The following is a 144179-nucleotide window of genomic DNA, read 5'->3' on the forward strand; positions in this document are numbered from 1 at the left end:
CCCGTGACAAAGTATTTGATCAAAAGTCAATGACCTTAAAAAAAAAAATTCTGGGGTTTTACGTGCCAAAACCACTTTCTGATTATGAGGCACGCCGTAGTGGGGGACTCCGGAAATTTCGACCACCTGGGGTTTTTTAACGTGCACCTAAATCTAAGTACACGGGTGTTTTCGCATTTCGCCCCCATCGAAATGCGGCCGCCGTGACCGGGATTCGATCCCGCGAACTCGTGCTCAGCAGCCTAACACCATAGCCACTGAGCAGTCAATGACCTCTGGTTTGCGGCAAATGCATGTAGTGCACGTCGCGGCAAATTGTTTCTGGGCAAATCGAGCCGTAACAACAACAACAACAACAACACCAACAAAAACAACAACAAAATCTTGCGTTTTATATGGCGAAACTATGATACAATTATCAGGCATACGTTAGCGGGGTACACCAGATTGCTGTTGACCACCTGGAGTTCCTTAATGTGGGCCCATTGCTCGCGTTTTTGCATTTCTCTCTTAAAGAAATGCAGCCGACATCGGGATTCGATCCCGTGACCTCTGACATCCCAGCACAACTCAAAGGCAACTACGCCGCCGCGGTAGATGAGTCGTTTCAGTATCTGCCGCAACTAACGAAGACGTTGTGTTTCAAACTTCGTAGCGCTCTGCGTTATGGGGATTTGCGATCCGATATGACAGCCGGTTGACCTTTGTTGTGATCCAAGTGCAATGGCTTTCGATCTACCCTGGATTGGGCACTCAAATTTGAGGATGAATATTTTCAATTAGGTGCGATATTGAAGGGAAAAAAATACCAATGGCGCTGCAATAAAAGTGTGACCTCCTCCAAGTTTGCAAAATAAATAATTGTCTTCGAAGATCCCAGTCGAAAATATACAATCAACTTTCGTTATTTCCTATTCTGAAAATCGTGGTATATGAAATATAAGCAACTGCTCTCGCGGATCTAGTAAACATTTACTTAACGAATTTTTGTAAATTATGATTCTGAGGCTCATATTATTAGGGGACAAAGTATGTTTGCCTCGCCTAGGAATTCCTCTGCAGAGACGGACGTTCACTATTTGCACTCTTTTTCTCTCCATAAACAAATATGTATAGTCTGACAGAAAAAAAATGAAGAAACGCTCTGTATTCTGTTACGTTTTGCACTCAACCCAAACAATACGGGACATCAACAACTAGTGCCTGTCAGGCGCCATGAGTTGGAACGGGCAAGGCTCCCACGAAAAATAGCAGTTTTTTGTGAAAAACTTATTGAAAAAAAACATTTTAAGAATGTTCGGAGGAAAGAGATTATGCACACTCATCCACGTCCCGAATGAAAGGCACTTTTTTTTCTGTAGCCCAAAAAGTTACGTTCATTGTGGGTAAATTATGAAGCCGAAAGCTACCTGCGACGAAAAAAAAAAGCCGTGCAGGGTATTTGCTGTGTCTTTATAAGCGTTCACCTCGTCCTAATCGCACGTCTTAAGGTAACCAAGAAGTTGTTGCGTCGGAATGAATAATGAATATATGAATTAATGAATCAATTTTACGAATGCAAGAGGTGTAATGCAATACAATGATTAACAGAATTGCTATCACTAAGAAGCAGTTACAAAATCAAACGCAGGATGCTACATATGAGTATGCAAACAAACCAGCGTACTCGGATGGGCCGTGACAAGCATATGCAATGAGCACGAATCGATTCAACTGGTAAAATGAGCAAGACTATGCTCGTTCGATACCAACACGCGGTAAATATATTTAACTCGATTTAACTTCCTCGTTGGCTACACATGGGGCCAGACGCACTGCATGCGTCATCGTGCGAATTTCGAGTATTAGAGCTCCCGGGGCGACGCATGGCAGGGGAGCACTCGAATGCTCGTAATGTCTGGCTCTGGCTATGCATAAGGCATGCATCGCGTTCCCTTCAAAACTTACAAGAGTTAGCTGCTGTGCTCCTGTGTTCGAAGGCTTCTTGTGTGGGGGTTCAGCTAGCATTGGGATGACAGCTACAGCACACGGGATTGGCTAAAGTTGGTGCTTTTTTTTTCTTTTTGGCTTCAAATGGCTTTGTGGCTTTGCGGATTGATGATTTTCAGTGAAGTCTTTCGCAACAAATACAACAGTTTCAAAGGATTACACGTGTGGGCAGACAATTCACTGGTGTGTTCTGAAAACAAATACAGGCAAAGAATTTCTATATAAGACGAAGCGGGATAAACGCCGCTGCTAGGACGTCGGAAGCCATAAGCAGGAAGACTAGACAAATCCGTTCACCATTATCAATCATTCCCATAAGAGCGAAACGATAGTGGCGCCGCATTTGCCTCTAGCAATTTTTGTGGGGAAACACATGTAAGTGGTATGGACATAAGCGTGTCTGGCTGAAGCGCATTCATTTACCTTTATGGGAATGCCAAAAATCTCAGTGGGGAAAACGGCGGGGATGAACGTGAAGTTGATGCCTTCCAGGAAACGGGCGTAGTTCCCTCCAAAGCCGCAAGGGCTGCAGTGAACATATATCTTTTCGGGCCGATGGTTCAAATACATGGAGCGGAAGCTCACCACGTCAATTAGGTCCAGTTGGTTCTCCTTGTACCTGCGCAGACGTCAAGGACATTGCATTTAACAGCGAATACCTGTTAAGCCATTGTTACGGGCATGTGTACTAGTTAAGAAAAATAATATTGCAGAATATTAGGTGACGCGTCAGTCATGTTTAAGTGTTAACTGCGAATAAATTGTCAGTAAGAACGTAGCTTTTGAGTAATATCCGCCATTCCTTCACTCGCATGGCAAAAAGCAGCAAGAAAACCACCCAAACGCACATGCAATAACAAAGACGCATGATGGCGGCCATGACGTATTTGCAGCTCCTGCAGCAATTACTTCAGCTGTTTGAAGTAAAGAAAAGCATGGCCTTCGATATTGTCCTCGGTTACTCGAGGGAGCCGCTTTCCAAGCATCCCCATTCATTTAGTCAGAATTGACGGTTGCCAACCTGCTTTACTATTCATGTACGATATAAAAAAAATCGAAATACTAGTTTTATACTGCACCTGATGCGCTCAAAGTTTTCCAGCTATCTGTAGGACACATAAGGTTTAATAGGCAATACATACTTAAAGGTCGAAAATTTGTGGTTATTGTTTGTTTTAATTTCATCGAGCATGTCGGCATACCCTCTACTCTCTGGTCCATTCTGCTGTTAGTACACACGGGCTTAACACCGTGTTGAGCCAGAGGCTTCAGATTGATTGCTTAATGGCTGTCAGCTACACAATATTGCATCCTTATTGCATGCTCAAAATTGCATGCCCCAAGCGCATTCTTAAGAAACCCCCTATTCTACGTATTCGTCGGTCACGAGATGATGAAGCTTTCATGAAGCAGGTAAACAAATGCCACGCAACTGTTTATACTCTGCCAAGCCCTTTGCACAACATGGATTGCCTGTCTCCTGCCGAGAGAGACCCTATCGGCATGACCCACGGGACCGCGCTTGATGCTGTCTTAGGGATCGGCCCGCTTTGCTTCGACAATGTATCCAAGGTCGGGCGCATAGTTGAGCGGGCCGAGCCTGGAGACAGCGCAACAGTTAACAGTGCTTTGCTCGGCGGAAGACCGACTAAAGCATGTTGTTCCCAACCCCAACCCCTAAAATTCGCATGGGAAGATTTTGTTTGTAAAGGAATTGGGCTCTTTATGGTGTACATTTCCTGCAGTGAGAATACTTGGGTGTCGTGCGTTTTGTCACTGAGCGATTCCGTACAGAAGTATGGACAGCAGCTTGGACATAAGCAAGGGTATTAAATCTGAAAGCGGTGTCCTAGCTATGAGCCATTCAGCAGACTGCAGCAAGCAAGCACGGTCAGGAAAATCCTGGAGGGCCCGCTAAAAATGCTTCGCTTGAAACCGAGCTGAAAATCGTTGATATCCTTTAAGAGGAATCTTTAGCTCGGGTGTGGTCATATAAATACACGTAAATGGAGAATACGTTTTCTTCGGCAACCACAGCACCAATTTGAACGAGGCTTGTTGCATAAAAAAAAAAAAAAATCCACTGAGTGTTCGTATTGAATTTTTTATTTAGGTTGTAAATTTTTTATTAAAAATTGGCAAAATCGCAAATGTTCGGAAACGGGACTATCAAGTTTGAGACTTTGTGACTAAGCAGCGCAAAATGATATCCCAATTCTGTGAATTGCATTTGATAGCACATCTAAAGCGGACAAAATTGATATGTTACACACGAATCAGAAATACAACTTTTGCAGAATCCTTGTACACAACGTAACAATTCAAGTAAGATATATATCGACGGGCAGAATTTGTTCGCTTTTATTGATCTAATGGATGCCGTTTACTGAACCGCGATAGCTGTTCTTGATGCAGAGCTATCAATTTGTAAACTTCGTGCTTTTATTGTTTGCGAACTGTCGAATTTTCTAAAATTCTTTTAACAATATTCAGGCCCTAAATCAAAATTCTGCTTCCAACAGTCACTGTACTTTAACTTTGTCTCTCAAATGCAACATATTTCATTAAACTCGGTCCACGGGTTATCTCAAGAAAGCGTTTCTGCGTTTTACATGTACTTGACTAGGACGCGTCGGTGTTGGGCCCTAGCTTAAGCTTCTTTTTAAGTGTTTTCTGTTGTAAGCAGAACAGAGAGCTAGAATTTCACTAGAGGCCTCCTTTAAGTAGTATAGAGAGCTATATAATAGGCAAAAGAAGTGTTCGACTTCTCAAATTATCTGCCTTACCTAACCAGGTGCAGTATGTCCGGCACTATGTTATAGCTGTACCCCGAGACTCCATCCGTATCGTAGAAGCTCCTTGGAAGATGGTGCCTTGGCGCCGGAACATGCATTCGTGGGTAGGTGTCAGTGCGGGAGAGCTTCAAAAGGCCGTAGATTGTCCCGGCAGCTCCGAAGAGTGTGAGGACAGCCAGGTCCACTCCAATCCTAAAGGGTGAGGGTGCAATGCCACATCACTGCCAAGTTCGTATCAGCAAATTCGTGCCTTGACGTCGAACAAGGCCTCCTACATCGCATAAGTCGGTGCACTTCGATCCATGACGTCATGCTAACTTGCCCGACTTCCTTAGAAAGTATTGCATGCTCCCTAGTAAGCCGCGGTGATTTTGACGTCACCACTTTTGCCAGTGCATCCTAGACAGCAGGCTAATGCGATCTTCTTTATAACATCATGCTACGTGGACCGTAATTTCCGTTGCCAAGCCCGGCATGGGGAAAGCGGTGACGTGAAAGTCACGGCGGTTTGCCAAGACCATCTAGAGAGGACCAAGCCTGTTCACTCCGATTCATGACGTTATGCTACCTGACCCAAAATGTTTATTGCGAAAGCTGGTGTTACGAAAGCGGCGACGTCAAAATCACCGCGAACTACCTAAGGACCTCCCCATTGGATTCTGCGGTAGCCAGACCAGGTTGCATGACGTCATTGATCCGAGTGAACAGGCCTTGCGCTATCTAGGTGTGTGTTGGGCTTACTCGGTGGCGTCTCCATTAGAATCTATGCCAATCGGGCAAGGTAGCATGACGTCACGGATCGAAGTGCACCGGCCGTGTGCTTTCTAGGCGGCGTTGGCCTTGCAGGGCAAAATTTGGTCCTGTTAGCGTGGCGTCATAAAGCAGAGTGGCTGCCATAAAGGAGGCATTGTGTCGATGCAGCGGACCTATTCTGGCAATGAGCAGCGATGGTGAGAAATTCCTATTCTGCGCTAGGCCTCTGCCTCCTTTCTCTGCCTTGAATGCCACCAATTTATGCTTGCTCTTTTGGCAGAGATTTAGGGAGAACATTTTTCGGATCTCCGAAGGGTTCGATTCTCAATTCTCAATTCGTACGTGGAAAGCAATACAAAAGAAAAGAAGTACAGAGCGTGGCGATCAGATTTTTTTCTTCTTTGTTTTCGTCAGTGGTTCGAGCGGCCTTCCCCCTACATTAACACAATTATCTGCCGAACAACGCTAGTCGACTATAAGGATCGAAAAAGAACTGACAAGAATGAATCTTCCTAAATACCGGAGAACGTTTGAGGCATACCGCTTAGGAAGTGCCAGCAAACGAGTGCAGAGGCCCGCCGGACGGGTCATTTCTTTCGGGTGTCCAAGCAACTGATCTTGCTGCTTCGTGAAAGCTACGTGTTCTTGTTCTTCACAATTAATGGTACATGCCCACTACGGGTACAGACCAGCACGCAGGCGACAAGAAAAAGAAGTACAGTAGGCAAATGCCGAATATGATTATCGTATTCAACGTTAACTCAATATTCATCTAAAAATACAATGCAGGATAGTAAACTTTGTCAGCCATGTTTCACTGTGAGGCTTACAAAGGAAGTATATATATTTTGGTTGTTTTAACTTAATAAATGCTTAGAACCTAACGTTCCAACCAAGGGGCAATGAAATCTACGATTTATTTAACAGAAACTACGTTTATTTTATCGTTGTTTTCGCTATGTTAACCTTCGAAAATTATATATACATGGACAATGAACATACTTGACGACTTGTTAAGGATTCTTGGATTACTGGCACATACCCTGTTCTGTCGGTTTTATGTCGAATCGCTACCGAAATGGTACTAGTCAGTAAAACAGATACAGGCGCATAATCCAGCAGTAACATAGTAAAATATAAAAAAAATAATTTATACAATTTGTATGCAGAAAAAAATATGGTACCTGGAGATCATGGAAGCGTTAAAGAAGAATAAGAAGAACCCTATGCGGTGTTAATATTAAGACTGACGCAAAGACAAATTTGAGGAAATTACTTTCGGGAGTCCTTGCTCAATACGAAAATAATTATTATTCCAGGTACGTTCCTAAGGCTTACACCCTTTGCAGAGTACTGTTATGCACACGACTGCGCAAGGCCAATTTTCAGGTCGCGAAGAGTATGTTCGCGAAGGCGCCTTTTTTAGCATATGGTAGAAACATATTAATATACACGTATCCACACTAAGCGAGTAGATGACGCCAAACCGAAAGTAGCACCAAAAGAACAACAAGCGGAACGATTTTATTGCTGGTGTCATTCATCTATAGGCTGATAGCCACTAAGAGGGATTGACCAAGAATCAAAGGGGACTTAGCTAAACGACCGCAGATATGAATTTCCAGTTGTTATAAAAAAATAAACGTCTCTACAAAGGCTTAATTTCAGAGAACAAGCCTTATAATAAGATCTATCAGGCTGTATAATCTGAAAAATGTATATGAATCAGGTAAAAATAAAATGGCTTTAAATAATTGGAAATAGTATTTAAGCTCGCTGTTCTTCGCTGCGCCCCAGATGTATTTGTGATCTTTAGCGTCAAAAATTTGGTGAAGTGACCATGGCAGAATTACGAGATGTCGTCTTAGCTGCGCCTCACACGGCTCTTGTCTTTCACCATGCTGTCGTTGCTTTGATTAAAGTCTTGTTTAAGGCTTGCCGTAGTAACTTTAAACAGCCCTCTACAACCAAACTGAACTCCAGCCTCTTGGAATCGTCTCTAAATTGTGCTTACATTTATTTGCCAAGCCTGCTCAATTTGTTGATGGCTTGCCCGGCCTTCCCATGGCCTTCGAGATCTTACGCGCGCGGTAGGATCTCGAAGGTCATGGCGTCGTGGCTGTAGTGATAACAGCTTCCGGGAGGAGGCTCTTTGCTCGTGATGTGCAGAGCACGTTGATCCGTCGTTCCCATGGTCGGAATACCTTATACCCGCGGCTGTGAGATAATTAGGCGATGCTTAACATATGGTTACAGAATGCAATTTCGGAGTGTTTTGCGCAGTACTCGCAATGTAATGCTGGCGTAAATCGCACACGTCTTCTAACCTCTTCTTGTCGGCCTGTTGTAACGGTTCTGCGACACACAAGATCTGACCTCATAAATCCCAACCTCATAAATCCAATCCTAATGCAAGAGAAATTCTGATTTTCACGTTATGCTTAGTCACCCAGCGAGAAATGCCCCAGCGTGTCGCCATGTCTGGGCCAGAAAACAGCGCTTTGCGCATGAATCTTCTAACGATGATGAACTTCCGAAGAGCCTTATGTCGCTACGTCCGTTCAGCTGCACAAATTTGTTTCACCGTCTCGGCAATACCGTCCCCTTTCCAGAACCATAAGATACAAGAGGGTTCACCTGCCAAGTCTGACTTTGTTCAGTACAAAAACATGCTATTATACCACATTGTTTTGTGCTCAATGCTCGTTTTATCTCTTTTAAACGGGTCACAAGCCCCATCTGTGGCAGAAAATTGTGGGAGGGTTATTTTTGAGTATTTTACCTTGGCAGAGAAGCATGTCTTACTCCAATTCAAATGTTGTTCTGCAGGCGAAATATTTCAGGCTGCAATAGCTTAACAAATCATCATTGTCCCACGTACTATACGACATCACGTCCATTTCACGACATGGCACAATATCACCGCATCGTAATGTGGCTATCGTTGGTACCAAACAAAAATTTTGGGTAGCGTTACTGGTGCCTGAAAAAAGGTTGTCCGTATTCGCTCAAAGGGTGAATTCGAAAAGTATTCAATGGTACGTTCCAATACTACGTTCCCATTGAATCCTCTGCCACGTTCCCTGATTTTATTTTCGATTTGCTTCATTTGGCTGTACGAAAAAAAAAATTAAGCCTTTCGGTTCCCCTCACCTCGTCGCCCAATTTGAACTTACTGCATCTACTAAGACGCCAGCAAGTAAAATATCTCACGAGGATATAGTAGAGGCTTTCTTTATTCATAATAAAAAAAAGAAAAGTACCTTCTTTGCCCTGTGAAGTTTTGGAGTTGTGTATCTTCAAATGCATAGGTAAGTGTCGCCATCCATCGGGACAAGCTGTCCCCGTGGCCTCCATGATTCTTCATCGCAGCCCTCAATCTCAGAGGCCATTATGTCATTCTTCTCGTTTACGCTTTTTTGGCGAGGTGGCGAAACAGGTCCATTTTTGTGAGGTGAAAGGAGGCGGTGCCTTGTGCATTAAAACAGTCGCAGAGACCACGAATCGTGATTCTCAATAAACGAGTAACTCTGTCAGGAAAACTTTTCTCTCTCAATCACTTCGGTACTTCTGAATATTCCCTCCAATACTGCTACCGCTTTCCCGATAAAGCAAATGCGTCCTAAATTATAGATTAACAGCGACGGCAAACTATCTGGACAAAGCATGTCACCGACATTGCTCGTAACGCTCACTAATATTTTACGTTATTCTGGGCGACCACTGCAACTGTATTTCGACGGGATTTCCTCGTCTACGTGAGAAAGTCGATGCCCATTCAAGAACACTTATAGTAAAAATCAAATTTGAGCACCTCTAATAACGTATTTTTACAGCCTCAGCACCTTCTGGTGGGCACAATGTCACCGATAGCGTGCTTGTTGATATTATGCACAAAGGCAAACCATGCAAGGTCATGCAGGCATTTCAATATATTTGAAGAACAGCAAGCAGCTGAGGCTACGTTTACTTAGTTAATCAATGTATTGATAGACATTATGAACGATCTAATTTGCTGAAGTAACAGTAAATTTCTTTTCCTACTTAAAGATAAATACTTTGCCTATAGTAGCACACAACTTAAGAAAACAACAGTTGGCAACCAAGGCAAACGGACCTCGCCAGGTTATTACGGCGCCAGCCAATCACAGAAGCAAACAAAATCGTCGTCATGTGACCTTTTCGAAATGGCGTCGTACTTGATACCAGTAGCGTCTGCTCTTCTTGATTGTTTTTAGCGGCAGAAGCGATGAGGTGTGCAACAGACATGGACGAAGTGTATGGATTTTGAGAATTTCACTCTTCAAAAGTTAGCGGTACAGTTCATTTCACTGTTGAGCCCGTTTTACTCGTGAAAGTTTACTGCCAACAGCAGTGAAATTTGACAATAAGTTGCAGCGGAGCAAGTGTTTTATTTCAGTTCAATAAAAGTTAGGCATTCACCGTTCCGCTATAATAGACGAGTGAAAACGTATAAAATTACGCGCTTATAATTTTATTTTTGTGGTGGGCGCCATATATAGGCAACAGGGAAGCTTTGAAGTACTATTTCCTGCCTCGCGGAGGAACAGTGGTTGATGGTTATGAGGGCGTGGGCGGGGCTGCACTGCAGACTTAAGTTGTATCCCACTATAGGACAGCGAATGCTCTAAATGGGACGGAACATTACGTGTATTTTTTTGCCCCTAATGCGCGTTTTTTTCCAGGGTCATTGCATTTGGCAAATTACGTCTGATATTTCAGCTTTAGTTTCGATGGACGACAGTTGCTGTACTCCAAGAAGTGCATACTTTTGATGCAGAACATGCCCTAAACTAAAGGGAACGTGAAATTAGTAACGTGAGGTATGACCTCTTGGTGCTGAACATGACGAGGCGGGTACGATTGTCGGTAGCGGTATTCACATTTATCGCGCAGAATCGCGGCAGATGGGACAAAAAAAAAAAAGAAAACACAAACAAACGCGAATCACCTAATTGTTACTCTGGTTCACCTGAAGTCCCAACACCGACACTTATTACTTTTACTAGCATTCGACTCGAGTAATAAGTCAACGTGAAACACACAGACACGTTACTCTTTCTTCTTCACAGGATGGATGCTCCTTTATTTCGCATGGTTCTAAAATTATTCCTATAAAAATTCATGTTTTTGACATTTTTCGTGAAAAGTTTGGGATGAGGGTATAGCAAGGACATTAGAGGGGAAAGTTTAAAAGGGACGCTTTTGGTGCTGCACGTGCTTGCACAAGAACGTTCACTGCATGGAGATGTTATCAGTGCTAACATGTTTCAAGTCTGAGAAACTAGTTTGACTTCCAAGCGTTCAAATTTGTGTATTGAAAGAGTGTGTACTGAAAAGTGGTGTATTCAAAGGTTGAAAGCAAGAAATCGTATGGCCTGCTGAGAATGGACTCAAAAAGCCAGTATCTGAACACAGTTCCCTAATTTTCTCTAGGTCACCTGCTGAACGATATTCACGACGTGCTAAATCTCTATCCCTGCACATGAAGAATACCAAGGGATACATTCTAATTAGTACCCATATATAATACCTGGATGCTCATTGGTTGTTAAGTTTGAAAGTCAGGTCCACAGATTGCATATTAGCGTTTCATCTGGGTGTACAGCTGTCGGGGATTGAACTTAGATTAGCTTTAACCGGCAAGCTAGATGGAAGGCACACTGTTTCTCTCTTATAGGGGTAAGGTGCTATGAGGGATGAAAAGGACGTTTAGAAAATGAGTGTCGGAAAAAATGACGATAAGAAAGGTATAGCGAAGGATAGAGCTAATGTATCACTTGAGCACTGGTTCAAAGAAACATTAGATCGCGCGGCCACTATCAGTAGTTTGAGGCTACGTCCACAAAAAACATGCGCCATGGGTGCCGTATACTGTATCCACAGGAGGCAGGTGTCAATGAAAAAGCCTTCCACTGCGAAAGCAGTCAGGGACATGGGAACTGAGTTTCTCGTATCGGTCCTTTTCGTTACGCCGTCGCTGTCGTTAAATCCACATCACCAGCCCCACCTTCATTAACAACCTGTTGCAAGGAAAATGCCCGTGAAACTCATTTCATGGTGTCTGTCAACCTTATGGCAATTAGCATTCAGGCAATGCTGTGACCCGCTGTATTGGTTAGGACACCTTTACTTAAAATCTGATATGGAGGATGTTGGCTGAGAATGCGGATCGGCCGAGTGCACCCAGGCTTCACTGCACCACCAGAGATCACAGCGTTCGCACCTTTGGACGGTGCAAAGAAGCCTTTCTTAAACGCGGCTTTGCAATCGCAGCTAGTTTTGTTCTTATGGAACTGTATACATAGGGACATCAACATATCGCATTTATAATGAACTGTGGCGTGGCTAGACAGGCTTCCTTTTCTGGCGTAAAACAAGTTTTACTGCCAGCTAAAATTGCGCGAGTTCGCGCTTTTATCAGTGGGACATGTAATTTCTTATTCATCTTTTTTTTTTCGTCAGCCAAAGCGAAGTTTTAGGGGCTAGATGGGCTAGATAGGAAAGTGTGTTAGCTAAGAGTGTTACTTATGCGGAACCATTATAGGCCCCATTTCGCAAAAATCCCGCAGCGGGGTGACCAAACATGGTACCAAAAATTACCGACGGCGCAAAGAGTATAAAAACAGCTCAATAAAGGCTGTGATTGTCGTTCCATTTATCAGTGTCTCACACAATCCGGCATTGTGTCTTCTGTATATGCAAAAGCCCTCGCAAACCATTTGGTGTGCAGGTCACCATCGACATCGTCTTCTATCACGCGCTAATGGACCTTGAATACGAAAAGGCACCGCGGTTCGCGCGCCGTATCTCTTTCTTCGCCAATAACCTTCGTGGGTAGGAGCCACATACGTGACAGCAACCAACAGCAACACTCTCGACGCGAAATCACGATCGTATAACATGAGGTACGCCACCGCCATCACGTCTCAAGAAGGAACCCCGTGCAAGTTTACAAGGTGCAAGACGGCATGCGGATGAATACGCAAGGGGAAACATTTCACCAAAGCGAATATAACGCTCTCACATTCGCGCACGTAAGAAGTCTTAAGTTTCTCTGCCAAACTTGTTTTTTTTTTTTGCATTCAAAAGTAGCCATACTTACCTCACCCACCGCCACTGTGCATTGAACACTTGTTCCAGCGGCAACGTTCATTATCTGGCAGAGGGCGCCAACCACTCGTTAGGTATTATGCTGTGTCGACGCCCGCAAACTTGTGCGGGGATATGGACGTCACGTAGACTCTGAGAGCTGTAGCGCGCATCACAATCATCTCGGAGGCAGTGCAGTAGTGGTGAAAGGCGACGCTGGGAAGTATCACTCGGTTTTGAAAATGCTGCGGCGCCTGCTGCGGTCGCACAGAATTTCAAAGCTGGAGGAAGCTGGAGGTTTTACTATTTCAATTAATAGGCAGAAGACAGATTTCCATTTCTTAGGGACGTCATGACCGTAGCTGCGCCTCACCTAGCAAGCGATTGAGTCCACTACAAACTAAGAAATAGGAACTCGGAAACAAAATAAGGAATATACGACGTTAAAACTCCGCATTGAACTCGTATCCCGCTATCGCTTAAAATAGAAAAAAAAAGAAAACTGTACGGGCACAGATCCGCTCTGCTGTGACTTGTTCAGGATGTCAGTGCGCACTGAGACTCCGACTTTCCGGTTCAGATAGTGAGTCACTATAAAGTGACCCTAAAGTTGCTAAACCGAAGCGTCAACGGCGTAATGGTGACTGGCATTTGAACATCGGTGCGCAGTATTGTTAACGAAATGATGGATGTATGATGGATGATGAAAGGGGTGTGTCCTTAACTTTGCGGTGACTAAGCATGTCGACATGAATATTAAGAATGGCGATATTCTTATTGCTACATTTTTTTTTCATTGCAGTACGTAACCTGTACTCAGGACGCCGCTGCCGAAGTCAAGGTGTGTGTCAGCAAGAGCGGGACCTGGAACTCAGGTTTTGTAACATGCGTCTTCAGGATGTGAGCTGAGCGCTATACCCGCTTCAACGAGACACAAAATGTTCAGTGTTGCATTGCTAATGTTGTAGCGGTGCATGTACGTGGTGTACGTGGTGTACGTGGTGCGCAAATTGCGTGCAGTATGCAGAGGGCCAAAATCACTCATACTGTGCTAACTATGGCTAACTTATCTAATGAATGAAAACCGCAGTAGTTGGTGTTGACTCATTGTTAACTCTGGGTGTTCTCCGTCTGTATCTGCCGGTGTTTTCATTTCGTTTCTGTATCGTGTGATTCATTCACGCTGCAGGTAATAATGAACTATACATGTGTAGTACATCGTTTGCACTGTGCGAACGCTTACCGTATCTTCTGGAGTATAAAACGGTGGTTCTTTTTTCTGAGTTTTACCGGCGGCCCGTGTTATACAACTGACAAGCTTTATATATGTATTTTGGCCCTAACAAAGATAGGAGGTGTCGCATGGTTGCACTAACGACAAAGGTGAAAGTCAGAACAGGGATCACCTAGACAACGTTCACTTGACGTGAATAACACAATTTCATTCTGCGCACACAGAAATTTATGGGAGATGTGTTTCTTTGAATGCCTAAATATCGGGCAATAAGCGGTGCGTAGGAGCGGTGCGTAGGAGCTGAGCGTCTCAGAATCGTGAAAGTACGGTGATATCGCGGCGAAGATGCCTGTATGCGAACTCTCTAGTACCTCGTTGCAAGGTGTGTAATATTAAATAAAATGTGCGCCTCATACAACGGTGCGTCCAATATGTAAACTTTTTCGTAAAAATGGCTGCTTTGGGGGGCAAGTGTGTCTTATACAAGAGTGTGACCTATACACCGGAAAATGCGGCATGTTCTTACTTAATATGGAGCAAGAAATTCTGCAAGAGGTGGGATATGTTAACCGGAATACCCTTTGCAACTACACATACCATTGGAAACAAGACACATGCGGGAGCTTGAGATATTTATATTGTGCGTGTAGTTAGAGCATCTATCTTGTCCTTCTTGCGCACTTGTGCTTATTCGAAGTATCCCTTACAATACGTCGTATCAAGAACGCCTAATTTCTAAGATTCTCAAAAGTGGTGAGGCTACAAAGAATCCTTACTGCTGTGCCAACGCGAATTTTATTATTCAACATAAACGGAGAAATGTTCTAAATTGCGAACGGTTGAAACGATGTCCATAAATTTTCACTGCAAAAGCACTATTGCTGCTCTTATATTTAAACATTGCGCCAAAGCTCTCGGCAATCGACAACCCAAAAAACAAACTGGAACGCAGTTTACCAATCAGATTGCTCAATACAAAAAACAGCTGTCGCAATTGCGTAAGTTTAGGTGCACCCAATTAATCAGTGAATTCACACTTTACCTAAAATTGTTACAATTCTTAGAGGGTTCTGGAAATGTCCTAGTCACAAATCATGGGTATATATGACAGCGGTGTTCATAAAAATTTGTCAGCTTCAAATTTCGTAATTGTCATAGAGTTATGCATGCATAGAGTTATGAGTTTTCAACAATTTTCAAAGAAACAATACAATTCTGTATATAAAAATTGTTTCCTACAGTATATATATATATATATATATATATATATATATATATATATATATATATATATATATATATATATATATATATATATACTTTTTTTAACGCAACAAATATTAGAACAACATTGGTTTGGTGTTTGCTCATAAAAATAATTTCTCCTTTCACATTTACTTGCACAAGCGGCTATCGAGCTACAGCTTCTTATATATAACATATAACATATAAGGGCACTGGAAAAATGAAACTGACCCTTTCATGTAGTTTTTCGGCAAGGTAAGGCGGTTAACACCGGTGGAGATAAAAAAACGCGAGGGAGTCAACCAGTAGAAGTTCTCGCTGCAAAAACTTATCAAACATTTTATACAATATACATCACAACACTTCAGCCTAGGCACGCTGGCCCGATTCGGTAAACCAAAACAGTTTCTAAGTTTTGAAGTTATTCAACATTAAATAGCACCCCGTATACAATCTGCCTGTGAACTTGCGTCAGCGGTGGCGTTGAAACTTGGTCGCGTATATCACAGGGTAAAAAAATGGCCGCTCATTTCCTGGGCGCATGCTGGTCAAGTCCTCGCCCCGGTCCTTTCTGGCCGCGAGCTCGGCGACACTCAGGATAGGGGCATCCAGGGGCACGAAGGCGGAGGTTCCGAACAGAACCGAGCGCGCCATCTCTCCAAAGGCATTGTCGACGTCTCGGATGTTGGTTTCGTTAAACGGAGCGGCGTGCAATGCATCGTGCGGCGACTCCCCGCGGAAACGCGACAGAAGGTGTATGGCAAAAGCGTTCCGCCAATACGGGTAGGCGTGAGGCTCGTACAGGGCGCCCAGCATGTCCAGTCCAGTTTCCAGGCCATAGTGCATTCGATGGACGAGATGCGGATGCGGTTGGAACAGAACTTTGGCGGGCACCTCGCCCGCGTTGTAATACCAGCGCGAGTCATTCAACCTGCGCAGTGAAACGTAGAACCGTTGAAGTGACAAGGTGCCCCCACATCTCTACGTGCTTCGCAACAATTTCTTTAAAGAGATATTGAATGTAGTTAAGAGACTCTGTAACTCGGAACTGCCGCGCACTTGCTCCTGGTTTACTTAAAGGAGGGCAAATGTTTCTTTTCTGTCTGCAGTCTAGCTTTGTCCTCAGGCCAAAGTTGGTAGATAAGTGGCAAACTTACGGAAGACTTCGAGCCAAGGCAAGGCAGCAGTGTTTTACGCTGACGACTACGCACATGGCGCCTCCTACAGCGGCCTGCACACCTGCCTCAACTTCAACTAACCAGTACAACATTACATGGAACACGTGACGGGGGAGTGTCGAGCAGGCGATGCGCTATGAAAAAAGTACTTCCGTCAGGAACGCATCCGAGAAGTGGATACGACCACTGGGCGGCCTAGACGACTCTAACATGGCCCCTGAGTCTCTGCTGGCTGTAGCCAGGAAATTTGGGCTATAAAGCCAGTTGTACATCGATCTCCTTGCATCGCGCCTTGCACTCCCGGCACAGTATTCCACATTGCCATTGTTAGTATTAGGCAAAAGAGCCATATCATTAATGAAACAGTTATTCAAACAATCAATAAGGCTGTGCCAATAGTACTCTTTCAAACCGAATCGAGTACCAAATGTATTGTAACCGTAAGCGCACTAGAGGCTCGATTGCACAACATTTGGACGACACAGACAGAATAGAAACACACACCACAGAGCGCTACTTGCAACTATCATTTTGTTCCCTTGTCAATGGAATAAATACGAGAAGATACTCGGAGGGGGGGGGGGGGGGAGGGTAACGACAAAAACAAAAAGATTTTACAAACAAGGCCATCCGCCAATGCCAAGCCAGCTTTGTCATGTGATCATTTTTGGCATCGCAAAACGTTCGCAAATTTCTCTTCCCTTTGTGTCATCCAAATGTTGCGCAATCGAGCCGCTACTATGCTATACCAAAACGCCCACTCTTCAACCTTGGCAACCATAAGCGAACTTATTTAAATATGAAATGCTTCTCGAATAGCTGGCGAAGTATAAGCAGTCGGCTTCACTAAGAAATTTAAAACGATGATCACATTGTAGTATATTCAAAACGTTAACATGCTTTTTTCATCACATTGCACATTATGAAACCTTCTTTATTAAAAGTACGAATGGAGTATTAGGCAGAAATTATGAGCTTATTCGCATACCCATAAATCTTCCAGGGAATCACGAATGATACTGGTTAACCTGGAAGCGTTCAGATCCTCGTGGGAAGTAATGGTAGAAACCACGACCATTGCTGTTAAGGGAAAGGCAATTAAGGCACTTTCAATTAGGGTAGAGTTAATAAAGGCACTCGTACCAACGGCCTTTGAATGGAGCAAAGAAGTGATATGAAGAAACAACGCATTTGATTGAGAACGTCAATTAACTTCTCGAATGTCTCGTGATCACCAAGCTTTCGTCTTCATCCCCATTAGCGTATGCTAAAGTGACTGCAAACCTCCATTTTCTTTGGTCGCTCTCAAGTTATTGCTGCAAAGTACATTATTTCGTGCAACCATTCTTTATGTTAATTGCGGCGATATGTATATCTGGCGACCAAGTTTTTCTGGTATTACATATTCGTAACAACTCCTGCCCAAGGTCCCTACGAGAAGATGATAGAATATTTGAAATTAAAAACAATCTTTAAATAATTACCTGGCCAAGAAAGTTACACCCGTGAGAGCGTCGCCATGATGGAAGTAGCATTGCGGCACGCGCGATTATACACAGATATGGAGAAATAAACTTATAAAATGCTCCAACGACTTCCATTTTAATGCAAGAATAAGCATCTGCACTTGACGTTTGCACAGTTTTTATGTGGGCTTCATTCCGTATATTTTTCCTAGAAAGATCCGATGTTCTTCTTCTCGTTTATTTTATCATGTGTGCGTAAGAGGGTAAGTGTGTGAACCCCTAACCTAGCTAAGTTATCGAATCCCTAAGCCTTTGTACTTTGGGTATTCTCTGAATCGCCTTTCGTCGTCCACGCATGCTGTTGATTAACACTGAGAACTCAACATCCCCTGCACTGGGCTTTAGAAGACAACCTTCTTAAATACCAGGAGCCTTCACTGCTCCACCTCAATATACAATCCTGTTGCGTATGGGTTTCCTTGCTACGTTCGCGCTTAATTTGGGAATTCCTCTGGTGAACCGGCAAAGAACAAATTGCTGTATCATGGCAGCGTGCTAGCGCTTTGCCCTTCCATGCATCAGCGCTGTGCGGTAGCCTTTTTTTGTCCTTTCTCCAGAGTCAGTTATGTTGGCTGTAGTCTCCTATACCAGGGAAATTATATTCGCCCCGAACCATCGGACCCGCTTCTAAGGGCGGAAAGTAGCATTAGTAGCAGTAAAGTAGTAAAGTAGTACCGCCCGACTTACCGGCGGTAGGTGTCTAGGTAGAGACGAAGGAAGCGCGAATTCTTGTGAAAGAACATCACCATGTTTCCCATGTTGACCCCGTTCTCAAAGTTGAGGCTTGCCTCGTATCGCAGGAAGCGTCGCAGGGATTGAATCACGAACACGTCTTTGTCGAAGTAGTATCCTCCGTAGCGCATCAGAGCTCTCAGGCGAAGCACGTCGGTAGCGTGGTGAGATACCTGCGTGAGAAATGCAGGTGTAGAGCAAGGACTCGGTCCTCGATTTCCGCACTACACTGTGTCACATTCACAAGAGTAAGTTTATGAATGAAGTAGTAAGTTAGTAATATTTTTTAGCTTGGGTGCATGTTGAGCAGCAGGATTTCATGTTTGCCATCAACTTCTAATATATAACTTAGCTATAAGTCAGGCTTAGCTTAATTTCTTGTGCTGGTTCTAACTTTGCGCATCACAACACGTTCTCGCTGTAGAATAATGCGCTGAATGGCTCGTACGTTTACTGAAGTGTACGTTGCGAAATCTACAGCAAGAACGAACACAGTTTTGTGCCAAACTGTCCGGCTACAGGACATTCAGTAAGATGTGAATATTTTGAGGAACCTGAACAATATAAGGTAAATATCTTCAAGTGCTTTTGAGCACATCGTCTACGCACGCAGTTGTTTTTAGTCTTCATCTGTACTGCGAGATATTGATACATGCCTATTGCGTGCTTCTTCTGGCCGATGCACGCGGGCGCCTCCACGAAGACGACGAACGCTGTCTGGCTCTCGATTTGTCGACTGAATTTGTCAGCGCTGCAGCTACGCCATGTAAATATACTTTTTAAATAGTCTCCAGTCTCAATCCTTAGTTCGCTTAACATTTTAGTGGAGGGTGCCGTTACCCGTCCTCGCCACGGAGCTCCGCAGCGGCCGCACCGTCCTGCTTTCCGCCATGGCTCCCGGTGACAACACCTCGTCTCCTTCTACTCCTGCAACCCCGACGACAACGTACGTTACCGTTGCCGATCCCCGCGATCCTGGCTCATTTTCCGGCGAATATAATGTCCACGTTGAAGACTGGCTAACCCTGTATGAGCGTGTTAGCCAAACAACCACTGGGACCATACCATTATGCTTGCGAATGTCCTGTTCAACTTGGGCGGCACTCCTCGTGTCTGGTTCCGAACACACGAGGACGAGATCTCTAGCTGGGATGCTTTCAAGAGAAGCTCAGCGACTTCTTTGGAAATCCGACCGGTCGGCAGCTGGCTGCTAGAAATGAGCTTGCTAGCAGAGTTCAGTCTTCTACTGAATCGTATGTCACGTACATACAAGACGTTCTCGCTCTTTGCCGCAAAGTCGGCGTCAAGATGGCTGTGGTTTACAAAGTCGGCCACGTACTTAAGGGGATCGCGGATGACGTGTTCAACTTGTTGATCTTTAACAATGTGTCCCCCATCGACGTCCTTGTCAAGGAATGCCGCCGCTTCGAGCTCGCCAAAAGCCGCCGCGTCATTCCACAGTGCTCCCGGCTCCCTAACGTGGCTGCGACGTCGTCTTGCATCGACCGTACCGCTTCACCACCCTTAAATGAGTGCGTCACCCGTATTGTTTACCGCGAGCTCGAGGATACAAGGCCTGCGCCGTTCCATTCACGCCCACTTGACCCCACCATTGACCAATCAGCCCCAGCGATCTCTCTCATTCAGGCAGTTGTGCGGAAAGAATTTTCCAACATTGGTTTTCCTGCTGCATGCTCTGCCTCCCGACCTGACGCCCGACCGGTGCCGTCAGCTACGACTCACAGCGATCGGTATTCGACGCCTAGGTACCGCAACTCTACCGAGTGGAGAACTCCGGACGACAAGCCCATTTGCTTCCGTTGCCTCCGCATTGGCCACGTCGCTCGCCACTGCCGGACCTCCTGGACGTCGCCGTATTCTAGCTCTTCTTTTCCCCACTTCCTCGCCCATATGCGTACCCGTTCCGTTACTCGCCTCGCCGTATGCCTCCTACCTCAGGCGTATCCATCGATGACAGTCGTCGTGCTTGCTCGCCGTCACCTCAGCGCCAGTGGTCCCCGTCGCCACAGCCGCGCCGCTATTAGTCACCGACCAATTCGGAACCCTCCCGGACGGAATACTAGACCATGAAGCTCCTGGGGTTAGTGCTGCATTATCTTCGTCGCGTAGAAATGCTCGATTGACGCTCCCAACTAACCAGAACTTACTTCATGTGTTCACGTCGACGAGGGGGGGGGGGGGGGGGTGTCACTTTGACAGCGTTAATAAATACTGGAGTCCAGGTGTCCATAATGAGTTGTAACCTCCCTCGTCGAGTGAGAACGATTCTCACGCCTCCTATTACTCGAGCCGTACGCCTGGCCGATGGTAGCACTGATGACGTCACTGGCATGTCTACTTCCCTTATCAGTATCACCGACCACCACGTTCCTGTTCTTCTTACAGTGCTGACCAATTGTCCCCATGACCTAATGGGAATGAAAATGACCAAGAAAGGACCGCGTTAGTCACCCCTGGTGGCCTATATCAATTCAAAGTTATGCCATTCGGTCTGTGCAACGCCCCAGCAACGTTCCAACCTATGATGGACACTTTACTTCACGGGTTCAAATGGTCAACATGCCTTTGCTACCTAGACGACGTTCTCGTATTTTCACCTACATTTGAGACACACTTTGAGCGCTTAGCAGCTGTTCTTCAAGTCTTCCGCGAGGCTGGGCTGCAACTAAATTCCTCTAAGTGTCCCTTCGGTCGTCCGCAGATTACAGTGCTGGGCCACTTGGACCACGCTTTCGGTATTCAACGAGACAGAGAAAATTCGTGCTGCCACGTCTTTTCCTGTACCTCCATCTCTCAAAAACGTCCGAAGATTTGTAGGGCTCTGCTCCTGCTACCGACACTTCGTTAAAGACTTCGCAGCGATTGTCCGACCGCGTACTGATCTTCTGAAGAAGGACGTGCTGCTTACGTGAGGCTCCGCTCAAACTACCGTGTTTGCCCAGCTCACGAGCATTCTCACCACGCCACCTAAACTGGCCCACTTTGACCCGCCCTCTCCTACAGAGGTACGTACCGATGCCAGTGGTCACGGTATCGGAGCCGTCTTAGCTCAGCGCCAACAGGCCGGGTCAAGATCGTGTTATCGCCTACGCTAGCCGCCTCCTCACAGCAGCGGAGCGCAACTATTCGATCACAGATCGTGAATACCTGCCTCTCGTCTAGGCGGTTTCCAAATTCCGCCCTTGATTGTATGGCACGCTCTGCTCTGTAATCACGGCCACCACGCGCTCTCCTGGCTTTCTTCACTCAAGGAACCTACCGGCCGGCTCGGTCGCTAGGCTCTGCGGCTGCAAGAATATTTGTATGTAGTAGTGTACAAGCTTGGCCGATTACACCAAGACGCCGACTGTTTCTCACGCCATCCAGTGCACGAACCACCCGCCGACCCTGACCCTGATGCCGACGCTTGCGTTTTCTCCGTTTCTCAGCTGCTACACGTTGCCGACGAGCAACACCTTGATGCCGCCTTGCGCGTCATCATTGCCGGCTTGGAATCTTCGTTTTGTGATTCGTCCCTTCCCCTGTTTGTTCTCCGGCATGGTGTATTATATCGCCATAATGTACGCCCCGACGGTGCTGCCCTATTTCTCGTCATTCCTTAGCACCTCCGGTCAGCTGTTCTCCAAGAACTCCATAATTTAACAACGACAGGTCACCTTCACGTCTCCCGCACCTACGACCAGATTCGCCGACGCTTCTTTTAACCAGGCCTTGCCCGCTCCGTCCAGAAATACGTTGCGGCGTGTGAGAAATGCCAGCGCTGAAAACATAATCGGTGCTCCCCGCCGGATGCCTTCAATCGCTTGGTATTCCTTCGGAACCGTTCTTTCGCGTTGGCTTGGACCCACTTGACCCTTTCCCTCTATCCACGTCTTGCAACAAGCGGGTCGCTGTGGCGACAGACTACGCCACGCACTACGCCATCACCAGAGCACTTCCAACAAGCTGCGCCACAGATGTCGCCTATTTTTTTTACGCGACGTGATTCTGCAACATGGCGCTCCACACCAATTGCTCACTGACCGTGGTCGGACATTTCTTTCTAAAGTCATCGCCGACATCCTGCAGTCCTGCTCAACCAAGCACAAGACTACGTCTTACCATCGACACATTAATGGTCTCAAGGAGCCTCTGCATCGTACCCTAGCAGACATGCTTACAAAGTATGTCTCGGTTGACCATACTGATTGGGACCTGGCCCTACCGTATGTCACCTTTGCGTATAATTGTTCGCGTCACGACACTGCCAGTTATGCCCGGTTGTTTCTGCTGTTCGGCCGAGAACCTACATTGCCACTGGACGGATCCCTCCTATCCGCCGCAACAGAAACCAGTGGGTATGCATTTGACGCCATCACCAGGGCAGCCCAAGCACGCGAAATTGCCCGCGCTCGCCTCCTGAGCTCGCAAGAGAAGCAACGGCGTATGTAGAATCGCCAACACAGAGACGTCCAATTTTCGTCTGCATCTCCGGCACTCCTGGTAATCCCGCCTGGTCACGTTGGGCTGTCAGAAAAGCTCCTGGCTCGGTACACAGGCCCATATCGAGTGCTGCGTGCCGTGACTCCAGTTACGTACGAAATCGCCCCAGTCAGTGCCAGTGCCGCATTTTGCCCGAATTCCACTGACGTTGCGCATGTCGCACGCCTCAAACCATATTACTCCCCTGTTATCACCGATATTTAGCTGCACCGGGAGGGTGCTTCCGCCGCCGGGGATAATGATACATGCGTACTGCGTGTTTCTTGTAGCCGATGCACGCGGGCGCCCCGACGAAGATGACGAAGGCTATCTGGCTCTCGAGTTGTCGGCTGAACGGGCCCGCGCTGCAGCTACGCCTTGTAAATATACTTTGTAAATAGTGTCCAGTCTCAATCCTTAGTTCGCGTAACAATATGAAGACAATCCTGTCAATCACCTTAGAGTATTTCGCCTAGGAGGTGCTTTTTTAAGGATATGCAGAATTTTCATGAAAAGGTTACAGGCGCAGCGAACGCGGCATCTTGCAGAGGAATTTCTGGAGGAGGCAGACATAAGTTGACTCTAATAATGTGAGTACCGTAAGAATAATTTAAAGAAACACGTAAATTACCTTTATAACTAGGACAGGCAAGGTTTCTACGAGAAAGCCGTTTTCCGTGAATACATTATCAAAAAAGATATTTTATAATTTTCCGAAGGAAAGAGATTCTACACGCCAAAATACACGTCCCGAATGAAAGGCGCTTTTTTTTTTTCCTGGCCTACAAAGCGTCCCGAACTGTTCGAGAAGTTTTCAGCCGAAAGTGACCGGCGAAGAAAACAAAAAGTAGTGTTGGGTATTTGTGGGGTTTTTTCCAGCGTTGGAGCCCGTCTAACCACGCGTTTCCAAACAGCCATGAAAGTTGTTCCATAGGAATCAATAATTGAATAAAATAATTAATTTTGTGAATACAAGATGTGTAATCGAATACTACGATTGACAGGATTGCTAACATTAGGGAAGCATTCGCCAAATCAAACACAGGATGCTGGATATGAGTATGCTAACAACCAAGCGCGTTTCTATGGGCCGTGACGCGCGCATGAGATGAACACGAATCGATTAAACTGGCCGGATTAGCGCGACTTTGCTCGTTCGTTATCGACTCGCGATAAATATATTTAACTCGATTCGACTTCTTCATTGGCTACACATACGGCTATGACGCAGTGCATGCGTCGTAGTGGGAATGCATGCGTCATAGTGGTGCGCTCGAAGGCTCATAATCCATGGCTATGCGTGTGGCATGCATCGCGTTTCCTTCAAAGCTTACCAGAGTTAGCTGCTCTGTTCCTGTTTACTAATGCTTCTTTTGTGTTTGTTAAGCGAGCATTGAAATGACAGCTACAGCTCACAGGTTTGGCTACCCTCTAAAAACTAGGGATAGTATTGCAGGAGTAAAGGGGCCGATTTACTCTTGAAAGGATTGTTTTGGAGTGAAATGTTCTTTTCACTCTGCCCTTCTGAGAGAGAGTAGAATGCCCGTTCTACTCTAGTGGCAATAGAGAACAAAACGTAGCGTGAGCTGCTGGTTAAACTGTAGGAGGCTGACCCCAAAATTGGCGCGATGTATCACTTACGCACGCTGCGGGAAGGACACACCGCTTTACTGTTAAGAAAACAGGAGCCACAGTGCAAAGGAAAATGAAGCCAGCGATCTACTTTCTCACTCGAGTTGCCCTACTGCGCGCGCGCACAACATCGCGGAACAGCACAACACCGAATAAAGGGTGTCCGTGCCGTGAGCAGAAACGAAGGCCATCCAAGGGAGACCGTGTGTCAGCCATCTCGCGTCGCCGCGAAGTAAGGACAATCGTTCGTCACTCGTTTCATATCAAAACACATCTTCCGCCGGTAACGAATTCCAACATACACTCTAAAAACAGTTGCACCCTTTGGGGTGTATATTTGTCCCACAACAATAATCGTCATCTGTCTTGCCCGCGTTTCCTTTCTTTAACGCTGCGAGCCCGGTACTTCCCAGTAACGAACGGCATGCGCGTTATCAGTGTGACGCAGCATTCTCGGCAGGAAAGTAGCGAGCGCCGATTTTTCAAGAAAGGAAACGCAAGCAAGACAGATGACGATTATTGTTGTGGGACAAATATACACCCCAAAGGGTGTAATCTGTTTTTAGAGTGTACGTGCACATTCTGCGTATATGGCATGCTATCTCCAGGAAGTCGTCGCGACGTTTAGCCGACGCGGTTGACAACGGACAAGGAAAGCACGTTGTGTCTCTCAATGTATATATTTTTTAAAAAGCCAGTTGTCGCGATAACTGCATGTGATTTTATCACTTGCCGCTATAAGTAAGAAGTTTTGAAATCGTAAACGCTACCAGAACCATAATATGTTCAGCAAGACCTGAGACGAAGGGACACATAAAATGGCTTGTTTACCAGCCCATGATTCTGAGCTAATGCGGAGCGTGCTTAGCGTGCGTTTAGCGTGTTTGAATTTATTCAGTTTGGCAGTCTACTGCGTACGCAACGCTGTTGAAACAAGGAGTCACATACCAGAAGGCTTCATTTGGCTGGCGGAATGCGTTCGTTATAAGTCCGCACTTGACCGTGTCTTTCGGCCATGGGTAATCTGCGACCACTGAAGCTACGTGCAGCGCCAGTGCTAGATAGAAACTTTACCGCAGGTACTCAGCGCCATGCTACAAGAGGTCAGTTTGACGCGTTATCTTGAACTTACTGAAAACGCCTGAGGAATTAAGATATTAAGCTGAATAAGACTAAGATGTTTTCGCTCATGTATTGAAATATGATTGTAGGTATGATATTGTGTCTGGTGTTGCTGTTTTCGAGCGCGGTGTGAATATGAAAGGGTACTTGTGTGTACGAACTCATTGAAGTATCAAGCGGCGAGTTATGCATAAGAATCGAATATAACGGCTCCTGTGTGGAATTACAGTTGCAGGGGCGTTTTGCATACACTTACTGTTTTGCGAATGCCTGTGCATTTGTTTATATGAGCTGGTGCTTCAGAGTTATGTCATATGAACAGTTAAATTACCCTTCACGCGCCGTGGTTGCTTAGTGGCTAGGTGCTGGGCTGCTAAGAACGAGGTTGCGGGATCAAATCCCGGTGATGGCGGCCGCATTACCATGGGGGCGAAATGCGAAAGCACCCGTGTATTTCGGTTTAGATGCACGTTAAAGAACCCCAGGTGATGTAAATTTCCGGAGTCCCCCCAAAGGCGTGCCTCATAACCAGAAAGTTGGTTTTGGCACGTAAAACCCCATAATTTAATTTTTAAATCACTTTCGTCCTGAGATACAAGCGTAATCTGTGAATTTTGCTACTGCATGGTCGATCAAAATGTACTTATTACTTTAATATTTTTAGTGTAGAAATAAGTTATCGAAATAAAACCTTGCCTTAATTCTGTGTTACCAGTCGTCTGACACATATAAAACAAAGAGTTGGTCTAAAGTAATAAATGTAGTCTAACGGCAACATGTGCGTATATTCAAGAAAGAAAAATGCTAGATTACAAACTGCACCAATAGTTGAGTCTATCAAAAATGAACTCTAACGCGTACCTCCTACACGAAAATGAGTTCATGTCTTTAGTAAGCTTAGATGCAGTGCGCAGTTAATTGTTTCTTGGTAGCCTTGAAATGTGGGTAAGCTTGTCATAACAAGCCCATTCTCATAGGCACATCCAGTAATATCCACTAAACTGGAGGACCATATCTTCATCCCCCCTGAGCATCATGTTCGCAGATATGATCCTCAAATTATGGCTTGAGCAGTGGCGCAACCAGATATGGTGCGGGGGGAACACTGGGCATGTGCTGAGGATGCATCACAAGGGGTGTTTGGGACACACCAGACTAATGACAGACTTATGACATCTGACAATGACCAATACTCTATTAGTAGGAGTATTGTAACAATGTTGCTGAACGATTATTAACACTACGTTATTTCTGTTTTATTTAAATCTCGAAATTGAAGTCTAGCAGTTGACTATTGCCGTCATTTAGATGTATCGCATGCATTTCGGTAGGAAGAATAAGAGCTAAGACTTTGTTTTAGTGCAGAGACCTTATTTATTTTCTGTCATGTTGTCTTTACAACACGCCCTTGTGTTGACTTCTGCACGCAACACTCTTCAGGCACCCGCTTTATATAACGCTTCCGCGAGAACGCAGTTTCAAGCACACAAGGATGTCAAACAGCTAGCCCAGCACGACCCCACGTGGTGCACAGGAGCTTACTCTAAATAATAAAAATATGTTGACATGCAATTTGGACGACAAGACAAGAATGTGGGTATATGGGTGTACCATTTGACTAAATGTCACCAAAACTTTCAAAATACGGTATGTAACACCAAGATGAAAATTCTCAAGTGCTCTAGACAGTTATCCCAAGATTGTGTTTTTTTTTTGTAATGTCATTGATGGGAAAGTCAAGATTAAGTATGCTCTCGGGAGACAAATACATAGGAGCAAGTGTCATTGAAAAGTTAAGAAAGTACTTTAAAGAAGTGCTGACTAGTTTTTTTTTTAAAAGTGACCGCTTTTTGTGCTTCCTCTCAACAGATATGTCCATGTAGCAAAAAAAATAGTGGTACAATTACAGTGCGGATTTCCTTCGCGGTATAATACGTACTTCGAGTGAGCACGGTGCCCGAGTTCACTGTAGAAAGCAACAGCTCATGCTTGGTTAGCTGCCGACATAATTTAACAGCACGTAAATGCAAGGGTGGAAATACAAGCCACTGATGTCCTGTATTTTAAACTGTGACGTGAAGCAGACAGATTTTCATGTCCTTCATTTTATCTATTTTTCACACCTAATTTTAGAAATTTGGCGCGTCCACTTAGGTTCTAGAAGAAGGAAGCATTCGAGGCAAGGTACCCCAGGTTGAAGAAGTCATTATCGTTTACACGCTTGCTCACGAAACCAGTTCATTAGAAACGCTCGCGGCTCCCGAAGCGAAAGCAAGGAGCAATTAAGGCTTTAACTGTACACCGTGGTGCGCAGCTTACGTCTTAGTTAGAAGCCGCAGAGTCGCTTGCAATTGAAAAATTAATTTGGCGCATGTAAAATGGTGGTTTCTCCTTGTGTGAAATAGTCATGTGAGTGCTTCTGGCAGGCATTTCAGATTTTGATTAGAGTGACTCAATATACTTGCCAACCAAGTATGCTAGTGGAGCCAGGGTTGTGTTCAATGCAAAGTGAGAGCATCTACATGGAACACTTGCTCATCAATTGGCGAATGGGAAAATATAGTGCTAATCGAGGAAAAGCCCTAGTTTAAAGGCTTCTGCAGACATATTATAAAGCAAAATAAAAATAAAGCGTTTTTGCACATAGTAAACTTGTGGACCTAATATAGAGTGCAAAGGGAGGCACTGTATTAGTTTTCCTAGAAACACATATACTTGTTTTGAGCGGAAGATAACATTCTGTACAGTGCTCTAATTTTTCTTACTTTAGCGTACCTTAACCACTTGAGTAGGAAAAAAGCTTTGGTTTCATGTAGTTGGTTCATTCTGCAGATATACGCATAGCCCCAAGCAAAGTCCAAGTACATGGAAGGGATCTGTAAAACAGGATGGTGCCTTTCCCAATTTATTATTTACTTCTTTGTCAGTTTCGTGCGCTGTCCTGCCTATACGTGTGCTTATGTTGCCTTTGATGCGTCATATTCATCGCATCTGATTTCTGGCTCACATGTAAAGCCATGCAATGTTTTAGTTATATTGCATTTTCAACTAGTAACAGTAATTAACCACGTAATTATGAGAGTGGTTCCTCAGCAGCGTAGCGTTCAGAAGTTGATGCTGAATGAAAAGCTAACCTATATGACAAGAAATTTGATGCGCAAGATATTAAAGCCAATGCACCTTGCAGTTTTATACTCATCATTTGCTGCACACTAGGTAATATTGAAAATTAAATTTTATTTATTTGTGAGAAAATGTAACAGATCTATCCCAACGGCACCAGGAAACTACTTTCGGGAGGACGCCAACCAAATAGGAATTATGACATGCCTCTGTACCACTTTGAGATTGGTTGTGATATTGCTGCAGAGCAACGACAAGACACGCTTAGAAACAATAGGGTGCAGCTCATAACGTTATGTGAAATACTTATAAGAGAAGCTCGACCTGCGGCCTCACATGAGAATATACGACACATTTCTAATTGCACTTTACTCAGACACATTCTTATGGTGTACAGGACGTTATCACATGAGTTTCTGTCTTAGAATATAGTACAAATAAGTTTGTTGCACAATCTAACTACGTTGCCAGCCCCATGCTTAGCAGCTCTTCTCGTAACCTCTACCAAAAAAGTGCATGCTTTTTGTGCTAAAAATGCGCTTGCTCGCCAGCAATATGGCGCATATTTTTCTTCCATCGTAGTGTCATTACATTCACTTTACATTGTAAACTTTAGTTTGGATAAGAGGGAGCCAATAAATATAAAGGATATTTCTACATGTTAATATTGACGAAACCTTAGAGAATATGTTTATTTCAAGATGCGTAGTAAAGTTCATGGAATAATTGCAATCTAATTTTATCTGTGTGTAAGTATGTTTCCTAAATTAATATTTAAATTGTATTGTAACAATTGACCTTTTAAAAAAGCTTCTGACCTTTAAAAAGCTTTTTAAAAAGCTCCTGACCTTTTAAGAGAATTATTGTTGCATTTGAGTAACCCGGCGACTACAGATTACATCTAATTCACCAAGCATAAGTAAGGAGCTGCTTATGAAGAAATCAAAGGTGCCCTAAATTTAAGTATTGCGAATCCCTTCTAACATCACCATGGCTCCACATCGCGTGACCTTTCACACTATTAGAAAGAGTACTAGCACTCTGTTCTGTAGGAGCAAAATCTCTCGATAAGGAGTACTAGACCTCTGTTTTGGGGAGCAGAAACATTAGGCTTTGAGGAGTAGAAGTACTCCGTTTGGAGGAGTAGAACCCCTCTGTCTGAGAGAGTACTTAACAGCGCCACAGTTCTTTCTACTGATCATTGTGGGAAACACATAAGTGGTAGGGGCATAAGGATGTCTGGCTGAAGAGAATTCATTTACCTTTATGGAAATGCCAACAATCTCAGTGTGGAAATCTACGGGAAACAAGGTGACGTTGAGGCCTTCCAGAAAGCGAGTTAGTTCTCTTCAGAGCCGTAGGGACGGCAGTGAACGTATCTCTTTTCGGGCCGGCGGTTCATATACATGTAGCTGAAGGCCACCACGTCAAAAAAGACCCGCTTTGGCTGCATTTTACCTGTCCTGGGGAGTACTGTTACTGATGTGGAGAGGGTATCGGAACTATGTGAAAGTGTACTAGTACTCCTTTGCAATGGGGTGATGAAACTCTTTCAGGAGGAGTTACTCTACTCCCCCTGAAAGGGGGTCGATCTACACTCGAAGAGGGAGCGAAATACGGGACAAGCAGATACTCCCTTGAAGAGAGTTCCCAGAACTCTTAGTTTTTACACTCTAAAAACAGTTGCACCCTTTTGGGTGTATATTGGTGAAACAACAATAGACGTCATCTGTCTTCTCCGCATTTCCTTTTTTAACCCTGCGAGCCCGGTACTTCCAAGTCACGAAACACATGCGAGTTATCAGCACGAAAGAGCATTTTAGACAGGAAGGTAACGAGCACAGCGTTTTCACGAAAGGAAACGCAAGCAACACAGGTGACGATTACTGTTGAGTGGCAAATTTACACCCTAAAGGTTGCAGCTATTGCGATTGTAGAGTGTACACGTCATGTGTATTTTTCTTTTTAGCTTGAAGTGGTTTGGCGGCTTGGCAAATTCATTATTTTCGGCAAGTATTGCGCTAGAAGTACAATGCTTTCAAGGCTTTATGCCTGTGGAACATACTTCTTATGTGTTCTGAAAACTAATGTAGGCTAAAAATTCTACTGAAGAAACCGTGATAAACACCGCTGCAAGAACGTCTGAAGCCAAAAGCACAGATACTAGACAGCTAAATTTACCATTACGAATCCTTGCCATGGTAGCGACACGATAGCAACGCCACAGTACCCTCTAGTGATCATTGTGGTAAACATATAAGTGGTAGCGGATTGACGTTGTCTAGCTGAAGCGATTTTGTTTACCTGTATGGGAATGCCAAAAATCTCAGTTGGGAAAACAACAGGGATGAAGGTGAAGTTGATGCCTTCCAGAAAGCGAGTGTAGTTCCCTTGAAAGCCGCAAGGACTACAGTGAACGTATATCTTTTCGGGCCGGTGATTCAAATACATGGAGCGCATGCCCACCACGTCAATAAAGTCCACTTCTGCCGCATTGTACCTGCGCAGATACCGAGATGATTGCACTTAGCAGCGAATGCCTTTCAAGAGGGCGTTACAAGCTTGGTAATCATGAAGAAAAAATCGCAGAGTAATACATGACGTGTCATTCATGTTGAAGTGTTAACTGCTACAAATTTGCAACAAGAAAGTCGTATTTGAGTGGCACCTGCAATTCATTCGCTCACGCTATAGAAAGTAGCCGCAAACTGCCGAAACATACATGCAAGAACAAAGACGCATCATGGCGGCCATTACGTAGTTCCATTTCTTGCACCGATAAATTCCGATGCTTGCAGCAAAGAAAAGCATGGTCTGCGATACCGGCGTCAGTTCCTCGAGGGAGCCGTTACCGAGCATGCCAATTCATTTTTCCACAATTCAGCGTTGCAAGCCTGCTTTGCGATTCAAGTTCGGTATAAAAAAAAATTAGGACACAATTTTCTACCACACGTGATGCGCTCCAAGTTTTCCAGCTAGAAGTGGGACCTGCAATGCACATTTAATTTCCGAAAACTTGGGGCTATTGTCCTGTTTACTTAATAGTACATATCAAGCTACCACCGCATGTTGCCAAACGCTCGAGATTAAGTAATGGTTGTCAGGTACCTAATGTAGTGCAGCCGACAAAAACAACATGCTCTATATATTTCTCGGTCACGTGAACGTGAAGCTTTCGTGAAGCTGGTAAGTAAGTGCCACGCAACAGAGTATAAAACTCTGTACAGCGTTTTGCACAAACCATGTGAGGCACATGACCGCGCTTTATACTGTGTTTGGGATTGGCCCGTTTTGCTTCAACTATATATCAAGGCTAGGCGCGCATACTTGACCCGGCCGATCCTGGAGGCAGCGCAACAGTAAACAGCCGTTTGCTCGACGGAAGACCGAATAAAGCAGATGTGCCAAGCATCAACCCCGAAAATAGGCATAAAAAGGTTTGCTTTACTGAAGGAATTGCGCTCTTTATGGTGTATATTTCTCGCAGTCATAATACTTAGGTATCGTCCTTTTCGTCACTAATTCCGTAAAAAAGGATGAACAGCATGACCAGAAAGCTGACAGCGGTGTCCTTGCTGTGAGCCATTCGACAGACTGCATCATCGTGCAGGCTCGTTCAGGACAATCCGATAGGGTCCGCAAAGAATCAGTTGCTTTAAAGCGAGCTGAAAAACGTTGATATACCTTAAGTGTCTTCAGTTCTCAGCAGAAGAGGGAGCGATAATTTCACTACCAGCACCCTTTGAAAAGTATAGAGAGCTGTATGATAGCCAGAAGAAGAGTTCGGCTTGTCAAATTATCTGACTTACCTAACCAAGTGCAGTATGTCCGGTATTATATCATAACTGTACCCCGAAAGTTCGTCCGCGTCGTAGAAGCTCTTTGGAAGATGCTCCCTTTGCGCCGGAACGTGCATCTGTTTGTAGGTTCCAGTGCGGGAGAACTTCATAAGGCGGTAGATTTTCCCGGCAGCTACGAAGAACGTTAGGGCAGCCAGGACCACGTTAAACCTAAAGAACGAGATTGGAATATATCACAGTCACTGCAATGTTTGAATAATCAAATTATTGCCGTGACGTGGCACAATGTCTCCTAGATAGCCCAAGGCTGGTGCTCTTCAAATCATAAGCTCATGCTATCTTGCCAGAATGCCATAGAAAGCATCGAATGCTCCCAACTAAGCCGCGGTGACTTTAGCGTCACTGTTTCGTCACGACGGGCTTTGGCAGCAGCTCATGGACAGCATACCTGCGCACACTGCTTTATAATATCATGCTACCTAGACCGACATTTCTATTGCCCGGCCCAGCCTGACCAGCGCGGGGACGTCGAAACCACGGCGGCTTATGAACACCACATAGATTGCGAAAGGCCTGTTCATTGGCCTGTGCAAAAGGCCTGTGCAATCACCAGGCCTGTGCAAAAGTCCTGGTGATTTTGACGTCAACCCTATCGTCATGCCAGCCTTGGTAATCGAAATTAGGGGGCGAGGTAGCACGACGGTCAGGACTCAAAATTCATGACCATCGTGCTACTTCGCCCCCTAATTTCGATTTCCAACGCTGGCGTGACGATAGGTTTGACGTCAAAATTACCACCGCTACTCGCGAGCAGCCCCGTTGGATTCTATGGAAACCAGGCCAGGTAGCATGACGTCATCGATCGGAGTGAACAGGCCTTGTGCAATATTGGTGCCGTTGGGCTTACTCAACAGCGTCCCGATTAGATTCTGTGGTAAGCGGGAAACGTAGTATGGCATCGCGGATCGAACTGCATCGGTCTTGTGCTATCTAAGAGGCGTTGGCATTGAAGTGTAAATTTCTGTTGTAGGTAGCCTGACGTCCCAAAGCAAACTGCCCAGGCCTGCTACATAGAGCGGTTTGCGTCGAAGCGGCGGCCCTAGTTGGGGAATGAGCAGTGATGGTCGGAAAATTAGTTTATGCACTACGCTTTTGCCTCCATTCTCTCTTTTTAACACAGATGATTCATCTTTGTTCTTTCGGTACAAATTGAGAGACAAGAATGTTCGTACCTCAGAGGCGTTTTATTTTCAGTACGTTTATCGGAGACGATACGGACTCAAGTAATGTGCTAACACATGGGTAGCTTACTGTGGACTTGTAGCCTATGAAATTATTTGGAAATATGACATAAATTTTATATTTCAGATTTATACATAAACCGAATTGGTTACATTGAAAGTTATCTTCACCGGAAACTTGACGTTGAAAATGTGCATTAATGTGGTTATGCCAGTTGCGCTGAGACATTCGACTACACTGTTCATTATAAGCTCTATAATCGTAGAACACTTCAAGGTAAGTAAAGTGCTTTAACTTTAAAGTACAACAATGTACGTTAACGTACAAGCCCCTTCATGCTTTATTGTCTGAAACATGGCAAGGGTATCAGTTCGCTTATTTGAGGTTGAACGAACGAGAAACTTGAAAAGTAACTTCAGAATTTGCTCTCCATGGCGTTCTGGTTACATTATAGCTCAGCTTGTATGACATATTTCCGATTTATTCATACCGTACACTAGCAGTTTATGCAGATACGACTGGGATAATGCAGCGTCTCCGCCAAATTCACAAGCATTAGGGTTATGAACAAAGAATAATACTTAGAAAACTGGTATATAAAGAACAATGGAACAAATCGTTAAAGCTATGCAAACCTTTGTAGGTTATACCGTCGCATTCAATGTTTTCAAGATTAAGATTAATGAATTTTTTGCAAGTCTGCGTGTTAATTTTGTGATGTATTCAATGGAATGTGCACGTGTACTGTCTATTACTACAATTTCTGCATATAACGTCTAATTTAAAACTCAATCATACATTACTTTAATAGTCGGTCACTATTCGTAAATTGAATTTCGTAAACTGAACTATTCGTAAACTATTCGTAAACTGAACTTTCGTAAACTATTCGTAAACTGAAAGTACTCATGGTAACCTGTGAACTTTCACATTCGTAAAATTGCGCAAACAAGAACCGAACGAGATATTTCCTGTTTTAAGCTTTTCTAGAGCACTCTCGAAAAGCTTTTGAGTGATACAGATGCGCTTTATTATAACAATGATTTACCTTATGAGGCAGAAAGCCGCAGTCACAAATTTCGTTTTGCAATTAATGAGAAGGTGCATATCTTTTTTGAGGTGACACCGACATTTTCAGCAACTCTGTTTTTGCTGATACCAACCTTTGTGCGAGCTTCTCGGTATCAGCTTGTTAGATGCAAGTGCCTCTCTCACGGTTGTTTTATAATCACAAGACTTCCAGATCAATTTTCTAAGAACAGCAAGTGGCAGTTATTGGAAAACTGAGTTTTCTTTACGCAAAACTTGATAGAAAATTGGTAAAATCGTAAAACTAGTGGAAATTGGTCTACGTTGCGAAAAATTCGGTAGATATGTCAGGCATGCTGAAAGCTTGAAAATTACTACAGAAATAATCCCAAGATGACCGTCGACATTAATGCGAAAGGCATTTGACTAAAGTAGGGAAACAAATAGATAGATAGATAGATAGATAGATAGATAGATAGATAGATAGACAGACAGACAGACAGACAGACAGACAGACAGACAGACAGAGACAGACAGACAGACAGACAGACAGACAGACAGAGACAGACAGACAGACAGACAGACAGATAGATAGATAGATAGATAGATAGATAGATAGATAGATAGATAGATAGATAGATAGATAGATAGATAGATAGATAGATAGATAGGTGATTGGTTTTGTAAATTTGATGGTTCATATTTTGAAGTTTTGTAACTTCACGAAACTCTTGGGTGAAAATTAACATTTCGAATAAAAATGTAAGGCCAATGCTTGCAGTAGGTAGATATAACCTTGTACAAATAAATGCAACATTTTCCAGGAAAACTACCGTAACAAATTTCGCATGAGAATACTTCCGGGAGCATGTCAACAATTAGACGCAAAAAAAGAACTCTCGTTTGGAATCTGCGTCAGCTGAGCGCAAAGCCAGCATCACTTGAATTGGGAATGAAAGCTGCGTGCGCGAACGTTACTGCATTGCGCTTGCACTGAATGCTGCCACTTTAGACTGTCATGGAACGCGTGACATGGTGCTAAGGGGCGGAACGGCCTAACGACAATGTCACTTTGCGCTTTGTAAACAGCTAAAAGAGGAAGAGAGAGAGAGACAGAGAGAGAAAGAAAAGGAAAAAGCATTTCATGGTATATGACGAAGTTGACTTTTCTAATGCACTGTCCTTGTCAAAAGTATACGAGTCATGGCGGCATGCCGTAAGTTTTAACACACTAGGGATTGAAAACAACTTCCGCAATCAGTACCCAAAGATAGAGACTGTCAGGAGCGACAAGAGAATTGAATCCAAGAAATGCATGGGGAAGGCTCTGAGTAACCCAAATTTTGACACAAGCTGAACGAACCCGTCTACTACTGAGCGCCACAGTGTTGACTCAGCATGCGTAAATTGGTCAGCTGCTCCCGATTAGGTTTAAGCACATTTCGGTTTCTCTATATTAGGTTTCTGCAAGTTTGCATCCCATCTCACTTTGTTTCCCATCGTTTGTGCATGGAAATCACCGAAAAGGTTAAAATGAAGGACAGGTAGCGGTGATTTAATCTTTTCCTTCTTGCTTTTCGTCAGTCGTCCGAGCGACTCTCCGCTTCAATTACTGCAAGTCTCTGCCCTTAACGTCTCTGACTATAAGAATCAAACAGAACTGAGAAGAACGAATCTCTGTAAATACCGGAAAGGATTTCAGACATACCACAGCAAGAGTGCCAGCAAACGACGCCAGAGGCCGGCCGGGCGAGTCATTCCTTCCGGGAGTCGAAGCAACCGATTTCGCGGCTTCATCATGGCTACGTGTACTTGTTCTGAACAATTACTGGCACACGCCCACTGCCGGCGCAAACCAGCACGCATGCGGGAAGAGAAAGAAGAAGAAAGAGCAAATACAAATAAGGTCCTAGGATTCAATGTCATCCGAATATACAGCGAAATATACGAAGCAACATTGTAAACGTCGAAAACCACACTTCCCTGTGATGCTTGCAAAAGAAGTATATAGATTTTTTTTAATCGTTTTTCACTATCCGAGCAGATGACGTGAAACCGAAAGTAGCACAAAAGGAGCATTGTTCGGAACGCTTTTCTTGCTTGTTTTCATTCATCTAAAGGCTGATACCCTCCAGGAGGGATCAAACAAGAATGGGGTGGATATAGCTAAACGACCGCACAAATGAAATTACACTTGTTCTTAAAAATAAACCCCTCTAAAAGGGTCAAATTTCACAGTACAATCCTTATAATGAAATCCATCGGGGGGTATGGTCTGAAAAAGTATATGGATAAGGTGGAAATTAAAATGTATTTAAATTACGGTGGTTTTAAATAATCGCAAATAGTATTTATACTCGCTCTTCTTTGTTTCGCCCCAGACGTATGTGCGATTGGATTTTAACAGAAAGGTTTTTTTAAGTGACCCTGGCAGAATTACGACACGTCGTCATAGCTGTCTCTCCCTAAGCTCTTACCTCTCACCATGATGGCTGCTTTGATTAAAGCTTGTTCAATGCCTCCCGCAGTCAACACCTTGATATTGTAAACAGCTCTCTCCAACCAACGTGATCTCCAATTTCTTAGAAACTTCTCAAAATTGTTCCTACATTTGCCAAGCCTGCTCAATTTCTTGACGGCCAACACGCAATTCCCATGGCCTTCGAGATCCTGCAGCGAACAGTAAGATCTCGAAGGCCATGCCGTCGTTTCTGTAGTTAGAACTGCTTCCGGGAGGAGGATGCTGTCTTGTGATGTTCTGCGCTCGTTGATGCATCGTTGCCATCGTCAGAATACCTTATAGCCGCCACTGGGTGATAATTAGGCGGTGCTTACCTTGAGCTTACAAAGCGCAATTTCGCAGTGTTTTGCGCAGTGCTCGTAATCACATGGGGACGAAAATCGCACATTGAATTTTTAACCTCTTCTGGTTGACCTGTTCTCACGGTTCCGCAACACACCAAATCTTACCTCATGAATCCCCACTAGATGGCTAAGCGAGATAAATCCTGATATTGAAGTGATGTTGTGTCATCGAGGGAAAACCGAGTAAGCGTATCTCGACTTGGGTTACTAAGAAAACAACCATCCGCGTATGAGGATTCTAACAATAGTGAACATTCCAACAAGCTCATGCGGATGCGTGCAATCAAGGACGTATGTTGTAGCCACAATCTCGTCGATACTGACTGCTTTTCAGCTCCATAAGGTACAAGACAGCTCACCTGCCAAGTCTTAATTTGTTCAGTGCGAAAACATTCTAAGGCATTGTTTGGGATGAATGTAAGTTTGCGCTGAGCTTTTGGGACTAGGACTAGGACGCCGCTGCAAAATGAAGGTGTATGGCAACAACAGTGGGGTGCGGAGTACATATATTGCGCGCAAGAGTAACTAACCATCCCTTCAAGTTGGCGTGACGTGTGTGAGGCCGCGAAGCAAGTCAACGAGGAAGGCGCCTGCATTCAAAGAAAATCGCGTGCCGGGTGAAGTACGAGGGTGCGATTGCGTGACAAAGCAGCGCCACCTAGAGGACGGTGTAGGTAACCTTGAGCGAAGTGGAGATGGAGACACGAGGCGAAGCGTCGCGGAGGAGGAAGGTAGGTGGATGCGCGCTGCGTTGACCTCCTCTGGCAGTTGCGAGATTTTCTTTACGATGCATGCGTATCGCGTTCGTCTCGTGATAACATCGTCCTCATGCCCCGCACGCTGTGTGTTCGAGTGAATGCGTGCGACGGTGGGCCGACGTTGGCGGCTCGATCTCGCGTGTGCAAAGGTAAGAAGCGCGCCGTATTCCGTCACGCGCATGTTACCCGAGCAGGGGAAGGAGGGGGAGGGCCGTTGTACTTCAGCCGTGAGTGGTAGCGCGGGCTCTATCTTGAAAGCGGTATCCTTTAAGGGCACAGTCTACGCAATCCCACGGCTATGTTCTCACCGATAAGTTTCTGTTGAAGCGATAGATAGAGCGAACGTCACTTCGCTCGCTGTTGCTGCCGCGATTCCTCACGCCAGCGTTTTGCAGGCGAGTATCCGGGGTGATCGAGGGTGAAGCGTTCATGTTTGCTTGTACGCGCTGACGCGATGCTGGGTGATTACATAGTATGTGAATGTTAAAAACGGCGCGTTCTACTCCGGCGGCTGCTTCGTATGGTGCAGCGTTGTTAACATGGCATTGAATACGATCCGTGGTGCGGACAGTGTTAGCGTCAAGGTGCACCGAAATCCAATAGCGTCGTGTGCACTGTAGAACCCATACGCGTGCTCGTCACATGCGTTCGCGAAGGATAACATTACCGTAACTTTTCCTATATTCCGTCTTTAGGAGGCGAGCTGAACGCTATACTCGCGTCAGAGAGACACAAGATGTTCTGTGTCGCGTTACTTATGCTTCAGCTTTGCGTGTACGTGGTGGGCACATTGCGTGCAGCATGCGGAGGGCCAAAATAACTCACTCTTTGATAACTAATGACTTAGCTCATGAATGAAAATCAGGGTAATTCTTGTTGACTCCTATTAACGTTGTGTGGCCTGTTTATGTATCAGCCAGTGTTTTCATTTCGTTTGTGTACCATGTCATTCTGTCACGCTGCAGTAAATAACGGACTATACATACGACTTCAGCTTGGGGTAAGTTCGACATTCCGCGACGAAGAGACGTACATGCAAACCCGCTAGCACCTCGTTGCAAGGCGTGTACTACTTTATAAATTGTACGTCTTGTACTACGGCGTGTCTTATACGTGAACTTTTTCGTAAACATGGCTGCTTTCGGCACGAAATGCGTCTTATACAAATGTGCGATTTATACAAAGGAAAATGCGGCATGTTCTTACTTTAGAGCAGGCGAAACAAATTCAGGAAAAGAGGATATGTTCACCGGAATACCCTTCGCAACTACACATAAAATTTCAAACAACAGACAAGCAAGAGCTTCAAGTGGATGCATTATGTGTGTAGTTCGCGTGTATTATGTCGTATCAACAATGCCTAATTTCTAAGATTCTCAAAAGAGGTGATGCTACGAGGAATTACTGCAGCACCGACGCTGATTTTATTTTTGAAAGGGAACGGATTAATGTTATAAATGGTAAACGCTTGAAACGATGTCAATAAATTTTTACTGCACTGTGGTGAAACAAAAATAAAAAACATATCCCTAGTCAAAAGCAACATTATTGCTCATATATTGAAAGGTTGTGCCAAAGCTCACGAAAATCTACAACCTAAAAAAAAAAAACTGGAGTGCAGTTTACCAATTATCTTGCTCAATAACAAAACCAGCTATCGTAATTACGCAAGTTTAAGCGGATCCATTTAATCAAGAAAGGTACACTTAATATGGTTGCAATTCTCAGAGGGTACTGAAAATGACCTGCTTACAAGTCATAGGTGCATATGAGAGTGTGTACATTATAACAGTTTTTGTCTGCTTCAGATTTCGGAATTGTGATAAAGAGTTATGCACTGGGCACTCAAGTATTTCTTGGGGCTGTCAACAAATTTCGAATAAAAAAGACAATGCTGTAGAAAAGGAAATCGCCTTGTACAACCACTGGATATATATATATATATATATATATATATATATGATGATGATGATATGTGGTTTTTAATGGCGCAAGGGCCAGTTATGGCCAAAGAGCGCCATGACAAATGGTATATATATATATATATATATATATATATATATATATATATATATACAGATACAGATATATATATGGTTTCTTTCTGGCGCTCTGGGATTAATATAAGGGGCAGACAAGAAGGGCAAAAGTAATGGATAGGATAAACATAGAATACGCGGCTTGCAGATGACTGTATTAAAGACTTAAATTAAGGACAATTGTGGACAGTGGTCCATGAGATCCCGCGTAGTTCCCAAACTATTTCATTCTATGCGCTGTCATCGTGGTTAGGTGAAGAATAACGAACACCTCCGGCTGTTAACATAAAGACCGAGGCCGTGGAAATAGTACATTTGTTAGGTACACGGTAAATATTTTCACTCTGTTCTGCGACTGGTGAACGCATATAGGAAAGATGCGAAGGAAATTTGAGAGTCGTAATTACGTGGAAACCATACGCTTAGAGCGCTCAAGTTTGTGGCTTTAGTTGGTACAGCAGCCTCTCAAGTGCTAAATAAATCAATTTCCCTTTAGCAAGGTTTGAGTACGGGCTAGTTGGTATTCCATGGTATCAATCGTCACTTACAGCGCATACATAGACGTAGGACGAAAAAGGACGGCGTAGACAAGCGCTGACTTCCAAATGATTTTTATTTTCAGAAACAAACGTATATAGCCCAAACACCAAGACAAAAGCGCCCTCTACAAGCAGCAACCCGACATGAGAATGCATTCAGAATTTGTTACCTAAGACGTACGAGAGCGCATGGTTAGTAAGCCATGTAAGCCGATGGTGACTCGGTTAGTAAGCCATCAATCGCACTAACAGACAAAGAACTCGTTTTCCTGAGGTCGCACATGCGCTCTCGTACATCTTAGGTAACAAATTCTGAATGCATTCTCATGTCGGGTTGCTGCTTGTAGAGGGCGCTTTTGTCTTGGTGTTTGGGCTATATACGTTTGTTTCTGAAAATAAAAATCAGTTGGAAGTCAGCGCTTGTCTACGTCGTCCTTTTTCGTCCTCCGTCTATGTATGCGCTGTAAGTGACGATTAATTCCCTTTTGCATTTGTTTAGACCAACACCGAAATGAATTATGAGGACGGGTAGATGTTCGACGACGAAATGGAACGTCAACGTTTCTGAAGACAACGAAATGATGCAAAGGCTTAGAGCTCCGCTTTTTCTAATCACAGAGGACGTGTGGCCGAATGCTGTGCGATCGAGTATGGCAGCAAAGATGTGCTTCCTGTGTTACTCTTTAGTTATCTTCAATAATTTATGCTCTTTGCGTCGCGACTCACCCTTCGTTAGCTTAACTGTATATAAGTGTTCAACTATTCACTACAAGCATCCATGAATCAGAGGTTGTAATTTCGATGATACACGATAAAAATTACAAGCGTCAAGCATTAAGGCGCATGCAAATGATCATTTAGTTTTGTATACCCCTGCTTTCTTCTCTAGTGGTCCTTCAATCGGCGGTTTCAGTAACACGGCACAGAAAGTCATAACAATGTTTTCTGCGCTCAATGTTGGTGTTCCTCAGTTGGGTTCATATTTAGCGCTCACAGTGCGTACACTGTACTTGTCAGGTGTCTTTATCAGGACAAAAAAAAAAGCCTTGCAAAGTTTTTTGAACGGCATGTGCTTATTATGTCATGCTTGATAAAGCAAACTACACGTAGGCTCCTCGTTGACTCAGATACAACAAATCACTATATTATTCTAGACAGGAAAAGGTAGCATTGAAAAACTTCCATTTAAGCATTGTGCAGCTACACTGCAATAAAAGTACACGTTGGTCATTCGTGCATGTCGCTTATCCTTTCAAGCTGCTCAGTATTTCATTTATCTTATGATTTGAAACGTTCTCTCTTTCTTTATCATACTTCCTTTTAAATTTTAATTTCGAGCTACAACCTAAAGACCTTGGGTAGTATGTCACAAATTTCTCTAGAGGAATACCTTCAGTTTTATTTAAATCCTTTGACACTTCTACTCGAAAAGTCACGACTACCAAAAACGATCGACTTCAGAAGATGTATAGATGAAATATGACGATATTCTAAGGAAAAGAAAGTAAATTAGACAGAGCTCAACATAGAGTATATCTAACCAGAAGTAGGCTAAAATTGTAAAGCTGGTGAGTCACGTGTATTTTTTTTTTCGTTTTCAGGTATCACAATTTTTTTCGTTTTTCATTTTCCAGAAGCCTGCGGAAAATGCCCTAACTTCTTGGCACTTCATTGGCACTTCTGCACTTCATTATTCTCGCTTGTGTAGGTTGTCTACACGTTACAGGTAACAATCCAGAAAAACTTTCCCCCGGAGCCACTGCAAATGTAACGATAGGAGCATCGACGTCACACATCTTTTAGGCAAGTAGCAAAAGTTATTTAGTATCAGCACACATAAGGCACAGGAAAAAGGAAACCGACCGTTTCACGTAGTTTTCTAGCAAGGCAAGGCGGTTAACACCGGTAGACATAAAAAAAAAAAAAAAAACACGAGGGAGTAAACCACTAGCAGTTGCCGCTGCAAAAACTCATCAAACATTTTATACACTATGCATCACAATACATAAGCCTAGGGACGATGGTCCTGTTCGGTAAACCAGAACACTTTTTAAAGTCTTGAAATTAATTCACAACCTAAGAGCCCCCCGTACACAATCTCCGTGTGAGCTCACGTCAGTGGTGGCGTTTAAACTTGGTCACGTTCATCATAGGGTAAAAAAATGGCCGCTCATATCCGGGCCGCACGCTGGCCAGGTCCTCGCCCCGGTCCTTTCTAGCGGCGAGCTCGGCGACGCTCAGGATGGGGGCCTCCGGGGCCACGAAGGCGGACGTTCCGAACAGAACCGAGCGCGCCATCTCTCCAAAGGCATTGTCGACGTCTCGGATGTTCGTTTCGTTAAACGCAGCTCCGTGCAACGCATCGTATGGCAAACTCCATCGGAAGCGTGACAGAAGGTGTATGGCAAAAGCGTTCCGCCAATACGGGTAGGCGTGTGGCTTGTACAGGACGTCCAGCATGTCCATTCCGGTTTCCAGGCCATAGTGCATTCGATGGACGAGATGCGGGTGCGGTTGGAACAGAACTTTGGCGGGCACCTCACCCGCGTTGTAGTACCAAACTGAGTCATTCAACCTGCGCCATGGAAAGTAGGACAGCTGAAGTGATAATGCCGTCCTGCGTCTCCACGTGCTTCACAACAAACTTGTTAGAGACTGGTGCGACGCATCTACGGAGATCTTTACCTCCAGACTGCCACGTACTACCCCTTGGTTTACTTAACGCCGGGCAAGTGCTTATTTTCTGGCTGTAGTCTTGCCTTGTCCTTAGGCCAAAGGTGGCCCATAGGTTGCAAACTTACGCAAGACTTCGAGCCGAGGCAAGGCAGCCGGATGTTACGCCAACGATTACGCACGCGGGGCCTCCATCAGCGGCCTGTACACTTGCTCCAACTTTAAGCAACCAGTATAACCCAAAACCGAGCACCTGATGTAGGAATCTCGGGCAGACGGTGTGCTGTGGAAAAATAATTTCCCTGTGGAACACATACGTGTAGGATCCCACCAGTGGGTGGCCTAAAGGACTGTAACATGGCCCATGAGTCCCTGCTGGCTGTAGCCAGGATATTCGGGCTATAACACCAGCAGTACATCCATATTCTGGCATCGTGCCTTACACTCCCGGCAGAGTATTCCACATTCACATTGTTCGTATTAGGCAAAAGAGGCATATCATCAATGCAACATCAATTCAGCCAATCAATTAGGCTGTGCTAATAGTACTTTCAAATCGAGTAGGATACCAGATGTAATAGCACGCGAAGCTAATTTAATTATATATGAAATACTTCTCGAATAACTGGCGAATTAAAAACAGTCGCCTTGACTCAGAAATTTAGAACTATGATCACAATGTAGATTATTCGAAACGTTAACAAGCTTCTGCCATTACATTGCACATTATGAAACGTTGTTTATTTAAAGTACAAATGGAGCATTAGGCACAAATTATCAGCACAATTGTTACTTCCGGGGACGCACGAATGATCGTGGTTAACCTGGAAGCATCCACGTCTTTGCGTGCAGTAATGGTGGAAACTATGACCCCTGGTGTTAAGGCAAAGGCAATAAAGGCACTTTCAATTAAGGTACAGTTAATGAAGGCACTCGAACGAGCGACCTTTAACTGGAGCAAACAAGTAATATGAAGTAACAACGCTTTCGAATGACAATGTCAATGAACTTCTCGAATATCTCGTGATCACCCAGGCTTTCGCCTTCATCGCCCTTAGCGTATGCTAAAGTGACTGCAAAGCTCCTTATTCTTTGGTCCCTTTGAAGTTATTGCTGCAAAGTGTATTGCTTCGTACAACCATTGTTTATGTTATTTGCCGGGATATGCATTTGTTGCGACCAAATTTTTGTAGTCTTACATATTCGTAAGAACTCTTGCCCAATGTACCTACGAGAAGATGGCAGAATATCTGAAATAAAAAACAATCTTTAGATAACTACGTGCGTGGTCAAGAATGTTACACTCGCAAAGGCACCGCCATGATGGAATTCGAATTGTGGCATGCGCGATTATTCACACATATGCAGCAATAAACTTATAATATGCTCCAACTTCTTCCATTTTAATGCAAAAATAAACATCTGCACTTGATATTTGTATAGATTTTATGTGCGCTGCATCCCGTATTTCTTTCCTAGAAAGACCCAATATTTTTCTTCTTCTTTATTTAATTATGTGTGTGTGTGAGGGTAAGTGTGTGGACCCCTAAACTAGCTAACTTATCGACTCCCATATCCTTGGTGCTCGGGGTCTTCTATGAATCGCCTCTTGAAGTCCACGCCTGCTGTTGATTCACACTGAGAACTCAACTGCCCCTGCACTGGGCCTTAGAAGACAACCTTCTTAAATACCAGGAGCCTTCATTGCTCCACCTCAATATACAATCCTGTTGCGTACGTTTTTTTTTTTTTTTGATACGTTCGGGCTTCAGTTGTTGGCAAACATCAAATTGCTGTATCATGGCGGCGGGTGAGCGGTTTCCGCTTCGATGCATGAGCGCTGTGCAGTAGCCTTTTTTTTCCTTTCACCGGAGTCAGTTATGTTGGCTGTAGGCTCCTATACTAGAGCGATTCTATTCGCTCCGAACCATCGAACCCGCTTCTCAGGGGAGAAAGTAGTATCCCTAGTAATAAAGTAGTGCAGTAGTACCACCCGACTTACCGGCGGTAGGTGTCTAGGTAGAGACGAAGGAAGCGCGAATTCTTGTGAAAGAACATCACCATGTTTCCCATGTTGTCCCCGTTCTCAAAGTTGAGGGTTGCCTCGTATCGGAGGAAGCGTCGCAGAGATTGAATCACGAAGACGTCTCGGTCACAGTAGTATCCTCCGTAGCGCATCAGAGCTCTCAGGCGAAGCACGTCGGTAGCGTGGTGAGATACCTGCGTGAGAAATGCAGGTGTAGAGCACGGAATTCGGCATCGATTTCAGCCCTACACTGTGTCACATTCAAAACGTAAGTCACATTTAGTCGCTAGTGCCTCGGGTACCATTCAGTCACTCATATAGATAATGTAATGGGGTGTATTGAAAAGTTCTGATGGTAGCGTCTGTTCGTAACCGAGAAGGTAGGTGACGCGTAGCAGGAACAGCTGCTTGCCCTAACGGCTCACACTCGTGCTAAGCACTGGCGATCCGGCTGGCCCATTACTTGCACTGCTGGCATGGAACAGACGATCTGGCTGGCCTTGTCCTTGTGCTATTTTTCCTCATTACAATTACCGCCGGCGCAAAAGCGGAGGCATCCTTGCGACGTGCGACGTAGGCACGAGCGGGTCATAAAATTGTTTCAGGCGGGGAACGTGAACAACATCCCGTCCACGGCGGCGCTTATCGGATGTCGGTGTAAGCGACTGCATGACATATTTGAACGGACAGGTTCGTTCGACGATGCGGTATGGTCCATCATACGGCGAGAGAAGTTTGGTCGATAGTCCAGGCGTGGACAACAAGAGAAGTGTGCCAAGAGCGAAGTTCGGATCCGTAGCGTCGCCATCATGGTTGGCTTTTTGTCGTTGTTGGTCGGCGGAGGTGAACTTTCGGGCCAATTGACCGCATTCCTCGGCGTATTGGGCGACGGCTGAAACGGGGGCACACTCTGACGTGTCTGGTTTATAACACAAAACCGTATCGACGGTATGGGAAGGATTGTGACCGTAAAGAAGAAAGTATGGAGAAAATCTTGTAGTACTTTGTGCAGCCGTACTGTATGCGTACGTGACAAATGGGAGGATGATGTCCCAGTTTGTATGCTCCGATGAAACGTATACGCGGTGAGCATATCAACAAGGGTACGATTGAAATACTCCGTAAGCCCGTTAGCTTGAGGATGGTGCGCCGTAGTGGACCGGTGAACTACGCAGCATTCAGCAAGCAGAGCTTGAACCACCTGCGACAAAAACACATGGCTTCTATTACTCAGCAGCTCCCGAGGTGGGCCATGACGAAGAATGAAACGATGGAGCAGAAAGGATGCAGCGTCAGTGGTGTCACTGCAGGTAGAGCGGCGGTTTCAGCACAGCGTGTGAGTTGATCAACTGCGACAATAAACCATTGTTTGCAAGCGGGTGGTAGTTGTAGCAGACCATACAGGTCAATTCCCGCATGGTCGAGGGCACGAGCAGGGCACGGAAGTGGCTGCAATAAACCGTGGCCCTGATGAGGCGGATATTTGCGGCGTTGGCATTGCTGGCACGAGCGGACAAAGTTTTCAACAAAAACAAACATTCCTCGCCTGTAGTAACGTTGCCGCATGCGCTCATACGTCTTCAAAACGCCTACGTGTGCACATTGTGGGTCAGTATGGAAGGATGCGCAAATGTCGGAACGAAAAGTCCTAGGGATAAGCAGGAGTCACTTGCGAGCATTGGGCGGGTAGTTGCGTCGATACAATAGGTTATCCCGGACAGCAAATTGGGTAGCCTAACGACGCAGGGAGCGGGAGATGGGAGATGCAGGCGAGCCAGAAAGGAGATCCAAAAGAGACGCCACCCAAGGATCCTTGCGCTGCTCTGATGCGAAAGTGTCGATGTCGACCGAGGATACCGCTTCAGTGGGGGAGAGGGAGTCGTGTCGACTGGCATCGGAGAGAGGCACAGAGCATCAGCGTCAGTGAGCTGGCGACGTGCGCGGTTGATGACGTGTATGTCGTATTCTTGAATGCGCAGAGTCCAGCGGGCAAGGCGTCCAGACGGGGCTTTTAAAGAGTATAACCAACAAAGGGCGGGATGGTCATTAACCACATTGAAAGGCCTGCCGTATAAATAAGGGCGAAACTTCCCGAGTGCCCAAACGATGGCCAGGCATTCTTTTTCTGTGACGCTGCAATTGCGTTCCGCTTTGGTCAGTGCACGACTGGCGTAAGCAGCGATGTACTCGGAGTATCGAGGCTTGCGCGGCGCAAGGACAGCGCCAAGACGCATACCACTGGCCTCGGTATGCACTTCACTTGGGGCGGTGGGGTCGTAGTGTCGCAGTATAGGCGGAGACGTCAGGAGATGGCGTAAGGCCACGAGCGCGGTGTCGCATGCAGGAAACCAGGAGGATAGGTCGTTGGCGCCACTTGAGTTGTGTCAGAGGTGATATAAACGAGGCAAAATTGCGAACGAAGCGTCAGAAGTAAGAACAGAGGCCGATGAAGGCGCGAAGTTCTTTGAGCGCCTTAGGTTTAGGAAACTCTGCCACAGCGCGAAATTTTTATTGGTCGGGGCAAATGCCGTCTTGCGATACGACGTGACCAAGAATCATGAGCTTGCGGGTGGTGAACTGGCACTTTTTCAGGTTCAATTGTAGGCCTGCGCTGGTCAAGGATGTCAGCACTTGCCAAAGCCGAAGAAGATGCGTGCTGACAGAGGCGAACACAAGGATGTCGTCGAGGCAACATAAACACGTGCTCCATTTTAGGCCGCGCATGGTATTGTCGATCATTCGTTCAAACGTAGCAAGCGCATTGCATAGGCCAAATGGCATCACATTAAATTCGTATAAACCATCTGGAGTAATGAATGCAGCTTTAGGGCGACCAACTGCTGACATTGGGACCTGCCAGTAGACCGAGCGTAAATCCAACGAAGAGAAGACTTCAGCGCCTTGCAGGCTGTCCTGAGCGTCGTCAATGCGCGGTAGAGGGTAGACGTCTTTTCGCGTTATCTTATTAAGACGGCGATAATCAACGCAGAATCGAATGGAACCATCTTTCTTTTTCTGACGAGAACCACCGTTCCTGCCCATGGGCTATTGGAAGGTCGAATGACGCCGCGCTAAAGCATGTCGTCCACGAGCTCACTGATCACCTGAAGCTCCTTGGGGGAGACGCGGTACGGGCGATGCCGCAATGGCGCGTTTGAGCCAGTGTCGATGTTGTGGCTGACGGGTGTCGTGCGACCCAGAATAGGCTCAGTGACATCAATAGAAGAACGGAACTGGGCAAGCAAGTCAAGAAGCTGGGAGCGCTGCTCGGAAGTAAGGTCATCTGCAATGAAAGGCGTGAATAAATCAGGTGCTGGCGGAGCAGAAGTGGAAACGGCACAGAAGTCACTGAGCTCTGCATACGAAGCATCCGGCACGTCCGTTATAAACATGTCATCGAGAGGCTGAACACGGCCATGTACTGTAGGAAGTGGATTGGAGACAACGATAGAGCTGAAACAAGCTGAAATGTCAAGTGTGGTGAAAAGGAGGGGAACGTCTTTGTGGGTTATGAGGAGTTCCGTAGGAGTGAAGAGGACAGCGCCTTCAGAGACAGTGCCGCAGAAGACGGGAACAACGGCAGACGAGTACGGCGGTATGGCGATGTCTTCCCGAAGGACTAGCATACAGGGAAGAGAAGTGGCGCCGACAAGACACACGTCACACAGAGGCGATAATTCGACTTCAGCACGGGTACAATTGATGACGGAATTACTTCGCGAACGAAAGTCCCACCCAAGTATCGCGTCGTGGTAGCAGGACTGCAGAACCACAAACTCCACAATGTTGAGAACGCCCTGAATAACAACTCTAGCTGTGCATCCTGCTGAAGGCTGTAGTGGTTGGGCGCTTGCTGTGCGAGAAGAAAACCCATAAAGTGGCGTCGAAACTTCTCGTAAAGCTCGAGAGCGGCGTTCATTTAGGATGGACACGGCTGCTCCAGTATTAATTAGCGCATAGGTAGGGGCGCCGCCAACAGTAAGGTCGACAACGTTCGAACACGACAATCGAGGACTTGTACAGATCGATGGCGACGCAGTTGCTGCCTCCTGAACTGCGGCGCTTAGTTTTCCTCTTGCGTGGGTGAAGGGAGCCTACGCATGGGGGACAACTAGCGGCCACACGGGGAAGGTGGACGACGTGTGAGTACCGGGCGCTCGGCTGGTGGCTTGTTCGACTGCCAACTAAAATAAGTGTCGTGGAAAGCTTGCAGGTCGGCGTAAGGAGGCGACTGCACAAACCCATCAGAGTGCAACATGCGGCGGCGGCAGAGTCGTGCAACATGGCCGTGAATACCGCAGGCATGACATAAGGGCCTGTTGTCTTGCGTGCGCCAAGGATTAGCAAGAGCAGGAGCAGGTCATTCAACGGGATGATGAAAGGGTGGTAGCGGCCGTGAATGCAGCGCAACGAGTGGTTGACGAGGAGGATGCGCGGTGAGGAATGCGTAAGTAAGTGGCGCGGTGACAGGGTACTGCGGATTCTGCATTGGTAGAGCCTCAGCAACTTGGTCTTCAATAACCCGCCGGAGCGTAGGGGCGAGGTGTGTAGGAGGCTGTTATGGCAGCGGCTGCTGTTGGGGTAGCTCAGCGAAGGGTAGTAGAGAAAGCTGACGTGCAACTTCCTCCGGCGGGAAAGCTAAAATTCGTGTAAGCAGTGCAAAGCGATCAGAGAAGACTATCATGGAAGAGACGGTCTCTTCAGTCACTAAGGGGCACCTGGTCAAATCGCGCTGCCTCCTCAACTCGTCGTAGCTTTGGCACAATTTATGAGCTCTTCTACGGTGCGAGGACTGTTTGTCATCGGCGATGGCCCTGAAAATGTCATCGGCGATGCCCTTCAAAATGTGCTTCAATTTGTCATTTTCGGGCATAGAAGCATCCACACGTTTGCATACGTGGAGAACCTCTTCAATATACCAGGTGAATGTATCACTGGGTTGTTGCGCTTGGTCTCGTAACCGCTGCTCGGCGTGCAACATGTGGGCAACCGAAAACTTCAGCGAAACTCGTCTTCAACGCAGACCAGGACTGAAAGTCGGCTTCATGATTTTTAAAGCACAGGTGAGCTACTCCCGCAGGGTAGAAGATGACGGCATTTAACTTTGCGGTATCGTTCCATTGATTGTACAAGCTCACCCGTTCGTAGTTAGACAACCAGTCATTGACGTCCTGCTCATCCGTACCACTGAAAACCGCTGGATAGCTTTGCGGGACAGCGCCAGAGCAGGCAACGAAGAGTGACGGCGACGTTGGTTGGGGAGAGTCAGGCATGACGGGAGGCAGTGTCCGAGACCGGAATTCTAAGGTGTAGATGTTTTCGCAAACCCCGCACCTTTAAGCAATTGTAATGGGGTGTATTAAACAGTTCAGATGGAGCGTCTGTTCGTACCCGAGCTAGCAGGTGACGAAGAGCCGGAACAGCTGGTTGCCCCAACTTCTCACACTCGTGCTAAGCACTGCCCATCCGGCAAGCCCACTGGTTGCACTGCAGGCATAAAACAGACGATCTGGCTGGCCTTATCTTTGTGCTCTTCTTCTTCATTACAATAATATTGCTTAGCCTGGGTGCATGTTTAGCCACATAATTTCATGCTTGGCGTCAACGCTATAAGTTCCAACATGTAGCATAGCTATAAGTCAGGCTCAGCATAATTTCCTATGCGGGTTCTAATTTTGAGCATTCCAACATGCTCTAGCGGTAGAATAAGGCGCTGAATGGCTCGTACGTTTGCTAAAGGGTACTTTGGGTAATCTATAGCAAGAACGAACACCGTTTTGTGCCAACACGTCCTACTACAGCACATTGAGTAATATTGAAATATTTTGAGGAACCTAAACTATATAAGGTAAATATATTCAAGTGCTCTTGAGAACATCGTCCATGCACTTAGTAATTTTTAGTCTTCATCTGTAGTGCTACCTATGTAGACAATCCTGTCAATCACCTTAGTGTATTTCGCATACAAGGTGCTTCTTTGAGGATATGCAGAATCTTCATGAAAAGGATGCAGGCGCAGCGAACGCGGTATCTTGCAAAGGAGTTTCTAGACGAGGGAGACATAAGTTGCTCCTAATAACGTCAGTTTCATAAGCATATTTTAAAGAAACGCGTAAATGACTTTTACGAGTACGAAACGCAATGTTTTTAGGAGGAAGAGCCGTTTTCCGTGAATAGCTTATCAAAAAAGAAACATCTTTTCTAAGTATCGGGAGGAAAGGGATTCTACGCACCCGACTGCACGTCCCGAATGAAAGGCACTTTTTTTCCGTGGCCAGAAAAGCGTCCCGAACTGTTGCGGACGTCTCGAAACAACCAACAAAGTTTTTCCATAGGAATGAATAATTGAATAGAATAATTAATTTTTTGAATGCAACATGTGTAATCCAGTACAGCGATTAACCGGATTGATATCATTGCGAAGCAGTCGCAAAATCAAACGAAATATGTTGCATATGAGTATGCTAAAACCAAGCTCGTTTGGATGATCCCTGACACACGCATGGGAAGAACACGAATCGACTAAACTGGCAGGATGAGCGCGATTTTGCTCGTTCGTGATCGACTCGCGGTAAATACATTTAACTCGATTCAACTTCTTCATTGGCTACACATACGGCTATGACGCAATGCATGCGTCATCGTGGCAATTTCGAATGCAAGAGCTCCCGTGGCGACGCATGGCAGTGGTGCACCCGAATACTCGTAATCCCTGGCTATGCATATGGCATGCATATGCGTCCTTCCTTCAAAACTTACCATAGTTAGCTGCTTCGCTCCTGTGTACTTATTCTTCTTTCGTGTTGGCTCAGCGAGCATTGAAATGACAGCTACTTCACACAGGTTTACTACACTCTAAAGACTAGGGATAGTATTGCAGGAGTAAAGGGGCCGATTTGCTCTTGGAAGGAGTGTATTACTCTCTTAAATGTCGAGTGGAGTGAAATGTTCTTTTCACTATGCCCTTCTGAGAGAGAGTAGAATGCCCGTTCTACTCATGCGGGAGTAGAGAAAAAAAAACGTAGCGTAATCTCCTGGTTAAACTATAGGAGGCTGGCCCCAAACATGGCGATTTTTCACTCACGCACGCCGAGCAAAGAGCACACTGTTTTGCTTCTAAGAACAACAGGCAGCCACAGTGCAAAGGAAAGTGGAGCCAGCGCTCTACTTTTTCACTCGGAGTTGCCCCACCGCGCGCGCGCATAACATCGTGGAACAGCACAGCACCGGAGAAAGGTGATGGGTCCAGCGAGCAGAAACGAAGGCCATCCAAGGGTGACCGTGCGTCAGACATATCGCGTCTCCGCGAAAACAGGACCCTCGATCGTGATTCGTCGGGTATATCAACACATCCTCGACGGTCAGTGAATGCTAGCATACGCGCACATTCTGCGTATATGACATGCTATCTCCAGGAAGTCGTCGCGACGTTAGCCGACGTGGTTGACAACGGACTAGGCAAGCTCGCTGCGTCTAGTAACGAGCACAGCGTTTTCACAAAAGGAAATGCAAGAAGCATGGATGACGAGTATTGTTGTGTGGCGAACCTACACTCTAAAGGGTGCAACTATTTATAGAGTGTATAGTGTAAACGTAATGCTTTTTTTTTTCTTTTTGGCTTCAAATGGCTTTGTGGCTTTGCAAACTGATAATCTTCAGCAAGTATTGCGCTAGAAGTACCATACTTTCAAGTCTTTATGCGTGTGGGAGGTACTCCTTATGTGTCCTAAAACTACTGTAGGCTAAATATTCTACTGAAGAAACCATGATAAACACCGCTGCAAGAACGTCGGAAGCAAAAAGCACAAAGACTAGACAAATCCATTTCCCATTACGAATCCTTCCCATGGTAGCGACACGATAGCAGCTCGATAGTTTCCTCGAGTTGTTATTGTGGGAAATATATAAGTGGTAGGCGCTTAACGCTTTCTGGCTGCAGCGCGTTCATTTACCTTTATAGGAATGCCGAAAACCTCAGTGGGGAAAACAACAGGGATGAAGGTGAAGTTGATGCCTTCCAGAAAGCGAGTGTAGTTCCCTTGAAAGCCGCAAGGACTGCAGTGAACGTATATCTTTTCGGGCCGGTGGTTCAGATACATGGAGCGGAAGGCCACCACGTCAATAAAGTCCACTTCGGTCGCGTTGTACCTGCGCAGATATCAAGATTATTGAATTTAACAGCTAACACCTTTCAAAGCAGCGTTACAAGCTTGGTAAGCCGAAAAAACAAGACAATCAACATATTTCTCGGTCACGGGATAGTGGAGCTTTCGTGAAGCGGGTAAATAAATGCCACGCAACTGGTTATACTCTTCAAAGCGTTTTGCACAAACCGCGCGACGCATGCAACCGCACTTAATACCGTTTGTGAGAGTTGCCCGCTTTGCTTCGACAATATATCCAGGCTGGACGCGCATACTTGTCAGGGCTGATCCTGGAGACAGCGCAACAGTAAACAGCGGTTTCCTCGACCGAAGATCGTCGAAAGCAGATGTGCCAAACATCTACCCGTAAAATTCGCATAAAAAGGTTTTCTTTGTCGATGAAATTGCGCTTTGTATGGCGTACATTTCCTGCATTGAGAGTACTTTGGTACCGTGCGTGCTGTCAGTGAGTAGTTCCGTAAAAAACTATGGCCATCAACGTGGACATAAGCAAGGTGGTTAATGCTGACAGCGGTGTCTTACGTACGATTCATTCGGCAGACCGAAGCACGCAGGCATGGTCAGGACAATCCGGGAGTGTCCGCAAAGAATGATTTGCTTTAAACCGAACCTAAAAGCATTGATATCCCTGTCTTCAGTTCTCAGCAGAACAGTGAGCGATAATTTCACTAATGGCCCCCTTTGAATAGTATAGAGAGCTGTATGATAGCCAGAAGAGGTGTTCGGCTTGTCAAGTTATCTGACTTACCTAACCAAGTGCAGTATGTCCGGCACTATATCATAACTGTACCCCGAAAGTTCGTCCGCGTCGTAGAAGCTCTTTGGAAGATGTTGCCTTTGCGCCGGAACGTGCATCTGTTTGTAGATTCCAGTGCGGGAGAACTTCAAACGGCGGTAGATTGTCCCGGCAGCTAGGAAGAACGTTAGGACCGCCAGGACCACGTTAAACCTAAAGAACGAGATTGGAATATATCACAGTCACTGCAATGTTTGAATAATCAAATTATTGCAATGACATGGCACAATGCCTCCTAGATAGCCCAAGGCTGGTGCTCTTCGATTCATAAGGTCATGCTATCTTGCCCGAATGCCATAGAATGCATCGAATGCTCCCGACAAAGCCGCGGTGATTTTAGCGTCACTCTTTCGTCACAACCTGCTTTGGCAGCGGCTCATGGATTAGCACACCTATGCACACTGCTTTATAATATCGTGCTACCTAGACCGAAATTTCTAGTGCGCGGATCGGCTTGACCAGAGCGGTGACGTCCAAACCACGGCGGCTTATCAACACCACATAGATTGCAAAGGCCTGTTCACTTCGATTCATAGCCGTCGTGCTACCTCACCCTTAATTTCGATTGCAAAGGCTGGCGTCAGGATGGTGTTGACGCCACAATCACCACCGCTACTCGCGAGCAGCCCCGTTGGACTCTATGGCAGTCAGGCCAGGTTGCATGACGTCATCGATTGGAGTGAGCAGGCCTTGTGCTATCTTGGTGGCGTTGGCTTACTCAGTAGCGTCCCCATTAGATTCTATGGTAAGCGGGAAACGCAGTGTGGCATCACAGATCGAACTGCACAGGTCTTGTGCTAACTAAGAGGCGTTGGCATTGAAGTGTAAATTTCTGTTCAGGTATCATGACGTCATAAAAGCGGACTGCACAGGCCTGCTATATAGAAGGGTTAGCGCCGAGGTGGCGGACCTAGTTGGGCAATGAGCAACGATGTTTGGAAAATTAGATTTTGCACTACATTTTGGCCTCCATTCTCTCCTTTCAACATAGTTTAAGGCTATTCCAATATTTTGTTTTATTCCAATCTCCTGACGTCAAGTTTGCGTAACTGTCAACGCAAGCATCGGGTGGTGACCCGCAGGGTTGTCTGAACAAACCTATCAAACGCCCTCCTCGCTTATAAGAGCTGACATTTGATTGCGTTAAAAACGAATAACGTCGGCTACAGTCAGCGGCTTGTCTTATCTAATTGTGCTGACAAGAGGCGACGAGCACGCTCAAGTGGAGAGGGATACGATGGGGCCGAGCCACTGCACTGAAGGTGGACAACCGGATGAAGAGGGTGGTGCGGGCGTATGCGATTGGTCCGCTTTTGCTTACTTAGCTTGCGTTGTCTGGTCGAAAATCGCGGCAGCATGCAACGGGAGCTTAATAATGTCGCTAAAGCTGATACGCGGCAAAAAAGGGTTGGCAGAACGATGTCGCAAACATGCCCAAAGTGTTTAAAAATTTTACACGGTGACGCAAAAAGTTTTATTATACGCAAATAAACCGAAGCTCTCCGGCAGCTTGAGTAACCAGTGCCTGAGTGATTGGCGGTAGCCATATTTTATTCCATTCGCAACGTGGCGCTCTGTGGCTATTCAGGCGAAAATTCAGTTTTGTTCGCCATATTAATGCGTCTTTAACATGTACACGTCACTTTAACGCCGTGAGTTTTTGCGGTTTCGTGATGTCGCGTGACAGGTAGGAGAAGTGGGTGCAGCCGGAAAATGTTTGACGAAAAGACGAAGGCTAACGGCGTGAATGCGTCGAATCAATAATGACTATTTTTTTTTTGTTCGGTCCAATGATGCATAATGAGTGAGTAAGCGTCACATCAGATGCGGTGCTATCGCGGTGTTTCCGACGTCGTGTGACAGACAGGCGCAGTGGGGGCGGTTCAAAAAAGTTTTTGACCCAATCGCAGAGGGCTGATTGCAGAATTGGAATAGAAAAGCTGGGAATAGCCTTACGTTATAGCGCCATTAATTCATCTTTGTTCTTTCGGTACAAATTCAGCGACAATAACGTTCGTACCTCAGACGCGTTTTTTTTTTCAGTATGCTTATCTAAGACGATATGGACAAAAGTAAAGTACGAACATATCGGTAGCTTACTGTGTACTTGCAGTCTATGACATTATCTGGAAATATGACATAAATTTTATACTTCAGATTTATAAATAAACTGAATTCGTTAGATTGGAAAGTATCTTCGCCGGAAACTTCAGGTTGAAAATGCGCATTGATGTGTTTATGCCAATTGCGCTCAGACTTTCGACTACAGTGTTCATCATAAGCTCTAGAGTCATTGAACCATTAAACGTCAGTAAAGGAGATTACATTTAAAGTACAACAATGCGCAATAATGTACTAGCCCCTTCGTTCATTAATCTCTGAAAGGTCGCAAGGGTATCAGTTGGTTTATTTAATTTCGACTGAAGCGGAAACCTGAATAGTAACTTGATAATTTTCTCTGTATGGCGTTCTGGTTACGTCATAGCTCAGCTTCCGTAACATATTTCAGATTTAATCTTACTGTACGCTAGCAGTTTCTGCAGATAGGACTGTCATAATGCAACGTCTCCACCTAGTGCATAAGTATTCATACTATAAACAAGCAATAAAACTTTGAAAACTGGTATCTTAAGAACAACGCAACAAACCGTTAGAGCTATGCATAGGCAAATCTTTGTTGGTTATACCGTTGCATCCTATTTTTCTTTTTTGAAAACTAAGACTATCAAATGTGCACGTGTACTGTGTATTACGACAATTTATGCATATAACCTGTAATTTCAATATCAATCATTCATTACTTCAATGGTCAATCACTATTCGTAAATTGAATTTTGTCTTCGAACTCCTGAAAGTACTCATGGCAACCTGTGAACTTTCACATTAGTAAAATTGCGCAAACAAGAACCAAACGAGGAATTTCCTGTTTTAAGCTTTTCTAGAGCACTCTCGAGAAACTTTTGAGTGATACAGATGCGCTTTATTATAACAATGATTTACCTTATGAGGCAGAAAAACCGCAGTCACAAACTTGGTTTAGCAAGTAACGAGAAGGAGCATATCTTGTTTGAGGTGACACCGACATTTTCAGCAACATTTATTTTGCCAATAGAAACCTTTATAGGAACTTCTCGGTATCAGCTTGTTCGATAGAAGTGTCTCTCTGGCGTTTTCTTTATAATCACAGGACTTCCAAATCAATTTTCTAAGAACAACAAGTTGGCGTTATTCGAAAAGTAAATTTACTTTACCTAACACTTGACAGAGAATTTGTAAAATCGTAAGACTAGTCGAAATTAGTATACGTTGCGAAAAATTGCGGAGACTTGTCAGGCATGCTGAAAGCTAGAAAATTACTACAGAAGTAAAAATTATGGGGTGTTACGTGCTAAAACCACTTTCTGATTATGAGGCACGCCGTAGTCGGGGACTGCGGAAATTTCGACCACCTGGGGTTCTTTAATGTGCACCTAAATCTAAGTACACGGGTGTATTCGCATTTCGCACCCCATCTAAATGCGGCCGCCGTGGCCGGCATTCGATCCCGCAATCTCGTGGTCTGCAGCCCAACACTGTAGTCACTGAGCAACCCCAGCGGGCTACTACAGGAGTAATCACAAGATGACTGTTGACAGCAATGCGAAAGGCATTTGGCTAAAGTAGGGATACAAAGAGATAGATGGATAGATAGATAGATACATAGATGGATAGATAGATAGATAGATACATAGATTGGACAGACAGACAGACAGACAGACAGACAGACAGACAGACAGACAGACACAGACAGACAGACAGACAGACAGACAGACAGACAGACAGACAGACAGACAGACAGATAGATAGATAGATAGATAGATAGATAGATAGATAGATAGATAGATAGATAGATAGATAGATAGATAGATAGATAGATAGATAGATAGATAGATCCATCGTGGAACATAATTTTGAATACGAACAAAAATGCTTTCTGCCCTCTTGACATGAGAATATACAGCTAATAAAATAGCAGTTTTGTTATAGTGACTGAATTAGTCGTGTAAACTTGATGGTTAATCTTTTTTCAAGTTATGTGACTTTAGGAAACTGTTGGGTAAAAGTTAATGCTTCAAATAAAAATTTAATGCCACCGCTTGCAGTAGATAGATATTAACTTGTACTCGTAAATGCAATATCTTCCCGCAAAACCACTCGAACACATTACGCATGAACGTATTCCCCGGAATGCGCCAAGAATTAGACGGCCGGAAGAGCACAAACGTTCATAAATTCCACTCGTTTGGAATCTGCGGTGGCTGTGAGCAAAGACAGCAACACTTCAATTCGGACAAAAACCTGTGTGCGAGAACGTTACTGCCTTGCGATTGCATTGAAAGCAGCCTTCGTAGACTGTCATCGAACGCGTGACCTTGTGGTGAGTGGCAGAACGCCCTAAGGACAATGTCACTTTGCGTTTTGTAAACAGCTAAAACAGCAAGAAACAGAGAGATAGACGAAAGAAGCGTTTAATGGTATGTGATGATGTTTGCTTCTCTAATGCGCAGTCCTTGTCAAAAGTATACGAGCCATGGCGGCATGCCGTATGTTTTAACACACTAGGGATCAAAAACAACTTCCGCCATCAGTACACAGAGATAAGGACTGTCAGGAGCGCCAAGACAATTGAATGCAAGAAATGGATGGGGAAGGCTTTGCGTGAGCCCAATTTTGACACAAGCTGAGCGAACCCGTCAACCACTGAGCGCCACAGTGTTGACTCAATCGGCGCAAATAGGTCAGATGTTGCACATTAGGTTTAAGCACATTCCGGTTTCTGTAAATTAGGTTTCTGCAAGTTTGCATCCCGTGTCACTCTGTTTCCCATGGTTTGTGCATGGAAGTCAATACAAAGGAAAAGAAGAAGCACAGGTAGCGGTGATTCGATCTTTTCCTTCTTGCTTTTCGTCAGTCGTCCGAGCGGCTCTCCGCTTCAATTACCGCAAGTCTTAACGACCTTTAACGACTCTGACTATAAGAATCAAACAGAACTGAGAAGAACGAATCTTGATAAATACTGGAAAGGATTTCAGCCATACCACAATAAGAGTGCCAGCAAACGACTGCAGAGGCCGGCCGGACGGGTCATTTCTTTCGGGTGTTCAGGCAACTGATTTCGTGGTTCGATGATGGCTCCGTGTTCCCGTTCTGCGATATTAATGACACATACCCACTACGGGCGCAGACCAGCATGCACGCAGCAAGAGAAAGAAGAAGAGAAAGCAAATACCCGATAAGGTCCTAGGACTCAATGTCAGCCGAATATACAGCGAAATATACAACGCAGCTTTGTAAACTTTGAAAATCACACTTCACTGTGATGCTTGCAAAGGAAGCATGTAGATTTTTTTATTGTTTTTACATTATGGGAGCAGATGACGCGACACCGAAAGTAGCACTAAAGGAACATTGATGCTGATGATGATGTCCTTTATGAGTTTGGCGCTTACCCACTCACGGGGATTGTACGGAACGCTTTTCTTGCTTGTTTTCATTGATGTAAAGGCTGATACCCTCCAAGAGGGATCAAACAAGAGTGGATTGGATATAGCTAACCTACCACACAAATGAAATTACACTTGTTCTTAAAAATAAACCCCCTAAAAGGGTAAAATTTCACAGTACAAGCCTTATAATGAAATCCATCGGGGCGTATGGTCTGAAATAAGTAAATGAATAAGGTGGAAATTAAGATGTCTTTAAATTAGAATGGCTTTAAATAATCGCAAATAGAATTGATACTCGCGGTTTTTCGTTTCGTCCCAGATGTATGTGTGATTGGATTTTAAGAGAAAAGTTTTTTTAAGTGACCATGGTAGAATTACGACACGTTGTCATAGCTGTCTCTCACTAAGATCTTATCTCTCGCCATGATGGCTGCTTTTATTAAAAGCTTGTTCAACGCCTTCCGTAGTCAACACCTTGATATTGTAAACAGCTCTCTCCAACCAACGTGATCTCCAATCTCTGAGAAACTTCTCAAAATTGTGCCTACATTTGCCATGCGCGCTCAATTTGTTGATGGCCGGCCCGTACTCTCCATGGCCTTAGAGATCCTGCAGCGAACGGTAAGATCTCGAAGGCCATGCCATCGTTGCTGTAGTTAGAACTGCTTGCGGGAGGAGGATGCTGTCTTGTGATGTTCTGCGCTCGTTGATGCGTCGTTGCCATGGTCGGAACACCTTATACCCGCCGCTGTGCGATAATTAGGCGGTGCTTAACTGATGCCTACAAAACGCATTTCGCAGTGTTTTGCGCAGTGCTCGCAATGTCATGCGAACGTAATACGCACATTGAAATTTCAACCACTTATAGTCGGCCTGTTGTCACGGTTCCGCAGCACACAAAATCTGACCTCGTAAATCCCCGCTGGAAGCCTAAACTAGAAGAATCCTGATTGTGAACTGATGTGGTGTCATCGAGGGAAAACCGAGTCAGCGTATCTCGACTTGTCTGACTGAGAGAACAACGCTACGCGTATGAGGATTCCAACGAAAGTGAACACTCCAACAAGCTCATGCTGATACGTGCGATCAAAGACGTATGTTGGACCCACAATCTCGTCGATAGCGACTGCTTTTCAGCTCCATAAGGTACAAGACGGCTCACCTGCCAAGTCTTAATTTGTTCAGTGCGAAAACATTCTAAGGCATTGCTTTGGGCTGAATTCACGTTTACGCTGAGCTATTGGGACTAGGTGACCTCTAGTCAGGACGCCACTGCTAAAGTCAAGGAGCGTGGCAACAGCGGGGCGCGGATCATATGCTTTAGGCGGACGCGTAACTGGCCATCTCGTCAATTTGGCGAGACGTGTTACGCCGCGAAACAAGTGAACGAGGAAGGCGCCTGGAGGTGCAAAAACTGGGCGCCAGCGAAAGTACGAAAGAGCGCGGTTGCGTGGCAAAGTACCGCCACGTAGACGACGGTGTAGGCAACGTTGAGTGAAGTGGGGCTGGTGACACGAGGGGAAGCATCGCGGAGGGAAAGGAAGGCCGATGAGCGCTGGGTTGATGTCCTCCGGCAGTTGCTACAGGTTTTCTTTGCGATGCATACGCATAGTGTTCGTCACGTGATAACAACGTCCTCACGCACCCTACGCTGTGTGTTCGAGTGAAAGCGTGCGACGGTGGGCATACGATGGCGGCTCCATCTCGCGTGCGCAGGGGTAGGAAGCGCGCCGTATTCCGTCGCGCGCATGTTACCTCAAGAGGGGTAAGAGGGGGGATGTGTTTTCTACTTCAGCCGCGAGTGGTTGCGCGGGAGTTATCTGAAAAGAGATATTCATTGGCGCCATAGTCTACGTCAGCCGACGGCTGCGTTCTCTCTCGTAAGCTTTCGTTGAAGCGATACACAGAACGAAGGTCACGTCGCTCGCTGTTGCTGCCGCGATTCCTCACCACAGCGTTTTTTTCATGCGAGTGCCCGTGGTGATCGGAGGTGAAGTTCTTATGTTAGACTGAGCACGCTGGCACGAGGCAGGGTATGTACATAGTATGAGAATGTTTAAGACGGGGCGTTCTACTCCCTCGGCTGCTGGTTTTGGCGAGGAATCGAGGCTGGTCTTGAATATTATCTTTGATGCGCGCAGTGTAAGCGTCAAGGTGCACCGAGGAGCGATAGCGTCGTGTGGGCTATGGCACCCATGCGCTTGCTCGTGCCCTGCTTTAACGAAGGATGACGTCATTGTAACTTTTTTTATAGATTCCGTCTTTAGGATGTATACGCTGTACGCTATACTATCTTCAAAGAGACACAAAATATTCAATGTTCCATTATATATGCTTTAGCTGCGCGTGTACGTGGTGTAAGCCGTGCACACATCGCGTGCAGTATGCAGAGGCTCATAATCGCCCAAACAATGATAAATATAGATAACATATCAAATGAATGAAAACCGGGATAGTTGGTGTCGATTCCTTGTTTGCTTTGTGTGGTCTTTGTATGTATTACCAAGAATTTTCATCTCGTTTCTGTACCGTGTCATTATGTGAAGCTGCAGTAAGTAATCAACTATATCAAACTTATGTAGTTCGTGGTTTGCGCTGTGCCAACTAATATCGTATCTTCCGGTGTATAACGCGGGGATTATTTTTTTCTAAGATTAATAAAAAATAAAATAAAAAGTAGTATATAAAATAAAAGTAGTATATAAGAATGTGTACTATAATGTAGATAGAATATGTCGCATGGCTGCAGCATTGACAAGGACGAAAGTCAAAACAGGGTTACCTAGACAACGTGCGTTTGACGTGAATACCACAATTTTATTTGTAAAAACAGAAATTCGTGCGATTCGATTCGATTTGAAAGAGTACTATTCGCACAGCCTTACTGATTTGTTGAATAAATGTTTCATTCATAATATGCCTTTTTTGCCTAATACGAACAATGAGAATAGGGACTACTGTGCCGGAAGTGGGAGGCGCGACGCAAGGATATGGATGTACAACTGGTGTTATAGCCCGGATATCCTGGCTCTAGCCAGGAGAGACCCATGGGTCAGGTTACAGTCCTTTAGGCAACGCACTGGTCGCATTCACTCTTCGTATGTGTTCCAGACGGAAGTGCTTTTTCCACACCGCATCGTCTGCTCGACATTCCCAGGTCAAGTGTTCGGTGTTGGGTTGCACTGGTTGCTTGAAGTTGGGGCAGGTGTACAGCCGCTGTGGGAGGCGCCATGTGTATAGTGGTCAGCGTAACATCTTGCTGACTTGCTTCTGCTTGACGTCTTCCTTAAGTCTGACACTTAATTAGCACCGATGGCGTGAGCAGAAAGCCAGACTAGCCGGAAAAGAAACACTTGTCTGGCACTGGGCAAACCAAGGGGAAGTGTACGACGACAGAACGTACGAGGGAACCCCCTGGTTGACCTCTTGCCGAGGAACATGCACCCGGAATTCAACGAAGGCACAAGACGCGCTAGAGCCAAGGCACTGACGGACCTGCACGCGGAAGGCCCCCGTTCCAGATATGTGCACGCTGCCGAATATGCCCGGCGCCATGGCTTCGCCATCGTGGCGCTCGACTCCGGAGGCAACGTGCGGACGACCGCCAGCACATCGAGCAAGCAAGTGGAGGAAGCAGTAGAAATAGCCACCGCACTGGCCATCGTAGACCGAGAATGCCACACGATCCTCAATGACTCCAGACAGGCGGTGAGGAACTACGCCGGGGCCGGGGCGAGGGCGTGACCGGGGCGAGGACCTGACCAGCATGCACCCCGGAAATGAGCGCACATTTTTTTACCCTGTGATAAAAGCCACCATATAGAGCTTTCCAGGTTTGAATGACACCGCAGACGCAAGCTCACATGGAGATTGTATACGGGGTGATGTTAAGTTAGGAAATAATTTCAAGACTTAAAAAATTGTTCTGGTTTACTGAACAGAGCCAACCTGACTAGACTAAAGTGTTGTGATGTATAGTGCATAAAATGTTTCAGGAGTTTTTGCAGCGACAACTCTTTGTGGTTGACTCCCTGGTGTTTTTTATGTCAACCGGTGTTAACCGCCTTCCCTTGCTGGAAAACTACATGAAAGGGTCAGTTTCCTTTTTCCAGTGGCCTTATGGCCGCTGTTCCTATCTTTTGCGGTGGCTCTGGTGAAAAGTTCTGCTGGTTTGCTACCTGTAACGTGTAGAGCACCTGCACAAGCGAGATGAATGAAAAGCAGGGACAACTTCGAAGAAGTTGGGGCTATTTCCGCAGGTTTATGTAAAAACCAACCGTTGTTCCTCAGAACTTCATTACAGTGAAGGAGCTCTGGGTGTACAAATAGGTTTACTCAAATTTCTGCTCAGCATCACCACTCATTCCATCTTGCTCCCCGTTAGTTGAATCAATGCTGTCAAATCAAAGAGCTTCCCTGGGAGCGTCAAAAGCACATTGACATATTCAGGCACCCCTAAAAACGGGGGAAAAAGAACGCGCAACTCACCACCTTTGCAATTTTAGCCTACTTCTGCTTAGAAATATTCTATACTTCGTTGAACTCTGCCTAATTTACTTTCCTGTACTTAGGAGATCGTCGTATTTCATCTATACGTCTTTTGAAGTTGATCGTTTTGGTAGCTCTGGCTTTTCGTGTACAGGTGTCAAAGAATTTGAATAAAACTGAAGTTGTTCCCCTAGAGAAATTGCTGTCACACTACCTAAGACATTTAGGTTGTTGGTTGAAATTAAAATTTTAAAAGGCAAGGATGATAAACAAGAGAGAACATATCAAATTAGTAAGATTAAAAGAAATAATGAGCAGTTCGAGAGGAGAAGCGGCATGCACGAATGACCAACTTGTACTTTTATTGCACCGCATCTGGGCAACGCCTAAATGGAAGTTTTTCAATGTTACTTTTTCCTTTTTAGACGAATATAGATATTGAATTTTATTTTATCAGAGCCAACCTGGAGTCTACGTGTAGTTCGCTTTATCAAGCATGACATAATAATTACTTTCCGTTCAAAACACTTTCAATGAATTTCCTTTTTTGCCCTGATAAAGACAGCTGACAAATACAGTGTACTCACTATGAGCGCTAAATATGAAGCCAACTGAGAAACGCTAAAACTGAGCGCAGGAAGCAATGCTAAGACTTTCTTTGCCGTGTTACAGAAACCGCCGATTGGAGAACCACTAGAGAAGAAAGCAGCCAAACACGACACTAAAAAAAAAAAAAAGAAAACATTTGCATGCGCCCTACTGCTTCACGTTTGTCATTGTTGTCGTCTATCATCGAAATTACAACCTCTAATTCATGGATCCTCGTAGTGAATAGTTGAACACTTTTGAACAGTTAAGTCAACCGAGGGTGAGTGGTGACGCCAACTGCATAAGTTGAGAAGATAAATAAACCGTAACACAGGAAGCACATGTTTGCTGCCACACTCGATCCCGCAGCGTTCGGCCACACGTCCTCTGCGATTAGAAAAAGCGTATCTGTAAGAACTTGCATCATTCTGTTGCCTTCACAAATGTTGACGTACCATTGCGTCGTCAAACATCTTCCCGTCCTCACTATTGTCGGAGTTGACCTAACATAACAATTGCGAAAGGGAAATAGCTTTATTTAGCACATGAAAGGCTGCTCCACAACCAAAGCCCTAAATGTGAAACTTCGGCGCTCTAAGTGTATGGTTTAAACGCAATTACAACTCTAAATTTCCAGCGCATCTTTCCAATAAGTGTACACCAGTCGGCGAACAGAGTGAAAATCTTTACAGTGTAAGTAATAAATGGACAATTTTTTCCGCCGCGGTCTTTATGTAAACTGCGGGAGGTGTTAATTTTTTTGACCTAACCACGATGACAGCGCAGAGAATGACAGTGTGCATATTATAACAGTTTTTGTCTGCTTCAGATTTCAGAAATGTGATATGGAGTCATGCATTGGGCACTCAAGCTTTCTAGGAGTTATATATATATATATATATATATATATATATATATATATATATATATATATATATATATATTCTCCTAAATGCAACAAACGTTGCAAAAGAAATGATTTGGTGTTTCGTGAGTAAAGGAGCAACGCAGGATATCGTGGATCGTTGTCCTTACTTCCCCTCAATTTGGTCCTTCCTACAGTCGTCTGCTTGCCGTGTAATTTACGTTCATCCTATCCATTACTTTTGCCCTTCTTTTATTCCCCTTATATTACTCCCACAGCGCCAGATAGAAACCATATTCATCAGGGATTAACAAGAAGCTGTAACTATGGAGCTGCTTATAGAAATACACGCGCAAGGAGAAATCATTTTACTCACCGAACACCAAATCATTTCTTTTGCATGGTTTGTTGCATTTAGGAGAATATATATATATATATATACATATATATATAACTCCTAGAAAGCTTGAGTGCCCAGTGCATAACTCCATATCACATTTCTGAAATCTGGAGCAGACAAAAACTGTTATAATATGCACACTTTCATATGCACCCATCACTTGTGAACAGGGCATTTTCAGGACCTTCTCAGAAATGTAACAATCTTAAGTACAGTGTAACTTTCTTGATAAAATGAATCCGCTTAAGCTTGCGTAATTGCGATAGCTGTTTTTGGTATTGAGCCAGTTGAATGGTAGACTGTGCTCCAGTTTTTTTTTATTATGTTGTATATTTTGATGAAATTTGGCGCAACCGTTCAATATAAAAGGAATAATACTGCTTTTGACTACGGCTATGTTTTTTTTTGTTTCAACGAAGTAAAGTAAAAATTTATTGACATCGTTTCAAGCGTTCGTTATTTAGAACATTTATCTGTTTCCTTTGAATAATAAAATTAGCGTTCGTACAGCAGTAATTCCTCGGAGCCTCGCCGCTTTAGAGAATCTTAGAAATTAGGCATTGCTGATACGACATATTGTAAGGAATACTGCAAATAAGAATATTGCAAAACACGGGGAAATTGCGTTTTGTAACCATAAGGTAAGCATCGCCGAATTATCGCTCAGACGCGCGTATAAGGCGTTTCGACCACGGGAACGACGTATCAAAGTCACCATCACGAGACGAAATCCTCCTCCAGGAAGCCTTTCTGATTACAGAAACGACGCCATGGCCTTCGAGATCCTCCCAGCAGAATCTCGAAGGCCATGTGAAGGCCGGGCCGGCCATGCACAAATTGAGCAGGCTTGGAAATTTTAAGCACAATTTTGAGAAGTTTCCAAGAGGTTGAGGGGCTCAATATCAAGGTGCTCACTGCGGAAGGCGTTAAACAAGCTTTTAATCAAGGCAACCATCATGGTGAGAGACAAGAGCTGAGTGAGGGACCGCTATGACGACGTGTCCTAATTTTGCCATGGTTACTTGAGCAAGCATTTAGGTTCAACTGCAATCGCACATACACCTGGGGCGCACGGAAGAACTGTTTAAAACCATTTTCATTCCAAGGCTTTTGAATTTCCGCCTAATCGTATACTTTTTTTCAGGCCATGCGCCCCGATGGATATTATTGTAAGGCTTACACTGTGAAATCTTGCCCTTTTAGAGGTGTTTATTTTTAGAACAGGTGCAATTTCATTTCTGTGTTCTAAATCCCCTCGATTCTTGGTTGACCGCTCTTAGTGGGTATCAGCCTTTGAAGACCAGCAACAAGAGCGTTCCGGTAAATGTTCCTTTAGTACCACTTTCGGTTCCGCGTCATCTGCTCGCGTAATTTAATAACATTAAAATCTATATACTTCCTTTGCAAGCCTCCCAGTGAAATTTGGTTTACTATGCTACATTTTATATGTAGATGTATATTCGGTTGACACTGAATCCTAAAACCTAATTTGGCATTTGCTTTCTCTTCTTCTTCCTCTTGGCGCGCGCGTGCTGGTCTGCGCCCACGTGGGCACGTGCCATTAATTGCTGACAAGAGGAACACGTAGCCATAATGGAGCCACGAAATCAGTTGCTTGGACAACCGAAAGAAATTACCCGTCCGGCAGGCCTCTTCAGTCGTTTGCTGGCACCATTACAGCGGTATGTCTGAAATGTCTTCCGGCTTTTACTAAGTTTGTTTTTTCTCCGTTCTGTTCTATTGTTATAGTCACAGGGGTGAAGGACAGGTAGTTCCGATAATTGAAGCAGCGAACTGAGCGGGCCACTGACGAAGAGCAAGAAGGAAAAGAATTACCGCGCGCTGTCCCTTCTTTTCTTCCTTTGCATCGAAACAGAGCGCAATGGGATGCAAACTTGCTGAAACCTAATTTACAGAAACCGAAACGTGCCTAAACATAAGCGGGAACATCTGATCAATTTACGCGGATTGAATCAACACTGTGACGCTCAGTAATTGACGGGGTCGTTCAGCTTTTGTCGAAATTTGGCTTACGCAGAACCTTTCCCGTGCATATTGGGGATTCCATTCTCGTGGCGCTCCTGATCTTCGCTATCTCTGTGTACTGAGTACGGGGGACGTTTTCCATCTCTAGAGTGTTTAAACTTACGGCACGCCAACGTGGCTTGTGTACTTTTGACAAGCAGTGTGCATGAGAGAAGCCAACATCGTCATATACCATGAAACGCTTTTTCTTTCTTCTCTCTCTCTCTTCTCCTTTTAGCTGTGTACACAACGCAAAGTTACTTTGTCGTTAGGATGTTCTGCCGCTTATCACAAGATCACGCGTTCGATGGCAGTCTACGATGGCTGCATTCAATGCAATCGCAAGGCAGTAACGTTCGCGCACACAGGTTTCTTTCAGAATTGGCGCGTTTCTGGCTTTGCTCGCAGCCGCCGCCGCAGATCCCAAACGAGTTGTATTTACGAAAGTTTGTGTTCTTCCGGCCGTCTAATTCTTGGCGCACTCCTGGAGTGCATTCATGCGAAATGTCTTCGGGTGGTTTTCCTGGAAGATATTGCATTTATTTGTACAAGGTTGTATCTACATGCTGCAAGCAGTGACATTACTTTATTATTTGAGACGTTAATTTTTACCCATGAGATTCCTGAAGTTACATAACTTGAAAAATATCAACAATCAAGTTTATCTATCTATCTATCTATCTATCTATCTATCTATCTATCTATCTATCTATCTATCTATCTATCTATCTATCTATCTATCTATATCTATCTATATCTATCTATCTATCTATCTATCTATCTATCTATCTATCTATCTATCTATCTATCAACTCCGAAATACGGCATTAGCGCCAAGCTGGTTCAATAAGTTTAATGATTCTAGAGCTTATGATGAACACTGTTGTCCAATGTCTGAGCGAAATTGACGTAAACGTAATTATGCAGATTCGGACGATTCCTCAGGTCTCGGACGAAAATATTTTTGAGTCTAACAAATTTGGTCTATATAAATATGACATCTAAAACTTATCTTTAGGAATAATTATATAAACTAGAAGTGCACAGTAAGATACAAAATATATTCGTACTTTGCGTGTGTCCGAATAGTATTCGATAAACATGCGGAGAATTGAACCCCTCTGAGATCCGAATGTGAGATCCGAATTTGTACCAAAAGAAGAAAGATGAATTAGCTGCGTGAAAAGGAGAGAATGGAGGTAGAAGCACTGTGCACAAATGCATTTTCCGACCCTCGCTGCTCGTTTTCCAACTAGGAGGCAGCTACGACGCAAACCCACCTATGTAACAGGCATGTGCACCCTGCTTTATTACGTCATGCAACGTGGACGAAAATTTACACTTCAATGCCAACGTTTCTTTGATAGGACAAGGCCGATGCAATTCGATCTGTGACGTCATGCTACCTTGCCCGATTGCCATAAACTCTGATGGGGGTGTACCCGAGTAGCCGTTGGGCTTTTGACGTCACCGCTATCGTCACTCCAACCTTGGCAATCGAAATTACGGGGAGGTAGCATGACGTCATGAATCGAAGTGAACACGCCTTGTGCCGTCTATGCGGTGTTGATAAGGCGCGGTGATTTCGACGTGACCGCTTTGGTCACGCCGGTCCGAGCAATAGAAATTTCGGCCTAGGCAGGACGATGTCATACAGGAGAGAGCATAGAGCTGATGCCAATGAGCCGCTGCCAAAGCCATTTGTGACGAAAGCGGTGACGTCAAAATCACCGCACACTAGACGGGAACATTCGATGCTTTCTATGGCATTCGGGCAAGATAGCATGATGTCAGGGTTTAAAGTGCACCACCGTTGTGCTATCTAGGAGGCGTTGTTTGATGTCACGGCAATAATTTGTTTATTCAAACTTTCCAGTGACTGTGATGTATTGCACCCTCTTCCATCAGGTTTGGCGTGGACCTCGCTGTCCTAACATTCTTCGTAGTTGCCGGGACAATCTACGCCCTTTTGAAGTTGTACTGCTCTCAAACCTACCCACAAAAGAACGTTCCGGCGCAAAGGGAGCATATTCCAAGGAGCTTCTACGACGCGGACAACATTTCGGCGTACAGCGATAACATAGTGCCGGACATACTGCACTTGGTAAGGTGAGTCAGATAATTTGAGAAGTCGAGCACTTCTTGTGGATATGATACAGCGATCTATATTAATTCTGGGAGGCCTGTAGTAATATCATCGCTCCCTGTTCTTTTGAGAACTGAAGACACTAAAAGGTTATCAACACTTTATCGCTCGGTTTAATGCAAGTAATTGTCCTGATTGTCCTGACCGTCCCTGCTTGCTACAGTCTGCCGAATGCATCATAGCTAGGACACTGCTGTCAGCATTAATATCCTTGCTTATGTCCACGCTGCCGGCCACACGTTTTTGCGCAATTGCTAAGTAACGAATCCACGATACCAGAGTGTTCTCATTGCAGGAAATTTACACCTCAAAATGCACAATTCCTTTAATAAACAAACCTTTTTTATCGAAATTTTGGGGTTGGTGCTTGCCACATCTGTTTTAGTCGATCTTACGTCCAGGTAACCGCTGTTTACTGTAGCGCTCTCTCCAGGATCGGCCCTCTAAAGTATGCCCGTCCACCCTGGATACATTGTCGAAGCAAAGCGGGCCAATAAAAAAAAACAGTAGGGAACGCAGTCACGTGCCTCACGTGGTTTGTGCAAAACGCTGTGCAGAGTATAAAGTGTTGCGTGGCACTTGTTTACCCGCTTCACGAAAGCTCCACAATCACGTGACCGAGAAATGTGTAGAGTATGGTGTCTCCACTGCCTGCACTACATTGTGTAGGTGACAACCATTACCCAATAAATATGAAACCTCTGGCCCCATACGGTGGTAATTGGATGTGTACTTTCAAGTAAAAGGGACAATATCACCTCATTTTTGAGCAATAAATATGCATTACATGTTGCATGTCACACAGATGGCTTGAAAATTTTGAGCTCAGCAGGCGGGGTACACCGGGGTACACAACATGTGTCCTAATTTTTTTCTATGCCGCACTTGAAGCGCAAAGTAAATCAACAAGCGCAAGATAGCTGACATAATGAAGTATAATACGGATAGAATTGAGCACGCTCTCGGGAAAGTAGGAAGCTTAAATGCAGTGAAGAAGAAACTAGGAATAGGTAACAATTAGATGTATGCGCTGAGAGACAAAGCTGGCAATATAATTACTAATATGGATAAGAAAGTTGAGTGGCTGAGGAAATCTATAGAACTTTATACAGTACCAGTGGCACCCACGACGATAATAGAAGAGGGAATAGTCTAGAGAAAAGAGGGAGGGCAGCTGGGGAGGACCAGGTAACAGTAGATTTGTTGAAGGATGGTGGACAGATTGTTCTCGAAAAAGTGGCCACCCTGTATGCGTTATGCCTCATGACTTCGAGCGTACCTGAATCTTGGAAGAACGCGAACATAATCTTAATCCATAAGGAAGAGGACGGCAAAGACTTGAAAAATTATAGACTGATCAGCTTACTGCCTACAAACTATTTACTAAGGTAATTGCAAATAGAATCTGGAACACCTTAGACTTCTGTCAAGCAAAGGACCAAGCAGGATTCCGTAAAGGCTACACAACAATAGACCATATTCACACTATCAGTCAGGTGATAGAGAAATGTGCGGAATATAACCAACCCTTATATATAGCTTTCATTGATTGCGAGAAAGCGTTTGATTCAGTCGAAACCTTAGCAGTCATGCAGGCATTACGGAATCAGGGTGTAGACGAGCCATGTGTAAAAATACTGAAAGATATCTATAGCGGCTCGTCAGCCACCATTGTCCGCCATCTAGAAAGCAACAAAATCCCAATAAAGAAGAGCGTCCGTCACGGAGATACGATCTCTCCAATGCTATTCACAGCGTGTTTACAGGAGGTATTCAGAGACTCAGATTGGGAAGAACTGCGGGTAAGAGTTAATGGAGAATACCTTAGTAACTGGCGATTCAGTGACGATCATGCCTTGCTTTGTAACCCAGGGGACCTATTGCAATGAATGCTCACTGACCTGGACAGGCAATGCAGAAGGGTGCGTCTAAAAATTGTCAGCAGAAAAGTAAAGTAATGTTTAACATTCTCGGAAGAGAATAGCAGTTTACGATAGGTAGCGAGGCACTCGAAGTGGTAACGGAATATATCTACTTAGGGCAGGTAGTGACCGCGGGTCCGGATCATGAGACTGAAATAATCAAAAAAGTATGAATGGGCTAGGGTGCGTTTGGCAGGCATTCTCAGATCATGAACAGCAGGTTGCCATTATTTCTCAAGCGAAAAGTGTATAACAGCTGTGTATTACCAGTGCTCACTTACGGGGCAGAAGCCTGGAACCTTACGAAAAGGGTTCTGCTTAAATTGAGGACGACGCAGTGAGCTATGGAAAGAAGATTGATGGGTGTAACCTTAAGGGATAAGAATAGAGCAGATTCGGTGAGGTAGCAAACGTGGTTAATGAGATCTTAGTTTATATCAAGAAAAAAAAAATAGGCATGGGCCGGGCATGTAATCAGGACGGAAGATAACGGATGGTCATTATGGGTTACGGACTGGATTCCAAGAGACAGGAAGTGTAGCAGGGGGCGGCGGAAAGTTACGTGGACGGATGAGATTAAGATGTCTACAGGGACATCATTACCACAAATGGCACATGACAGGGGTAGTTGGAGAAGTATTGGAGAGGCCTTTGCCCTTCAGTGGGAGTAGCCAGGTTGCTGCTGATGAGGATGATGAACCGCAAACCAGGCTGGCAACGCTGAATTGTGGCAAAATGAATTGGAACGCTCGGTAACGGTTCCCTCGAGGACCTGAAGCCGGTATCCAAGACGATGCTTTTCTCTGCTGCAAACACCGGAATCGATGGCTGCAGGAAACGGAAATACGTCACGGCCGCCATGATGCGTGTTTGTTTCGGCATGTGCGTTTTGACGGTTCGCTGTTCCTTTCTACAGCGTGAGCGAATGAATTGCGGGTGCAACTAAAATTCGGCGTTCTCGCTGCAAATTATGTTGCAGTTAACACTTACACTTGAACGACACGCTGTGTATTACTCTGCAATGGTTGCTTAATAATTAGCAAGCTTGTAACGCTGCCTTAACAGGTATTTGTTGTTAAATGCAATAATCTTGACATCTGTGCAGGTTCAATAGACCCGAGGTGGACTTTATTGACGTGGTGGCCTTCCGCTCCATGTACTTGAACCACCGGCCCGAAAAGATATACGTTCACTGCAGTCCTTGCGGCTTTGTAGGGAACCACACTCGCTTTCTGGAAGGCATAAACTTCACCTTCATCCCTGCAGTTTTCCCCGAGGAGGTTTTTGGCATACCTATAAAGGTAAATGAATGCGCTTGAGCCAGACATCCTTGTGCTCCTGCCACTTATATATTTCCCACAATTATCACTAGAGGGAATTTTGGCGCTGCTCAGTACTCTCCCAGACAGAGTGGTTCTACTCCTTCAAGCCGAGTGTTTCTACTTCCCAAAACAGAGGTCTTGTACTCCTGACCGAGAGATTTTAGTCCTTCAGAACAGAGTGCTAGTACTCTTTCGAACAGTGTGAAAGCACCCTCGATGTGTAGTCATGGTCATGTTAGCGGGGATTCCCAATACTTACATTTGGGGAATATTTGATTCCTTCAAAAGCAGCTCCTGCAATTATGCTTGGTGAATTGGATGTGGCCTGTAGTCGCCGAGTTACTCAATTGGAAAATTTTTTTCTCTAAAACGGTCGAAATTGTTATTAATCAGTCACAAGACAAACTGAATAATAATTTCAGAAACATACTGACACACACATAAAATGAGATTTCAATGATGCCCATGAACTTTACAACACATCTTCAAATAGAACACAAGTACTTGCTGCAAAGTTTCATCACTATTACAGCGTAGAAATATCATTTATATTTATTTGGCTCCAGTTTCTCAAAAATAAAGTTTACAATGTTAAGGTAAACACAGAACAAATGTGCGCAAACTCGCAAAGTATTGACACTACGCTCGAAAAAAAAAAATGTGCCAAATTACTGGCGAGTAAGCGCCTCTCTAGCACAAAACTTATGCACTTATTCAGTATAGGTTACCAGATGAGCTGCTAGGCATTGGGCTAGTAACATAGAAAAATTGTGGAAGAAATGGTTTTTTCCGCCATATTCTAAGACAGCAACTCATGTGATCACGTCCTGTACAACATATGGATGTTCCTGAGCACAGTGCATTTAGAAATGTTTCGTATATTCTCATGTGACGCCGCAGGTCTAGCTTTGGTTACAAATATTTCACATAACGCTATTCATGTATGGGCTGCGCCCCATTGTTTGTAAGCGTGTCTTCTCGTGGCTCTGCCAATATATCTCCCCTAGTCTGAAAGCGGTACGGAGGCGAATAATATTTCCTATTCGGTGGGCATCCTCACGAAAGTAGTTTCCTGGTGCGATTAGGAGTGATCCGTTACCCTTTCTCCCAAATAAATAAAATTAAATTTACAATATTACTTAGTTTGTAGCAAGTGGGTATAAAACTGTAAGGCGCATTGGCACTATAATCTAGGGCATCAAATTTTTTGTCAGATATGGTAGCTTTTCATTCCGCATCACGATATGAATGCTATGCTTCTGAGTTAGAGCTTGTATAATTACATGATGAATTACTGTTACTACTTGAAAATACAATCTAACTAACGTTTAGCATGGATGTGAGCCAAAAATCGTATGTGATGAATATGATGCATAAGAAGAGCCACAAGCAAAAGTAGAGGAAGGACAGTGCACGAAAAAGACAAAGAGGCAAATCATAAATTTGGAAAGGCACCATCCTGTTTTACAGATCCCTTCCATGCACATGGATTTTGCATGCGGCTATGCGTATACTTGCAGGATAAACCAACTACCTGAGACCGAAGCTTTTTCTTCCTACTTAAGTGGTTAAGGTGCACTAAAGTAGGAAAAATTATCGGACTTTTCAGAATCCTACATTCGTCTCAATACAAATATATATGTGTCTAGGAAGACCATGACAGTGCCTCACTGTGTGCTCTATTTAAAGTACTCAAATTTACTATGGTCAAAAATGCTTTGATTTCATTTTACGTTATAAAAATTATGCCCGCACAAACCATCAAACTTATGGGGCTTTTGCTTGATTAACACAATATGTTCACATCCACCAATTGATGAGCAAGTGTTCATTGCAGATGCTCTCAGTTCTTATCACTAAACACAACCCCGGCTCCATAGCATACTTGCTTGGCAAGTACATTGAGTCACCCTAATCAAATCTAATCAATTTCGCGACTGCTTCCTAATGATAGCAATTCTGTTAATCGTTGTATTCCATTGTATTCACAACAATAAATATTTCATTCAGTTATTGATTTCTATTGAACAGCTCTTTTGGTTGTTTCGAGACGAACGGTTAGGATGGGCTCAACGCTAGAAAAAACCCCACACTACTTTTTTTTTTCTTCGCAGGTTACTTTCGGCTGAAAACTTCTATAACAGTTCGGGACGCTTTTCTGGCCACTGAAGAAAAGTGCCTTTCATTCGGGCCGTGTAGTTGGGCGTGTAGAACCTCTTTCCTCCGGACACTTAGACAAGATCTCTTCTTTGATAAGGCATTCACGGAAAACGGCTCTTCCTCGTAGAAACATTGCATGTCCTACTCATAAGAGTCATTTACGTCTTTCTTCAAAATATAATTATGAAACTCACGTTATTAAGGGGCAGCTTTTGTCTGCCTCGTCTAGAAATTCCTGTGCAAGGTACAGCGTTCGCTGCGCCTGTAACCTCCTCATGAAAATTCTGCATATCCTTAAAGAAGCACCTCCTATGTGAAATACTCTAATATGACTGACAGGATTGCCTTCATAGGTAGCACTACAGATGAAGACTAAGAATAACTGCGTGCTTGGACGATGTGCTCAAAAGCACCTACTTTACATTGGTAGGACGATGTGCTCAGAAGCTATTTACCTTATATTGTGTAGGTTGCTCAAAATATTTCAATGTTACTCAATATGGTGTAGCAGGACTGTTTGGCTCAAAACGTTGTTCGTTCTTGCTATAGATTCCCCAAAGAACGCTTTAGCAAACCTACAAGCCATTCAGCGCCTTATTCTACCTCGAGAGTGTGTTGTGTTGCGCAAAGTTAGAACCAGCATAGGAAATTATGCTAAGCCTGACTTATAGCGATGCTATATGTTAGAAGTTATAGCGTTGGTGCCAAACATAAAATCGTGCTTCATTACGTGCACCGAGGCTACAAAATATTATCTGTATAAGTGACTGAATGGTACCTAAGGCACTAGGGACTAAATGTGACTTAGTTTTATGCATTCGACAGAGGACAGGTCTGAAATCGACGCCAAATTGTTTGCTCTACACCTGCATTTCTCACGCAGGTATCTCACCACGCTACCGACGTGCTTCGCCTGAGAGCTCTGATGCGCTACGGAGGCTACTACTTTGACAAAGATGTGTTCGTGATTCAATCTCTGCGACGCTTCCTCCGATACGAGGCAACCATCAACATTTGGAACGGTGACTTCATGGGAAACCAGGCGATATTCTCTCACAAGAATTCGCGCTTCCTTCGTCTCTACCTCGACACCTACCGTCAGTAAGTCGGGTGGTACTACTTTACTGCTATACTGATACTAATTCTGCCCTGCGAAATGGATTCGATGGCTGGGAGCGAATAGCATTGCCCTAGTATAGGAGCCTACAGCCAACATACTTCCCTCTGCAGAACGAAAAAAAAAGGCTACCACAAAGCGCGCATGCTTGGACGCGGAAAACGCTAACGCGCCGCCATGATACAGCAATTTAATGTTTGCCAGTTCACCAGACCAAGGCCCAACTGAAGCGCGAACATAGCAATGAAAACCATACGCTACAGGATTGTATATTGAGGTGGAGCATTGAAGCTTCTTGGTATTCAAGGAGGGTGTCTTCTATGGCCCGGTGCAGGTGAAGTTGTGTTCTCAGTGTGAATCAAGAGCAGGCGTGAACGCGGAGAGGCGATTCAGAGAAGACCCAGAGCATCAAGGATTTGGGAGTTGATAAGTTGGCTTGTTTAGAGGTCCACGCACTTACCCTTTCAAACACGCATAACTTAAAAAAGAAGAAGGAAAACATCGGATCTTTCTAGGAAAAAATTGCGGAATGAAGCCCGCATAAAGTCTATAGGCGCGTGAAGTGAAGACGCTTATTTTCGCATTACAATGGAACTAGTTGGAATATTTTGTAAGTTTATTTCTGCATGTCGGAGTATAATTGCGCAGGCCGCAATGCGAATTCCATCATGGCGGTGGCTTTGTGTGTTTAACTTTCTTGGCCTGGTAATTATATAAATTCTTTATATTTTAAATATTCTACCATGTTCTAGTACGCTCGTTCGGCAGATGTTGTTATGAATGTATAAGACTGCAAAAACTAAGTCGCAAGAAAAACATATCGTGGGAAATAACACAAACAATAATTGTACGAAATAAGATACTTAGTAAGAATAACTTGAAAGCGACGAAAAAAAAAAAGGGCTGACCATCACTTAAACATGCACTAAAGATGAAGACGAAAGCTTGCGCGATCATGAGACATTCGAGCAGTTAATAGGCACTCTCATTCGAATGCATTGATACTTCACATCACTTGTTTGCTACATGGAAAGATCGTTAGTTCGAGTGCCTTAATTAACTCTACCCGTATTCAAACTGTCTTAATTGACTTTGCCTTAAGACCAAAAGTCGTAGGTTCCACGATTACTGCATTCGAACAGGTGGATGCTTCCAGGTTAACCACGATCATTCGCGCTTCACCGGAAGTTTTCCGAGCACGCGAACAGGATTTTAACTTGGGCCTAATGCTCAATTTTAAAAAACTTCATAATGCGCAATGTAATGACAAAAGCTTGCTAACGTTTTGAATATACTACAATATGATCATCGTTTTAAATTTCTTTGTGAAGGCAACTACTTATAATCGGCCACCAATTCAACTATTTCATGTATATATAAGATCGCTTCTGGTTCTGGTTCGACTCGATTTGAAAGAGTACTATTCGCACAGCCTTGTTGATTGGTTAAATAAATGTTTCATTGATGATATGCCTCTTTTGCGTAATACCAACGATGGGAATGGGGAATACCGTGCCGGGAGTGTAAGGCGCGATGCAAGAGGATGGATGTACAACTGGTGTTAGAGCCCGAATATCCTGGCTACAGCGAGCACATTCTGATCTGGCTAAAGCCAGGAGTGGTCGGATCCACTTCTCGTATGCGTTCCTGACGGAAGCACCTTTTCCACACCGCATCATCTGCTTGACACTCCAAGGTCAGGTGTTGGGTTTTGTGTTGTACTGCTTGCTTGAAGTTGGGGCAGCTGTACACGCCGCTGTAGGAGGCGCCATGTGCGTAGTCGTCAGCGTAATATCTTGGTGAATTCCTTGGGTTTGACGTCTAGCTTAACCCTGATACTTCGCACCTCTGCACCTCTGACGTGAGCAGAAAGCCAGATTAACCGGAAAAGAAATACTTGTCCGGTTTTCGGTAAACCAGGAGGAAGTGCTAGGCAGTTGGGAGTTACGGAGTCTCTTACCTGCATTAAATACCTCTTTATAGAAATTGTTACGAAGCACCTGGAGATGCGGGGGCACTTTATCACTTCAACGGTCCTGCTTTTCATTGTGCAGGTTGAATGACTCGCGTTGGTATTACAACGCGGGCCAGGCGCCCTTCAAGGTTCTGCTCCAACCACATCCGCACCTCGTCCATGCAATGTACTATGGCCTGGAAACCGGAATGGACATGCTGAGCGTCCTGTACGAGCCACACGCCTACCCGTACTGGCGCAACGCTTTTGCCGTACACTTCCTGTGGCGTTCACGCGAGGAGTCGCCACACGATGCATTGCACGCCGCTCCGTTCAACGAAACCAACATCCGAGACGTCGACAATGTCTTTGGACAGATGGCGCGCTCGGTTCTGTTCGGAACCTCCGCCTTCGTGCCCCCGGATGCTCCTATCCTGACCGTCGCCGAGCTCGCGGCTCGAATGGACCGGGGCGAGGACCTGACCAGCATGGGCCCCGGAAATGAGCGGCCATTTTATTACCCTGTGATCAACACCACCAAGTTTAAACGCCATCACTGACGCAAGCTCACATGGAGATTGTGTACGGGGTGCTCTTAAGTTGTGAATTAATTTCAAAACTTAACAAAGTGTTTTGGTTTACCGAACAGGGCCATCGTGCCTAGGCTTAAGTATTGTGATGTATAGTGCATAAAAAGTTTGATGAGCTTTTGCAGCGGCAACTGTTAATGGTTGACTCCCTCGTGGTGTTTTATGTCTACCGGCGTTAACCGTCTTCCCTTGCTGGAAAACTACATGAAAGGGTCAAGTTTACTCGAATTTCTCCTCAGCATCACCACTCATTTCACCTTGATGCGTGTTTTTTGGACCAGTGCTGTCGAAATAAAGCGCTTGCTTGCGAGAGTCAAAAGCCCAGTGACTACTTAAGGCACTCCTAAAAACCAAAAAAGAAAGAACGCAAGCCACTATCTTCGCCATTTTAGCCTACTTCTTATTAGAAATATTCTCTACTTCGTTGAACTCTGTCTAGTCAACATTCTTTTACTTAGGAGACCGTCGTATTTTATCTATACATATCTTGTGAAGTGTCTTGTCTTTGGTGCTTCTGGCCTTTCGATTACAAGAGTAAAAGGGCTTAAATGGAACTGAAGGTGTTTCCCTAGCGAAATTCCTGACATACTACATAAGATGTTCAGAAGTATTTGAATGGAGAAGCGATCTGCACGAACGACCAACTTGTACTTTTAACGCAGCATAGCTGAACAAAGCCGTAATAGAGGTTTTCCTGTGTTCTTTTTCTTTGTACTGTAATGAAGATATGGAACTTTCTTAGAGCCAACCTGAAGTCTACGTGTCATTTGCATTATCAAGAATGACATAATAATAGATACTTTCCGTTCAATAAATTGTCAAGTCATTTCATTTTTAACCCTCTTTAAAACACCTCACCACCTCAAAAGTGAAGGCAGAAAACGTTATTACTTCTGTGATGTGTTACTGAAACCGCCGATTGGAGGACCATTTCCCACAGAAGTAGGGGAAAAAAATTTTAAGAACATCATTTGCATGCGCCCTAATGCTTCACACTCTTCCTTTTTTACCGTCTCTCATGGAAACTACAAGCTCTGATTCATGGATGCTTGTTGTGAATGGTTGAACCAATTTAAACAGTTATGACAAAAGGGGGGGAGTCGCGATGCCTACTGCATAATTCGTGTTGAAAATTAAGCAGTAAGACTAGAAGCACAGATGTGCTGCCATACACGATCCCACAGCGTTCGGGCACATGTCCTCTGTGATTAGAAAAAGCGGAGCTGTAAGCCCTTGTATCATTCCGTTGTCTTCACAAACACTGACGTACCACTCCGTCGTCGAAGATCTTCATCTCCTCATAATTCATTCTGGTGTTGGCATTAAAAATGCAAAGGGAAATAGATTTATTTAGTACAAGAGGGGCTGCCAGCTACGAGCTCAAGCAAGCAAATGTGAAACTGTAGCGCTCCAAGCGTGTATTTAAAACTTAGTTGCAACTTATGAATGTTCAGAGCATCTTTGCAATGTGCGTTCACCAGTCGCGGAACACATTGAAAATTTTTGCCATGTACGTGAAAAATGGCGTATTTCTTCCGCCACAGTCTTTATGTAAAACGAGGGAGGCGTTCATTTCTGTTTTCCTAACCACGATGACAGCGCAGAGAATGAAGGAGTTTCGGAACCATGCGTGATCTAATGGGCCTTCGTCCACAATTTGAAGCTTTTATACAGTCGTCTGCATGCCGCGTAATTTACGTTCTTCTTATACATTCTTTTCCCCTTCTTTCTATGCCCCTTTTGTGAATCCCACAGGGAAAAAAGAAACCATATACAGGAAGCTGTAGCTCGGCATGTCCTTATACAAATAAATGTGAAAGGAGAAATCATTCTTATCACCGAACACCAAAGAAATTTTCTCTAATATTTATGGCATTTGAAGTAGAGGTTTTGACGGAGGCCCTTCTGGTCGGGAGGTACCATGAAGACGGGTAAAAGGAAGGACACCGACCACTGAAAGAATACAAGAATAGACGTTTCGGCTCCCCAGATGGGAGCCTCGTTCATAATGAAATAAAGGACGTGGTGGCATGTTTATTGCGTTTGAATATATATATATATATATATATATATATATATATATATATATATATATATATATATATATATATATATATATATATATATATGGACGCGTGTATTCTACGGAGAAGCCAACGACGATGGGGCATTACCGGACTTCATCTAGTGGGTGGCTGAGATTGGGCGAGGACGAAGCAGACATGCCTCTGCTCCATTTGTTTTCGAACGCGTTGTGCTGTTGTTCGTGAAGAACGCCTCCCTGTCAGCGTTGTACCGCGACACTCGTGGAGGTGCTGGGTACTGAGCTCGCCTGATGCTCCGGAGTCCTGGGAATCGTTCATCTAACCCCGAGGCATTGTCACCTGTTACGTCACCCGTACATTGCTTTAGTCGTCGACTGCTAGGCCTTGCCCCGGAGTTCTCCCCTCTTCAAACACCTCTCTCCGGGAGCTGCACACATCTCGCTATGGTCGAAACCAGCCCACCGCAAGCACCCCAAAGCAGCCGGTTTCCCATTCCACAGCAGGTAACCGTTCTGCATCCATTGGTTCCCGATCGCTATCGCGGTGCAGTCTTCGAAGGCATTGAAGACTGGCTTGACAAGTATTAACGCATCGCACAGAATAAGTAGTGGACTGAGCGGCAAGAGCTTTCCCTCGTCTGTTTCGCCCTTGACGACAGTGACCGTACTTGGTACGTGAACCGTGAAGCTAGCCTGACGACATGTAATGACTTTCGGCAGAAGATCACATATACTTTTGCAAGTGCTGACCGACGCGAGCGCGCCCAGCAGATCATGGAGCTGCGGGTGCAACAACCTAATGATTCGGTAGCAATGTTCGTCGAGGACATGGCCCGCCCCTTTGGTAGAGCCGACCCAAACATGACCGAAGGTAGGAAGTTGCGCTACCTCATGCGAGGTGTAAAAGAGCAGTTGTTGGCGGGGCTTGTGCGGGATGCACCAGTCACCGTCGCTGACTACGGCTACGGCCATTGAGCGGGCTCTTCATCAACGGTGCAGGCAGTACGATCGACCTTCCACCAGCACTAGAATCAATGCCGCCGCAGGGACTGCCGAGTATCAGAATTCCTTGCGTGAATTGATCAGAGAGCTTGTAAGAGAGGAAGTGCAAAAGATTCTGACACCGACATTGGACAGACCCGTAGCAACAATCGCCAAAGTGGTCCGCGACGGAATCAGGCAGGCGTTCCCGGCAGCCGATCTTCAAGATCACCAGCGTCCAATGACTTACGCCGCCGCTGTCCGATGTCCACCACCCGTCACAACCACACCGCCGTACCAACAGCCTCCGACAGCTGCTCCTTGGTCACCGACACAAGAGGAGGCTTCGAGGCGCACACCCATTATGCCGCTGCAGTCAGACCACCAGCCGTCGTTCGCCGCGCTTTGGTCAACAACGCAATACGATGCTATGGGACGGCCGCAATATCGGAGAACCGACGTATGGTGCACCATCGATAGGCGACCACCTTATTTTCATAGCGGAGGCGCCGGCTATATTTCGCGTAATTGCTGGCGTCGCCACACATCATTTCGACCTCATCGTCCATGGTACTATACTCGACGTGCAAATGAGGATTACATGCTACGCCGCGACGACGCTACTTTTCGGGGACCTCTAATACCGCACCCGAATGACAAATCCGTCCCCAATTATAGGTCCGATTTCGGCTGTCGGTCGCGTTCTCCAACCCCTCCACGTCAGATGGCTTCATCTACTGGACGTACTCCTGCTGACCACCACGGACTAAGGTCGCCCAGACACGCCGGGAAAACTCAAGACGGCGACCTCTAGCGGTAAGGTTGCAGGCCCGCCGCAAGACAATAAAAAGCCCCCAACACTCCCGCTGCCGAACGCTGTGAAGCCGATGAACAGCGAAGAAATTGTGAGCGCCGACTTTCATGATTTCCTGGACGGGCAGCCGGTGACAGCGTTAGTCGACAGTGGTGCCGACTTCTCTATAATGAGTCAGGAACTCGTCCGCCGTCTGAAGAAAGTAAAGACGCCATGGACGGGACCTCACATAAGGACGGAAGGCGGCCAATTACTGATGCCTGCTGGAAGATGTACTTCTAGAATTAATATCGGGGATTCTTTCATGGCCGCTTTAATTGTTCTGCGTGTGTGCTGTAAAGATTCGATTATTGGAATGGATTTTCTGAAAGAATATGCGGCCGTAATTAACATCCCGGATCGCATGGTGACGTTTTATAAGAGTCCTGGTTTAGTGTATGTGATCTACCACGCCTTCCTCATGAGTCATATAAACTACGTGGCTTCTGCGCTAAGCTGGTCGCGGTTGGAGGAGAACAAGATCGACGCACTCATGAGGAAGAGCATTAAACGAGTCCTCGGCATCCCCGTGACGACCAGCACGGAGAAGTTGATGCAACTCGGGGTCCACAACACCCTGAGCGAAGTGGTGGAAGCACAGAAAATGGCACAGATCGTTCGCCTCTCTACCACCAAGGCCGGCCGTGGAATACTCGAGATGGCGGGTCTGGCAGCCATGGCCGAGGAGTCGTGCGCAGTCCCGCTCTGCGACGGTGAAAGGGACGCCTTCCGAGTCTCCCCCTTCCCGAGGAACGTTCATCCACAACACAACGAGGCCCGGCGCGCAGCGAGAGCCCGAGCACTCATCAAGACTGCACTGCAGAACCCAGAGCTCGCGTCCTTTGTCGACGCGGTGCGGTATCCCGGATCAAACTCCTACGTGGTCACGGTGGTTGACCCCCAGGGCAAGATCCTTTATGTGGCGTCTATCCAACGCTCGACGGCGTCCGTCCCAGTGCAAGTCGCAGTGGCGCTGGCTCTGTGCGAACCCGGGCGCACGCATATCTTCACGGACTCCAGGTCGGCAGCGATGGCCTTTCTCGCCGACTCTGTCTCGGCCGAGGCTGCGGCAGTGCTCAGGACACGCAAGACAGGCACGGCCCGTCACGTCATCTGTCTGTCTGTCTGTCTGTCTGTCTGTCTGTCTGTCTGTCTGTCTGTCTGTCTGTCTGTCTGTCTGTCTGTCTGTCTGTCTGTCTGTCTGTCTGTCTGTCTGTCTGTCTGTCTGTCTGTCTGTCTGTCTGTCTGTCTGTCTGTCTGTCTGTCTGTCTGTCTGTCTGTCTGTCTGTCTGTCTGTCTGTCTGTCTGTCTGTCTGTCTGTCTGTCTGTCTGTCTGTCTGTCTGTCTGTCTGTCTGTCTGTCTGTCTGTCTGTCTGTCTGTCTGTCTGTCTGTCTGTCTGTCTGTCTGTCTGTCTGTCTGTCTGTCTGTCTGTCTGTCTGTCTGTCTGTCTGTCTGTCTGCCTGCCTGCCTGCCTGCCTGCCTGTCTGTCTGTCTGTCTGTCTGTCTGTCTGTCTGTCTGTCTGTCTGTCTGTCTGTCTGTCTGTCTGTCTGTCTGTCTGTCTGTCTGTCTGTCTGTCTGTCTGTCTGTCTGTCTGTCTGTCTGTCTGTCTGTCTGTCTGTCTGTCTGTCTGTCTGTCTGTCTGTCTGTCTGTCTGTCTGTCTGTCTGTCTGTCTGTCTGTCTGTCTGTCTGTCTGTCTGTCTGTCTGTCTGTCTGTCTGTCTGTCTGTCTGTCTGTCTGTCTGTCTGTCTGTCTGTCTGTCTGTCTGTCTGTCTGTCTGTCTGTCTGTCTGTCTGTCTGTCTGTCTGTCTGTCTGTCTGTCTGTCTGTCTGTCTGTCTGTCTGTCTGTCTGTCTGTCTGTCTGTCTGTCTGTCTGTCTGTCTGTCTGTCTGTCTGTCTGTCTGTCTGTCTGTCTGTCTGTCTGTCTGTGTATTGCTTATCGCCGCAACACCACTCATTTCGTCTAACAGAAGACGGCGTTGTCATCCCACCTCGATCATGTACCCTTGTCTCGGTAGCATGTGACGTACTGTTTCAATGCGAAGGTGTTGCCGACCAAATAACCACGTTATTGTTCACTGATGGTATCTCGGCCGCATGAGGAATCGTAAACGCCACCAACGGGCGCACGGACCTGTTGCTGACAAATTTTAGCGCAGAGTGACGACGCCTTCCAAAGGGCAAGGTTGTGGCTAATTTTGACGGTACTGCGGGTGTTCGCGGCCGCTGTTCACTACTCGAAGAAGCGCCTGCGCAAGACCCAGCTCCTGTACTTGACATCGGCACTGCTTTGGCGCCGCACGAACGAGAACGGCTTCTTACGCTACTGGCCAAATTCAGCGACTGCTTTGCGTCGACGTCCAGCGTCGAATAATTATACAGGATACGGCAAGACCAATTCACCAAAATCCTTATCGTGTTGCTCCCAGAGAACGTGAAGCCATTCAAGAAGTGACAAAAATGCTTAAATACGACGTGATCCAACCATCAATGAGTCCATGGGCATCTCTTGTAGTTCTAGTCAAGAAAAAAGACGGCAGCTTCCGTTTCTGTGTGGACTACTGAAAACCAAATCAGGTGACAAAGAAAGACGTGTACCCGATTCTCCGTATAGACGATTCACTCGACAGGCTTCGACACGCGCGTTGCTACTCTTCAATGGACTTAAAAAGCGGATATTGGCAAATCGAGGGAGACCCGAGAGACCGTGAAAAAACTGCTTTCGTGACACCAGACGGCCTATACGAATTTAAGTTCTTGCCTTTCGGCTTGTTCTGTGTCCCTGCTACGCTAAAACGCCTAATGGACACTGTGCTTTCCGGCCTGAAGTGAGAAACGTGCTTAGTGTACCTGGCCGACATCATCGTGTTCTCCGCAACATTTGAAGAACATCTCGAACGGCTTGAAGCGGTTCTAGAGTCCATCCGGCCCACCGGCCTTACCCTGAAACGGGAGAAGTGCCAATTTGGCTTTGCGGAACTACAGTTCCTTGGTCACGTCATCAGACACGCAGGTGTCCACCCGCATCCCGAAAAAATTGCCGTTGTCGCACAGTTTCCCGTGCCATCCGATAAAAAGACTGTCAGGCGCTTCCTCGGCCTCTGTGCCTATTACGGCGGTTTATTGCAGACTTTGCTCGCATTGCGTCGCCGGGAACTCGCCTGACGAGAGACGACTTGCTTTTATATGCGGCGACGAAGAGCAAGGTGCGGTCAACGACTTGCGGGAACGTCTCCATACACCTCCAGTGCTTACTCACTTTGATGAAACCGCTCCTACATTGCTCCACACTGATGCAAGCAATGTTGGCTTGGGAGCTGTTCTTGTGCAGCGGTAGGAGGGCAAAGAAAGGGTACTTGGCTATGCAAGTAGAACACTCTCACGCACAGATGCGAATTACTCACGACTGAGAAAGAATGCCTTACCGTAGTATGGGCGGTTATGAAATTTCGTCCGTATTTGTATGGCCGCCACTTTACAGTTATCAGCGACCATCTTTCAGTGTTGGTTGACAAACGTTAAAGATGTTTCTGGACGACTGGCGCGTTGGAGCCTACGGCTGCAAGTTTGACATGACTGTCAAGTACAAGTCGGGGATACGACATACGGATGCTGACTGCCTGTCTCGGTCGCCCATAGAGTCGTCTATTCCACCAGAAGAAGACTCGACATTTCTTCGTGTTCTGGACACATCCACTATCGCGCAACAACAACGGGACGAGACTGGGTTGCTTGAACTCATCAATTACTTAGAGGGCAGATCTGCGAAACCGCCTAAAGCTTTCGCAAGAAGACTGTTGTCGTTTTGTTTGTGGGCCAAAGTCCTTTACAAAAGAAACTTTTCTTCGACTGGGTCCCCCTATCTGCTCGTCATTCCTACAGCTCTTCGTACGGAAGTACTTCAAGCCTGTCACAACGAGGTGACTCTTGGTCACTCAGGCTACACGAGAACGTTGGTCAGGTTGCAGCAGAGGTACTCCTGGCGGAGACTTACCACCACCGTGAAACATCACGTTCGCACTTGCCTCGACTGCCAGAGGCGCAAGTCGCCTCCGTCGAAACCAGCCGGCGTCCTTCAACTCGTACAGGTTCCTCGAAGATCATTTGATAAAATCGGAATGGATATATTAGGCCCACTTCCTACTTCTGCTGCAGGGAATCGCTTTGTCATCGTCGCAACCGACTGTATCACACGTTACACTGAAACAATGGCAATCCAGAGAAGCACAGCAGCTGAGGTGGCACGTTTTTTCGTTGAGCACGTTGTGTTGCGACACGGCGCACCAACCGTCGTCATAACAGACCGAGGAACCGAATTCACGGCTGCACATTTAGATCACGTCTTGCTGCTAAGTGGAACGGCTCATCGGAACTCAACCGCCTACCATCCACAAACCAATGGATTAACAGAGCGCCTAAACAAAACAATTGAAGACATGCTCTCAATGTACGTGGATGTTGAACATGAAAATTGGGGTTTACATCCTACCTTATATCACCTTTGCGTATAACACGGCTAAACAAGAGACCACGCTCATGACTCCGTTCACACTGGTTCACGGACGGGATGTACGAAGATGTTGGATGCGATGCTTCCACACGACTTTGACGACACTGACACCGACGCCGATGTGTTTGCACAACGCGCAGAAGAGGCTCGGCAACTCGCGCGCTTGCGGATCTGGCAGCAGCAAGACTACGACGCGGGTCGCTATAATCCTCACCGTAGAATAGTAAGCTATGAAGTCGGCGACAGAGTGCGGGTTTGGACACACATACAGAAACGAGGCCTCTCCGAGAAACTCTTAAGGCGATACTTCGGACCTTATCGAGTATTGCGGCGACTCAGTGATGTCACGTATGGGGTCGTTCCCGATAGCCACAATTGTACGCGGCACCGCACATATTGTCCTGAACTTGTGCACGTTGTCCGCATGAAGCCGTATGTGCGCGACTAACTATGCCAGAGACCACCCTTACTTCCGCCAGCGACATTTCTGCTTTAAACATTGGCGCGATGCTCTTTGACGGAAGGACAAATGTCGCGTGTATTCTACGCAGAATGACGCAATAATGGACTCCGTCTAGTGGGTGGCTGAAATTGGGCGAGGACGAAGAAGACGTGCCTGTGTTCGGTTTGTTTTTTAACGGGTTGTCCTGTTATTCTTGAAGAACATCTCCCTGTCTTGCGTTCGCGTTTTACCGAGAGTATATATATATATATATATATATATATATGTATATATATATATATATATGTATATATATATATATATATATATATATATATATATATATATATATATTATGCCCAGTGCATAACTCTATATCACAATTACGAAATGTGAAGTCGCAAAAATTGATATAACGTATGGCACACTCACATACACCCACGATTTGTGAATAGGGCATTTGTAGAATCCTTTAAGTATTGTAACACACTTAGTTAAAAAGTAAATTCACAGATTAAAATGATGCGGTTGAACTTACGTAATTGCCATAGCTGTTCTTGGTATTGAGCAAATTGATTGGTAAACAAGGTTCTAGTTTTTTTTTTAGGTTGTCGATTTTGGTGAAGTTTGGCGCAACATTTAAATATATGAGCAATTATATTGCTTGTGTCCAGCAAACAGCGAAGTGCAGTAAAACTTTATTCACATCGTTTAAACCGTTCGCCGTTTAGAACATTTCGCCGTTTCTCTTGAACAATAAAATCGGCGTTGGTAGAGCAGTAAGCATTCCTCGTGCCCTAATCACTTTTCAGAATCTGAGGAATTAGCCATAGCTCGTTCTACACTTTGCAAGGAATATTGCAAATAAGCACACGTGTGCAAGAAGGACAAGACAGATGCTTTAACTACACGCATAATGCAGCCACTTGAAGCCCGGGCATGTGCAGTGTTTCCATCGGTATGTGTAGTTGCGAAGGATATTCCGGTTAACATATCCGTCCTTTTCTAGATTTTCTTGAGCTCCCTCTAAGGTAAGAAAATGGCGAATTTTCCTGTGTATAAGTCGTCGTCTTGTATAAGACGCACTTGAGGCCCAGAGCAGCCATTTTTACGAAAAAGCTCATTTATAAGGCGCACCGTTGTATAAGACGCACATATCGTACAATACTACACGCCTTGCAACGAGGTGGTAGAGGGTTCGCATGCCCGTATCTTCGCCGCAAAATGCCGTACTTGCCCGATTCTGAGGCGCCCAGCTCCTACGCTCCACTGAGTATCCGATAATTAGGCAATCAAAGAAACTCACCTCGCACGAATTTCTGTATGCGCAAAATGAAATCGTGCTCTTCACGTCAAGTGCGCGTTGTCTAGCAGAACCGTTTTCTGACTATCGCCTTTGTCATTTGTGCAGCCGTGCGGCCTCTCCTATCTTCATTATGGCAGAAATTCGTATATAGATGTCTTACATTGTGTAAGACGCACCGCCGGGAAATCTTAGAACAAAGAATCCCCGTGTTACACACCGGAAAACACGGTATAACATGGCACAGTGCAAACGATGAACTACATAAGTTATGTATAGTCCATTATTTACTGCAGCGTGACAGAACGACACGGTACAGAAAGGAAATGAAAACACTGCCTAATATACACACACACCACACAAAGTTAAAAAGGAGTTAACACCATTAATTTCCATTAATATGATAAGTTATCTACAGTTATCACAGCGTGAGTGATTTGTGCGCGTACACCACGTAAACCCAGCGCTAAAACATAAGTAACGCAACACTGAACATGTTGTGTCTCGGTGAAGCGAGTATAGCGTTTGGCTCACATCCTAAAGACGAAATAAAAAAAAAATAGTTACAGAGATGTTATCCTTCGCAAACGCAGGGGACGAGAAAGCGCATGGGTGCTATAGCGCACACGGCGCTATCGGCCCTCGGTGCGCCTTGACCCCTATTTAGTCCGCATCACAGATCATATTCAGGGGCCCTATAACGTAAAAGTATTCCAATATGTTCTTATTCCAATCTCCTAACGTCTGTGGCAGAGCTGCCAGCAATGTGGCATCGTGACCAGTGACGTCATGCTCCCGTTCCCATGGATACCAGCGTCCCACCGGCAATAAACGTTGTTCTTCACCGACAACCGGCTTGCTTACATGGTGGCAGCGGTCCCTCACCGGCATGTCGACGCCAGCGTCCCTTATTCCATCGCCGAAGCCATTGGAAACATCAGACAAGCCTTGGCTGGGATGACAACCTTAGAAAAGTGAGTTTACCTTGTTTTCTACTCCCACTCAGCTCAGAGCAAAGATGTGCAGGCAGCCACGTTGCTAGTAACGATTAGTGAGGAGGCTAGAAAGGCGTACAGCACGTTCAGGTTTGAAGCAGAAGACAAAGACGACGTCGACATCTCGTTACAGAAATTTGAAGATTTCCACAAGCCTGAAAAGAATCTAACCTTTCAGGAATTCCATTTCGGCTCAAGAAAACACAAGGAAAGCGATAGTTTCAGTGAATGAATGACCGAACTGCGTATACTAGCTAAAAACTGCGAATTTGGAGCGCTAGAAGATCGCATGCTGCGCAGCCGCATCATTCAGGCCATTCGAGACAAGAACTTGCAGGAAAAGTTGATCGCTGAAAACCCTTCGTATCAGAAGACTGTCGATATCTATCGCCCCCATGAGCAAGGGAAAGAGCAGTTTCGCGAGATAAGCGAAGCAGCCTTAACTGCTCAGGAAACGAGAGTTCATGCAGTAGCAAGTAACAGAAACGTCTGCAGTAAATGCGGCTACCAGACATATCGCAGCGGAATATGCCCTGCGAACGGGAAAACTTGCAAGAAGTGCGGCAGGCGGAACCACTTTGTCCAATTATGCAAGATGCCGCTGCCATCACAAGACGCGCTTCAGAGACGCAGAGATTTGCGTGAGCTGCGTCTAGAAGCAGACGAGGACTATTTCTCGGAAAAGTTTGACGGCGCATAGCACAACAACAGACAACTAGAATGCGACGGTTGATATTGAAGGCACATCAATGACGTGCAAATTAGACACGGGCGCACACTGCTGCGTTATTTCCATAGAGTTTCTCACTACATTACCTAGAGGGAAATCTGGCGCTGCTGCGCTGTGGTATGCATGGGAATGCCGGTATATTGTGGATTCGGATTGGCATCGTTCTCGTAGAGACGACACCTTGAAGACGCGCTTGGAAAGTACCGTTCCGTCTGTCACAATGATTCATTTTCTATTAAAACAGCACGTGAAAAGGTGTTTTAGGTTTAATATTACGCGAAAACATGTTTTTGTTTAACTATGAGAACTTGTTATTGCGTGTACGACTATATGTTACGTAAAATGTATCAGCGGGCCGCTAAAGTTGGAAGACAGACGACAAGGTTCGCGCTCGCTTTGAAACAGTTTGTCGTCTGTTCTTGCTTTTCTTCGCTTGGTCATGCATTGTGGGTGAGTAAAGATGTAATATGCGTGAATGGAATCATTTTATGAAGATTTTACTTTGAGAACGCGTTATTTGCGTAGCTATACCCACGTTTTAGACGAAGCCTCTTACAACACCAGCCAACACGAGCCTCGCAGACACATATACCGTCATTCCCATGACGGCACGGTGCCCCCTTAAGAAACTCCCATAGACGGTGGCGTCAGATTACCCTCTAGGTGTTATAGTGAGAAACTCTATGGTTATTTCGAAACAAAAGATTGAGACGCTACCAGATAAGCTAACAGAAGCCTGCCGGGTAAGCTTACGGCATTTATTTGGACACAAAACTGCATCACATGAAAAAGTACGGCTGTTACTTTCAGCGAAAAAGAATCTCACGGAAGAAACGTTTTTCGTTGTAGAGCAGAACGTGCCGGTAACACTGAGTGGCTCAGCGGCAGAACGTTTGGGGTTCTCCAACCGCTTGCAGAGCTTTGAATACGAACATAACAATGCCTTATAATAGCGTGTTTTCGTGCGGAACAAATTAACACTTGGCAGGTGAGCCGTCTCGCACCTTATATACCTGGAAAGCAGTCGGTGTCGACGAGATGGCGGGTTCAACACACGTCCTTGATTGCACATATCCGCATGAGCTTGTTGGAGTGTTCAGTTTCGTTGGAACCCTCATGCAAGAAACGTTGTTTTCTACTACATACAAGGGGAGACACGCTGCCTAGGTTTTCGCTGGATGACCACGCATCACTCCAACATCAAGATTTATCTCGCTTAAGCATCCGGCGGGGATTAATGAGGCCAGATATTGTGTGTCGCGGAACCGTGACAACAGGCCCACCAGAATAGTTAAAAAGGCAATGTGCGATTTACGTTCGCATGATAATGCGAGTACTGCGCACAACACCGGAAATTATGTTCTGTAAACATATGTTAAGAATCGCCTGATTATCGCACAGCCGCGGGTGTAGGGTGTTCCGACCATGAGAACGACGTATCAACGTGCGCAACATGTCACGAGACATCCTCCTCCCGGAAGCTGTTGTAACACAGCAACGAAGCCAAGACCTTCGAGATCTTACCGTGTGCGGCAGGATATCGAAGGCCATGGTCTCAAAGGACATGACCACGTGTCGCAATTCTACCATGGTCGCTTAAACAAACTTTTATATTAAACTACAATCGCGCATACATCTGGGGCGCTGAGGAGAACTGCGAGTATAAATTTTATTTGCGATTACTTAAAACCATATTAATTTAAAGCCATTTAAATTTTCACCTCATTAATGTACTTCTTTCAGACCATGCCCCCCGATGGATATCATTATAAGGCTTGTACTGTGAAAGTTTGCCCTTTTAGAAGTGTTCATTTTATAGAACAATTGGAATTTCATTTCTGTGGTTGATTAGCTAATCCACTCGATTCTTGCTTGACCCCTCTTAGTGGGTATCAGTCTTTTGATGAATGAAGACCAGCAATAAGAGCGTTCCGGTAAAAGTTCCTTTAGTGCTACTTTCGGTTTCGCGTCATCTGCTCGCCTGATGTAAAACAATAAAAATATATTTACTTCCTTTGCAAGCCTCCCAGTGAAATTTGGTTTACTATGCTACATTGTGTATTTAGATGTATATTCGGATGACATTGAATCCTAAATTCTAATTTGGTATTTGCTTTCTCTTCTTTCTCTTGGCGCGCGCATGCTGGTCTGCACCCGCGTGGGCATCTGCCATTGATTGCTCAGAACAGGAACACGTAGCCGTCATGAAGCCACGAAATGAGTTGCCTGGACACCCGAAAGAAATGACCCGTCCGGTCGGCCTCCGGAGTCATTTGCTGGTATTCTTACATTGGTACGTCTGAAATGCTTTCCGGTATTGATCAAGATTCGTTCTTCTCATTTATGTTCGATTACTGTAGTCAGAGTGGTGAAGGGTAGACACTCGCGGTAATGGGACGGGAGGACTGCTCGGGCCACTGAGGAAATGCAAGAAGGAAAAGAATCGCCGCTCCCTGACCTTCTTCTTTTCCTTTCTATTGATTTCCATGCACGAACGATGGCAGACAGAGCACAATGGGATGTAAACTTTCTGAAACCTAATTTACAGAAACCGAAACGTGCTTGAACCTAATCGGAAGCATCTGGCCAATTTACGCGGATTGAATCAACACTGTGGCGCTCAGTGTTTGACGGGGTCGTTCAGCTTCCGTCAAAATTTGGGTTACGCAGAGCCTTTCCCATGCATATTGGGCATTCCATTCTCGTGGATCTCCTGAACTCTCGCTACCTCTGTGTACTGAGTACTAGAGTTTTCAATCCCTAGTGTGTTAAAACTTACGGCACACCAAAATGGCTCGTCTACTTTTGACAAGGAGTGTGAATTAGAGAATCCAATATCTTTATATACCATGAAACGCTTTTCTTCAACTTGTTCTTCTTCTTCTCTCTCTCTCTTACTTCCTCTTTTAGTTGTTTACACAACGCAAAGTGACTTTGTCGCTAGAGCGTTCTGCCACTCACCACCAGGTCACTGGTTCGATGACAGTCTACGGCGGCTGCATTCAATGCAAGCCCAATGGAGTAACATTCGCGCACGTAGGTTTCGATGTGAATTGAAGTGCTGCTGGCTTTTCTCGCCGCCGCGATAGATTCTGAACCAGTGGGATCTACCAAAATTTCGGGTTCCTGCGGCCGTTTAATTCTTGGCGCGCTCCCGGGAGTGCATTCGTGCGAAATGTATTCGGGTGGTTATTGCATTTAAATGTACAAATAAATATCTACCTACTGCAAGCAGTGGCAATAAATTCCAGATTAGAAGCGTTAATGTTGTATGAGTGCTTGGGTGGGGTTTTGATGGTTTTCCGCGAAGATATTGCATTTAAATGTACAAGTTAAAATCTACCTACTGCAAGCAGTGGCATTAAATTCTTGAATAGAAACGTTAATTTCTGCCCAAAAGTTTTGTAAAGTCAGAAAACTTTAAGAAAGTCAACCATGAAGTTGACAAAATTAACTCCGTCATTATAACGCAAATGCTATTTTATTCGGGCTATATTCTCATGTCAGAGTCGAAGAAAGCTTCCTTTTTTTCCTTAATGTACATTAATGTACTTTATATGTAGCGTGCTTTAGTGTGCTTTAATGGTTTAAGGACTGTATAATTTATGAAGACTACTGTTGTCGAATGTTTGAGCGGAAATGACATACACATTTATGCAAATTTTCATCTTAAGAGTCGGGCGACGATATTTTTCAATCTAACCAGTTCGGTTTATATATAAATCTGAAGTAAAAAATTTACATCACCTTTAAACATAATCATAAATTCTACAAGTTCTCAGTAAACTACCCATATCTTAATATTTTGCTTGTGTCCGTATCGTCTTCGATAAACATACTGAGCATGAAACGCCGCTGAGATCCGAATAGCCTTCTCCCTCAATTTGTACCAAAATAAGGAAGAAAATGATCGGTGTTCAACGGAGAGAAATAAAGCAAAAGCGTTGGGTAGAAAATTTTCTGACCATCGCTGCTCATTGCCGAACTAAGGCTGCCGCTTCGATGCGAACCCTCCTGTATAGGAGGTGTGTGCATTCTGCTTTATGACGGCATACTACTTGGACAGAAATATAGACTCCAATGCCAACGTCTCTTAGCACAAGACCGCTGAACTTCGACCCGTGAGGTCATGCTGCCTTGCCCGATAGCCATAGAATCTAATGGGGAAGCTACTGAGTAAGCCCAACAACACCTAGAGAGTAGAAAGCTAGTTCATTCCGATGAATCACGTCATGGTACCCGGCCCGAGTGCCATAGAATCCAATGAGGATGCTCCCGAGGAAGCCGCGGTGATTTTGACGTCACCGCTATCGTCACGTCAGCCTTGGCGATGAAAATTAAGGGCGAGGTAGCATGAGGTTATGAATCGAAGTGAACAGGTCTTCTATCTGTGTGGTGTTGGTAAGACGCGGTGATTTCGACGACACCACTCTACTCACGCCGGGCTGAGAAATAGAAATTTCAGTCCAAGTAGAACGACGTCATCAAACAGAGTGCAGACGACTGCTATCCAGGAACCGTGACCAAAGCCGCTCGTGACGAAAGTGGTGACGTAAAAATCACGACGGACTAGACGGGAGCACTCGATGCTTTCTATGGCATTCGGGCAAAATAGCATGACGTCAGGGATCAAAGAGCACCAGCCTTGTGCTATCTAGGAGGCGTTGTTCGACGTCACGGCAATAAGTTGATGATTCAAACTGTGCAGTAACTGAGGTATTCCACCCTCGTTCTTTAGGGTTGGCGTGGACCTGGCTGTACTAACATTCTTCGTATATACCGGGACAGTCTACTGCCTTTTGAGGTTCTCCTTCACTGGAACCTACACAAAAATGAACGTTCCGTCGCACGGAGAGCATCGTCCAAGGAGCTTCTATGCCACGGACGCATTTGCGGGATACAGCAATGATATAGTGCCAGACATACTGCACTTGGTTAGGTAAGTCAGACTATTTGAGAAGTGGAACTCTTCTTCTGGCTATCATGTCGCTACCTCTATTAATAAAAGGAGGCCTGCCGGGAAATTCCCGCTCCCAGTTCTGCTGAGAACAGAAGGACGTTCGCCTTAAAGCGAAGCATTCTTTTTAGACTCTCCCGGATTGTCCTGACTGTGCCTGCGTGGTGATGGAATCTGCCGAATGGCTCATAGCTTGACTGGCCTTGTTTATGTCCTAGCTGATGGCCGTACTTTTTACGGAATTGCTAAGTGACGCATGCTACCTAAGTATTCTCAGTGCAAACAGCGGGCACCATAAAGAGCACAATTTCTTAAAAAAGGAAACCTTTCCATGCTAAATTTTCTGGGTTGATGTATGGCACACCTGCGTCAGTCGGTCTTCCGCCGTGCAAACCGCTTTTTACTGTTTCGCTGTCTGCAGGATCGGCCGGGTCAAATATGCGCGTCAATCTTGGTTACAGTGTCGAAGGAAAGCGGGCCGATCCGAAAGACAGTATAAAAGCGGTCATGTGCGTCACGTGGTTCGTACAAAACGCTGTGCACAGTATAAACAGTTGCGTGGCACTTATTTTCCCGCTCCGTGAAAGCTGCACCATCACGTGACCGAGAGATATGTCGAGTGTCTTGTTTCTGCCGCCTGCACTATATTATGTAGCTGACACCTATTACCCAATCAATCTGAAGCCTCTGGCACCTTACTGTGGTAAACGAATGTGTACAATTAAGTAAAAGGGATCTTAAGACCAAACTTTCGAGCATCAATTGTGCATTGCATGTTACATGTCCCACACATAGCTGGAAAATTTCGAGGGCATCAGGTGTGGTAGAAAACGTGTATCCTAATTTTTTTATGCCGCCCTTGAATCACAAAGCAGGCTGGCAACGCTGAATTGCGGCATAATGAATTGGCACGCTTGGTAACGGCTCCCTCGAGGAACTGAAGCCGGTATCGAAGGCCATGCTTTTCTGTACTTCAAACACCGGAAGTGATTGCTGCAGGAACTCGAAATACATCGTGGCCCCCAAGATGCGTGTTTGTTCTTGCATGTGCGTTTGCGCGGTTCGCTGCTCCTTTTCATCGCGTGAGCGAAAGAATAGCGGGTGCAACTCAAATGCGACGTTCTTTGTGCAAATTTCGGTGCAGTTAACACTTAAACATGGATGAAGCGTGATGTATTGCTCTGCAACTTTCTCTTCATAATTACCAAGTCTGTAACGCCGCGTTTACAGGTATTCCCCGTTAAATGCAATACTCTGACATCGGCGCAGGTGCAATTCCACCAAAGTGGACTTTACTGACGTGGTGACCCTCCGATCCATGTATTTGAACCATCGGCCCGAGAAGATATACGTTCACTGCAGTCCTTGCGGCTTTGAAGGGAACTACACTCGCTTTCTGGAAGGCATCAACTTCACCTTCATCCCGACAGTTTTCCCCACAGAGATATTTGGCATTCCCATAAAGGTAAATAAATGCGCGTCAACCAGAGGGCCTTAAGTCCGTACCATTTACATGGGTTTCCCACTATGATCAGTAGAGGGAACTGTGGCGCTGCTATCGTGTCGCTACTGTGGGAACGACGGGTAATGGTAGATCGATTTGTCTAGTGTTTGTACGTTTGGCTGGACACGTCCTTGTAGCGCCGTTTATTACAATCTTTCTCATAGAGTTCCTTGCCGGTATTTGTTTTCAGAACACCTAATTTAGAAAGAATCTGCCCAGACGCGTAATCGCTTCAAAGTATTGTACTTGTAGCGCAATATTTGGCGAAATTATTCATTTTGCAAATCCACAAAGCCATTTGATGCCGAAAAGAAAAAAAAAGTTTAGGCAAACCTGTATGATGTCGCTGTCATTTCAATGCTCGCTGAGCCAACTCAAAAGAAGCATTAGTACACCGGAGCCCAGCAGCTAACTGTGGTAAGTTTTGAAGGAAACGCGATGCATACCACACGCATAGCCAGGGATTACGAGCATTCGAGCGCACAACCACCATGCGTCGACCCGCGAGTTCTTATATTCGAAATTCCCACGATGAGGCATGCACTGCGTCATAGCCGTATGTGTAGCCAATGCAGAAGTTGAATCGAGTAAAATATATTTACCGCGAGTCGATAACGAACGAGCAAAGTCGCGCTCATCCTGCCACTTTAATCGATTCGTGTTCATCACATGCGCCTGTCCCCATCCAAACGCGCTTGGTCGTTAGCATACTCATATCCAGCAACCTGCGTTTGATTTCGTGACAGCTTCCTAATGATAGCAAGTCTGTTAACCTTTGTATTCCGTTACACGTCTTGCATTCATAAAATATTTATTTCATTCAATTATTTATTCCTATCGATCATCTTTTTTGGTCGTTTAGAGACGCGCGGTTAGGACGGGCACAACGCTGGGAAAAAACCCCATAAATACCCCACACTACTTTCTTTTTCTTCGAAGGGCTATTTCGGCTGAAGACTTCTCGAACAGTTCGGGACGCTTGTCTAGCCACGAAAAAAAAGTGCCTTTCATTCGAGACATGTAGTTGGGCGTGTAGAATCTCTTTCCTCCGGACACTAAGAAAAGATATCTTCTTTGATAAGGCACTCACGGAAAACGGCTCTTCCTCGTAGAAACATCGCCTGTCCTACTCACAAAAGTCATTTACGTGTTTCTTTATTCTATTCTTGTGAAACTCACCTTACTAGAGGGAACTTATGTCGGCCTCGTCAAGAAATTCCCGTGCCAGATAAAGCGCTCGCTGCGCCTGTAACCTTTTCATAAAAATTCTGCGCATCCTTAAAGAAGCACCTCGTATGTGAAATCCTCTAAGATGATTCACAGGATTCTCTTCATAGGCAGCACTACAGATGAAGACTAAAAATGACTACGTGCTTGGACAATGTGCTCAAAAGCACCTCAATACATTTACACTATACGGTTTAGCTTCTTCAAAATATTTCAATATTACTCAATGTGCTGTAGCAGGACGTTTTGGCACAAAACTGTGTTGGTTCTTGCTATGGATTCCCCAATATACTCTTCAGCAAACGTACAAGCCATTCAGCGCCTTATTCTACAGCAAGAGCACGCTGTGATGCGCAAAGTTAGCACCAACATAAGAAATTACGCTAAGCATGACTTATAGCTATACGTTATCTCATAAATTATAGCGTTGATGCCAAACATGAAACATTGATGCTTAAGATGCACCCAGGCTAAATAGTATTATTTATGTGAGTGACTGAATGGTACCAGAAACGCTAAGGCATAAATGTGATTTATATTGTGCATGTGACACCGAATAGTGCTGAAATCGTCGCCGATTTCCTTGGTTCACACCTGCATTTTTCACGCAGGTATCTTACCACGCAACCGACGTTCTCCGCATCAAAGCTTTGATGCGCTACGGAGGCTACTGCTTAGACCGAGACGTGTTCGTGGTTCAATCCCTGCGACGCTTCCGGCGATACGAGGCATCCGTGGGCTTTGGGAGCCGGGACTCTATGGGAAACAACCTGATGTTTTTTCACAACAACTCGCGCTTCCTTCGGCTCTACCTGGACAGCTACCACCAGTAAGTAGGGCCCGAACACTTCACTACTTTACTACTACTGATACTACTTTCTACCCTGAGAAGCGGGTTCCAAGGTTCGGAGGGAATAGAATCCATCTAGAGTGTAGCGTAAAGCCAACATAACTCACTCTGGAGAGAACAAAAAAAAAAGCTACCGCACAGCGCCCACGCATGGTTTCGGACACCACTAGCGCGCCGCCATGATACAGCAATTCGATGTTTGCCAGTTCACCAGGCGAATGCCCAACCTAAACGCGAACGTAAGAATGAAAAACATAGGCAACAGGATTATATATTGAGGAGAAGCAATGAAGGCCCTTCGTATTTAGGAAAGTTGTCTTTCTCAGGCATTGTGCAGGTGAACTTGAGTTCCAGTGCGAAAACAGCAAGCGTGCACGACGAGATCCGATTCAGAGAAGACCCGCGGTACCAGGGCATAGGAAGTCGATAAGCTAGCTAGTTTAAACTCCCCCTCACACACACATACATAAATAAAAAAGAAAAAAAACATCGGATCTTTCTAGGAAACCTTTAGGAAAGTGCAGATGCTTTTTATGCATTAAAATCGAAGTAGTTGGAGCATTATATGAGTTAATTTTTTTCATATTTAGGCGTACTCGCGCAGGCCACAATGCGAATTCCATCATGGCGGTGCTTTGGCGGCTGTAAGTTTCTTGGCAAGCTACTCATGTAAAGATTGTTATGTAAAATATTCTACCTTCTTCGGGTAGAGTCCTTGCACAGTTGTTACGAATAGATAAGACTACAAAAACTCGATCGCGAGAAATACAAATCGCGGCAGATAACATAAACACCGGTTGTGCGTAATTATAAACATCGCAGAAATAACTTGAAAGCGATAAAAAAAGGTTGACCGCCACTTTAGCGCACGCTAAAGAGGATGAAGACGAAAGGCTGCGCGATCACGAGGCATTCCAGAAGTTAACTGCGTTCTCTTTCGAATGCGCTGTTACTTCATATCTCTTGTTTGCTGCCAAATAAAGGTGGTTGGCTAGAGTGCCTTAATTAACTCTACCCTATTTGAAAGTGCCTTAATTGCCTTCGCGTTAACACCAATGGTCGTGAACTCCACCCTCATTGTTGGCACATATTCTTGGTGTCAATGAATTTTGGTAGCATCAAAGGTCGAGGGTTCGACTCCCGGCAGTGTCCTGGTTTTAAGCACCTTAGTTAAGTCCATCTGAATTAGCTTTGCATTAATTAACATCAAAGTCATATGCTCGACTCCCGCCGCTGAGCGTGGGTCGCATAATAAATTTAGCTGTCGAATTTTGGTGCCATACCGCCGGACGGTCAATTTTTTCTATAACGCCAGACAAGGCATTTTTAGGTCTATGACGCACCTAAGGCTTTCGCCTTTAGAAAGAGAGAACCTTTGGCGGAAACCGTATGAGGAAGACTGTCTACACTAATGCCACTAGCACTAAAGCTATGTAGCGACATGCCGTACTGCTACAAAAGGAAACGCATCTTCTATGAGACGTGAACTCCCTGCCGGGAGATGCTCTATTGCGCTTCCATCGGGACATACGTCTCCACCTGAAGGCTCCGCCGGTTCATTTTCTCACCCCATTCGGCACTATGTGGAGACGCAGCACCTAAAAGAACACCATAGGCGCTAAGTGTCTGCCTTGCTTAGGTTGTTCTATTTCTGACGAGGAAACGTGTTTGTCTTATTAAAACGAGTATAATTGCACAAGTTATTGTAAAATGCATCCAGGAATAATATCGTGTTATAAGGTTCCAGTCGCGCGTTCAGCAATTTAACATGTTCCTGCAGAGCCTGCGCATGTCGCCACATGTATTGCTTTACCAAAACTGCCATAAAGTTGCACAGCTCTAAGCCTGCCACTGATGGCCGGGTCGGGCGCTACGCTTACTCGCTTAATCGTATTCGTACGGATATGCCAACAGACGTTATTTCAAATGACAAATTTATTATTGTCCTTAAACAATTTGGTTTACGAATGAAACTCATATCTTTCGTAAATAGAGATATTTCCGAATATCCGAGACCCACAGCTGTCGAAGATGAAACACAAATTTGGAGAAAATTTGCGCTAGGTTTCATCTTCGGCGGCTCCGGTGGACATAAAACACACGAAGTTACAAATCCAAGGGCGCATTACGTTGCTCGAGGAGCTGAACGCTTCCAGGTTAAGCACTATCATTCGTGCATTACCGGAAGATTTCAGAATATGCAGACAAGCTGATAATATAACCCTAATACTCTCTTTGCATGCGCTTTGAATAAACAACGTTTCACAATGTGCAGTGGCATGACAAAAGTTTGCTAAAGTGTTGAATATGCTACAATGTGAACATCACTTTAAATTTCATAGCGAAAATGACTGCTTAAAATTCGCAAACTGTTGGAGAAGTATTCCATATTTAAATAAATTCGCTTCTGGTGATATCACATTTTCCATTCGATTAGCTTTTAAAGAGTACCATTCGCAAAGCCATATTGATTAGTTGAATAAATGTTTCATTCATGATATGGGTCTTTTGCCTAATACGAACAATGGGAATGGGGAATACTGTGCCGGGAGTGTCTTGGCTACAGCTAGGAGAAACTCATGGGCCATGTTACAGCCCTTTTGGCCGCCCACTGGCCGGATCCATTCCTCGTACGCGTTCCAGACGGAAGTGCTTTTTCCACACCGCATGGTCTGCCCCCCTGGACCTTCCAGCATCAAGTGTTCGGTTTTGGGTTGTACTAGTTGCTTCAATTTGGGGCAGGTGTTCAGGCTGCTATGGGAGGCGCCATCTGCGTAGTCGCCAGCACAACATCCTGCTGCCTTGCCTCGGCTCGAAGTCTTGCGTAAGTCTGCCACTTATCTAGTGCCTCCGGCGTCAAGGGAAAGCCTGACTGCAGGCAGAAAAGACACACTTGCCGAGCGTTAAGCAAACCAGTGCACAGTGTGCGACAGTTTAGAGGTGCAGAGCCTCTTAGGTGCGTCGCACATCTTTTTAACAAGTTTATTGTGAAGCACGTGGAGACGCGGCGCCACTTCGTCGTTTCAGCGGTCCCACGTTACATTGCGCAGGTTGACTGACTCGGGTTGGAATTACAACGCGGGCGAGCTGCCCACCAAAGTTCTACTCGAACGGCATCCGCATCTCGTCCATCGATTGCACTACGGCCTCGAAACTGGACTGGACATGCTAGGCGCCCTGTACGAGCCGCACGCCTACCCGCACTGGCGGCACGCCTCTGCCATGCACCTTCTGTCGCAGAACCGCGGGGAGTCGCAGCACGATCCACTGCGCGACACTCGGTTTAACGAAACCAACATCCGGGACCTCGACAACGCCTTTGGACAGATGGCGCGCTCGGTTCTGTTTGGAACCTCCGCTTTCGTTCCCCAGGATGCCCCCGTGCTGAGCGTCGCCGAGCTCGCGGCTAGAAAGGACCGGGGCGAGGAGCTGACCATCATCCGCCCCGATAATGAGCGGCCGTTTTTTTACCCTGTGATAAACGCTACCAAATAGAGCTTACCAGGTTTCAATGACACCGCTGATGCAAGTACAGATGCAGTTGGTATGCTGGGTGCTCTTAAATTGGGGATTAGTTTCAAAAATTAGAAAATGTTCTGGTTTACCGAACAGGACCAGCGTGCCTAGGCTGAAGTGTTGTGATGTACAGTGTATAGAATGTTTGATGAGGGTTTTGCAGCCCCAACTGTTAGTGGTTACCTCCCCTCGTGCTTTTTTTTATGTCTGCCATCGTTAGCCGCCTTACCTTGCTGGAAAAGTACATGAAAGGCTCAGTTTCCTGTTTCCAGTGGCCTATATCTGCTTTTGCAAAATAACTTTTGCTACTTGCGTAGAAAATGTGTGACGTCGATGTTCCTATCGTTAGATTTGCCGTGGCTCCAGCGCAAAGTTCTGCTCATTAGTTTTCTGTAACGTGCACAGGACCTACAGAAGCGAGATCAACGAAGAGCAGTAACAACGCGCCAGAAGTTTGGGCTTCCTCCGCAAGTTTCTGAAAAGACAAAGCGTTGTTCCTATTAACTGCATTACAGTGAAGGACCTCTGGGTGTACAAATACCGTTTACTCCAATTTATCCTCAGCATCATCACTCATTCCCCCTTGCTGCGCGTTATTTGAGCCAATGCCGTCAAATCTAAGAGCTTCCCTGGGATAGTCGAAACCCAATGACTTCTTCAGGCACTCCTGAAAACAAAAACATCAAAAAGGCAAGCCATCCATTTTACAACTTTAGCCTACTTCTGGTTAGAAGCATTGTATAGTTCGTTGGAACTCTTTTTCTACTTTACTTCTGGTGCTTAAGACGTTGTCGTATTTTATGTATACAGCTGCTGAAGTTGTGTTCGGTAGTTGTGGCCTTTCGAGTACAAGAGTCAAGAGATGTAAATAAATCTGAATGCTTTTGCTTAGAGAAATTCCTGACATAACACCCAAGGTGTTTACTTTGCTGGTTGAAGTTAAAGTTTGAAAGGGTAAGAAGAGAAAAAGAAGAGAAAAAGAGTAAGGGTAGTACAATAGAGAAGAAAAAAATTGAGAAAAGAACATCGAACTGTTCGAAAGGAGAAGTGACATACACGAACGACCAATTTGTATTTTCAATACAGCACAACTGCGCAAAGCCTTAATAAAAGTTTTTAAATTTTGTCTCGTTCTACAACAATATAGATATTGAATTTTCTTTTGTGAGAGCCATCCTGAAGTTTACGTGTAATTTTCGTTATCATGTATGAGATAAGTACTTTCCATTCAAAAAACTGCCAAGAAATTTCATCTTTAGCCCTGATAAAGAAACTCACAAGTACAGTGTGCGCACTAAGAACGATAAACATGAAGCAAACTCATAAACGCTAAGATTGAGCGCAGAAAACGTGACTTTCTGTGCCATGATACTGACTCTGCCGATTGGAAGACCACTTGCGAAGAGAGTAGGGGAATGTTATTTTTTTAAGTGCGGTGTGCAAGTGCCCTAACGGTTCATGCTTGTTGTCCAACGGAATGTCTTTCTTGTCAGTCGGGAAAGACATTCCGTAGGACAACAAGCATGAACCATTAGGCGTAAGCGCTTCCGAATCACCCCCCTACCTAAAAATATGCATCCTATCTACAACAAAGGGAGGAGAGCTCACAGGGCTAAGGCTCTAGTAAATAAACTTAAAGACACACCGGCGCATAACGTAGCGTACGTGGACGCCGCTTGCGGCAGAGACGGCGCTGCGGTATCGACGGTGGTTGATGGCGACGGGTGAGTTAAGAAAGCGTGCTCCACGTGCACGAGGGACGCCTGTACAGCCGAGGAGGTTGCAGTAGCGCTGGCTTGTGCGGGTAGAAAAGCGGGAGCAATATTATGCGATAATAAATTAGCTATCCGAAATTTTAACAAAGGGAGAATCTCGGAAGAAGCCCTCCACATTCTACTCAAAAACGTTTCCAAGAGGGACATAACACTTATTTGGGTACCGGCCCATGAAGAAGTCTCAGGCAACGAAGCCGCTCACGAGCTCGCCCGAGCACTCTACCACCGGGCAACTCTAGAGCAGCCAGTTCCAGGGATAAAAGATAGCATGATCACGTACAGGGAAATTGTCGATCACTACAAAGCCGAAAGAAGAATCTTTCCGCCTCCGCATCGGTCTCTCTCTCTGGAGGACACTCGCATTTGGCGACGCCTCCAGGGAAACAATTATACATCACCACATTCGATCTACTTAACACAGACGAGGGCCTATAACGACGCCCTCTGCAAAATTTGTAAGCAAAAAGGTACGCTAGACCATATAATATGGGGGTGTGCTGGCTCCCCAGGGGCCAAGGAAAACATTGACAGTAGAGAAGCCTGGGAGGCCTTGCACCAGAGCGAGGCTGAAGAAGACCAGCGTCGAGCAATCCGCCTGGCCGTTGAGGCCGTGAAAACTCACCGTCCTCAACGCGCTGGGACTGCTTCGTCCTCCTCCCCCTACTTACGTGTAGGTTAAGAGGCGGGCACCCCAGCTAGGTGGAACAATACAGTTTTCAATCAATCAATCAATCATGCTTGTTGTCATTTTCATCCCATCTCCCAGAAACTGCAGCCTCTGATTCATGGATGCTTGTTGTGAATACTTGAACACTTTTGAACAGGTAAGACAACAGGGGGTCAGTCGGGATGCCAACTGCATAAGTCGTGATTGATAACTAAACAGTATCACAGGAAGCACATGTCTGCTGCAATACTCGATCACACAGCGTTCGGCCACACATCCTCTGTGATTAGATAAAGCAGAACTGTAAGCCCTTGCATCATTCTGTTGTCTTCACAAATGTTGACCCACCATTCCGTCGTGGAAGATATTCCCGTCCTCATACTTCATTCCGGGTTTGCCCTAAACTGTGCAAAAGAGAAATGGACTTATTTAGTACTAGAGAGGCTGAGATCTACATTCTAAAGCAAGCAAATGTGACACTCGTGCGTTCTAAGCGTGTAGTTAAAATTTAGCTAAAACTCACGAATGTTTACCGCATCTTTCGAAAGAGCGTTCACCAGTCGCTGAACACATTGCAAATCTTTACCATATACATATATATAGCTTTTTATATATATATATATATATATATATATATACCGTATATCTCTCTTTCACTCCCCTTTCCCCTCCCCACGTGTAGGGTAGCACACTGGACTTAGTCTGGTTAACCTCCCTGCCTTTCCTTCTTCCCTTCTCTCTCTCTCTCTTTCACTATATACGTCGAAAATGGTGTGGGTATTTAGCCACGGTCTTTATGTCAACAGCGGGAGGCGTTCGTTTCTCTTCTCCCAACCACGATGACAGCGCAGAGAGTGAAGTACTTTGGATACCATGCGTGATCTAATGGGCTATTTCCCTCAATATAAAGCTTTCATATAGTCATCTGCATGCCACGCCGTTTAGGTTCTTCTTATCCATTCTTTTTTCCCTTCTTTCTATGCCGCCTATAATAATCCAACAGCGTAAGAAGAAACCGTATACATCAGGGCTTAACAAGAAGCTGTTGCTCGGGAGCTCTTTATACAAATATATGTGAAAGGAATACTCATTGTTATCAGCGAACACCAAACAATTTTTTTGTAATGTTTGCCGCATTTAGAAGAATATATATATATATATATATATATATATATATATATATATATATATATATATATATATATATATATATATATATATACATATATATATATATATAAAGACATATTGCAAGGAATATTGTAAATAAGCACAATTGAGCAAGAACGATAAAAGAGATGCTCCGACGACGCACAAAATAAATGCATTTGAAGCTCGCGCAAGTGTGATATTCACATCAGTACGTGTGGTTGCGAAGGGTATTCCGATGAGCATATCAATCCTTTTCATGACTTTTTTGGGCTGCCTCTAAAGTAAGAACATGCTGTATTTTCCTGTGTACAAGGCGCAATCCTGTATTTTTACGAAAAAGTTTACGTATAAGACAAACCTTTGTTTACGAGGCACATTGTATGCAACAGTGCACGCCTTGCAACGAGGTACTAGAGCGTTCGCATGCACGTACTATCACCGCGAAATGCCGAACTTACCCGACTCTGAAGCACTCAACTTTTTTCGCACCACTGACTACTCGATAATTAGGCAATCAAAGAAAAACATTTTCTGTTTACGCAAATGAAATTGTGTTATTCACGTCAAGTGCACGTTGTCTAGGCGAACTCTATATTGAATTTAAGCTTTGTCATTTGTGCAGCCATCCGGTATCTCCTATTTTCAGTTAGTTAGTTGGTTTGGGTTTAGTGGCACAAAGGCAACTAAGGCCATGCTGCGCCAGTCACAAGACAAAATAAAGAGAACCGTTAGGGCAGGTAAACCTGCATTACATTATAGTTGGTGTAAATAACCAGTTTTTTCTAAAAACTCGAAGAGGTTAGGAAATGGCACTAGGGGGTCATCTGCTAGTAATAGGGTAGGGTGTAATGGGATGTGCAATTTATACAGGCTGTGTAAAAACCTCCGTCTCAGTGTATCGATGTGTGGACATGTTATTAAGATGTGCATGACTGTAAGAGCTTCATTACATTTTTCGCAAGTTGGCGGGTTTTCTTTTCGGAGAAGGAAATTGTGCGTCAGATGTGTGTGTCCAATTCGAAGTCGACACAAGATCACCTCGTAGAATCGTTGCTGGTGACTGCATGATTTCCACTCTCCAATGACAGGTTTAATTAGATGAAGCTTGTTGCTTAAACAAGTGTCCCAGTCGCGTTGCCATTTTGACATCAAGGCCTTCCGAATCGCATTGACACTGTCTTTATATGGAAGTGCTGTATTTTGAATGTGTTTGTACGCTGCCATTGATGCGCATCTATCAGCCGCTTCGTTACCCAATATTCCAACATGGCTTGGTACCCAGCATAACTTAATTGATCTGCCATATTTGTTTGACGTTAATGCATTCAAAATATCGCCTAACAAGGGTTCACTTTGGGATTTCATGTGTAGAGCCTTCAGTACGCTTAATGAATCTGTGTATATGACAGTGTTTTCAAGTTTGTCAGCAATGATCTTTTGAACTACCGTCCATATCGCGTACACTTCGGCTGTGTAGACAGAGGCATGCTGAGGTAATCGAATACATCCTATTTTCATTGCGGGAGAAATTTTATATATATAACCTTTAATTCGTTTAGGACGCATCGCCGGAAAATTTTATAAAAATTGATCCTTGTCTTATACACCGGAAAATAGCATATTAGTTGGCACAGTGCAAACGATGAACTACATAAGTTATGCATGGTTCATTACTTACTGAGGCGTGACATAATGGCACGGTACGGAAACGAGATAGAGTACAGTATGGAAACTCCACACCAACTACCCCTCTTTAATACACTAGATAAGTTATCTATAGTTATCACAGTGTGAGTGATTTTGCCCCTCTACATATTGCACGCAATGTGTTCATGATATAGGCTACGTACACGCACTGCCTAAACACATATAATGCAATATTGAACATCTTGTGTCACCTTGAAGCGAGCATAAGCGAGTATGAACGAGTTAAGCAGCCTTTCTAAAGGCCGACTCGAAAAAAGTTGCAGTGACGTTATCCTTCGTGACCGAAGGTGACGCGCCAGCGTTTGGGCGGTATAGCGCACACGACGCCATTGGACTTCGGTGCACCTTGACGCTTACACTGTCGGCATCACGGACCGTATTCAAGACGAGGTTCGCGACGCTGCACCATACGCAGCAGCCACCGGAGAGAGAGCGTAAACGTTATTTTCAAATCAATAAGATTTGAGTCCGGCGTCTTTTCAGTGGGTCTGGGCACCCGCCGCGGACGCGGTTGCGAGACCTTGTCTCGAAGCGGCTTTTTCGGCTCGCTAGACGGCCCAGAGTTGTGCTGTCAGGCTCGAGCTGAGCGAAGCGGAGAACTCCCCGCTTTATACATTCGCATACTATATAAATGACCCAGCATTGTGTCAGCGCGCACATTCAGACATGAGCTCTTCACCCTTGATCACCACGGACACTCAGTGACGAAACGTTAGCGTGAGGAATCGCGGCAGCAGCATCGAGCGAAGTGACGTCCGTTCTGTCTATCGCTTCAGCAGAATGTTATCAGTGAGAAAGCAGTCATGGGATCACGTAGACTGTGCCCCTCAAGGGTATCACTTTCAAGCTAAAGCCCACGCGACCACTCGCGGCTGAAGCACTGCGCGCCTCCCCCTCCTTCCGGTCTTCGGGTAACATGCGCGCGACGGAATACGGCGCGCTTCCTCCCTTTGCTCACGCGAGATCGAGCCGCCGTCGTGGGCCCGCCGTCGCACGCTTTCACTCGAACACACAGCGTATGGTGCGCTAGGACGATGTTATCACGAGACGAAACCGATGCGTATGCACCGCAACGAAGATGTGTAGCAACTGCCAGAGGACGGGAACCCAGCGCGCACCTACCTTCCCTTCCTCTCCGCGATGATAACATCTGCACTTCGCTCAACGTTACCTACACCCTCCTTGCTTGCCACGCAACCGCGCTCTTGCCACGCAACCCCGGCACGCGATTTTCATCCCCTCCAGGTGCTTGATCCTCATTCACTTCCTCCGCATCCTCACACATGTCTCGCCGATTTGAAGAGACGGCCAGTTACTCTTGCTCGCAAAACATTCATTCCGCGCCCCACTCTTGTTGAAACGCACCTTGACTTTAGCAGCGGCGTACTGAACAAATGTCGCGTGCTCCTAAACGTATAGCTTAAACGAGAATTCAGCACGAAACAAAGCCTTATAATAGCACGTATTTGCACTGAACAAATTGAGACTTGGGAGGTGAACGAAATTACACCTTATGGACATGGAAAGCGGATGGTGTCGACGAGATGGTGGGTTCAACGTACGTCCTTGATTACATGCATCCGCATGAACTTCTTGGAGGCTGCACCTTTTCGTTGGGAACCACATGCGCCAAGCGTTGTTTTCTGCGTCACAAAAGTCAAGACATGCTGACCCGGTTTTCGCTGGAGGACCCCACATCACTTCTAAATAAAGATTTATCTCGCTTAAGCATCCAGGGGGGATTGATGAGGTTAGGGTTTATGTGTGGCGGTACGGTGACAACAGGCCGACTAGAAGAGGTTAAAAAAGCAATGTGCAAATTACGTTGCCATGATATTGCGAGCGCTACGCAAAACACCGCGAAATTGCGTTTTGTAAGCATGAGCTAAGCATCGCCTAGTTATCGCAAAGCCGCAGGTATGAAGTGTTCCTGCCATGGGAGCGACGTATCAACGTGAGCGGCACATCACGATACAGCATCCTCATCCTGGAAGCGGTTCTGGCTGCAGCAAAGCAACAACGCCATGGCCTTCGAGATCTTATCGCGCGGGGCAGGATTTCGAAGGCCACGGTGAGGCCGGGGCCTGCCATAAACAAATTGATCAGGCTTGATAAGTGTAAGCACAATTTTGAGAAGTTTTCAAGAAGTTGAAGATCACGTCGCTAGCAGATAGCTGTTTACAATATCACGATGGTCACAGCGTAAGGCGTGCAAAAAAGCTTTTAATCAAAGAAATAATCATGGTGAGAGACAAGAGTAAAGTGAGGGACCGCTATGAAGACGTGTCGTAATTCTGCCGCCGTCACTTTAACAAACTTTTATGTCAAACCGCAATCGCACATACATCTGGGGTGCAGCAAAGAAATGCCAGTGAAATTCTGTTTGCAATTATTTAAAACCATATTAATTTATAGGCATGTGAATTTCCACTTTATTCAAATACTTTTTTCCAGTGATGCACCCCGATGGATTATTATAAGGCTCGTACTGTAAAATTTTCCCCTTTGCAGGAGTCTATTTTTAGAACAAGTGGAGATTCATTTCTGGGGTCGTTTAGCTAATTCCACTCGATTTTTGGTTGACTCCTCTTAGTGGGCGTCAGCCTTTGAAGACCAGCATTAAGAGCATTCCGGCCAATGTTCCTTTCGTTCTGCTTTCGATTTCGCATCATCTCGTATAATGTAAAAACAATAAACAATATATATACTTGTTTTGCAAGCCTCACAGTGAAATTTGGTTATCTATGCTACATTGTATATTTAGATGTATATTCGGTTAACATTGAAGCCCAAAACCTAATTTGGTATTTGCTTTCTCTTCTTCTTCCTCTTGGTACGTGCATGCTGGTCTGCGCCCGCGTGGGCATGTGCCATTAATTGTTCAGGAGAGGAACACGTAGTCATAATCGAGCCAAGAAATCAGTTACTTGGACACCCGAAAGAAATTACCCGTCCGGCAGGCCTCTGCAGTCCTTTGCTGGCACTCTTACAGTGGCATGCCTGAAATGTTTTCCGGCATTTACCAAGCTTGTTTTTTCACGGTTCTGTTCTATCCTTATAGTCACAGGGGTGAAGGACAGACAGTTCCGGTAATTGAAGCATTCGGGCCACTGACGAAAAGCAAGAAGGAAAAGAATTGCCGCACCCTGTCCTTTCTATTTTTCCTTTGTATTAATTTTCATGCAAAACGATGGGAAACAGCGCAATGGGATGGGAAACAATTATAACTCAACGGGAAGTTCTTTACTTTTCGAAGCGAGATGAGGATGCTTTAGAACGGGCGCTAATAGGAAACGGTTGGCGCAGTACAGGGGTAATCGGAGATCGCAGGGAGAGGCCTTCGTCCTGCAGTGGACACAAAACAGCCTGATTATTATTATTATTATTATTATTATTATTATTATTATTATTATTATTATTATGTGATGATGATGATGATGATGATGATGATGATGATGATGATGATGATCCAAAGGATGAAGAAGCATGCGCTTGCGTAGGCGAAGTTATGGAAATGAAGAAGCATGTTGTATAAGATTATCAAGATACCTAGCCTGCTGTCGGCTTAGGCTTCTCTGGCATCCTTGAAGCCCTTGGGTTCAGGAATAGCAAAAGAAAAGTACATATGTCTACGAAAGAGATTAGTTAAAGGCGATTTGAGGTTTGGTTGCAAAAAAGTAGGGAGACCACAAACAACGGACGCGGACTAAAGCAAAGTATGCAGTAGTGGATCAGATAGTTTGATGATGGGAATTTGTGCGCGTGCATGTATTTTAAATACAGGTAGAACATCAAGCCAAATAATAACAATAGCTTGGAGGAGCAGCCCACCGCCCCGTTTCAAAGGGAACGCTCAAAGCGACCATCCACGTATCCTTGGGCCAAGTGGGAGTGTTGATTGGAGTGATGCTTTAAAATGCCAGACTTGGCGACATCGACATCATCGTTATGCCGTGACGAAAAGCAACATTTGTTGATGTCGTGCAGTGATACTGTTAGGTACTATGCTGTTGCTCATTAAAAACAAAAAATGAAAACTGAGGGTGCTGCGTGCGTTTCGTCAGGTCGAGCTCTCGTGTAACATCAGCTGCTTTTGTAGGACAGGCCCACTTTAGCTGCTCGAATAAGTCCCTTTGAAGTAACGAAACTATGCTCAATAACCTAGAGTTATATTAGGACAGAATTCAAACTTTCAGAAGATATTCCGAAAGGGGACATTTTTGGTAGATCCGTCAAATCTCGCTTTTCAGTAAAGAGCTATTACTCCGAATCAAATTCTACTTGATTAGCGACATTTTTTTGTGTGTGTGAGATATTTAATTCATTAACTGCGGTGCCCATTCATTCACGCAGCGCCGACTGGATATCCATTGAAAAAGGTTGCAAAATACGCCTCGTGCCCAAAGCACCACACTGCTGGCCATTTGCAGGCCACCAAGAGTCACAGTGAGATGATACGGGAAGTTCCTTTTTTTTTCGTATTTTGCTCGCTCACGGGATTCCTGGAATCATCATTTATCATAAAGTCTGCTGCCAAAAACACTTGCTCGTCCACGTCCTTCTTGTCTTGTGTGTAAAAACCTTCACAGTAAAACGAACGAAAAATAAAGAAAAAAATCAGATCAGGCACTGACCAACGTAGAGGCGGAACATATAGTTTTTCGTTAATCTTTGTTCGCGTTGGACCACGCGTTTCTGTTGCTTTTTTCAAGATGGGAATAATATACACAGCAGTATATTACCTCTTATCTGCAGGTGTAGCCTATCGCTTAACCGTAACTTCTTATGGAGAAGAGGTGGTAAGCTAACTATACGCACAGAGTATTCACAACGGGCAGGTTTTGCAAACAACCTTGCAGGTAAAAAATAACGAAGCGTGCATATGCCTTATGCCAATTTTACCAGTGAGCTTATACATATGGCCCCGCCACGTCAGCTATTGCATTGCACTGTTGAGCTTGATGTCGCGGGTTTAATCCCAACCGCAGCGGCCGCGCTGCGATGGGGGTAAAATGAAAAAAATGTATACTGGTTTACTTAGGTTTAGGTGCACGTTAAAGAAACCCAGGCGGTGGTTGTGGTCAAAATTAATCCAGAATCCGCCACTATAAACCGCATTATTCATAATGAGATAGTGGTTTATGGCGCGTAAAACACCAGAATTAAATTAATTTTTTTTCTAGCTCGCGCGTGGAATTCTACAGTTTGTTGAGTCTCCATTACCAAGGCAACTACCATTCGAGTTTGCTGTAAGTGCCTAAAAAAGTCTTAGAATCTTTTGTCTGGAATGCAACGCGCGGCGTCCGAGTGTGCCCCACTCGCAGATCACGTGATTCTCCAGCACGCATTCACGAAGGCCAACTCCGGAAGCGTCCGTCCTAATCTAGTCCTAACGACCTGGGTGCACGTAACGCAACAAGACGTACCCATTGATGGCGTTTCTCTTCGACTTGAAAGAAAAAAAAAAGAGAGCGAGCGAAAGCGAGAGAAACAAAAGAAAAAGCTGAACGCGCTCATAATCTCGTGTAAAGGCGCGTTTCTCTCGAGAGCGTGAGAGAGATTGTTTCGCGTGCTGGCTTGCCATGAATCGTAATTCACTTGGTGCAGCTATCAAGGCTGTTGCGCCCCACCCCCCTTCAATTCCTCTTTTCCAGGTTGCAGCACCCAGACAGCTAGCAAGAGATGCTTACACATACCGTCTTTCTGCCGTTGCTGCCCAACTTGCGATACGGCACGCAATGAGTAAGCGCAAATGGAATGTTAGAGAGAGAGAGAGAGAGAGAGAGAGAGAGAGCAATTCTTTCCGGGAGATTACAACGATGGTCACTCGGGCATGGGCGAATTACAGGCTTGCGTGTTCCTGAGTTTCCTTAGAGCTATGCAGCTCCGAAAGGAAATCGTGGACAAAATGGCGGCAGAACTTTCTTCATTTCTCAGTCTAAATTTGTAATACGATTACTTTTGTTTACGGTGGTGGCTGCTAGGAGTAGCTTACCCTTTGTTATTTTTAATTTATAGTCGCAGCTGTCACGCTCACATTTCCTTGAGGAATGAAGACACATGAAAGCAAACAAGCCAGTCTGTCACCGCCAGAATTAGATTCCACGGGTACCAATTGGGCGAAAAGTGCGCGGCAACTTCGGAGTAGCAGACCGAGCCATCGTTCTCGTTGTATTACCTCTATTGTTCTCATTGACCTTCCTGTCATCGCTGTGCAGCGATCATCTCGCCGTCGTTGGGTCTTCGTGACATCGGAATGACGTCGTCGTCGTGAAACTGTCGTTGTTCATCGCTGTATGTCGCGCCACGGTCGTATGTCGACTTGTCGTCTCCATGCCAACTTTATTTTGTCGTCGTTGTAGTTGTCGTCGTGGAATCATCACTATTCATCATTACGTGTCGCGCCACCTTAATTTGTCGTCGTACCGTCATCGTGCCATTGGTTTCTTGCCATCACGTTGCCATCGGCGCGCCATCGTCATTCGTTGCCACGCTGTCGACAGTCGGCATCGCATCGTATTTGTGTCATCGTGCCGTCGTTTTATGACGGCATGTCATCATGCCATGCCGTTACAGTGAACCCGTGCTCATCATGGAATCATCGTGCCGTAGTCGTGCTGCACTGACGTTCTCCTTGTCACTCTGGGCTACATCGCTTTTTTTTGCGTGACACTGAGTAACTCTGTCATCGAATTTTAATGCTGACGTCAGTGAAGCAAAACTTTTCTCAGCGGACCCAATAACACTTGCGCGGACTCTGCGCTCAGGCTTGCAAGAAAATTATAGCGTGCGTATTTACGAAGACTGCAGAAATCTCCTTCTCCTGTAGAACCATGAAAAAGGAAAGCTACGATTCTGTTCTTTTCTTGCGGACGTACTTGCTGGCTGGTTGGTTCGTACTTGAAGGAAGGTTAAAACTGCGCGAAAAAAAGAAATAAACGAGGACAAGCGGAAGGAACACACAACACACCACGAACCCCCGCACGAAAACTTCTGGCGTGCTTGGTAGCGCAGCCGCGTCTAGGCGAATGTAGAATGTTTAGTGCGCGCTGGAAAAAAACGCACGTCAGAGACGAATGGTCCACTTTTCATGCGAGGCGCGCCCGCTTACCGTGAGATCACCGAACACGTCCGGTTTAAACTAGCGCCCTTTAGCTAAAGTAGTATACGCAAGGTAAACCAGCAGCCACTGTATTCTGCCACTATTTACCTAGGTTTCCTAAACTGGAGGATAACAGAGATAATCGAGGTGTGCCTATGAAGCGCAAGACGAAAGATACAACAGGAACCGATAAGTGTAAAGTTGTAAAAATGTAAAAAAATGAGACCGGCATATTTATAAGCTGTAAAGACTGTAGAGTGGTTTCCAAAGGAATAGAAATGCAGTCCGAAGCGGCGGATGATTAGATGGAGTGAGTAGAGGGAAAAAAATACACAGGAGAGTTTATTATAAGAAAGACAGAGATGTCTGCCTGAGGCAACAGTCGTCCATCCTGCTAAGTACTTCGCTCTAAAGGATGCTAAGAAGCAGAGGGTTTTGAGAAGTGATGCTGAGCATGTGGGTTTTTCTTTATTTATTTGTTTGCCTGCTTGTTTAATGTATGTATGTATGTATGTATGTATGTATGTATGTATGTATGTATGTATGTATGTGTGTATGTATGTACGTACGTACGTACGTATGTATACATACATACATACATACATACGTACGTACGTACGTACGTACGTACGTATGTATGTATGTATGTATGTATGTATGTATGTATGTATGTATGTATGTATGTATGCATGTATGTTTTTTAAATCAGGCAGAACCTATTTCATCATGAATATCGACAACGCGATGATTAGTATTGAAGAAATGTAGTGACATCCCCAACGTGCTGCCGCATTCGTCACTTAAAGGGGGGGGGGGGGGGGGGCTTTGCGCGCCAGAAACACCATATGATTGCGAGGCACGCCGTAGTGGCGGACTCCGGATCAATTTTTACCACCTGGGCTTCTTTAACGACCACACAATGCACAATACACAGGCGCGTTTTTTTATTGCATTTTTCTACTCGAGTTCACTTCGCGCTGTTTTGAGAGGTGCTAGAAATCATGAGTGAAAACACTACGCGAAAACAATGTAAATCCCGTAAGTTCAGCACCGCATGGCGGAAGTAAAAAGCACGGCTCAAGATGCTTGGCCGGTCGGCAGGAAATCTGAGATTAGCCGATGGCCACGGCTGCCCTGGACGGGCGGAAAGATATCTCAGAAATGACGTGCTGGGACTGAAATCATATTGGCTATAGCCATCAAATGCACGCGTTCTCTGCTTACGCAGCATTTAAAGGCTATTGACAGGAACATCAGACGATAACTAGCCCGCCAACTTGCTAAGTTTTATTACCAATCTACAGCCAAGGCGAAATTTCCATTACGTATTGTATAAATCTCGCAAAGCGTATGTCGCAGTATCAAGATACCCGGCACAAGTGGTTACAGACGTTGCACCAGGTGATGCTGTAGATTGCCAAAAATGAAAAGAGGAAACGTAGGCTGTGCTTGCCAGTCATCGTGCCTCTACAAGCAAGGACACGTTGTTTGTCTGCAATTCTCGATTGATTCAGGCAAACATTCTGATCTAAATACGGATCAGACGGGGTCTTACTAAGAGAAGGGTGCGAAAAAGAGCGTGAAGCAGAACGTGTGCGTGCCAAATGCGCGCATTCGAAATAGGCGAGACGAAAGTGGTTTGTTCGAACGGAAACTTGGAAGAACAGATTTGCATAATTGAGACGTTACGCTTGCAAGTGTCACTCGAGCATTCTGTACTCTACGTTATTAAGCCTATATATTTTGCCTTTCTTTTTTCTTTCGTCTTTGTTTTTGTAGGTCGCCGTCTATTTCTACGCACAACGCCTCGCCTTTTCAACCTCGTCGTTGGCGTTGAGTCTCAATGTCGTGTTCGATTGCTGAAACAGCTCGATTAAATAAATGACTAAACAGTTTTTTTTTTTTTTTACCGAAGGCTTTCGAATCAAACATGCGAGGGTCGGGATGAAAACAGAGCCTTATTGTAAACGTGATAAACGTACAATAGGTAAACACACAGACGAGCGTCCCGGGGAAATACCGCTGAAAATGCAGTCCTCGTTTGCAAGTTCAAGTATCCAAGAGCGCTACAACAGCAGCAGAGTAAGAATGTTTGCCTTCAATGGTGTAAGAGTTGGAGAAACATAGAGAACCGGGAACGCAAGTAACAATCTTTCAAAGGTGTCAGTGACGTCAAGGAGACGTTGGGTTTCGAGCGTTCTGTTAGCTCAACGAACAGTCTTCGCTGAATCAGCACCCGAGCTTTGCGCAAAAGCATCATTTACACCGAGTCGCAACAATGGAAATCCAACCGAGAAATCGCCGACGGCACCCGTTCTGAGGAAATGATGGCGCTTTGCAGACAGTGTGGGTGATAGGAAAAATTCCGCGTAAGCAGGCTATGACGGCAGCAATTTCAAGGAAGAGCAAATATTTAGGGTGTCTACATTTATAGAAAAGCATTATTGGAACAAAGACGGAGGAGTCATTTTCTATCGCGATAGCTGTTATCGGCTTTTTACTCTTTCTCCTATGCGTTCGCTTGGATGTGCAAGTTGGATAAAATTTGAACAGACTGACATAAACATGTATCTTTAATACAAATGTACCAATAAGTTTAGCTCGGTGGTCAGGTGGAAAGGTTTGTTGTATTCGTTTCATTTCATTCGATTTCTCTTCTACATACGTTGAGGAAATACAAGTGATGAAATTTGATTGGAAAGAAAGTCGATGGACATGGCAAGAAATGACAAAAACATAAATATTGGAAGAGCAAATGTCATACTTTCTCGAACCATCACGCTGGCCATTGTGTAGCATAGCCTTCCATAGAATTCAAACAAATTGCTTTCACCGGGACATCAAAAATAGCAACTTATTCACAAAATTTGACGACCTGATATATAAAAGAATTAGTTCAGTGCGCATATCCCAATGCACGAATCAGAGCCGGTCAGTTTTCAAGGAACGTGCGCTTGGAACGAACGTTTAACCTAACGGCAGATTTGCCCTGAGCGCCGTAAAATTTGCATTAAAGTGCATTGTTATTGTAGTTATTTCTTTCTATCACAAGATGCCCCCTTGATGAAGGCATGACACCCTTTCATGCAAGCCAATGAGAATGCCTTCTAAGTGGGTTACGCACCTTGAACTCACCGGTTGGAACACGTAAACGGCAACCTGCTGCACAGTCTTTAGTTTTGAAGTTAACTATTGATAACTGCGAATTTGAAAATTACGCGTCACAAGTATTCTAGTGCAAGTAATGCCCGTGTATTTCTAGTAATACAGCTCAGGGAGCAGGAGAGTTCTATCTGCAATGTGGAGAGTTATCATGAAAGTTATGAAAGGTGCGATGTCCAGTCTTCCACTGGCCATTGTCTAAAATTACGTTACACGTGGCTTATCAGCAACAGAAATGCATAAAGGAATATGTAGACATAAAGTAATCAACAATGATCGAATGTTGCAGGCCGCATAGCTGTTAAAGGCACACAAACACACGCGTCGTCTCATGCGCAAATAGAGAAAGACAGACACCCGCTTGCCCGCTCACGCACAATCACACACAACAGTCTGAAAAGATGATGCCTGGCTAGCACAGGACAAAGGATTCTTCAAAACCCAATTTCCCGCCTCGTACCAACAGGAAAGAGCAAACTATGCCAGGCGACAATATAAACGAAACTGAGATCGACGCCAAATGGTTAGAGACAGCAAGGTCCCAAACATCGCTTTCTCCATACCGGTGCGCTGGGCATATCGTTACCTTTCCCTCTTTGTCCGCCCGAAATAGGCGCGCCCACTCTGAGCCTTGCTTCCTCAAGAGCTGCAGAGGACAGCGCTAACGCTTCCTTTCTTCATAAAGAACCACCTCTCTTTCTCTCTCTCTCTCTCTCTCTCTCTCTCAGCCGAGGCGACAGCACGCCAAGCCAGCTGTCTCCAACAGCTGCTCCGCCGGCATTTACGCGCAATGTTTGCCCAAATGTCCCTCGCGTAAAAGGGGTTGATAGGGAGAGCAGTTGTACAATTGAATAAGAAAACCTCGGCCGTATACTGCTGCGTTAACCTCAGCGTTTTCAGTAACCACCGTACAACTCGTACTCGTTGGTAACATCCCACCGCGTTCGCGAGGCGGTATCAAGGGTGCGGCTGCGCGGGATCCAGGTGTCACGAGCAGGAACGTGCTACAAATGTGAGTCAGTTCCCGTCATATTTCCTGCTTTTTTTTTCAGAATGTTCAAGTAGTGAACATGGATGGCGTAAGAAACTACGAGCGCTAAAGAGAGAGAGAGAGAGAGTAAGCTTTCTCGGCAACGCGGGCAATGCAACGTATCTCAGCAATGAGTTCCTGTTACTTGCACAAGGCTCATTCGCAAACCAACCTATAAGACGCCAAAATGCGCGCATTGTACTCGCTGCTTCCTCCGTGCCGCTCGCGAAATGTTCTATTTCGTTTTTTCTGGCCTTTTGGTTGCGCCTGTATTTTTCAACGACTTGCGAGTGGGGTTACGATTTTCGTTCCCGAAATAACAAGTTTAGGTGGGTCGTCGCCACCGCGAGCGTTGTAACGCGAAAGCTTTACTGGCCGCGAATTTGCGGTTTCGCCGTTGCGGTGCTCCGAGGAGGCACATGACGTCACAACGCGCACCTCGCCGCGGATTTTTCCATCTCTCTCTCGCTCCCTAGTTACTACTGCGCATGCGCCACTAATAGCACCGAGCCACAGGTGTTCCGCCGCCGTTTTGTATGGCGTAACACCACTTTCCTCATCGTTGCGCTCGCCTCCGCTCGCTTCACCAGCTGCGTCGCATGCCTGATAACATGTCGGAGGATTGAAAAGGAGAGCTCGCGTGCGCCGCAACCACAGTTGAGGTGGCAGTATGGACGGCGACAATTCTGATGAGCAGGAGGAGCCTGGAATCGACATCGGAACGAGATGCAGAGAAAACGAATCGCCGAGGAAACAGACGAACAGCGCGCCGAACGACTGGCTAAACGCCGCAACATAGCTAGACAACAAGACTAACCAGGACTTGCAATCAAGATTAACCAAGGCTAACCATGTTATACCTTAGCTTTCGCTACGTATATCCTGGCTTCGCCAAGCTGAGCCACTGCCAATTTTCGAACAATCGAATTTCGCGTGTCCTTGCGCTGGTAATTTAATAGCCATGTGACTCTTGCGGGAAACGAGAACAACAACCAGGTAACATTTATATTCACTGCTAACGTTCACTACAATGAATTTCGGACTGCCTCATTTATACAGGAACGTAAGCGACGTGGTGTTTAAGTCAAATGGCAGCAGCTCCGCTTTGATCAACTTCGCGAGGCAGTTTGTGGTTCACTCTTAGGTAGCTTGGTGGCTATTGCATTGTTCTGTTGAGTCCGAGGATGTAGTTTCAATCCTGGTCGAGGGTTCGGCCACGGTGACCGCATTCCGATAACGGCGGAATGCAAGAAAAGAGAAAGAAAACACGACCATGTATTGCTCACTTAGTGCAGCTTAAAGAAACGCAGATGATCAAAAGTATCTCACTGCAGCGTGCCCTAATATGAAATTGTGTTCGTGGTCCTCTGGACGTCATCGATAGGCGTCATTTATTGGTAAAGACATCATTCGGTAATTTGTTTTGAATTTCTTTTCAGACGGTGATATGTTTAGGACGTAATTTTTATCAAACTGCAATGTCATGATTGCCTTCATTTTTCGGGAGCATTTTTTATGCTTAGGTGCAAAGGTTTCTCTTTTTTTCATGTTTATTTTGTCTCAATGTAATGTTCAGGTGCTGTACCCTATTAGCAACCTTTATGTGCTTTCCTTTGAACTTATGTTAGGCACAAGTCATGTGCTGCTTTCATTACGCACATTATATATTTTGTAATGCTTAATTATATATATATATATATATATATATATATATATATATATATATATATATATATATATATACATATATATATATATGTATGTATATATTAGCAGTTTTATTTCGAGCTCTTTTTACGTAACGCGGGTTCTTCTATTGTTAGCAGTTGTGAAAGGTAGATTTCTTGCTAGTTTAATTATATGGTTCTCCACATAGTTTAATGTGTTTTGTTGCTTCTTTATATGTTTAGCTAAGACGTTGAAATAGCGTGTTCTTCAGTGGCCATGGCGTGCCCGATACTGTTACCCTTGACACCTGGTAGTATGAAGCCAAAGGATGGCACCGTGCCCAGATTTATTGCGTGATAATTGCGTCACGTGCTACCTTAAACTCAAACTGACGACGGCCTTTTGTGTATTACAACGCGAAAGAATTTCTGACTTCTTGAGGGATCAGAAGCTTCCGCAATTCTTTTCTCTCTGTAGAGACCTCCCGTAGAAAAAAAATTATTGAGAAGGCATTGAAATATTTTTGGTCAGTGTTGAGTTTTTTATTGAGGAACAATTGAGTTTGTTGGAGAATTGTTCGGTTGAGTGTTGAGGGCTCTTAAATATTGGCCACTGAAATTTAATTGAAACACCATTGGGTATCTCAATGTTGAATAATTGTTAAGTTACCATTGAAAGTGCATTGTGTTTAGACGGCCCATTGTGTTCCTTTTAATGAATGGTTGTTGGGTTACCATGGATTCTGCGTTCAACTGACGTGGTAGTTCTGTTGACCTGTTGTTGAGTTATTATTACCACAGAGCAGCACAAAAAATAGTCGAGAATCCCACTTGATGGAGACCGGCAACAAGAGATGCGAGTTTGCTAGTGAATCAGCCACATATCAACGGGTGTCTCTTGCACGACGCGAAGGTGCTCTTGACGTAAAACACTTTAGCACCTGGGAATTCGCTGCATGCGTAACGTGTGAGAAGGGAATGCGGACAGAAAATGAGATTACGCGGATTAAGAATCGGCCACATACTGCACATAACTACGCACGAAATAGAAGTACGCACTGTACAGGCAAGTAAAAATTTCCGACTCTTTACGAGCGCCGTCGAGAAAGGGAAGAAATGGGCTACTACGGTAAATGTTAGCTAAAACACGCACAGCGATGTTTCACAGCGGGGAAAAATATTCCCGTCTCTCTCGCAGAATCAAAGTCCAGGCGACAGTGCATAGCCGATACCAAGCAGATAATGAATCTTTGGGTAGAAGTTCAGCAGAAGGAATGACCTAAAGATACGGCGAGAGCGATGCGAGCGTGAGCATGCCTGTACGAGTGAGAACATGTACCGCTTCTTTGAAGCTAGCCGCTCCGATCATCCCATGCGATTTGTATGCAGAAAGTCGCGTACACGCCCTTGTGCGTTTTGCGCGGTAGCGTCTGCGCAGTGAGCTAGCTTCATGCACGCATCATTCGCCGCGCAAACGGTGCTCGAGTGCGACGCTTAGCTCGAAGCGACAACGCGCCGATTGGCGCTCCTTTCGCTTCTGCAAGCAACGCACATTCGGATCGGACCAACTCAAAGAGGCAGCAGAGAACGGTGGCATGTTTCGGTTATCGTCTATTAAAATTGTACAGTACGCCTTCAACGGCAACCCGCCACGCTAGATAAAGATGCTTACTGCGGTAGTTTTGACGGTGATAGGCGATAAGGCGAGCCCGTCGGCGGCTGTGTTCTTGGCCGACGTCGTCACCACATCTCTGTTCATTTGCGCTGTGTATCCGTGTACAGTCACCACGCGGAAGCTGTGACTAATCGGTTGGCTGTTCTCCGCAAATCCCAAAGAGGCGAAATATATTATGCAGTGCACCGCAACCTGAATCGAGGCGCGCTTAACCGCTACGGCACAAAAGGTGATCACGCTAACCGTATGGTATACGATGAGCCTTTACGGATTAAAAAAAAATTCTGATGTCCTACGTGCCAAACCAACGATCTGATTAGGAGGCAGGTCGTAGTTGGGGACTCCGTATTAATTTTGACTTCCTGTGAATTTTTACGTGCATACAATGCAAAATGCACGAACGTTTTTGCATTCCGCTCCTTTGGAATGCGGCCGCTGCAGGGATCGTATCCACGACCTCGAGCCTCAAATTGCCACCGCGGCCGCCATAGTTGCGAAATGCGTAAGCGTGAAATGCAACACTGCCTTCCGGTACGAGTGTGGTACAAGCGTAGCAGAGCTGTACACCTGCTGCACAGTTATTTGTCGCGGTTCTCCTAAGCTCGTAGTGCTGGCCTAAATACCTTGAAAGGCAGCGCGCCTCTCACGTATCAGAACGCAATAACAAGCGCTTAGACGGCCCACCTGAGCCCCTATGAATGACGTGGCCACTGTACAAAATTATCACTGCGCAGAGAAGCCGATCCTTATGTTCCAATTGTCTTCTCTCATACAAATTAAGGAAAAATTATCAGACAGGAACAAATGAAGCAATGCAATTTTACGCACGTGGGGCGCCGCTGCCTCTTCGCCTGCTATTGTTTCAAACGAAGTGACGGTGGCAGCGAAAGTTCGTATCGCGCGCTTTTGCTCCGGGCATGCGGTTTGCTTGAAGAAAGTGAACGGTGTGCTTAACATCTCACACTTGTCAATGTCAAAATAGAAAAAAAGGCTACATGCTCAAGAAAATGGGATTACTTACCTATCTGCAAAAGTTCGGTTGCGGCTATTTCGGGGTGCCTTCTCTCCAACAGGCATCATGACCTCTGCCTCGCAACTCATCAAAACAACCAGGTTCGCACATCAGTCGAAGACTAGTAGCTGGGTGAGCCAATGACTTCGACGGATAAACGTCCCACTTATCTTCGGTAAAGCATTTAACTAAAATTTGCGTCATGATGTCCGAAAAAGAAATACTTTCATCGAAAAGCACGAGGCGTGAACCACCGCACAACTGCAACCAAGTAACTGAGTCCGAAAGCCGTTCACAGCTTCACTATCGTATTGAGTTATAAAAACCTTTCAAACACAAAATAAGGGCACTAAAAACCGCTAAATAATTAGCAATAATTTTTCATCCACTAACCTTCATAAATTTTAAGGAACAACCTAGTTTGTAGCATAAGCAATAAATACCACGACCAAAAATGCGACTACGAAACTAGCGGTAACCATGTGTACTGTTGCAATAGTGTGCGCAAAATGTAGCTACAACGGTTGCAACCACGTGCACGCGCGCAAACACACACGCTCGAACGCCACCTTGACGTTTGTAGCGCTACCTAGAAATAAAAATTACTACTAATTTTGCTATATTTACAAAAGAAACGCTTCTGAAATAGTTTGTAGCGGCTTTGCAGATGACGAGGTGACAAGTAAGGTATGAAAGGAGTCCGTTACCTGTATTTCTTTCATTTCCCTTTGGTGTTCTTCTATATAACTGAACATACGAGACCTGCAGGCTTGGGAGATGAGAGGACGACAATTCGGCGAGGCTCAAATAAATCGCGTGCTTCTGCAAGGCGAGAGTCGGGAGCAGCCGCAGATGCAGCGATTCCCTGTGATACTGTTGTAGCTGTTGCTGAATTCGAAGCTCTTTGAAGTCAATGGTTATAGCGGCTGCGCGCTGTGATCTCAAAGCGCGTTCGTTCTTTGATCGCTAGTACCACGGACATTGGACAAAAAAAACTATATTTGCTTTACGAACAGAGGGTACGTCGCAGGAAATTTGAAGACCTCACACGTGTACATTTGTAGCGTGTGCGCGCTTGCATCCTACGGTTCCCACAGCGCGTCCGGTGCTCGAAGGTAGCGTCGTCGCGTGTCGGCGCCTGTCTTATCACCGGGTGTGCTGCCGCCGTGTCTACTTTTCGGGAACTGCACATGCGCGTAGTCACCATGTTTGCAAGTGAATTTCGCATTCTTCTGCTCCTCGAAACGTGCTCATTTTGGATCGTAGCAATGGCTATGTCCTCTAGTGTATGTTAAAACGACGATGGCATTTGTACACTGGCGAAGAAATAAATCGTTATGAACTTGGGCGGTCATGAATCTAGTCTAACGTTGCAGTTTTTACGTAGCGAAAACGGCTACGAAAGTTGGGCGGTCCCGGAGATAAGCGCTTCAATGCGCCAGCTGTAGCAAAGCACGGGGAAGTGGCACGCGGCACACGCGCCCAGCATTTCAGAGCTTACTGGCTTTCGAATGAGAGGAGGATGCGCGCGCTCGTGGCCTATTGGTTAGAGTACCGGGCTCGACGGCTGAGGTTAGATTCCACCCCATCGGTCACACATTATTTTTCTTTTATTGAAAGCGAGGCGAAAGAAGAACCTACCTGCCGCAAAGTGACAGGAATGAGGTTGGAATGCTTCGAAATAAATTTTTGGAATGTCTTCATATGCGATTCCTAATTATTGTGTACTGGACTCACCTGCTACACAACAAAAAACTAGAAAAATCAACACAAATTACCCAATAATTCGTTTATTGAGAACACTAGACGGTAATATCGTTGTGCAAGAGTTGAGTGAACTCAATTGCTCTTGAAAATTTGTTGAAGTCCGTTGTTTCAACAATTGCCCAACAATATATCAACGTTTATTCAACAGTAATTTTTGTACGGGCTAGCTCTTGTCGTGCACCCTCCAAGTATCGGAAAGCAGGTATCGCATTGTTTGCTGTCACTTCCTCCAGCGTCAAACAATTTATCTATGCCATGCGTCTATCACGTTGGGCTCAAAGATATTTTGAAAATTTGTAAAGGGTGGCTGTCGATGCACATACTTAAAAACTTTTAACTGCTTCGTAGTAGATGGAAGTGGTATCAAGCTGGAAAGGTGGATTTGTTGGTTCACATTCATCTTCGAAACGTACTAAAGCGCGCCGAAAAGACGGAGGACAAATAAACGACAGGGCAAACCACTTACTCGGAACTTAAGAATCTACTCAACAAGCTTCACATTCGCATACGTAGAAGCTATTGCGCATGCGCAGAAAGGCATGGGCAACAACTCAAAACAATAACCGATAGTTAATCTGGCACGCAATACCTTAATCGTCTGGCGTCTTCTCCGTTTTTCGCTCCTTTGTTGCTATTTTAAGAAGTGGTGTACTGTAAAGAGCCATGCCGCAATTCAAGAGAAAACTTATTTGAGCGAGCGGTCGCGCCTGTTCTGTCGGTCGTGTATTGTCGCAGGAGGCACGCCTGAGTGCCGGCGCGTTAGCCACCGACGCCCAGAAGCGACGAGGCTAAGTTCAATGCCAGTGTTGTTGTTTTTTTCGCTCTGTCCTGACGGAACGCAAAGGGCGCAGGTGAAAGCTAAAGGCGGGAAACGCTGAAGACGCAACGTACGAAGGACGGAATCGCATCCACCCCCCCCCCCAAAAAAAAGAATAAGACATAAAAAAGCGAAATGCAGGTCGCTACAATCGAAAGATGAATAGCTCGGGCGAATGTCGTAGCTGTCACGATCGGAGACGCAACGTGACAGCCATCAGCGCGATAACAAGCCCGCGCGTACTGGTGAGAATATATATATATATATATATATATATATATATATATATATATATATATATATATAAGAATGAGAAGAAAGGAAAGCGAAGGGCCCGATTTTTATTAGTGATAAGAAGGCAACAGACACAGACACGAAGGACAACACAGGGGAAATTGCTTGTACTTGCTAATATAATTACAGAAATGAAAAATTCATGCAAATGAAAGGGGACCAGAAAACAACTGGCCGCAGGTGGGATACGAACCCATGTCTTCGCATTACGAACCCAGGTGTTCGCGAATTACCGTTAAGTGCCTCGACCAGCCATTCGCGTCCAATTTTGCGTGTATTTGCGGGTTTCTTTCACTCTCGAAAAAACAGTTTTATCTAGCGCGTATCGAGCAACGAAAAGCTGTATCAGGAGTTTTTTATATTGGCCTACAATTTTCTCTTCGACCCTTTTCATCTAATTGGGATGTTTGAGAAGTTGATTAACTGATTAATGCTAACTATCAAATAAGGTGGATGGATGGATGGATGCAAAACTTTAATAAGATCCTGAGGTACGCGACTCAGCGCGCTGCGGGCCGCTCCCACGTTGGAACAGTCAGGCCTTGCCCGACCGCCGCATCGTGGGCCCTCTGGACAGCCCATAGTTCAGGTGAACAAAAAATTATCTGAGTATCTCCAAGGGACGGCAAAGAGCATTACCTTATTTCTGTCCAGCTACGTCATAGCATTTCACATCTTTATTGTTTGGCTCAAGTTACATGCGACATTTTCTATACACATCGTATACTGAACGAGTAGAAAGGGCACCGAAAGGGCACCTCTTCTTGTAAGTCAAAACCACATTAAGGCGACAGATAATGACAAAGAAAGTACAGGGGGAAGTGCTTATTTATTTAACTATAGTGTAGAAATAATAAATAAATGAGAATTTCGTGTGAGGAAAAGGAAACTGGCCGCGAGTGTGGTACGAATCCACCTATTGCATTACCCGTGCGATTGCTCTTACTAATTGAGCTGTTGCGGTGGACTGTTCCCGTCCACTTCCTTGGGCATTTATACGTGTGCAAGTATGAACCCTGGGTGAGTTAGCTAGCGCCACCACACACACACACACACACACACACACACACACATGCATGTATATATATATATTACAGAAATATATATATATATATATATATATATATATAACATTGAAAATAGAATAAAAAGACTAACGTTATGGCATATATGTTAACTGAGGTTTCGGCCGGGCAGTAAAGACATATGCCGTAACGTCCGTCTCTTTGTTGTATTTTTTTAATGTGCTACCTTCGGGTCTGGCGCGAAATCCTACGTCTTATATATATATATATATATATATATATATATATATATATATATATATATATATATATATATATATATCAGACTCAGAATTGGTTTTTATTGAGATGGTTAGAAAAATTACAGGTTTTAGTATGAATAGCATGATTGAAGTACATATGCATAAATGTCATGAGAAAAATCACTGTAACACAATCTCGTTTACAACTGATAAAGTAACAGCGTAGGTGACGTGACGACCACAGTATAAATTGTTAACTCGAATGTATATGACCGGCGGAAACTGAAACATAATGGTATGGGAATGAAAATGAAATGAAGGCACCCTGAAAGAATCGTTGTGAGCATGGACTAGGCATCAGTATTCGACAGAATGTAATCTTTTATTTGTTTTTTGAATTCGCGAATTTTAAGTGTTTTATGTATAATGGTAGTCTATTCCAGAATGCGATAGATGAAAAATGAACGCTCTGTTTGCCATAATTAGTATGTTTTGGGTAAAATGAAGTTCCTATATATTGCAAACCTGGTTATATCAGTATTTAATAGAGAAGATTGTGGTATCAAGCTTTCGCATCGTGTGTAATTGATTTGACGGAACAAAAAGGTACCTAGGTTATATTTAACAAGTTGGGTGACTGTAATAATGTGATTAGTTCGTAAAAGATATCAGGCGTTGTTGTTATATGGGCTTAATGTAGTTATCCTAATAGCCTGATACTGTAGGATTTGCAATGAGTTTAAATAGGTTATGTAAGTGTTTCCCCCGCAAGTAACGCAGTAGTTAATGTGGGAATGAATAAATGAAAAGTGTAATGATAGTAATCTTTGATGGTCAAATATGTTTAGAACTTTTAGAAGTACCCTAATCCCGTAGGTAATTTTCTGTTTTAGTTTGATTAAGTGTTCAATAAATTTAAGATGTCTGTCTACTACTTTGCCAAGATAATTACATGAAAAACTTCCAGGGATAGGACTTGCGCCCAAAAAGATTGGAGCAATGGATTGAAGTGTTCGTGGTGGGAAGTGAATACAACAAATCTTGTTTTCGACGGGTTTATCTGTAGCTGGTTAGTATGGCACCACTCCAGCAGGCTGTGTAAATTGCCATTAAGGTAAGAGACTAAGGTTGTAATACATTTATTGAAATTAATGATAGTAGTATCATCTGCATAAAGTGTACATTTCGAAGAGGACAGGCAGTTAGGCAGATCATTGACGTATAATAAAAATAAAAGGGAACCCAATATGGAAGCCTGGGGACGCCAATATTAGTGAAGATTGTTTTAGAATGAACGACTGAAATGGTTACTACCTGCATTCTGTATGTTAAGTAATCTTGTAGTAACAGAAGTGCTGGGCCCGTAATTCCTAATGATTCAAGTTTACGAAATAAGATGCGATGATTTATTTTCTCAAACGCTTTGCTTAAATCTACAAATACTGAAGCTGCATAATTCCCTTCATCGACAGCGAGTTTTAGTTGATCGGTTAGAGCAACGAGAGTCAGTTCGGTCGAGTAACCCGAGCGAAAGACGTATTGGAATAATGAGCGAATGTTAAATTTTGTAAGGCAATCAGTTAAACGTTTTTCTATTGGCTTTTCAATTGCCTTGCTAAAGAAAGTTAATACACAGATGGCGCGATATTTGCAAATTAAAGAACGGTCACCTTTCTTAAAAATTGGGGTGATCTTGCCTTGCTTTATTTCTTGTGGGAAACTGCCTGATTTAAACATGAAGTTGACTATGTCTGCAAGGACATCACTTATTAAGGGTGCAATTAATTATATATGGGAAGGGTGTCATTTATGGATGCCGGCGCCGGTTATTTTCAGGTTGTTTATAATGTTTAGAACTTCCTGGGGTGTAGTTAGAAATACAAAGAAAGACAATGGCAGGCGCTGGGGCACGGGATCGCCATGCGCAGGTGACTGTAGCTCGCTGGTAACGAAGAAATCAGCGAACGCATCAGCTATTTCTTTGGCGGTCTTGTATACCTTACCCTGATAAGCAATTTCTGCTATAACTTAGCGATTATTTGCCCTGTTTAATAAGGAGTTAACAATTCCCCATTTCTTTTTTACGTTTTTAGCACATTCCGAAATTTTTCTTTCGTACCATGTTTTTTCAGCTTTTTTCATTGTGGCAGAAAGCTGGTTAGAAAACTTCTTGTACCGAATGGCTAAATTCTTGTTAAATGGTTGTCGTTTCATTTTCTCATAAAGATTATCCTTCTTGCGCTTTAAAGCTAAGAGTTTTTCGGTCATCCATGAATTTTGAGGCGACGCGAATTTTTTTTGCATCTAACTTCAACGGAATGACGATCAAAACATGACTTCAGCATAGAGATAAACAGTGCAAATGCCTTTTGTGGATCATTTGTAGAAAAGATGGGGGACCAGTCAAGGTTCGACACGGCTTCAAGCGATGATTGTTTGTCTAGTATAAACTTCGTGTACGTGATTTTTTTCGGAGCCATGAGTATAGTGAAAGTTAAAAAATATAGGATAGTGATCAGTTATGTCGGTCATTATAACACATGCGCCTGGTGGATATGCCAAATTTGATAATGCATGGTCAATTAATGTACCTATGGGGTGGTTAGCACATCGTGTCGGTATCTTAATTAAACATTCATAACCAAAGCTGTTAAAACAATCAGAATAATGTAAAGCATTAGTAGACGTACTATCAGCGAGGTTAAGGTTGATGCCGCCTATAATTATTACATTTTTGTTTTCATCTGCTAGCAGTCCCATGGAAATAATCAGAACGAGCTTCCAATGTCCGTAGATTGGCAGTGCCTTAGCAGCAAACGCCTGATATGCTGAGAGCCATTTTGGCATGCCCCAGTGAAGAAACTCCAGAATACGACAGACCATACGTCTTAAACGCTGCTGGAAGTTCCACGTTAATGTGTAGGTTCACGATCTGAGCGCCGTACCAGACTGAGTCGCCTGACGCGAAAGTCGGGGGTATAAATATTTGGATGCATGACACGTCTCGTTTTCTTTTTTTGGTCTTTCTTTCCTTTATTTTTGTTTGTTTTTTTGCAACAGCAGCATAACACTTATTGACTACATAGCACCTCTCCTGGCGCGTGACGCCAAACTTGCAGTCGACGTCCATGCACAGGTTGTCGCAGAGGCGTCATTTCATCGAACTTGGCAACAAAACTAAGGACATAAAAATTCGCAGATTTCCATATCATTACAAGTAGTGACTTTCTTCCTTTATTTTTTTTAGTTTTATCGGACTGACACGAAAGCCGGGATCCCTACTCACATGTCATGGTCACAGTGGTCATGGCGGTATTGGCTAGCCAGTGCAGCCACCTAGCTGCTTTGTCTGTAAGCCTAGCCGCTGCCTTGTCGCGTCAAAAAAGAAAAAAAAAAGAAAAGGAAAAGAGAAAGAAAAACTAAATTACTCTCGCTTCTTTCACTTCGCGCAAGGAGAAATGAATGTGCTGACCCCTGGCGCTACCGGCTAGAATCACTGTTAGCGTATCACCACATCGTCGCAAAGCGGCGCCACAATGCGGCTTTGAATAAAATGTCGCTTATTGTTCTTTTTTTTTAAATACGGGAGCTGTTCGTAGAGTTTAGTTCTTTTATAACAATTAAGGGTGGGCAAATATTTCTTTTTTCAATACGAGTCGGATACGTAGAGAAAGCATCCAATAACTAATCGAATATTGATTTGTCAAACGTCGACGCTTCTATTTGTCGCAGGAGTATTAATTTCTGTATATTTAAGTACCACGGGTGTACCGACCGCTCAAAAAAAATGGTATTTACGTAACAGGGACAAAGAATAGGCTATAAATACAAGACCACTAATTGTCATTGCAAATTAGCTCGAGCAGCCTCTCAGTATCCTTAGGGCCTGGTTGCAAGCAAACAAGCTTTTCGAGAATGAGTGGCTGACGTAGGCAATGGAGCATTAGGAAAACTCCAAATAAATGGTTGGCAAGAAATGATCAGTGATTGCGGATAAAGAAAAAAAAAGCTAGCAACGGAGTTGTGTGATGTAGGCAAACATAAAAACGGCCATTGAAAGAAAAAAACATCGCTGGTGACAGCGCAATAGATCAAAATGCTGCACGGATAGATGGCGAAAACACTAAAGCACAGATAAGAAGCAAGACTGACACATTGTCATGCAGGCGTCCGCCACAAAATCGAAAACTGTACTTGACAAGATTTTAACAATCGGTTCTTGCAAAATATTAGGCAGGTTTAAATATTTGAAAATGCTGGATAGTGCCTTCTCGAATACGAATAATTAGCTTGTGGTATTTGAATTCGAAGCTTTGAATGTTTACCCATCCTTAATCAGAATGCATAAATCACTCTAGTTTTCATTAACTTCACACATTTCCCTCATTAGGCCGCACTATACAAAGTCATCTGAATGTAAGTCTGTTGTTTTTTCACTAACAGAAGATTAGTTACCCTAAGTATTAAAACATTTTCGTTGCAACATAACACGTTTTTCGTTCTCATGTATTCTATAAAACATCTGCGTCCATTATATAGCTTAATTATCTTGTCGCCCAATTATTCTCGTCATGTAACTTTCTGTACCCTGTACGCTCCCAGCTAGACGAGCATGCGAATAAAATAAGCAGATGAGAAAATTACAGGTTTGACGTTTCGTTCCAACATGCGTGTCTGCAAAGGACCAACACGCACAAATTGAATTTAGTCTCAAGTGCTATTTTAGTTGGATAAGTTCCTCATTCGTACCGCTATTTCAGCGTTTTCTGTAAAGCTTGAGCTTTGCCTGAACAGCATGTCTAAAGGATAAGTAGGAGCATTATGGGGTGTTTTGCACGTGTCTGCATTGCAGCGCAAGTGAAAGGGCTTCATTGGCCTCAGTGACTATGGTGTTGGGCTGCTGAGCACGAGGTCGCGGGGTCGCATCCCGGCCAAGGCGGTCGCATTTTGACGGGGGCGAAGTGCGAAAACAGCCGTGTATTTAGGTTTAGATGCACGTTAAAGAACCCCAGGTGGTCGAAGTTTCCGGAGTCCTCCACTACTGTGTGCCTCATGATCAGATCGTGGTTTTCGCATGTAAAACCCCCTAATTTAATCAAAATTATTCAAATTCATTGGCTCCCTTGTCTGTATATACTTCAGCATCGTTTGGGCTCGGAAACAGATAGATAGATTGACAGAAAAAAAATAAGAAAAAAATAACTGCAGCGCCCTCAGTAATTTCAGGCCCCGAACAGCATGAGCGTTACAGCGTGACATAGCATTGTCCACAGGAATCTAGGAAGTGCAGTTTGTTAAATAGAGAAAGTACACAAAGTATAACGACGCTGAGCATGGTTGCAGAATAAAATTAGTCCGTGTAGGTGTATATGGTATTGAATGTGGTCTCAGGCTTTTCAGCTTTAGTAGAACACTGAAAACCGTTGTATATATCACGACTTGTTTAAGATGTTCAACACTTATTTTTGGCCAGTTTACACACGCAACTTTTTGACTCAAATCGGCGTATGGGAGGTTGCATTCAAAGTTGCGGTACAATGACACACACACACAAAAAGATTTTCCACGCTCTGGAGTTGGCCTTAATTGTCCCCGAATAATCACCATTTTCCTCGACATAACGCGACGTCACGCTGATTCGTAGCTTCAAGGTCTCCGGCACGCAGTGTTAAATAAAGGAAAGACGTCCCAAATAGATAGAGGTTATATATATATATATATATATATATATATATATATATATATATATATATATATATATATCTATATATATATATATATATATGTTCGCAAGGCGGATTCACTATAGGAACGAATTCTCAGGACGCCACCAGTTTCGATGAATAGATTCTTGTACTTTGCGGAGAAATTAATTAGCGTTTCGGTTACTTGTGTGCTTCAGTACATGAAACAACGATTTGTTAAGCAATTAAGCGGAACGCCAATGCATTTCTCCACAAAGTTTGGGAATTTATATCTCGAAACTGGTGTCATCTTGAAAGTTCGTTCCACGTCGATCCGCCTTGTGAACTCCCCGGCTAGAATTTGTAAATTGCAATATGGGCCATAATGTAACTTGTTAAAAACTTGATTAGGGAATATTTTCTTAATTAGTCGATTTTGCATCTTAATTTTTTGTGCAAGTATTGTCCGCCGCTTCGAGTAGAGCAGATCATGAACTAGAAGTGTGATAGTGTTCGCTGAAACACCCTGTATATATATATATATATATATATATATACATGTATGTATTCTTCTAAATGCGGCAAACATTACAAAAGATCTGTTTGGCGTTCGCTGATAACAATGAGTATTCCTTTCACATATATTTGTATAAAGACCTCCCAAGCTACAGCTTCATGTTAAGCCCTGATGTATATGGTTTCTTCTTACGCTGTTGGCTTAATATAGGCGGCATAGAAAGAACGGAAAAAAGAATGGATAAGAAGAACCTAGATGGCATGGCATGCAGATGACTATATGAAAGCTTTAAATTGAGGGCAACGGCCCATTAGATCACGCATGGTATCCAAAGTACTTTATTCTCTGCGGTGTCATCGTGGTTGGGAGAAGAGAAAGTGTGTGTGTGTGTGTGTGTGTGTGTGTGTGTGCGTGTGTGTGTGTGTGTGTGTGTGTGTGTGTGTGTGTGTGTGTGTGTGTGTGTGTGTGTGTGTGTGTGTGTGTGTGTGTGTGTGTGTGTGTGTGTGCAATACTTCCTGCGAAAACTGAATGGTTCCACAATGTTTGTCGTGCTGATTGAAGATTGTCGCAGCTGAGAATATTTACAAGAGCGCTGCTTTTTTCAATACACGGAGGCACCTGCGTTTTCCTTTCCAAACTCTAAGGGTAGCACGAAGCCCCATCTCATTCTCCTGCAGTTTGCTTGTCTACTCACGACTCGATCAGGCTTTTTCGCGTATTGTGCGAAATGCGCCAGTATCATGGCCAATACCCTGTTACTTGGCACTTCACTGAGCATATTTTGACGAATTAACAATTAGTTTTCAACGCGCACTGTCGTGCTAACAGGTCTATTTCCGAAATCTACAGCTGGCCATGTCACACATCAAGTGAATGCAACGTGTGCCTCAATAAATAATCACTTATATAATTGACTGACTGATTGATTGATCAATTAATTATTTGATTGATTCTGAAATTGAAGTTTTGGCAAAAGTACCATATATTGCCGATTTCACTACTACGCGAAATTGTTCGATCAATAAAGGCTGATTAGTGCTGACGTGAAACACTTCATCAGTTTAGCAGTTCGCAGTCAAATGCATAGCCACTTCTAATTTTAGAAAAAGAGGGGCAATAAATGATTACCACACTTTTTTTCCCTACTGTTATCACTCGGTATGGGTTTTTGACGACAAATCCTGCAGTCTTCCTTATTTGGGGCGCATTTCTTTACCGTCATAGAACAACGTCAATCGCTTCTGCGGATTAGAAGACAACTTTCCAAGCTCTTCTTGTTTTTCCTAATATAACCAGATTGTCATCTGTACTTCGAGGTTACCTTTTATTGCCCTTTCTTTTCTTTTTACAGAATGAGAAAAAAGGACTATTGATCATAAGGCATGACAGCACTTTACTCCTATAAGCCTTTGAGGCGCAAGTGCACTTACATTTGGTATGGGTGATTTTCATAAGTTTGGGAAGATGCGAAATTTGGAATAACAGAAACGGGATTCAACATTTATTCCACGCCTCATTTAATTGAAGGGTAAACACTTTTACGAGCTCATCGGTAAATGTGCACTTGCGTTTCGGCATTATTCTACATGCTTCCAACACCGAATGAATTACAAGCAAGACGGCGTGGTCAGTGCTCTCCGGCTTCGGTAGGCTGCACTCTAGCTAGCAGGCTGAGATATGAATTGTAGCTGCGTGGAGAAAGCGTAGGAGTCGTTAGTGGCCCGCATAAGGTCCTGGAGGCGTGCCGAACCATTCGCTGGCTCGCGCGTGATTGATAACAATCACGCTTTTGTCGGCAAAAGGCGCCATTCTGACCGATTATGCTAAAGCAGGCGAAGGTTCGCTTTCCGAACCATTGTAAGATCGCACCACAGGTCCTGCTCTCATATTTTCAGCACTGTTTCACTTTGCCGCCTGCCTCTCGAGTCTTGCACAGGGTAGCGCCATACACCCTAGAAGGTGGACAGTGGATTCGGTACAACATGGCAGCCATTTCGAGACGACTCGTGGTCCGGAGAAGCCATAGCGGGATAAAGCACGGCCCCAACGCGTTAGCCGCGAAACAGTCGGACCACGGTGGCAGAGGCGGGACGTGTCCCATCTGAATCGTGACAACTGGCCTCCTTAGTCATGAGCCAACGGCCTTATTCACAATCGCAGCGCATTGGGATTGTTTATACCCAGAGCCAGGAAAATGAGCACGAGCCATCGGAGCCGCCATTGTATATATGCCGCCTAAGGATTCAAGGCGTAGGCGACAGAGAGTGAATATGCTGCGCATGATACGCTTCCGCTGCGCGGTGACTGAAAGGCGGAACGGCAGAAAAATCTGGCGGTAGTGCTCTGACGGCACTGATGGGCGAGGATCCTAATACGGATGTTTGACGTTATCTCTTTTCATGTGGGACCAGAGAAAGCGCGCACAAGCACCTACAAGCACAAAAGAACTTACAAGTGCACGCGTGAACACACATACATATACAAACAAAAGCACAACTCAAAGAGACAGAAACTGACAGAAACACGCACAAACACAAACATAAAGATAGCAGGATAGGCAGAAAAACAAGCGCACACGCACGCACGCATCCACTAGAGGGAGTTCACACACATGCGTGCATTCATACATGTATACGCAAACACGCACCAACGCCAGCTCACGTGAGCGCGCAATCACATAGATGCGCACTGCTCGAACCCACGCACACCCACAAACGCGCATACATACACACACACAGTGTCCACGCCTGAGAGCCTTTCTCCGTTTTGCGCTTCTGTTCGCGCATAAAGAACCGCATTGCGCCTCGCTGATGCGTGAAGACCCATGGAACGTGTACGGCAAAGCAGGAGAGGAAGCTTCGAAACGTAGGCGGCGGTGTTCGTATAAGCATCCCGGCTCTCTCGTCTTTTACATGCTGCGCGAGCAAATGCCGGCCGCGCTGCGTGATGCGATTCCGTAGGGAGAGAAAACGGCTTCCCCGCTCTGTCTGATAAACGAGAAATGACTGGATCCCACGCACATGTGGGAATTGGTAATAAGTGCGGCTTTCGCTGATGCTTACTGCAACGTCTTCCCCTCCTTTATTTCTACGTCGCTCAGCGCCTCTCGCTGAATGCACGGTCTGGTCCCATACTGTTGACCTGATTTCTGTCTCGCATGCTCGGCTGCTTTTGTTGCCGGCTACTTGACTTCTTGCCTGTTTTAGTGACCATGCATTCGTTAACCAGTTAACTCTACTTTGCCAATGAATTAATAATTTAGCAGTAATTCTTGAATGAACAAGAAAGCCTTCATTTTTCCTGTACTGGTTAATCAGTCAGTCATTTCGTTAGCAAGAAAAAAAAGCCACTCAGTAATTTGCTCTTTCAATCAGTCAGCTAATGAATAAATGAACGGAACTTGTCAGTGACAAGGTCCGTTAATCATAAGTTCAATCACAGATTCATTAAACTGTAAAGTCAGTCACTCATTCCGTTAGCCATAAAGCCTGTCACTCTGTGCAGATCAGAGTGAGTGAGTGAGTGAGTGAGTGAGTGAGTGAGTGAGTGAGTGAGTGAGTGAGTGAGTGAGTGAGTGAGTGAGTGAGTGAGTGAGTGAGTGAGTGAGTGAGTGAGTGAGTGAGTGAGTCGGTCTGTCGGTCGGCCGGTCGAGTGATTGTCATGAGGGAGGACGCATGAATGCATGAGAAGCGTGTCATGTCCAAAAGCAATAAGAATCAAAACTTGACGCATAATGAAGTATTTTTAGAAGCCGAAACTTCGATTTAGCATGAGAAATGCTGGTGGCGGAGCACTAAACAGATTGCAAATATTGGGAACAAATCATTTAGGTATGCGTTTCCCATGTGTTGAAAAACAAGATTTTCTGTAACGTTCCCTTGGCAAAAAAAAAAAACTATCGCGTTTTACGTGCCAAAACCACCATCTAATTTCGAGGCCCGCTGTTTTGGGCGACTCTGCATTAATTTTGACCACCTGGGGATCTTTCACATGCACCTAAATCTAAATACACGGTTTTTTTTGCATTTGGTCCCCATCCAAATGCAGCCGCCGTGGCCGAGATTTGAATCCGCGAGCTCGCGTTCCTTTGACCTGAAGCTCGAATATGAGGTGTGTTGAACCGGCTCGTCCAAACCTGTTTTAACATAAGTGCGCTAAGGACCAAATCAAAATTTCGAGAGCATCAAATATTTAAAAATGTTGCCCTGTTGGGTAGGGCACCGATCATACGCAATAATTTTGAACAAGGAACGTAATATATAGTTTATGCATAGACATTGTGTCATATCTTAGCACACTGTAAGTCAGAGCATGTACTACGTTTTTTGTGAACCGAAGAAGGCGAATAATACTGTATATTTTTGTATATTGCCGTATGTTACCGCGTATCAAGATAATACGCGGAGTTTTTGAGAAACATGAATCAGGAGAGATTTACAGGATAGGTCGCTACCGAAATGCATCCCAAGGTACACAATGCATCCCAAGGTACTGACGATACACATTTAAGAGCTCTACATTTTGCCCGAAGAACTATTCAGAAAATGCAATAAAAATAATAGTGAACAGTAACACGCTTCAGGGGCTGTGGAAATATATCAACTCTGCTTCTACTCTAAGAACCAGAATTAGATTGATTTCGAGCCACCTCCGAGTTGTCATAAAAGGTGCACGAAGAGAACATATTCCCCTCCCCAACCCCCCCCCCCCCCATTTTTTGGGGGGGGGGGAACTGTTTCGTCAGCATGCGGAAACAAACTAGCGGGCACCAGATCAGCGAGACCATTGACATAGATGTTGAACAACCCAGGACTAAGAATAGAATCATGGGGCACACCGGGTTTGATGAAAGGGTTGCTTTGGTAGTGACATACAGACACATATTGGCACTTATTGTGCAGAAAAATTCCTAAATGACGCAAGAATCGAGCTCTGAATCCCAATAATTATAAGCTATGCAACAACATATTGTGACTGAGCACGTGCTGGTGGGCGAGTTGGTTATGCATGATTACAACTAAGGCACCAAATAAAACAACGGACGTAGGATTGTGGTGTCGTTGGTAATCACCTCGCCGACGGCGCTGCCCGACGTGCCCAGGCTGGCTCACCGACACTCCTTATACCTTTATCCAGAGTCTACGCTGCAAGAGAGCTTCGCAGTCTCGCTCGTACCATCACGTTAAGTTACTGGCATACACCACAGAACTCTAAGTATCGTTTATACAGCCTCGACCCATCACTGAAACTTAAATTACCATCGATCCTTCCACGACGTGACGCAACACTGCTATGTCGGCTGTGGGTAGGAGTAGCCTTCACCTACAGCTGTCGTATTGGAATGGCGGATTCACCACTGTGCGCTAAGTGCAAGTGTGAAGAGACCATCAGTCATCTTCTGTGCCACTGCTCTCGCTTCGATAATCAACGTGAAGCTCTCCAGTGTGCCTTGAATAGATTGGATGACAGGCCATTTATGGAAGCGAAGATCTTGGGAACCTGGCCTCGCAGTTCATTAGCCCAGAAAGCAGTTCGAGCTCTTTCTCACTACCTGAAGGCAACAGACTTCAGTGCCCGACTATAGACTATAGACTATAGACTATAGAATATGTATGCGCTAAGAGACAAAGCCGGCAATATCATTACTAATATGGATGAGATAGTTCAAGTGGCTGAGGAGTTCTATAGAGATTTATACAGTACGAGCGGCACCCACGATGATAATGGAAGAGAGAATAATCTAGAGGAATTCGATATCCCAGAAGTAACGCCGGAAGAAGTAAAGAAAGCCTTGGGAGCTATGCAAAGGGGGAAGGCAGCTGGGGAGGATCAGGTAACAGCAGATTTGCTGAAGGATGGTGGGCAGATTGTTCTAGAAAAACTGGCCAGCCTCTATACGGAATGCCTCAAGACCTCGAGCGTACCGGAATCTTGGAAGAACGCTAACATAATCCTAATCCATAAGAAAGGCGACGCCAAAGACTTGAAAAATTATAGACCGATCAGCTTACTGTCCGTTGCCTACAAAGTATTTACTAAGGTAATTGCAAATAGAATCCGGAACACCTTAGACTTCCGTCAACCAAAGGACCAGGCAGGATTCCGTAAAGGCTACTCAACAATAGATCATATTCACACTATCAATCAGGTGATAGAGAAATGTGCGGAATATAACCAACCATTATATATAGCTTTCATTGATTACGAGAAAGCGTTTGATTCAGTCGAAACCTCAGCAGTCATGGAGGCATTGCGGAATCAGGGTGTAGACGAGCCGTATGTAAAAATACTGAAAGATATCTATAGCGGCTCCACAGCCACTGTACTCCTCCATAAAGAAAGCAACAAAATCCCAATAAAGAAAGGCGTCAGGCAGGGAGATACGATCTCTCCAATGCTATTCACAGCGTGTTTACAGGAGGTATTCAGAGACCTGGATTGGGAAGAATTGGGGATAAGAGTAAATGGAGAATACCTTAGTAACTTGCGCTTCGCTGATGATATTGCCTTGCTTAGTAACTCAGGGGACCAACTGCAATGCATGCTCACTGATCTGGAGAGGCAGAGCAGAAGGGTGGGACTAAAAATGAATCTGCAGAAAACTAAAGTAATGTTTAACAGTCTCGGAAGGGAACAGCAGTTTACGATAGGTAGCGAGGCACTGGAAGTGGTAAGAGAATACATCTACTTAGGACAGGTAGTGACTGCTGATCCAGATCATGAGAGTGAAATAATCAGAAGAATAAGAATGGGCTGGGGTGCGTTTGGCAGGCATTCGCAGATCATGAACAGCAGGTTGCCATTATCCCTCAAGAGAAAAGTGTATAACAGCTGTGTCTTACCAGTACTCACGTACGGGGCAGAAACCTGGAGGCTTACGAAAAGGGTTCTACTTAAATTGAGGACGACGCAACGAGCTATGGAAAGAAAAATGATAGGTGTAACGTTAAGGGATAAGAAAAGAGCAGATTGGGTGAGGGAACAAACGCGCGTTAATGACATCTTAGTTGAAATCAAGAAAAAGAAATGGGCATGGGCAGGACATGTAATGAGGAGGGAAGATAACCGATGGTCATTAAGGGTTACGGACTGGATTCCGAGGGAAGGGAAGCGTAGCAGGGGGCGACAGAAAGTTAGGTGGGCAGATGAGATTAGGAAGTTTGGAGGGTCAACATGGCCACAATTAGTACATGACCGGGGTAGTTGGAGAAGTATGGGAGAGGCCTTTGCCCTGCAGTGGGCGTAATCAGGCTGATGATGATGATGATGATGACCTAAGTTCTCTCTCTCTCTTTCACTCCCCATTCCCCTCCCCACGTGTAGGATAGCAAACTGGACTCAGTCTGGTTAACCTCGCTGCCTTTCCTTCTTCCCTTCTCTCTTTCTCTCTCTCTCTCTCTCAACGAACGTAGGAAGGAGACACGAGACAACCAGGTGCCTACGTGGTTGTCTCGTGTCTTCTTCCTACGTGCGTTGTTTTATTTCGCGCCTTCGTTGTAAATAGATTGTGGCTGACACTGTCTGTCGTTGTTGACGTCCAAGAAGAAGCCACAAAAAACCTACTCATGTTTAGAACAAGAGCTTAATTACTAACTCTAAGAAATCATCAAAAGGAATTTGAGTTCCCCCTCCCAATATCGAACACCATTTGGTATTCCTAATTCCATCGTAGTTGTGTCGGCGTCATACAGTCGTCGCTATGACTACATGCTCATGGACGATATTGGTAAGCGAGCGCCACAGCAAAGTAGAACGATATAGGAGTATGCGGCATATATAGCCGAAGCATTCAAAGTTACAATTACTAGAACGCACGCTAAATTTAATGTGACTGCCGCAATGTGGTCTGTCGCTACATTACTCGATTGCCATTCGCATTAACACTGACAGTTATCGTGGGATGAGTTCTGCTCTATTTTTCTTAGCAGGACGTACGTTGAAACAATGCCTTTTTTCTGCGGCTAAAACGAAAGCGGTATACGATAAACTACGGTCCCTCCGCATCGCAGGCCATGACGTTCACTGCGACCAACACAACAGTCACGTGTAACGCGTCATCCGGTGTGTTCCTAGTTCAAAGGAAGCGCGCTTGCAGGGAGAGGGAAGGGAACGAGGTCAAAACGTTACAGGAAAAAAAAAAAAAGAATCAGGAGCCCGACCCTCGCGGCTTCCAATTCGACACGGTTGGGAAGCCAAGCCACTCGAAATGGCTCCCACGGGGCCTTCGTCACGCAACCTGCTAGGGATCTACCGGGGTGCCGTCATTTCCTTCAAGCGATAAGTGTGTTCCACGCCCTATTGGGTTTAATACGAAGGTTAGAGGCAGAGCAACACGGCAACGCAATCGTTCAGCCACCACGAGAATTGCGTTTTGTGTATGAATTTTAGTGCGACTTGATCGACACGTCTTCATCGTAAACAGCCCGTCGCGTCGGGTCAGCAGCTATGGCATTCTGCAGCTTGAGCACGAAGCCGAGGGTTCGATTCCCAGCTACGGCGGCAGCGCTCAACAGGGAACGGAATGCCTAAATTCTTTCGTGCACGTTAAATGGCTAGAGATGATGGAAACTTAACAGTGACTTCGCCTTCCCTAAACTTCAAGACTGCTTGTTTTGATGCCCTTTCGCAAGTGGCATCTAAAGTGCCGTATGTGGGACCTGTAAGAATTTTTTTTTTTTTTGCACCACAATGACTAGATCACAGCTCCACTTGTTGTCGCGGACTGATTATTTGCTGTTGGAATTCATTTCATCTCACGCCACGTTTTCATTCATTCAACATTGTGCAGAAGCCGGAGACATGTCTGGTTCTAAAGATGCCAACATCGCAATAGTTATGTATTTATTTATTTATTTTCGCCCTTTCTGCGTACTCTGAGCGAAAATGTATCGTTGAGGGGAGGGGCTTTCTGGTATTTAAAGGACAATGGCAAGAAATACGGCAAGTTTTACAACAGTAAAAGGAATCAGAGAAAACTAACACAATAAAAAACTTATAAAAATACTACAGTACAAGAAGAAACATATCAACAAATCCCCATAACGCCCATGCAA

At 44.9% G+C, this 144179-nt stretch overlaps 3 protein-coding genes and 2 long non-coding RNA genes across 6 annotated transcripts; 3 read left to right on the forward strand and 2 right to left on the reverse strand.

Moving 5' to 3' along the window:
* Positions 1–2067: 2067 nt before the first annotated feature.
* LOC140213163 (uncharacterized) lies at positions 2068–6166 on the reverse strand. Its single transcript, XR_011890133.1, has 3 exons — positions 6079–6166; positions 4776–4976; positions 2068–2608 (listed from the first exon to the last, which is right to left on the reverse strand). It is a non-coding gene; the product is annotated as an uncharacterized lncRNA (long non-coding RNA).
* Positions 6167–15275: 9109 nt separating this feature from the next.
* On the reverse strand, positions 15276–54998 carry LOC126527724 (uncharacterized). 2 transcript variants are annotated; one of them, XM_055068907.2, is made up of 6 exons: positions 45872–45954; positions 36704–36837; positions 32734–32934; positions 31229–31424; positions 18521–18738; positions 15276–16060 (listed from the first exon to the last, which is right to left on the reverse strand). In XM_055068907.2, exons 2-6 carry the CDS (start codon positions 36793–36795, stop codon positions 15601–15603), a joined length of 1167 nt encoding a protein of 388 aa, XP_054924882.2. In that variant the 5' UTR covers positions 36796–36837; positions 45872–45954; the 3' UTR covers positions 15276–15600. The 2 variants fall into 2 exon arrangements, with proteins under 2 accessions (XP_054924882.2, XP_054924884.2); XM_055068909.2 differs by lacking the exons at positions 15276–16060; positions 18521–18738; positions 31229–31424; positions 32734–32934; positions 36704–36837 and adding exons at positions 43151–43771; positions 53848–54043; positions 54809–54998 and having other exon boundaries at positions 45872–46089.
* Positions 54999–68267: 13269 nt separating this feature from the next.
* On the forward strand, positions 68268–80750 carry LOC129383875 (uncharacterized). Its single transcript, XM_072284335.1, has 5 exons — positions 68268–68365; positions 70617–70817; positions 73882–74077; positions 77142–77359; positions 79430–80750. Exons 1-5 carry the CDS (start codon positions 68277–68279, stop codon positions 79887–79889), a joined length of 1164 nt encoding a protein of 387 aa, XP_072140436.1. The 5' UTR covers positions 68268–68276; the 3' UTR covers positions 79890–80750.
* Positions 80751–93988: 13238 nt separating this feature from the next.
* On the forward strand, positions 93989–98187 carry LOC140213164 (uncharacterized). The gene is made up of 3 exons (XR_011890134.1): positions 93989–94070; positions 96516–96716; positions 98004–98187. It is a non-coding gene; the product is annotated as an uncharacterized lncRNA (long non-coding RNA).
* Positions 98188–100077: 1890 nt separating this feature from the next.
* On the forward strand, positions 100078–104813 carry LOC126527644 (uncharacterized). Its single transcript, XM_050175454.3, has 2 exons — positions 100078–100294; positions 103366–104813. Exons 1-2 carry the CDS (start codon positions 100119–100121, stop codon positions 103808–103810), a joined length of 621 nt encoding a protein of 206 aa, XP_050031411.2. The 5' UTR covers positions 100078–100118; the 3' UTR covers positions 103811–104813.
* Positions 104814–144179: the final 39366 nt, after the last annotated feature.

This window comes from Dermacentor andersoni, chromosome 9 (genome assembly GCF_023375885.2).
Source record: "Dermacentor andersoni chromosome 9, qqDerAnde1_hic_scaffold, whole genome shotgun sequence".
In the NCBI taxonomy this organism is placed as follows: Eukaryota; Metazoa; Arthropoda; class Arachnida; order Ixodida; family Ixodidae; genus Dermacentor; species Dermacentor andersoni.

Excerpts from the sequence above, each read along its gene's own strand:
- LOC126527724 (XM_055068907.2), bottom strand. The coding sequence starts at position 36,795 with ATGATGAAGCCGCGAAATCGGTTGCTTCGACTCCCGGAAGGAATGACT. Across the intron at positions 32,935-36,703 it reads TTGCTGGCACTCTTGCTGTG|GTTTAACGTGGTCCTGGCTG; the intron begins GTATGTCTGAAA and ends CTCGTTCTTTAG. Across the intron at positions 18,739-31,228 it reads TTTTTGGCATTCCCATACAG|GTATCTCACCACGCTACCGA; the intron begins GTAAACAAAATC and ends TTTCTCACGCAG.
- LOC129383875 (XM_072284335.1), top strand. The coding sequence starts at position 68,277 with ATGGAGCCACGAAATCAGTTGCTTGGACAACCGAAAGAAATTACCCGT. Across the intron at positions 70,818-73,881 it reads GACATACTGCACTTGGTAAG|GTTCAATAGACCCGAGGTGG; the intron begins GTGAGTCAGATA and ends ACATCTGTGCAG. Across the intron at positions 77,360-79,429 it reads TACCTCGACACCTACCGTCA|GTTGAATGACTCGCGTTGGT; the intron begins GTAAGTCGGGTG and ends TTCATTGTGCAG.
- LOC126527644 (XM_050175454.3), top strand. The coding sequence starts at position 100,119 with ATGCGCTACGGAGGCTACTGCTTAGACCGAGACGTGTTCGTGGTTCAA. Across the intron at positions 100,295-103,365 it reads TACCTGGACAGCTACCACCA|GTTGACTGACTCGGGTTGGA; the intron begins GTAAGTAGGGCC and ends TACATTGCGCAG.